The sequence below is a fragment of the Elaeis guineensis genome, chromosome 1, assembly GCF_000442705.2.
Source record: "Elaeis guineensis isolate ETL-2024a chromosome 1, EG11, whole genome shotgun sequence".
In the NCBI taxonomy this organism is placed as follows: Eukaryota; Viridiplantae; Streptophyta; class Magnoliopsida; order Arecales; family Arecaceae; genus Elaeis; species Elaeis guineensis.
Genome location: NC_025993.2, coordinates 162,489,042 through 162,625,180, shown reverse-complemented (window position 1 = coordinate 162,625,180; position 136,139 = coordinate 162,489,042). Strand labels below are relative to the sequence as shown.

The 136,139-nt window shown below is 36.2% G+C and overlaps 4 protein-coding genes and 1 pseudogene across 9 annotated transcripts; 2 read left to right on the top strand and 3 right to left on the bottom strand.

Annotated features, from left to right (window-relative positions):
* Positions 1-44,142: 44,142 nt before the first annotated feature.
* On the bottom strand, positions 44,143-45,221 carry LOC105039536 (uncharacterized; annotated as a pseudogene).
* Positions 45,222-54,548: 9,327 nt separating this feature from the next.
* Positions 54,549-71,409, top strand: LOC105039463 (uncharacterized). Its single transcript, XM_010915619.4, has 9 exons — positions 54,549-55,183; positions 57,105-57,245; positions 58,503-58,913; positions 62,621-62,725; positions 66,067-66,207; positions 68,606-68,809; positions 69,151-69,243; positions 69,498-69,609; positions 70,925-71,409. Exons 1-9 carry the CDS (start codon positions 54,701-54,703, stop codon positions 70,966-70,968), a joined length of 1,734 nt encoding a protein of 577 aa, XP_010913921.1. The 5' UTR covers positions 54,549-54,700; the 3' UTR covers positions 70,969-71,409.
* A 534-nt stretch (positions 71,410-71,943) lies between these two features.
* Positions 71,944-84,435, bottom strand: LOC105039462 (dehydrogenase FPY6). 6 transcript variants are annotated; one of them, XR_830915.4, is made up of 15 exons: positions 84,177-84,433; positions 83,090-83,242; positions 82,852-82,992; positions 81,502-81,550; positions 81,342-81,359; positions 79,785-79,900; positions 79,593-79,706; positions 77,796-77,846; positions 74,586-74,674; positions 74,435-74,495; positions 74,121-74,198; positions 73,883-73,993; positions 72,717-72,873; positions 72,490-72,562; positions 71,944-72,338 (listed from the first exon to the last, which is right to left on the bottom strand). XR_830915.4 is itself a non-coding variant. In XM_010915617.4 (14 exons), exons 2-13 carry the CDS (start codon positions 83,222-83,224, stop codon positions 72,742-72,744), a joined length of 1,095 nt encoding a protein of 364 aa, XP_010913919.1. In that variant the 5' UTR covers positions 83,225-83,242; positions 84,177-84,433; the 3' UTR covers positions 71,944-72,338; positions 72,717-72,741. The 6 variants fall into 6 exon arrangements, 3 of the variants coding, with proteins under 3 accessions (XP_010913919.1, XP_010913918.1, XP_010913917.1); XR_830914.4 differs by having other exon boundaries at positions 72,490-72,873; positions 84,177-84,432; XM_010915617.4 differs by lacking the exon at positions 72,490-72,562.
* Positions 84,436-106,108: 21,673 nt separating this feature from the next.
* Positions 106,109-112,417, bottom strand: LOC105039461 (outer envelope pore protein 16-3, chloroplastic/mitochondrial). The gene is made up of 3 exons (XM_010915614.3): positions 112,281-112,417; positions 109,730-110,086; positions 106,109-106,463 (listed from the first exon to the last, which is right to left on the bottom strand). The coding sequence occupies exons 2-3, from the start codon at positions 110,064-110,066 to the stop codon at positions 106,363-106,365; spliced, it is 438 nt and encodes a 145-aa protein (XP_010913916.1). The 5' UTR covers positions 110,067-110,086; positions 112,281-112,417; the 3' UTR covers positions 106,109-106,362.
* An 8,087-nt stretch (positions 112,418-120,504) lies between these two features.
* LOC105039460 (linoleate 13S-lipoxygenase 2-1, chloroplastic) lies at positions 120,505-132,113 on the top strand. The gene is made up of 9 exons (XM_010915612.4): positions 120,505-120,886; positions 125,214-125,491; positions 127,177-127,417; positions 127,824-128,144; positions 128,453-128,538; positions 128,889-128,999; positions 129,503-129,804; positions 130,145-130,411; positions 131,194-132,113. The coding sequence occupies exons 1-9, from the start codon at positions 120,547-120,549 to the stop codon at positions 131,951-131,953; spliced, it is 2,706 nt and encodes a 901-aa protein (XP_010913914.3). The 5' UTR covers positions 120,505-120,546; the 3' UTR covers positions 131,954-132,113.
* The last annotated feature ends 4,026 nt before the right edge of the window (positions 132,114-136,139 follow it).

Here is a 136,139-nt window from a genome sequence, read left to right as displayed (position 1 = left end):
AAATACAGGCAGCTGTGAGATGAGATAGAAATTTTAGTGCATCAGGGTTACCTCGAAGAATACAGGCCTCTAGTAGAAGAAACTTTGATGATCACAATCGATCAATTGCTGGTGTTATCAATATGATATCCGATGTCTTATCTGACACTGATGACCCATCCCTCAAGAGGCAAAGAACTGAAGATGATATTTTTTTTTTTAAAATAATATAAAAGAGATCCAAACCTCTCACAATGATGCTGTCATCGTCTCTATGATGATAGCAAAGTATGATGTAAGAAAAATTTTTATTGATAATCGAAGCTCTATTGATGTATTGTTCTATGATGTTTTTTTAAAAATGAATCTAGCCGAACAACTCAAACGAATCGGTACTTCCCTATTCGGGTTCTCGAAAAATTCGATGACAGCTGAGGGAGAAATTACTCTATCGATTATAGTAGGATAGGAACAAAGGTAGTCAACAGTACAACTCATTTTTCTAGTGGTCAGAGTCTCATTTGCTTATAATACTATTCTCGACCGATCTGGTCTCAATGCCCTCAAGGCCATTGTCTCTACTTACCATCTCCTGATGCATTTTTGACTAAGAAAGAGGTTGGTGAAATGTGTGGCGACCCAACGTTAGCTCGATAGTATTTGTGATTTCTGCTAAAATAAATCAATCGACGAAATTGTGTCAGTTGATATACCGGATGCAGTAAATGAGGTTAGAAAAATCCGAGGTGAACTAGCAAAAAAGCTTAAAACCATTTTTTTGGGAGATGATCTGAAAAAAATGGTCTAAATTGATGTAAACCTCAAGCCTGGTTTAAGAGAGAAAATGATCAAGTTTCTATAAGCAAATACTGATGTCTTTGCTTGATTGGTCTATGATATGCCTGACATCCCTGCCGATGTGATTATTTATAAACTAAATATGAATTCAAATTTTAAATCAGTTCAGTAGAAGAAAAGAAATTTTGCTCCGAAAAGATAAAAAGCCATCGATGAGGAAGTTGATAAGCTTTTAAAAGCAAGATTCATCAGGAAAGCTCATTATTTAAAATGGATAGCCAATGTTGTTATGGTCAAGAAGGCCAACGGCAAATAGAGGATATGCATCGAATATAAAAATCTCAATAAAGCCTGTCCAAAGGATAATTTTTCTCTATTGAGAATTGATCAGCTTGTAGATGCTACCTCTGGTCATAAGCTCCTCAACTTAATAAATACTTTTTCAGGCTATAATTAGATCCAATGAAAAAAATACTGTCTTTGTCATTAAAAGAGATTTGTATTGTTACAAAATGATACCTTCTAATCTTAAAAATATAGGTGCTATATTCTAATACCTCATCAACAAAATTTTTAAGTAATAAATTGGTCAGAATATGGAGGTCTATGTTGATGATCTAATAGTAAAGAACACCGAAGAAGATCGACATATTACCGACCTGAAGGAAGCATTTGGAGAACTTAGAAGGCATCAGATGAAGCTCAATCCTAACAAATATGCCTTCAGAGTTAGCTCAAATAAGTTTTTTGATTTTCTCATTAATCAAAGAGGAATAGAAACTAATCCTGAAAAGATTAGAGTATTAATGGAAATGAAATATCCGACCTCTATCAAAGAAATCCAGCAATGCATCGGACGAGTGGTGGCTCTCAATTGATTTATTTTTAGATCAGCTGAAAGATATCTTTCATTCTTTAAAATATTAAGAAATATCAAAAATTTTAACTGGATAAAAGAATGTCAAATTGCTTTTAAGAATCTTAAAAAGTATCTTGGCTCTCCGTCTCTTCTTTCTAAGATAGTCAAAGGTGAAGAACTATACATGTATATTTTTATTTCACCTTATGCAGTCAGCTCGGTTCTTATCCAGAAAGAAATGGACATTCAAAGGCCTATCTACTACACCAGTAAACTATTGCGAGATGCAGAAACCCAGTATAAGAAGGTCGAAAAGATGATATATGCTTTGATCATGGTAGCTCGGAGACTCAGGTCTTACTTCCAAGCTTATACTATTATAGTATTGATGGGCCAGCCATTTAGATCGATATTACAAAGAGTCAATACTTCAGGTCGAATTGTCAAATAGGCTATTGAACTTAGTGAATTTGATATCCACTATCAACCTCGAATTGCAGTTAAAGACCAGATACTAACTAATTTTATTGCAGAATGCACTGTTTCAAATGATGGGTCAATCCCAGCAAGTCCTAAAAGTAATGATTCATTCTGAATTCTACATATGGATGGAACCTCAAATTTTTACAAAAGTAGCGCCGGTTCAATTTTGGCTAGTTCTGAAGATTTCGTGATTGAGCAGACCTTGAGGTTTAATTTTAACACTTTCAATATTGATGCTGAATAGAAATCTTAATAGTGGGTCTCAAAATAATAAAAGAGTTTAGAGTCAAAAAATTAAAGATTTTTACAGACTCGCAACTTATCGTCAGCCAAGTCTGAGGTCAATTTGAAGTCAAGGATTTCACGATGGCATGTTATCTACAAAATGTCAAAAAGCTATCCAAAAATTTTGAAGAGCTTGAAGTCTTCTAAATTTTTAGATCAAAAAATATCCAGACTGACACTCTATCATGCCTCGCCACTTCAAAACTTTTCGAACTGAATCAGAAGGTACTGATTAAACAGTTGGATAGGCCTAGTATTGAGGTGCTCTCTATATTTTACGTCGGTCATGAGCCGAGTTAGATTGATCTCCTCATAGATTTCATATCTAAAGAAGTTCTGTCCAATGATCCAACCAGGGCTAGAAACATTAAAAGACAAGCTCCATGGTACATTCTTCAAGAAGGCCACTTATATAAAAGGTCTTATTCTCTTCCTCTACTTCGATGTTTGACACCATATGAAGCTGACTATGTACTTCGAAAAGTACATAAGGAGATATGTGGAAACCATCTGGAGAGTAGGTCACATGCTTATAAATAATCCGACAAGATTACTACTGACCAACTATTTAAAAAGATACAGCTGATCTTGTCAATCAGTGCGACCAATGCCAGAGATACGCTAACATCCAACATCAACATGTTACTAAGTTTATTTCTATTACCATCCCTTGGCCTTTTGCAATTTGGGGGATGGATATACTGAGACCTTTCCCAATGCTGCAGGTCAAAAAATTTTTTGGTGTAGCCATTGATTATTTCACAAAATAGGTAGAGACAGAAATTTTAGCCCAAATCATAGAAAAAAAGATGCAAGATTTTATTTGAAGTTCTATAATATGCTGATTTGGTTAACTTTGGATCATCATCGCTGATAATGGTCGGTAGTTTAATAACCTTAAGTTCAATGAATTTTGCTCCAAGTTTCATATTGATCACCGACTCACTTCTATTGAATATCCACAGTCAAATGGTGAGGCTGAAGTAACCAATAGAACAATCCTTCGAGGTTTGAAAATAAAGTTCACTGATGCAAAAAGACTATGGGCTAAAGAGCTGCAGAGTGTATCGTGGATATACCGAACCACATATCGAATTTCGATGGGAGAGACTCCTTTTAGGCTCACCTATGGGACTAAAGTGGTGATTCCAGTTGAGATTGAACTATTATCTGATTGAGTCAGAAATTTTCATAAGACAACCAATTGTGACTGGTTGAGGATCGATCTGAATTTTCTTAATAAAGTAAGAGAACAAGCCCACATCAGAATGGCAACTTATAAGCAGAGGATTGCTAAGTATTATAATGTCCGTGTAAAATTGAAGTCATTTCAAAAGGGTGACTTCATCTTGAGATGAGCTGAAGTTTCAAAATCTACTGAGCATGGTAAATTAGCTCTCAATTGGAAGGACCTTATCGAATCACTGATGCAGTTCGCCCAGGACCTTATAAAATCGAGAATTTAGACGGATTTGTTATTTTCTATACTTGAAATTTTAAAAATCTAAAAAACTATTATCAATAAAAATGCTCTAACGGGCTCTTTTTGATGTGTCATGTTTTTTCATTTATCGAGATTCGGTCCTTAAATTGATAGAGTCCCGAAGGGCATGTATATTAATCCAAATTTCAGTTTGATAAAGCTCCGAAGGGCACATATATATCAATCTAGATTTCAGTCCGGTAAAGTCCTATAGGGCATATATATTAATCCACATTCTAGTCTGGTAAAGTCTTGAAGGGCATGAATGTTAATCCAGATTCTAGTCTGGTAAAGCCCCAAAGGAAACACATATCAATTCGGATTCTAGTCCGATAAAGCCCCAAGGGCACATATATGTTAATCCAAATTCTAGTTCGATAAAACTTCGAAGGGCACATATATATCAATTTGAATTTCAGTCTAGTAAAGCCCCAAAGGACATACATATTAATCTGAACTTCAATCTGGTAAAGCCCCAAAGGGCATAAATGTTAATCCAGATTTTAGTCTGATAAAATCTTGAAGGGCACACCTATCAATCTGAATTTTAGTTGGTAGAGTCCGAAGGGCACACATATCAATCCAGATTTTAGTCCGATAAAATTTCGAAGGGCATAGATATCAATTCGGATTTCTATCTGGTAAAACTCCGAAGGGCATATATATCAATTCGGATTTCAATCCGATAAAGCTCTGAAGGGCATATATATCAATCTGAATTTCAATCCGATAAAGCTCCGAAGGGCACATATGTCAATCTGGATGTTAGTCCGATAAAGCTCCTAAGGGCATGAATATTAATCTAAATTTTAATCCGGTAAAGCTCCGAAGGGCATGGATATTAATTTCATATTTCAGTCTGATAAAGCTCCAAAGGATGTATATATTAATCTGAATTTTAGTCCACTAAAGCCCCAAAGGGTATGAATATTAATCCGAATTTCAGTCTGATAAAGTCCTGAAGGGTACATATTAATCCAGATTTTAGTCTGAAAAAATCTGAAGGACTTGATCCCCCTATCAACCGATAAGTCTTATGCCGAACATGAGATCAAAAGGATCTTATATCGATTTCGAACTGATATGATATTATGTTGATCTTTGGAATGAGATTATCTTTGGGTTTTCTTAAAAATGTCGATCTCCGAATCGAATTTTAAAACTTGATCTGTCTGCGGTCATACAAATAAAGGTACGTCTAAATCTTGATTATTAGTTAATTGATGATGGATAAATTTAAAGTTACCAACTTTCGATTCTGTTGAATTATAAAGATATATATGATCATTTTGTCCTGACAAGCAATGAAATCTATTAGAATATATGAATTAAATTATGATGTCTAAAAAAATATTTCTTGCATTGATATGAAAAGAAAATACATAAGCGAAAATCCATATCGGGTTTATATGTTTCGAAAAAAAAAGAACAGAAAAAAATAAAGAAGACCTGTATCAAGTCGATACATCTTAAGAAGAAAAGAAAATTTCTACCAGATGATTACCAATGTATTGGAGTCTCCTTGATTGGTTCCTTTTTGCTCTGCTCCGGCTACTCAATAGTATCAGTGGTAATAGGCTCTGCGGCTGGGGTGGACTCCGATTTATTACTGGCCTCGAGGACTTCAATCTCTACTGAGGTGTCATAGATATAGGCTCCACGGTGATGACTTCAGTTGTATTCACCTCGATAGGAGACTGATCAAATTTTTTCATCGGCTTCCCTGTCGCTTCGGGGGTGACTCAAGATCCCCCTTTACGCTCATCTCGATAGCCACTTTCGAAGTGACCTTGAAGATATCTACCTTAGGATATAATTTTTGATTAAGTTGTGGCATTGACTGAAGGCATAATTATATGCACCTTCGGAGCTCTTAGATACTTCCTCCTTAAATTCCTTGGAGGCCTTATATAATTCTATCACCTTGGCTGTCTTGTCCTGCTCCTTCTTAACTTGCCTCTTTAAGGCCTCGATGGCCTTCTCATGGGCCTTATTGATATTTTTTGTCTCTCTAAGTCTCGACTCCAGTTCTTTATTCTTTTCGATGATAGTGTGTAGATTAAAATTTTTTTCTCTTATTCATTGACTTTTCACTGAAGATCCAATAGGTTTTGATTCTTCTCCTTCAGTGCCTTTAGCTTCTCTTCAAGTTGATGTTTGAGTCCTGCAGCGAGTTCAAACTCTTTTTTCTTCTTCTCTTGGAGAATAATTAGATTGACATCTATGACCTTTTATTCTTCAACAAGTAGGCCATGTTCTCATATATGACCTTGAAGTCGATAGTGACCTGCAAGACAAAGGTTCAGATCGGTCATTCACTAAAAAAAAAAAAAAAAACTCACATGCATGAGCTATTCAAATCTGTGGTTGGCGATCTCCTTGATTATTCTTTCGAGGTACCTCTAGATCGATAATCGATATTATTGATTCAAGAAAATCGTGGTCCAATTGGGGCCGCTCCAAAAGTGACATCTTTGTCACCGTGTCTCCCTCGGTTGAGCTTGATGGGGTCGCGAAAGTTGTGGTCGGCTAGCATCCAGTCTCTTTAGAAGGAGGCGTAGGTCAGATAGTGTTATTTTTGATCCACATTAAAGCAGGTTGGCAAGGTGGGGGTTTCAGTGATAAGTTCTAGAGAGAATTTTGTGGCTCTCGGGAGGCTTCGCTTCTCTCTAAATTGATTGGAAAAGGGGTCGCTGAAGAAGATCGGGATGTCGCCTGGGCAGGAGGAGGTTCTGCACCTTTGACTCTCTTTGATGCAGGGACGGTAGTAAATGACTTTGATTAGTCCTTCCTCTTTCTATCCTCCACTCTCATCGAATTAAACCTCATTTCTGCATTAGACATGTGTTTCAGAATAATGAAGACAAAAAAGAAAGGATAAAGTTAAAGAATAAAATACTTCGATCTTATCTCGAGGAGAGTACAAGCTGATATCGACATCATACAATGCCTGATCATTTACTAGAGAAGATAAGTTGGGTGTTTTGGTGGTAATCAAGATTGAATGAGCTATCTCATCCTCGAGAAAAATTTCATCATTGAAGTTATGTTTGGTATCCGGACTTCTCCAGAAAGTTCTAAAACCCCATGGAATAGGAGCTCAGATGAAGAAAAAATGATCTTTCCAGCCGTAAATTGAAAAAAAAGACTATGTCCAAATTTATGATTTTTTTGAGGTAAAAAGTACCACCAACCCTTCTCACTCAGATGCCTTTTCAAAAGGACCAAAGACCTAAACAGGAAGATTCTAATATCTATGTGGAGAAAATTACATATGATTATGAATACTATGATCATTCTAATTACATTTGAAGTTATTTGGATAGGGTGGACCCTATGAAAATCAAAGATATTGTGGAAAAAGTGGTACAGTGAAAAGTGTAGGTCGGATCGAAGGGACTTGTCATAGAAAGCTATACAATTCTCAGAAGGTTCAGAAATCCGACCTTCCAGACCCGACACTATTATCTCATACTCATTGGGTATATCATATTTTTTTCTAAGGGTTATGAGGTTCTCCTCGATCAAAATAGATCTCTTTGTCTCTGGATTGAGGTAGTCCATGAGACCACACACAGGAGATTTTGCACTATGATCCAAACTTTCCTCACCTATAGAACTGGTTTCAAGGTCCTCTCGGGGTGGATTTTCTACCTCAAAAGCCAATAAAGACGGGGTTAACCTAATTTGTAAATTACCTACAGTCTCTTTCACCTTTCTACTTCTCTTAGACCTATTTTTCAAGGAAAAATATGAGGAAGGGATGAAAAGAATTAAAAAAAAAAGAAAGATTACCCTACGATTGATAGAGAACAAATGAGAGAAGACCAATACCTAAGAGAGATAAATGAAATCCTCCTAAGAGATGAAGAATGAACTTCTTTCCTCTCGCTCCAACGAAGCTTCTCGCTGTCTCCGATGGCCATTCAACATAGAGAAGCTTCTGAAAATAATTTGGTAGCACCTTCACACAGTAACAGTGGAAATGAACAGTGATCGAAGGGCAAAAATCTTTTATAGGCAAACCGACGGTCTAATTTGATTGATCTCCTTGTTGATTTTTGACATCTGACGTTAATCCGATGCTTAGTCAAATGGCGGTTAGGTGTATCTCTCCCTAGATTTAGCCATGACAGACCGATCCGTATCCAAATTGATAAGCCAATCAGATGTTGACAGATAGCGCACTCTTATTTGATATTTTCAAACCATCCATCCAGGCAACGATGATAGAAGATCTGATGGATCATTTCTGAAAGATTAAGTCTCTTCATTTTCAACCATGTAATTAATTTTGATACCCTCGAGATGCAGCATATTTATTCCAGATAGTGGCAACACCAGTCCAAAAAGTTTTGAAGTAAAACACGGAGATAAGATCTTCCGATCGATGAAAATTGGATCAAAAATTTAAATGCAGAGATAAAATCTTTTGGTCAATGAAAAATTGGATGAAAAATTAAATATGAAAATAAATTTTTTGATCGATGAAAAATCAAGCCAAAAAATAAATATGAAGATAAGATCTCCTAGTCGGAGAAAAATCAAGTCAAAAAGCAATTACGGAGATAAGATCTCTTGATCGATGAAAATCGAATGAAAATTTAAGTACAAAGATAAGATCTCCTGATCGATAAAAATTGAGCCAAAAAGCAATTACGGAGATAAAATCTCCTGATCGGTAAAATCGAATCAAAAATTAAATATAAAAATAAGATCTCCTGATCGATGAAAAATGGATAAAAAATTTAAGTACGGAGATAAGATCTTCTGATCGATAAAAATTGAGTCAAAAATAAATACAGAGATAAAATCTCTTGATCAATGAAAAATGAGTGAAAAAATAATTGCAGAGATAAGATCTCCTAGTAGGTAACAATTAGACTGAAAATTCAAGTATGAAGATAAGATCTCCTGATTAAGAAAACTGAGCCAAAAAGTAAGTGCAGAGATAAGATCTTCTGATCGATAAAAACTGAATCAAAAATTTTAGTGTGAAAATAAGATCTCATGATTGATGAAAAATCAAGCCAAAAATAAATGCGGAGGTAAAATCTCCTGACTGGTAAAAACTGAGCCAAAAAATAAGATAGAGATAAGATCTCTTGATCGTTGAAAATTGGATCGAAAATTCAAAAGATCGATGAAAACCAAACCAAAAATTTAAGTACAGAGATAAGATCTCATGGTCAATAAGAAACTAGACCAAAAGTTCTAATTTGGAAATAAGATATCTTGACCAGTAAAATTTGATCTCTATGGCAAATGTCTTCCAAATTGGTGAAAATTCAATCTTATGAAGATACTTCTACTTTTTAGTCCGATCAGAGAATTATCACCTCGAACATAGGAAGTGGGGGCAAAGTGTTGGTGCATTAAATCAGTCTCAAAATACGTGGTATCATCATACGAGATCAAAGAGATGTCAATCTGAAAGTATCAGATCCCAGCGGACTAATTTATCGATTAATAAATTCAGCTCAGTATTCTACTAATCTGAATAAAGGACACCCTTATGTTCTGTCCGGATGATGTCTCAGCTAACAAAAAAATATTTAGGTCGGATATTTACCGACCTGAACTTCGATGCCTTCTTATTCGAATGAATGTTATGATATCTCTATTTCATCCCAATCATCTACCGAAGTGAACTATTATAGTGACGGACTTAATCATTTTGTGAATGCCCATGGTGGTTTTCTCAACTAAGCCACAGCTGGCCACGATCCATGTCCAGCTATATGCACAGCTGTATGCCAGCTCACGTATAGGTGGCTCTCTAACCATCTAACAGACTCCTCTAACGGCCTAACAAACTCTGAAATGACCTCCTTAATCCCTTTATAAATAGAGAATCAGGGATCCTCCATCGGTAAGTTCTACTATCTGAAACTAGAGGAGATTCTGCTGGTAGAAAATTAGGCGAGACTCTTGGCTTCTATCCAGTTTTCCTCTAGTTTTATTCAATTTTTCTTGCTTTTTCACTCTTTTCCACCCCGATTTTTAAGACTCAAACTGACTTAAGCATCGAAGAATCAAGAATCGGAGGATTTTCATCTGATTTCTTAACTGATTTTGCAGATTGAAAGAATTTTCGTCAAGTCGCAAGGATCACTTTAGCCCAGCCTCACTCTAGTCGATCCACTCTACTCTAGATTTTGAGTCTTGCTGCAACAATGCCATTAATGACCATATGCAAATATGATGTTCAAAAAAATCTCAATTTTCTATTTCTTTCTATCATAACAAGCACTCAAATTCCGCATTGTGGAGATTTAATTGATAATAATATTTTATATTAAAGATTGCTCTTACCAATTAATCTCATGATGAAATCAAAAAGATCTCCAAGATTTCTTCTTTTCAAAGATAGTCTCCCAAACCAGTGAAGGTAGCTGCATTTGGTTAACACGTGGCATTACAGGAGATTATCCTATAACCTTATGTATCAATATAGAATGCCACTTCTAATACCTATGTATTACTTTACTATTATTATAGAAATAGATATATAGATATAATTTAAAATATTTTTTATTTTTTTAATCATACTATTTTGCTTTTATTTTTATTTTAAAAAATATAAAAAATAAAACTTGATATGTGATGTTGCGGGAGATTATTTTATAATCTTACGTGTCAACATGTTTACATTAAAGGTAGCCCTCATCAATTAATCCTATGGTGAAATCAAAAAGATCTCTAAGAGTTCTTCTTTTCAAAGATGGCCTCTCAAATCAGTGAAAGTTGCTGTATTTGATTGATATGTGGCATTGTGAAAGATTATCCTATAATCTTATATGTCAACACGGAATGCCACTCCTAATATTCGTGTATCGTTTTATTATTATTATATAGATAAATATATAGATATAGATAATAACTTAAAATATTTTTTATTTTTTTAATCATATTATTTATGCTTTTATTTTTTATTTAAAAAAATAAAAAAATAAAACTTGATACATGATATTGTGAGAGATTATCCAATAATCTTAAATGTCAACACGTTTACATTAAAGGCTGCCCTCATCAATTAATCTCATGGTAAGATCAAAAGAGTATTTGAAAGTTCTTTCTAAAGATGGCCTCACAAATCAGTGAAGGTTGCTGCATTTGGTTGACATATGGTATTGTGGAAGATTATCTATAATCTTACGTGTCAATATGAAATGCCACCTCAAATACCTGTATATCACTTTATTATTATTATATAGGTAGATATATAGATATAATAATAATTTAAAATATTTTTTATTTTTTAATCATACTATTTATGCTTTTATTTTTTATTTAAAAATTTAAAAATTAAAAAAAATTGACACGTGACATTGTCGAAGATTGTCATATAATTTTGTATGTCAACACGGAATGCCACCCCTAACATCCGTGTATCACTTTACTATTATTATATAGATATAAATAAATTTTAAAATATTATTTATTTTTTATCCTACTATTTATACTTTTAATTTTTATTTAAAAAATATAAAAAATAAAAAGTTCATACATGGCACTTAAGGGTGGCAACGAATCGGATATGGGTCGGATCAATTGATATTCGTACCTGCCCTGCCAGCAAAAAATCTATATTTCGGATTGGATCGGACCGAGCTCTGAGAACCAATCGGGTCAATTGAGTCGGATATATCTAAAATACCTATACAGTTTATAAAAAAAAAATTATGCAATGGAACAGAGCCCTATAAACTAAAAATTTTGTAGCCAAAGAAGAATCTTTTCGATCAAATATCCCAACCCTACAAAATATCATGCTTCTACCAAGATTAAGCTCTTAAAACCTCAGGAACCAACTCACACCGCCACAACTTCGACAAAATCCCATATACTTGAGGAAGAAAACCCAATCAAAACCTCGAAAACCCTCTAATCTCTCTCAAATGCTCTCCTTTCCCACGTATCTCTAAAAAAAATAATGAAAAGAAAAGAAAAAGAAGCAAAAAGAAAAAAAATGACAATCTATGTAGAAAAATGACTTATCTCTCAATTTTTTTTGCTTTTTTTCTTCATTTTTTCTTAATTTTTTCTCTATTTTTTTCATGCTCAAGAGTCCCAATCCGGTGGAGGGCTTGGAGTGGCTAAATATTATGCTTAAGGGAGGTGGAGCGGCCAAATATGAAAAACTTAGATGACTAAAATTTTGTATTGGGTATTTAGGTATATATATATATATCGATCGAATTTGGGTAGATATATTATTATCCATATCTGATTCGTATCGTTTTGAATTTTTTTTTGATCATCCATATCCATCCTAGATTTTAATCAGTCGGATAAAATTTGTCGTATTTGAATCAGATCATATCAGATACTTGATGGGTCGGATCAGATTGTTATTCTTAACAGCGTTTTAAAAAGTTATGTTATAATTTTATATTAATACAAATATTATTTTTAATATTTATATATTATTATATTATTATTATATATTTTTTTTATCCTTTGATAAAACGAATGCTAAGTGTCACAACTTCCCACCATCTCCTCAATTTTACTCATCATGACAATAACTATTACCATTATTATTAACACGTGCCATTACAATCACTAATATCATCATCACTGTCACCATCCTCTCGACAATCGCCACCATGAACCTCTCAACGAGTCTCTCTCTCTCTCTCTCTCTCTCTCTCTAAGAAACTACTGACCAATCTCTCCCGTCGTCATTCGTCCAACTTTCAAACAGACATACTTGAATCCCTCGATGCCATCACGTTGTTGCTACAAACCTAATATTCTTTATTACTTTCTCACTGAAATCAGAAAGAAAAAAGAATTCCAAGTGCAACCTCGAGTTGTCAGCCATCAAAAGCCACTAGTCCTGTAGCTTCCTCCCATGACCCATCTGAGCCGTCTGTACGAACATCTCGGTTTAAAATGAAAATTTTAGATTAACGGAAAGAGGGAAAAAAAAAAAGGCAGCTATAGAGACAGAAATAGAGGTCTATAAAAATAAAAAAAATAGACATAGAGGGGGTTAGGATTGAAACTAGGGAGCTGTATAACAAAAAGGGGGAGAGAGAGAGAGAGAGAGAGAGAGAGAGGGGGGAGGGAGTTGGGATTGGACTTGGGGAGTTCTCAAAGCTCGCACAACCTAGTTGTCGGTCACCAAACCCCACGACCCGTATTGCTCCCTCCCATCTTGGCTTTATCTGCAAGCGTCTCGATTTAAGATTAAAAAACTCAGCGTAAGGAGACGGAAAAAAGAATTAACAACCAAACAGGTGGAAAAGAGAATTGGGATTGAAACATGGAAACTGTATAGCAAAAGAGAAAAGAAAAAGGATAGAAACAATCGGTCATGATTGGACTTGGAGGATCTCAAGGCTTGCACTTGTTGAGGTCAAATGTGACAATCCCAATCCTAATGGAGGAGATCGATGAAAAAAATCCCCTAAGAACCTACAAAAATTTGGACAATAAAAAAAAAATTTCCATTTTTAAAGTCCAAAAGCTTAAGAGAGAGATTTTTAAAAAAATTTGAAATACTATTTCTTGAATCAAAATGACCAAAGATTTGATCTTTCAAATCAAATAACCGATTCAAATTCGATTAGTAGTAAATCATAAAGGATAGCAAGCTATTAGTGGAAGCATGTCATCATCTTATTCAAGCAATAGTGCTTTTAGAGAGAGAGAGGGGTCCAAAAACTCTAATTTACTCGGCAAAAGTTTAGATTTTGATGTAGGATTTGCTAGGTCGACCTCACCATTATGTTGAACACCCTTATTGAAGATCTTGATTGAGATGGTAAAGATTCTCTAGGCTAATTTATTAACTTTTATGGCAATTCATGCCCTCCTCATCTATCTTGTTTTAAATATTTTACTCTCCAACAATATCCTTCCATGACACCATCCTTAACATCATCTTGCACCACCTCTCATCCTTTTAGTTTTTACCGGAGGCCTCCCTCTAATCCATTCCTTTAAATAAATATGCGACCATCTAATTAACATTGCATCTTGCTGAAGGAGGGGTAGAGGGTTGAATTGGATGATTGGATGATGAGAGAGTCCATAGTGATGGAGATGTCAAGTGCCATCCATCACAATTGTTTGGTTTATGCTCTCTTACCATTCACTTCTCATTGACCTTTTAAGAACAGGAGGGTGAAGGGAAGGAGGGATGAAGGGGGTCTGGATTCAATCATCATTTGCATGGAAGGGTGAATTTAAACCAATCTAAACCCTCAAAAGACAAAAAGCATTTTAATCTTAAAAAGAGTTTAAAGTTACCACATGACAATTACATGACATAATCTCTTAACTATTCCTTATGGTAGGAAACAGGACACTGCAACAAAGTGCAACATCAAGGATCTAATTAAAAAATTTTTCAGATGAAGCAACCAAAGATGAAACATAAATAAAATTGAAAAGGTCAAAAGTTTATTTTTCATTTTTCCATACCATTATCACTCAGCTTGTTTAAAGCAACAGCAGTGACAAGACTAAGAGCGACCATGCACCTACCTACATGCATCTCCTTTGCAAGATGTTGATTTTCATATCCAATATTAGATAATAAAAATCATTTACATATGTATATTTTAATAATAATTGTACAATAGGCCAGCAGACTATAGGTAAACTGGTCTAGATATAAATCTCGAACCAAGACTTGACTAAACTCCACCGAGACTAAATTCCAACATTCCCAAACCCGATGAAACCTAAATGGGCTACGAGATCCTAGCATGATCCAATAATTGAGTTCTGCATTGGTCCCTCACCCCACAAAACTTGATGGCAAAAATATATCTTTAGGTACTGGTTGAATCACAAATTTCCAGCCAATTTGAGCGTTATTCTTGGTCCAATTCAGACCAAGCTAGATTTCGGGTCCAACCATTTCGAAAAAAATCAAGATTTAGGATCGAACCTAACAAGGTCGGAAATAATCATAGATTGCCATCTCCACTGGACCAGGCTCGACCAGGAAACCTAGACCGAGCCCATTTCTTCGCAGTGTGCCCACATCAATTCAGGACTTTTTCTCATCACGCGAGAAACGACCCATGGATCTTGAAAGTTTGGTAGTTGCATCGCCGAGATATCACAAAGATTGACCCGACGCGATATCTCGGCGTCGCGGGTGCGGGCAGCCTTTCCGTTGAGGGATACAGCTGTAGGTCTCCTTTTGTCAGAAAAGAGAAATGGAAACCGTACCTCCTCGTGGACTGCATTATTGTAACCCGCCAATAGTACCACCAGTCTCTCGGGGGCCCACGCCGAATTTGTCCGTACATGGCGGTTAAATTCCGGGGAGCTACCTCACTGAAACGATGACGTGTGAGATGGTTATTGGAGGAAAATGCACGATGGATCTCTGCAGTGTTCACTCCATCCAGGCCGTTCCTATGCTGCGATTGCCAGATGTGCCACACGTACACCATCAGATGTTCCTTCGGAATTAAAACATGCACGGTCCCGTGACGGAAGTAATGTCCGATGGCAGACGCATCAGACCCAGAAGTTATACAGTTCACGCTGCGGAGGACGGAGGACCAGCAATGGTGTCCGTCAACTGACACACCCCACTAGAAAATAAAGTGATGCGGCAAAAAAAAAAAAAAAAAGAGAGAAAGGGAAGGAGGAGGAGAAGAAAAATCTCTCTCCATATGCAAAACTTTTAGAACAGTAGGAAGAAAAATCTCACAAATTAGATGTATGGTGTTGCTCTACAATAATCTTGCTGTTGATATTGGTGGCGCTACATGCCACCAATTAAAACAAAATCCAAAAGGCCTCTTGAGATTTTTCTAATTTAAAATGGTCAATTGTGAATCAATTCTCCAACTTGCAACAATTAAAGAATGGTTAATATACTTGCCAAAAAAAAAAAAAAGAATGGTAATACATGTAACTCATTAAAGAATAATTTTGCATTATCTTCTGATTGTTTTTCTCTTATGTACATAAATGCTATCGTCAAATTTCAAATTGAAAATATCAGACAACAACTAATAAGTGGCTGATTGATTTGCTTGAATGAAAAAATATGCTTACTGTTGTGGCCTGTCTCCAATGAAATAGTTATTCTGGAGTTGAGTTGTTATACCTGGATACTATGTGGCAGAAAGCTAAGGAAGGAAGTTCGTCCACGGAGAGACAGCATAGTAGGATGGTCAAAAAAAAGAGTGAAGACTTATAATGTGCGTTGATGATGATCTCCACCTAACACCGAAGTAGTTGGAGTTTGGTGGAGCATCGGGCCGTCGAGGGAGTGAGACCTGTAAGAGAAGTCCCACCAAGGTTGCTCTGCGAGACTTTCGATGCTCAAGTTAAAGATAGGATTCAATAGAAAGAGAGTAGAGTTCAACATTGGAGCATGCATTACGTACCTGAGGATCCTTTCTTACCTCTATTTATAGAGGACCAAGATAAGAAGAGAGAGAAGGCCATTCTAATTTTTGGCCGTACGGAGTACAACCATCCCATTGCTCTGATAGCGGGCGTGCCTTTCATTCGGCGTGCAGGTGGCTGCGGCGGCGTGCTTATCGCACGTGAGGTATAATTAATGACCTCGTAGACATAATTAATGACTTCATAATTTTTATCACAGTGTGTAGCTGGCAGTACAGGATATGGCTCCTAGATGAAGAACTTGATGTGACCGATGGATAGCATAGCAGCCACGCTTGATATTCAGCTGCTTAGCTGACGCCCGTGCTCTTGGACTCGACAGTAGGTCGAATGAGTCATTGAGTGGTGCTACCCAATTATCAATTAAATCGATAGGTATGGGAAGATAGTCGGCTATGCACAGAATATCATCATCGGCTCGTAGGTTGTGCGTAGACTGCATGTCGAACCAAGTCGGTAAAATATCAATAGGCTAAGTCTGTTGCTCTTGGCCGGCCACATATCATCGATCTCAGTCGGTCGAAAATCATTGGGGCAAGGCCTATTGATCGAAGTCGGGTTGAACCATAGTAGCTTGGTCGGCAAGTGCAGCTAGTTGGTAGAGAGCGAGGAAGAAGATAGTCGGGTAAATGATGAGGATCTACCCCAACACCTACCCCACAATTTCCAACTTTGATTTTGCAATTCTAATCGAGCGAGGGAAGTTGTCGTCATGCGGATCCGAGTCACTTTTCCTATCAATTTGTCATTTAATGTCGTTCTGAAGGTTGTATTCGGTCATTTTGTTGCTTCGCAGGGTGAACCGTGACTTTGTCGCTTCGCAGAACATGTGGTGGCTTTGTCACATCACAGATCATGTGGCAATAAATATCATGGTGCTCGAGTGATCCTCTATAATAATGACAGAAGATCGACGGCAGAGAATAATAAGTTGTGGTACCCGAATCGTCCATGTTCAATCGTCAATTGGCCCGACTTGCGATCACATGGATCGACTATTTGACATAATCTCAATGGTGGTGCTTCAAAAAGCTAAGAAAATAATCAGCTGAAATTGCTACCACACTTCGAAATCTCGAGGGAGGCATGATTTTCTGGGTCAATCCTGACTGTCGAAGGAGCCTATAACTAGGGGTCATCTTTTCTTTAACCTGCCTTCTGATTCCAGTGCCTTTGCCCCCTGGCCCCCAATCCTTTGCTTTCCAGCAGAGAACTTAGGGTTGCTGAGGTTTAGGCTTCATTGCAGTCGGCCACCTCCTTTCTAGCCGATCTTCATCATCGTCGGTCCTCCATTATCTCGATCTTCCCTTTCTCAAGGTTTTCCTCTATCTTTTCCTCTTTTTGGGTTTTTGCTTTGTCTTTTTCCTCCATGGCTTCCTCAAGTAGAGGTTCGGGGATAAGAACTTGGTAGGGAACCAGAGTTCTCAGACCCCAACCGCATGGAAGGAGATCGAGGAAACTCCTCAGGATGATCCCAAAGGCACTTCTTCTCGATAGTGTCGTCCCGATTCCGAAGAGTCAGATGAGCAGTCAGCTCTCGAGAATCTTCTCGATCTCTTATCGAGAGATCTGAGTTGTCTAAGGCCGCTATTTACCGACTAAGAGATCAATATCACATCTTGATTGGTATTGACTGATGGCACTCGACGAAGAAGGTCGGATCGTTCATCCTCCTAATGGCTATATTACTGTCTACGAAGTGTTCTTTGTTTAAGACTCTGATTTTCTCTTTATCCTTTCTTTGCCAATATCTTTACCTGTATGATATAGTTTCTGTCCAGCTCACCCCCAATTTTTTTAGGATTTTATCTTCTTTTATTTCCTTGGTCATCTTCTTAGTTCGAGCCCCGAATCTCTCTCTTTCGGGCTCTTTTTATGTTGAAGAAATATTTTGAGAATGGAGATGGTGGTTTTTAGTCTCCGACCTAAACGTCAGTTTATCATCGGACTTTCTTTTCCATCCACGGATGAAAGAATAATTTTTTTATATAGTTGCCAACCACCCCTGGGGCTTCGACTGGCATTGGACCACTCCCAGTCTATCTTTGAATAGGAACGATGTGATCCTGGCTGAAGATCGGAGCAGTACGATAAGCAATTCGGCATCCTGATCCCCCTATAGTGGAAGCTCCTGGAGGAGCAGTCGTTGTATGACCGGCATTGTCCGACCAGCCACTTAGGTAGTCTTCTCTCTATAGATTTTCATAGTTTTTCTTTCTTTTCTTGCAGATTGACTTATTTTTGTCGTTGTCTTATAGGCATGAGGGTTTCGGTGGAAACTCTCCGACAAGTTGTCAGAAAGAAGTCGGCATCCGGGCCTGGTGGACCTTCGCTTCTATTAAGAGACCAAGAGAAGAATCTCTTTCTCGAATGCCGAGGAGCATGCAGCTCCGTTGTTACCTCGACCACTGTTGAGGCCTTCTTCACCGATGCCTCCGATCAAAGTTGGCACAGGAGTCCAATCGCTCCTGCCAATGACGATGTCGTTGTCATCGAGCCCCTGACTAGGCCAACCACTACAGTCCAAGCTTGCGGCCCAAGCCAGAACTGATGGAGGTCAGACACCTGGTCAGGAGGAAGCCGACAAGGGGAAGGCCCCCACCTTCACCGCCAACTATGGTTCGGATACTTCTTCCAGAGAGCCCACCATCACCCTGGGGCTGTGCATTAAGGCACCGACCAAGTGCTCCAAATCATCGACTCATCGAGGAGTTGGCAAAGATGGTGATGCTGCCCACAGACTGAGAAGTCAGAAAGGCCTACCCAATTGTGAAGATTTTGTCAGGCTCCTATACGTCATTGTTCTCAGTAAGTCTTTGACCATTCTTCTTTGGTTCTTTTTTGAATAGTTGTTAGCTGATCAAATGACTTAACAAATTTTTCTCTTTTGCAGATGATACACAACGCAATGATTTTGTATGAGGGGTTGACCGACTTTGCATGGCTCAACATCCAGCTTGAAGACAAGTCCTAGACTGCTTATGCTCGGGTTGAAGTCGTCGAGGAACTTCTCTACGCTGTCGAAGAGAGAGAGAAGAAGAGTGGGAGAAGATACTCTGCTGGAGATCGAGTCGGCATCCTCGGAGGCTCAGCAGAAAAGGATAAGGAGGAGTTCGAAAAGCTGAGGCCGACTACCAGAAGAAGATGGAGTCGGTAGAAAACACCCTCATCGAGGAAAGGGGCAAGCAGCAAGAAGTTGAGAAAGCCACCAAGAGCTGAAGGAAGTCAAGAGGATCGCCAAAGAATTGAAGGAAAAATTATCGGTGGTAGAAACTCGGATCCAAGAGGCAATTTTCGGGTGCTGGCCAGTTCCATAAGTCAAATGAGTATGAAGTGGAGCTCGCTAAAGCCTTTGCAAAAGCATAACTCGAATTCATGGACTGCAAGAAGGCCATCCACTGATTGCAACCCAAGCTAGACTGAGCGGGATACAAGCCGACAAGATCCTGGATGAGAAAGAGTCGAAAGCGAAAAGGAGGCAAATGTCGAAGAAGATCGTCTTCTACCTTCTTTGGCTCCTTTGTATTTTCGACTTTTTATCCCTAAACTTTTCTTTCCTCAGCTTTGTAATGATTTCTTTTTTGTATTGAATTTCTTTTGGTAATGAAAGATCTTTATTTTAATTTTGACTCGTTCAACTCCGACTTGACCATTCACGTGCTTTTTTTCTTCACTAGTTTACTTGTCTTTCTGTAAAAATGGCTAAGTAGTCAGCAAGACTAGGAAAGGTGGTCAACAGAAAGCCGTAAATCGAGTAGATAATAACTGAACATGTAGCCTTGAAAGAAAATTTTTTAAATCAAGTAGTCAATTTTGTAAGAAACATAGTCGGATTCATGTCATGGTCATAGATCATTCATCGTAGGTCATCCCCTTGAATCAGAACTTAGTTGATTAAAGAAAATATCTCTATTTTATCTCGGATCAGTTGATCCTTGGTCAATTAGGAGCAAACTGATTAACCACAACTTTTTTGCTTGGATCAGCATGCGAACCGTAGCTTATATGCCCACGGCCCTTATGCTTGCAGTTGTTGGACCTTTTTGGCTCCATTAATTAGGTGTCAGTCGAATAACATTTCATTGGGTTCAAACTGATGAGAAAATAGTTTGGCCGATTGTTAAACGATCAATTTGTTCTGTATGTCACCGAGTCTTGGACTTTCGGCATAGAGTTGTAAAAAAGAAAATCTTCTATTGACAAGGTATTCTCACTAGTAGTACATCCATAGATTCTCGACGTTCTAAGTCTGAGAAACTTCTATGCCATCCAATTTTCAATTTTGTATGCCTCTGGGCATAGAACTGTTAAGATCTTGTAGGGGCCCTCCCAATTCGGACATAACTTTCTTTGTTCGGTCGGCTTGGAGACTTAGACTCTTCTAAGGATCAGATCTCCTACTAGAAAGACTTTGGATTTGACTTCAAAATTGTAATACCAAGCTACCCTCTATTGATAAGAGACCATTCTTAATTGAGCTCATCTTCGGATTTCATTGAGCAAGTCCAAATCAGCTCATCGCTTGTCCGAATTGATCGGTTCGTCGTAATATTCCATCCGAGTCGAGGGTAGGTCAATTTCAACTGGGATTATGATTCAATCTTGAATGCCAGTTTGAAAGAAGTCTCTCCAGTCGGGATGCGAGAAGTTATTCGATAAGACCACAGGATGCTGTAGAGTTCATCGGCCCAACTCCCTTTGGCTTAGCCGATTCTCGTTTTCAGGCTTTGTAGTATTGTTTTGTTGGTCACCTCAGTTTCTCCATTGTATCACGATTGTCCGATCGAGGTGAGCTTATAAATGATGTGATATCTCGTATAGAACTCCTCACACTTGATGTTGTTGAATTATCGACCATTGTCGGCAGTGATTACTCGGGGTAGACCAAATCAGCAAATGATGGATCTCTATAGGAAGTCAGTGGTCTTCCGCTCCTTTATTTATGCTAATGATTTAACCTCCACCACTTGATAAAGTAGTCGATGGTGACAATGATGAACCTTCTTCATCCACTGACAGATGGAAAAGGATCGAGTATATCGACTTCCAATTGATCGAATGGCCACGGTGCCGAAATGTTGTGAGATGACTTGATGGAAGCCTTTAGATATTGACAAACCTTTGATATTGGTCGTACTTCTATACTAAATCAACAACATCCTTTTGCATGGTTGGCTCATAATATCCTTATTGGAGGCTCTTGTAGGATAGCAACTTGCCCCAAGTGATTGCTGCAAATACCTTCATATACTTTTCGAAGAGTGTAGTCGACTTCGGAAGGCCGAAGACACTTGAGCAGGGGCAGAGACGATGACCTTCTGTAGAGTTGATCATCGATGATCATGTACCGAGTCGTCTGTCTCTTCATTCGATGTGCCTCAGTAGGATCAACCGATAAGATTTCGTTAGTCAAGTAGTTGACGAACGAATTAATCCAGCTCGGTTCATGACCAACTTTGATCGGATGCACCTCCTTTTCGGAGTCCATGCTTGGATTCTTAAGATGCATGATGAACACTTAATTAGGTCACTAGAGACATAATTTTATTTAATTATATTTTATTTATTAAAAATTTGATGCTCTCTAGTCTATTTTAGATAATTGGGAGTTTAGATTCACACAATTAAATTAGACTCAAATCAGATCAGATTTGAGTGAACCAGGCAACCAGCTCCCATTCCAATATAAACATGACTTAAAAATCAAGGGTCAAAAGCAACTCTCTAATCAAGACCTAGATTAGAAGATAAATGAAATCAAGTATGAATACGACTTAAATCTTAAAAGCTCAGATTAAAAAATCACTCTTCATGAAGATCCAAGTGTGAATGCGACTTATTGATTAACGGAAGAGAAGCAATATGAAGATCCAAAGATTCTTATTCACACTTCTACCTCTCTTTTCATGAAACCTTAGCCTCCTCTCTATAAATATACCCCAGCCCTCCTTTCTCAATGCATCAGCCCCCTTGTGGGGTTCTTCATCTTCTTCCTCTCTCTTTCTCCTTCTCTCCTCCATCAAAGCTCTTCGCTTTCTCTCTTTCCATCAAGCCAATGCCTAAGTTTCTCTCCAAACTGTTGTCCCATCTCCTTTTCTTTCTTCTTCATAAGTCTAGAGAAGATATTAACCCTAGCACGACACCATATTCCTCCATAGATTCATTTTTCACATCTCAAGAAGTCTAAGAGAGGTTCTAACCTAGCACGCCTTCCATCAAATCTAAGAGAGGTCCTAATCCTAGTATCGCTATCTTTTCATATTTTCATATCCTCTTCCATCTATTTTCTTCTTTGAAGTTTCTAGACCAAACCTTCAGCCATCCTGCCACTGTTTACATAGAGAAAAATAAAGATTTAAGAAGACGCATCCACCATTGGCACAGCAAAAAGTTCAAGTTGGTTTAGTTATCATGAATCAAAATTTTATTTTTTTCCATTATGTATACTTCTTTATTTGATCAATGAAAAATATTTTTATTATAATTTTATATTTTATTCTTAATTTTTATAATCTATTATTTTTTTATTTATATTTTGAAATAATCAGCCTAAGATCCTGTAGATACGATCCCAACTCATCCTATCTATATAGTAGTGAGTAAAATTAATTTTGATGTGCTACGACATACATCAAATTTTGACGTCATTATCGGAGATCTTGGCATGATTATTTAAAAAAAAATAAAAAAAATATAAAATAATAAAAAAAATATTTTATATTTTTAGATTTTTATTTCTTGCTTTAGATTGCTTGATTGCTTAGATACTTTACTATTTATATTTTTAGTTGATTTTTTTTCTTTTACACTCTTATTTTTCATACTTTATTTTGTTGATTGATAATTTATTTTTATTATTAATTAATTTATTTAATTATTAATTATTTTTATTTATTTTTTTTAAAATTTTTATCTTATATTACTTTTCATATATGGTATATTTACTACCCTCTAGCTAGATTACTTTATTTGCATATATAAAATTTTTTTTGGTTTCTATAGTCTAGTGATTTATTATATTCTATAGTTATAATAATTTATTATTTATATAATTAGTAATTTTTTATTTTCTAAATAGATTAGACTCGTTGTCTTTTATTTAGATTACGTCGTTATATTTTATTCTTAGCTGTAAGATTATCTTATTTGCATAGTTAAATAGTTACCTTATTTATTACTGCTCATTATTCCTAATGATTTACTACTTTTCATAGCTTAAAATAATTATTATCTAAAAGTAGATTTGATTTGTTGTTTATTTATAGGTTACCTGTCTGTCTTTTAATCTTAGCATTATTTACTTTCTATTTAGTTAGATTCACTAGATCTTCTCATATCTAATTAACCTAATTTAAAACTTATCTCTTATTTTTCTTGCTTAAAGATAACATAATATAAAAAAAATACAAAGACACCACATAACACTTGACTAATATAAATAAACTAATTAAATTTTAAAACTATTAACATGTTTGGACACTTTTTTTTTTATTGCATATTTTTATAAATACTTTAAGGACACTTAACCTAATTAAACAAGATAAGATGAGAATTTGATCATCCTTTTTTGATCCATAAATCATATCCTATATTTGCATTGATCTAAGCCTCTAACTTGAAATTAATTGGATATTGGCCCCTAAGGACTATCGAGCTCAATAGAACAAGAAATCCTAAGAGTTGGACTGGATTAAGATTGATCAGTTTAATTGATATTTAGAAAAGTGGTTCAGAGATTACATCCTGAAGGAAGTAGTTCATTAATTGATTCTATTTGCTGATCTGACCAACTTAGTTGGTGTCTAAGAAAAGCAACGGAGAGACCCCACCAATCTTATACTTATCTGGTCAGTTGAGTGGCTAGTCTTTTACTTGGAGTGCTCAAAGGTGACCTTGACAGTTAGGAGCTATTTAGATTTAGAATAATCTTAGAATAGAATTGGTTTGATTGTATCTCTTATTTGAAAAATCAAGAAAAATAATTAAAAATAACCTCTCATCTATCGTTTCTAGATCTAGGACTCTATTAGGATTTCATTTTTAGAACTTCTCTCTTTCTCCATCTTCTCTTCTTCTCCTCTCTCTTTTTTAAAAAAAATAGAAGGGGATTGTTCTAATCTGGACCCATTGATTATATATTAAAATAATCAGAATAATCTGATAAATTAGATCGATGCTAGGAATATAGATTTCTATAGTAGAGAGGATGAGCTGTCTCATAAATTAGATCGCCTACTGGCTACTAGACACACTCTTTCTACATTTTTTTTTTCTGCACAACAAGTTGAATGCCAGTCATGCATTAATCTTCTGAGTTCAGGTATAAGTAAGTTCATCAAGATCAAACTTAAATAGCCTACGAATCAGGAAATAACCCATTCTTTAATGACTACAATCTAGGTTGGGGGGTTCAAGCAAATTTTTCATAAAAATCACAACCAGTGGTTACCTCGGCAATACAAGATCTATGTTTGTAGAAGCATCCTATTACGACATACCTTATTCACAATACCAACCTTCTCCAACTACCTATAGCCCATCATTTAAAGAGAAGTTCTACAAGCACTAGATAGGAGCCGAAATAGAAATTCAAGTCGATCAATCAGTAATTACAAGCAGTAGAAAAGAGGAAGGAGAGCTGTTCAATCAATCTGAGAGTAATCCAGAGAGACAATACCTGGTTAGAAATTTTAATATCTCTGTAATTTTTTCTGAACAATCGATTATGACTCTCGAAAAATGAACCGATCATAGAACAATCCTACACAACCAAAACGATCAGCACAGATAATTCGACTAAGATAGAAATATCTAGAGAGAAGTTCAAATGGTGGGACGAACCAATTCCATCATCACCTTATCTACTTATGGTCCCATTCTCCAGTGTTCTAAAATCATCCATTCTTTGTAATGGGAAAGGAGGACAAATTGATGAGATAAAATTAATTGAGACTTTTCAAGGACCATAAATGAATAACATAATAGAGGATGTTACACCTACAATTCTCTTTCAGGATTTTTAGATCCCTGTTTAGCTCACTTTGGGATAGATGATTTTGATGTCAATAGATATATCACAAAAATAAATGATCTAGTCGATACGTCTTATCTTAAAATCATCCTACTTTGGATTGAAAAATATGAGCCATCACCTAACCCTCCAATAACTCTCTTGTTAGAATCACTACCTACTCTAGAACTGAAGCGATTTTCTGATGCACCTACTGACACCCTTCTAGTGATCTCTAATTAGGAAGCCCAACTTATAGGTATTCTAAAAGCACATAAAGAAGCTGTTGGGTGGGATATCTCTAAAATAAGGGACAATGATATTGAGATTTTTATGATTAATTTCTCTATTTTTGGCACTACTTTCGAGGACTATCTTCAAAATCTTTCTATGATAGTAAAACGATGTATAGAGATAGATTTAGTATTAATTTGAAAAAAGTACCATGCTATAGATTAGGAAGAGATGATGCTGAAACATGCCATACTGAGACACGAATTAGAATAGATCAGGTTATAATTAAAAATCTCTTAAACTACCAATCCTAATCTTGGTTCAATAAACACAATCCCTTTCTGATCATTAAAAATTTATGAGAATATTGTTAGTTCCTGGTATTGCATGCTTGCCTAGTACAGTTTATTAGTTTGGGCTAATCATTATAGAGCATTCCATAAATATTTTTTGGCTATGATGTTAAGGCCTCCTGATTAGTCTTGTCCTTTTGAAACCTTGAGAGATATACCCAAGTTGGTTATAAGTGGGATTCTCTCATAGCGTCTAACTAAAGATATTAAACTTAGCGTTTGTTGGGAGGCAACCCAGCTTATGCAATATTTTTAGTTTTTTTATTTTATAAAAATCTCTAAAAAGATAATTAGCCATATTGAATCTCTATAGTGGATGGATGAGTGATGCTATTAGCCAAGTTGGGGATGAGCCATGTTCCACCAGCTGAAATCAAGAATATACCACATCCAATAATGAAGGATCTCTCAATAATGAATGCACATATTGAACTCATGTGGTATCCGTTCCTGTTATGTTATAATTCTCTTCTTCCATTGGGGATAATAAAAATTAAGTTAGAGAGAGAATAACTAATTTAATTAAGTCTTCGAGTATGATCAGAAATAATTAATTTTATGTACCTGAATTTTATCTCGATTTGGAGTTAATCAGGCACCCTAATCAATGAGTGATTGACAATCTAGATAATTTTAGATATATCGAGAAGAAAATTATTAAGAACACCCAATGAATGGTAAGATTTAAATCAAAATAAATTTTGGAATAATTCTAAATCCTTTTCTATCTATCTCGATGAAGAATCTGCTTCATAGGGATATGGGTGTAAATATCAAAGTATACAAAAATCCACTTTAATAAAATAGATTTTTAGCATTTCTCACTGAGTAACCGGATCTCTTCATCTCAGTAAGCATTGTTGTTCACATTAAAAGATGAGAATGTGAAGAAACATATTGTAGAGTCAGTCTTAACTCATAGCCTTTTTAACTCAAATCAGTAAGCCTAATGGATGTTTTATACTTAATACTTTAAAGCCAACTAGTTTGGGAGTCATTGGCCTAAAGCTCACTACAAGAGTCAATTAGAAAGCTTAAGGGGTTAGGATATTGTACTGATTGTACATATAAATATTTTTTCAAAAAAAGAAAAGAAAGAGAGAATAAAGAGAATAAACTGCAAAAAGACACCACACCAAACCCACAGTAAGTTAAAAGACTTAAAGAATAGAGTGAAAAGTTGGTGAAAGAAAATCTCTAAAAATTTTTATGGCTAATACTCAACCACTAATTGGGTCGAATTGATAATTCAATGAAGTACCTCTTTAATGGTCTAGCCGGATATCAGCTATCATTAGGAATGCTTAGGATAACTTTGATTCAAGGACAATTTAGTGCACAATGCTAATGTATCTATTTTACTCGAGGACGAGTAAAGTTTAAATTGAAAGATATGATGAACACTTGAATTAAGTCACTAGAGGTACATAATTTTATTTAATTATATTTTATTTATTAAAAATTTAATGCTCTCTAGTCTATTTTGCAGGTAATTGAGAGTTTGGGTACATACGATTCAAATTGGACTCAAATCGGATCAAATTTGAGTGAACCAGGCAACCAACTTCCATTTCAATATGAACGCGACTTAAAGATCAAGGATCAAGAAGCAACCTCTCCAATCAAGGGTTCAGATTAAAAAATAAATAGAATCAAATGTGAACACGACTTAAATCTCAAGGCTCAGATTAAAAAATCACTCTTCATGAAGATTCAAGTGTGAATGCAACTTATTGATCAATAGAGGAGAAGCAATATGAAGATCCAAAGATCCTTATTCACGCTCTCATCTTTCTTTTCATGAAACTCTAGCCTCCTCTCTTTAAATACACCCCAACCCTCCTTTCTCAATTTATCAGCCCCTTGTGGGGTTCTTCATCTTCTTCCCTCTCTCTTTCTCCTTCTCTCCTCCATCAAAGCTTTTCGCTTTCTCTCTTTCTATCAAGCCAACACCTAAGTTTCTCTCTAAGCTGCTGCCCTATCTCTCTTTTTTCTTCTTTATAAGTCTAGAGGAGGTACTAACCTTAGCACGATACATATTCCTCCATAAATCCATTCTCCATATCTCAAAAAGTTTAGGGGAGGTCCTAACCCCAGCATGCCTTCCATCAAATCTAAGAGAGATCCTAATCTTAGTGCCGCTATCTTTTTCATATTTTCATATTCTCGTCTATCTACCTTTCTTCTTTGGAGTTCTTAGACCAAACCTTCCAGCCATCCTGCCACTGTCTGCATGGAAGAAGATGAAGGATTCAAGGAGACGCATCCACCATCGAGCGCAGCAAAAAGTTTAACTTGGTTTAGTTATCTTGTTTCGAACTTTTATTTCTTTTTCATTATGTATACTTCTTTATTTGATCAATGAAAAATATTTTTTTGTAATCTTCATGTTTCATTCTTAGTTTCTTGTAATCTATTAGTTTTTTTGTTAGTATTTTCAAAATAATCAGTCTAAGATCTCTGTGGATACGATTTCGACTCATCCTATCTATATAGTAGTGAGTAGATTAATTTTGGTGTGCTACGACATGCATTAATGCTCGATGAAGATTTTTTCAGCTCACCGCAGTCGGAGATAGCTAATTAAGATAGAGAATTAGCTCGAATATTCTCTGAGTGAGAGATGTGGAAGATCTCAAAATAATCAAAATACATTTGTAGAGATTTAAGCTTTTGTAGATACCTAAAAAAGATAGGATCTCGAGCCACATATTCTTTTCAGATTGTTCGATGACCACTATGAGTCGGTAAACACCCTCAGACGTTTTACACAAGATCTTTGGCAATCTTCAGTCCAACTATTAGAGCTTCGTACTCGACTTGATTTTTAAAGCTTTGAAACTAAATCGAAGGGTGTATTGGGTCATCATCCCATCAATATTGATTAGGATAAGGCCCATACCGCATTTTTGACATTTGAAGCTCCATCCACATATAGAATCCATGCAGACTCTGTAGTCTTTGCTGAGATTGATCCTTGGCTTGATCGTTATCGATCGGCATGCACTTGACTATGAAATTGGTGAGTATTTAAGCCTTCATCGAGGATCGAAAAGCATAGGAAAGGTCGAACTTATTGAGTTCGATCGCCCATTTGGCTATTCTTTCCAAGTGTCAGGCCATTGAAGTAGAGTTCTCGGGGGAGATCAGTTAGAATCTTCATGAGTGGGCCTGAAATAAGATTGTATTCGTCGAATAGTCACAATAATCATGAAGATGACCTTTTCGATTCGAGAATACCTCACTTCTGCCCCGTGTAGCACCAGACTTATGTAGTAGATGAATTTTTTACTTTATTTTTTTTTCGGACCAGCACTGAGCTGATAGCTTCAGAGTCACAGTCAAATATATGAATAATTCATCGTGATGTTCGGCTTCGTCAGGAATCGAGGAGAGCTTAAGTATTGCTTCAAGTCATCGAAAGCTTTCTGGCACTCTTCATCCAGAAAAATTCTTCATCCGCCTAAGGGTCTTGAAGAAGAAGAGGCATCATTTTGTGGACTTGGAGATGAATCGGTTTAAGGATGCTATGCGTCCTGCTAGTTTCTGAATATCCATCAAGAAGTCAGAGGCTTCATGTCGAGAACCACCTTATCTTCTTAGGGTTGCCCTCGATGCCCCCCTTGTTATCATAAAGTCGAGAAACTTTTCTGACGTGATGTGAAGGTACATTTTCTGGATTCAGTTTCATTTGATATCTCCTAAGGGTATCAAAATATCAGCCAAGTCATCGATATAGAGAGTAGCTTCCTTGCTTTTCACGAGCATATCATCGACGTAGATCTCCATATTACGATCAATCTAATTTTGAAGACTTTGTTGATCAATCTCTGATATGTGGCTCCAGCATTTTTGAGATGAAAGGCGTGACCTTATAACAATACAAGCCCTTATCAGTAAAAACACCATCTTCTCTTCATTTTCGGACACTATCCGAATCTAATTATAGTCGGAGAAGGCATCCATGAAGTTGAGTAGCTGGTAGCCTGCCATAGCATCGACTAGTTGATCAAACCCGTGAAAGTGGAAAGCTGTCCTTAGGACAGACTTTATTCAAGTCGGTGTAGTCGATGCATATCCGTCATTTGCCATTAACTTTCTTGACCATTACAATATTTGTGAGCCAATCTGGGTAGGTAGTCTCGTGAATGAAGTCGGCTACTAGTAATTTGTCAACTTCTTCATCAATGACCTTCTATCGCTTGGGAGCGAAGCTTCTTTTCCTTTGTCTCACTGATTTGTGGTCAGCATCGATATTCAGTCGGTGGACAATTACTTCAAGAGGATATTCGACATGTCTGAGGTAGATCAAGTGAAGACGTCAGCATTCTTTTTCAGAAAGTTGATCAGCTTCTCCTACAGTTCATTGCTTAATAAAGATCTGACCTAGATTGTCTTAGTCAGGTCCCCATCGTTGAGGGGCATTGAGATAAGTTGCTCTGCGGGTTTTCCTGACATTCTTCTTCTCTCTGATCCAGCCTATCGTCGATAGGAAGAGCCTCAGTTGGCTTTTTTTCTTTGATTATAGTTAAGTAATATTGTCAGGCCAACTATTGATCTCCTTTCATTTGCCAATCTCTTTCCTCGTCGAGAAGCACACGAGCAAGTGGTACATTGAGACAACCGCTCAAACGCATTTAGTCCGGGTCGCCCCAAGATGACATTGTAAGTAGAGAGAACTCAGATTACAAGAAAGCAGAGGCACATGATCAATTTTTAGGGTGGTTGTCCGACAGTGATAGGGAGTTCTATCTCGCCTTCCACCTTAATCGAGTCATCGGTGAATCCAACTAGAGGAATATTGACTGATTTGAATTGATCAGCAAAAGTCACATTCGAGAGAAAAAATCATAGAAAATCACATCAACAGAGATTCTATTATGACAAGATATCATTTTACATCATAATCGGCTCTCGTCATTGATACAACAATAGTGTCGTTGTAAGAAGTTTGGACTCCTCATAGATCTTCCTTAGAGAAGATAATGTTGTCATTTGCCCGCTATCACTTGGAGGAGCTCTTCGAGTCGGCCACCCCCAAAGTCTCGATCCTATCAAATCATGTTGATCACGTCCGTCGCGGGTTGAATGTGAGTTTCTTCATCAGGATGCGGCTGAGGTGTGGGATTGGAGAGCAATTGCACAAGTCGCTCCTGCATATATTTTCTGAGATATCCCACTTTATCTGGTTCTCTATCTTGTTCTTCAACTCGATGCATTATTCGGTATCATGGTCGTGGTCATGTTGGAACGACAGTAGACTTTCGATTACAGAATGCAAACTTTGACTTCAGAGGTTGGGGTCGTCGAAGGCAGCTGTCCCCTCTATTTTTATGAGAATCTGCATAGGAGAGTGGTTAGAGAGGTGTAGGAGTCGTACCTATTGTCGCAGTTTTTGGGTTTTAGATTTGGTAAAAGGTGGAGCCTCCTTAATATAGGTTCGGCTGGATCCTATAGAGGTTCCTTCCTTCTTCATCATCTTCTTCTGACCTTTGTCCTTGGATTGGTGCCGGTCAATCACACCTTCTCGTGCGGATGTACTTCTATGCGTGCTCGAGAAGTTTGACGTAGGATCGAAAAAGATCTTATCTAGGGAGTAGATGAACTAGGAGCTACACAGTCTTCACTTCATGGCCATGATAACCGTTGACTCATTAAGGTCCGAACCTCCAAGATGGCGATATTAAAAACACCATAAAGTCTCATAGAGATTCTCCATCTTACTGTCTGACGGAGAAAAAACTGTCGGAGGTTCGCGGCACCTTCGGTTGGTGCTAAAGTATGCCATGAAAGTTGCTCGAACTGCTCGAATGAGCGATACTCCCAGTCAAAGTTCGGAGTATCATGTTTGGGCAGTCTTCTGGAGGGTGATCAGAAAGGCTATGCAGAGGAGGGCATCAGATATCCCTAAAAAAGCATGAGAGCCTTGTAACTCTCAAGGTGATCGAGTGGTAGGTGGAGCCGTCATATGGCTCTATCTGTGAATCTTGAATTGACTAGGAATCGATTCTCGAGGATCCATCGAGAGAAGGACAGATGGGAGTTGATGCCTAGCTTTCGGTGGAATCCCATTATTTGTCTGGAGCTGATCCAAGCATCAATTGGACTCCTTCAGCTTGTGGTCATATTCATCCAACCATACAGAGACTCATCAGATGCTTGAAATATCCTGAGGTAGAACCTTCTCCAAAAGAAAAAGAGTTAACGGAGACTGGTGTCTCTTCCCTTATGTGGAGCTCATCGAGGGAAGGAGACTGGCGATCGTCAGAGTTGGCACGTGGAGCGTGCCAGGAGTCTAGACATGGCAACCATCGAACAGGTCGAAGACTTATCCGGTGGGAACGTCGAGTCGAATGGTAGGATGGAGAATAGGGTTGGCGGCTGTGCCAAGAGGGCACATCTTGTGTGCGGCTCCTCTGATCGCTGTTGTTGCTGCTGAGTCTGCTGGAGATCGTAGACTGCCTCGTCAATGCACAAGGATAGCAAATTGTAGGTGGTCTGCTGTCACCACTGGTCGCAAAGCATGGGCTCTCGAGGATCGTCAGAGGTGCATTACACCGTGATGAGGTCAAGCGAGCTAATAGAGCATTTTATGCTCTTGTCTTGGCCATTATGATTTTTGAAGGAGTATTCCCCTCTCTTATCTAGCGCGCCAAGCTGTTGCGGCCTATCTCCGATGGGGTAGTCGGTTTGGAGCTGAGTCACTGCCCTGCACACTGTACGTCAAAAGTTGGGGAAGGGAGCTCATCCATCGGAGAGAGGGCACATCAGAGATGGTTAGGAGAGAGAGCGAGACTTATAATGTGCGTTGACGATGATCTCCCGGACACCAAAGCGGCTGGGGTTTGATGGAGCACTGGGCTGTCGGAGGAGCAAGACCTGCAAGGGAAGTCCCACCAGAGGTTACTCCGGCGAGGACCTTCGACACTCAAGTTAGAGATGGGACTCAATAGAAGGATGAGTAGAGTCTCAACATTGGAGCATGCATTACGTACCTGGAGGATCCTTTCTTACCTCTATTTATAGAGGACCAAGGTAAGGGGAGAGAGAGAAGGCCTATTCTGGATTTCTTGACCGTACGAAGTAGTACAGGCCACCTCATTGGCTTGACGGCAAGCGTGTTTTTCATTCGGTGCGTAGGTGGCTGCGATAGCGTGTCTTATCACACGTGGAGCGTAATTAATGACCTCATGGGCATAATTAATGACTTCGTAGTTTCTTATCACGACACGCAGCTGGCGACGTAGGATATGGCTCTTGGGTGATGGAACTTGATGTGACCCGATGGGACAACGTGACAGCCACACTTGACGTTCAGCTACTCGGCTGAGCCTATGCTCTTAGACTCGACAGTAGACTGAATGAGTCTGTTGAGTGGTGCTATCTTGTCATTGATTAAATCAATAGGGTACCGGATAGGTAGTCGGCTGTGCATCGAATATCATCAGCCGGTTCGTAGGTTGTACGTAGACTGCATGTCGAACCAAATCGGTAAAGTGCCAAATAGGCCAAGTCCATTGCTTTTGGTTAGTCATATATCGTTGATATCAGTTGGTTAAAAGCCGACTAGGGCAAGGCCTATTGATCGAAGTCGGGTTGAGCCATAGTAGTTTGGTCGGCGAAGTGCAACTAGTCGATGGAGAGGTGAGGAAGTTGACTAGTCGGATAAGTGACGAGGATTTGCCCCAACACTTAATACTAATTGTTTGACATGAAATCAAGAGAGGAAATATTGAAGGATTGTTGGAATTTATCCAATAAGGGATCTTTCGACACCCAAATTCGATTAAAATTCTAAAGAAATAGTGCACATTTGAAAAAAATAAGAGCAGCAAAATATAAGAACAATAGTGTTTGAAGATCTTTCAAGAATTGGCGTCTGTTACCAAATAAGTAGACATAGGCCTTAACTTTATAGTAACTACCAACATGTTATTCACATTGTAGGGCTTAATTGCACCCGTTCATGAGCTAAGCTATAATCATCGGTTGGAAGAGTTTTGACCATTTTTTTAGCTTAATCGTGCACGTTCGTGACTTGTTATTGATTAGTTAGTTGACATCAGCATAGATTAGATTCAAAAGATATCAACAGGCATGTAATGATTAGTAGCCATATATTTTCCAAATACTAATCTACGTACCACGCATTATTTCATAATATCTGTGCATCCATGATTCTCTGATTTCATGTCTTCATTCAACAGCACACCAACTTCGTCTAAAGCATTGCGATTTTTCTTTTTCAAAAAGAAAAATATGGTGACAGGCATCCGTAAACATCTGGTCACTAATTGTCCTTTTTTTATATGTATATATTGCTATTTAACATGCTTTTTCTTAAAATAGGGGGTAGACATAAAAAATTTGAATCACAAACTTTTGAGAATATTATATACCCGCATGATGAGAATATTGCAAACTTTTGATCATTTCCTACTTCTTTTATTTATTTTTCCATGATTTTACACCATTCATTATAGTGCCCACGAACTTTAAATGCCTTTTAGATAAAATCCTTGATAATATGCAAACCATCGAACTTCTTTTTCTAAGTCTAGACCAGATGCTCCTTGTATTTTATTCTTGGTTTTTCCCAAATTTTATAAGGTGACCCACGGAATGATTTCATGATCGCTGTGTATAGATATAAAATTTTAAGATTTAGTATAAAAATATTTATGGCCATTATACAATATATAAGAGATTAAATTTAGTGATAGGTCCCTCTATATTCCATTTGCCATAATGAGCCCCATACTTTTAGCTACCATTCCAAGAATGGATATTTAGGAAAAAAAAAAAAAACATTCCACGATCACCACATGAGACATAGAAAATAAAATTTAGTGATAAATCTTTCTATGCTTTATTGATTATTTGGACCAAAATTTATGTTTTCATATAATACCTACATATGTTTCCATATGATTCTTTGGTTACTATATAGAATATGGAAAATAAAATCCAATAGTAGATCATATTTTTTATTTTATTTATTATATTAATTAATGTTGAGACTTTACATATATGGAATAACTATATGCTCTCTAAATGAAATGGAAAACAAAATCAACTTTAGAAAGTCTCTCTCCTATCTCTTGATCGTGATAAGATCTAAATTTCATGTCTCCATATAATGATAAGAACCATTTATTGATTGTTTCCTGCAACTTGGGAAACAAAATTTAAACAGTAGTCTCTTTATTGTACATATATTATATTATAACCAAATCTTTTTGTTTTTCTGTAAAAATCACTCATGTAGTTGCCATTGAAGCATTTCATGATCGTCATATGAAAATGGAAAATAAAAATTTTTGACATCATCAAAAGAAAATAAAATCTTAGTGATAGGTACCTTTATAGTCGGTTGAGTATAATAAAATCAAATCTTTACGTTTGCATGTGGTTAACATAGGATTATTTTAGATTCAGTATATGAAATACAACAAATAAAAATTTAATTACGAGTCCTTTTATATTTTCCTTGATTATAATGAGACTTGAATTCTGCATTTTTGTACAGTGAGCACATAATCTTTGTATGGCCACCATATAATACATTTATTATATTAAAATCCAAATTTTAAATTTTATTTAGAAATCACATATACAGTTACCATGAAATTATTCCATGTTCACTATCTAGAAATGGGAAATAAAACATATCAATATTACCAAAATGACAATGAAAACTTAATGACAAATACCTTTGTAATTGATTGAGTATAATAGAGCCAAACTTTTATGTTTTTGTGTACTCGGCATGAGATCATTTCATGCTCATGGCATAAAAATACAGAAAATAAATTTTAATGATAAGCCCGGTACATTTTCATTGATTATAGGGAGAATTGAATTTTGTGTTTTTTTTACAATTAGCCCATAATCTTTGTAAGGCCATCATATGAAATTTTCGAAGTCAAATTTAAAGATGTATCATTCTTTAGTTCACTAATCGTAATAAGGCTTAAATATAGTGTTTCCATATGATGATTAGAGAACTATTCCATGGTTAGTACATAACTATGAAAGATAAAATTTTACAATAGATCCTTTCATATTTCATTTATTAAATTAAGGTATAAATTTTGCATTCCCAGATATTGACAACAGAACCATTTTGTACTTCTGATATGAAAGATGGATTATGAAATTTTTATTTTAGTATTTGCTCCATCCCTGATAAAACCCAATCTACTCCACATGTGCTTTTTGCCAAATTGAGCATGGCATGATATATTGCTCGCATGAAGTACTTTGGAAAACTCATGCCTATTTCTTGCCACCACTAGGTACTCATCACATGTTTATGATGCTTGATGCCTTAATTAAAATCAAAAAAATCAGTATAGAAGGTTCCATTGATTGCTGGTGAAACCAATTGAAACAAAAAAAATTAATATAGAAGGTTTTGATAATTGATGATGAAATCAAACCTCACAAATACAAACACAGACAAATAAAAAAAAATATCAATAATAATTAGAGCCTCCACCATAAACCAATGTCATGGCCAATTTAATATAAAGGAATGACTATTGTAGGCACAATATGTTGTGAACTTCCTTGCAATGAATCAAACTCCAAAAATCTAAATGGTGGATTAATGGATATTGGACTCCATTTCACTAATACATTCCTCGCGTTAGCAATATAGACAACCTCGGCCTAGAGTCACATATTGATATACTGGACAATAGAGCTCAACATGCAATGTCTTAAAAATAGCAAGCTCATGTTGGTCTAAATAATACATTTGCATCAGTAATAATTGATATTAAATGAAGATAGAGAAGAAGTTAGGTCTTTTCATGGGGGTCATGCTGTGGATCCTCGGGCCTTTTATCCGATTGCTTGGGATTCGGTTTGTTTGCCTTAGTCAAATAATGGATTGGGATTTCAATCTTTATAAGTTTAGTGTAAATTTTATGGGTCGTATAAATTAGCTATTCTGTTGGTTCTTTATTTTTCCTCTCTTTCGATAGAGCTGGCAATTTTTGATACAATCCGTTGATACAAATACGACACGATACGTACTTAGGTGAGTTCAGATTTAGAATAAATATGTTCGAATCATAAATGGATTGATCCATTTATGACATGATAAATTCGTGCCTTAAGCAAGTTGACTTATGTAATCCATTTTGACCCGTTGAACTAAATGGATTAAAACAAGTTAACAGGCTATACGACATGTTTAAATATATTTAATATATTTATTTTAAAATTAATTGAGTGCAAATGAGGAAAATAAAAAAAATTATATCCCTAACCTAAAACAAATGACGATGGAATTTAGAGTTGTGAATTAACATAGCAAGTAACTAAATTATTTTTATATTAATTTATTTTTTTGATTTAATTTTTATTATTTTAGTTAAATTTTGTAAATAAGTCAAATAGTTAAATGGATCATTCGGTGGGTCTTGTACCCATTAGATCTGCCAACATGATTATTAATCATGTCAGACGGATCGCGTCGTGTCAATCCGTATATGTTTGTGTCGTGTTCGTATTCCACAGGTCGATCCGTTTAATTAAACGAGTCGTGTTCGGATTGAACTAATCTGTGTTACATCCCCAAGTCGACATGATCCGTTTATGACCCGTGAACACGAATTGCCAGCCCTATCTTTGGGCCTAGTTAGTCAAAGCTAAATATCATTTCAATGGATCTTAGTTTGGGTATACCCAACCTAGGAGTTCTTCCATTATCCGGAGGAAGATTTCTGAGGTTAAGACTCATACGAAATTCCAATTTCAATGGCTTGTTGGGTCAAGTGCTTCCATGAATTTTTACAAAGATCATTGGATTATAACCATTCCGATAATGTCAATCTTAACATGCATATGCTAGATTTGATGGCTCTTGATAGAACTTGGGATTTTCAGCGTCTTGCTCAATATTTTTCAATCAAACTTCGTAGGCTCATAACCACTAGTCCTCCATCTCAGGGTGATTGATCGGACCAGTTGGTGTGGGGTTCTTCAAAACTCGTGCATGTTTCCTTACAGGGCATGAAACGGTTGTCAATTTCTAATAATGTTCAAGTTTTACACGTTAGATGTGCATGGATCTGATCTTTAAAGGTTCCTCTGCAGGTTAAAACTTTTCTCTGGAGGCTTGTTTGCGATCGATTGCCTTCAAAACTTTGCTAGCGCATTATAATATTATTTCTTTGGATGACCAGTTTTGTAATTTATGTCCATATCAAGTAGAGGACTGTGCTCATCTTATTATCCATTGTGATTTTGCTCAGCTTTGTTGGCAGCACTTACGCTGTATGTGCCGAGTGAATTTCTGTCCGAATTCTCTGTCGGCATTCGTAGAGGAGGAGTAAAAATTGCACGTCGTATATGTAGTGGTTGCTACTTTGGGCTCGTAATGAGTGAATTTTTAGTAATACTTAGATGATGTCGTTGCAAATTCTGTGTCGGCTATTGGTATTTGGTGAAGACCATGCATGGTTGCCTTCATCTTCAACGTTGCAAGTCCTAACACTGGGGTAGCCAACTATTACAAAAGGAGTTGTTCTTTTGCCAACCTCGATGAGTGTCATAGCTACCCCCTTCAATTGGGTTTCTTAAAATTAATTTTGATATGCTTGTGACCGGTGACAAGGCAGGCGCTGGTTATGTTCTTAGAAATCATGATATTATGCTACTGAGGGCAGATGGTAAGTTGCTTATGTTTCTGTATCTTTTGTTGAGTTACTTGCTACTTGGCTTGGGGTTCCGATTGCTTTATCGAAACTACGTGCCACTTATATATGGTTGGAAGGGGATTCTGCTACTGTTGTTTCATGGTTAAATGATTCCTCTCTGCACAGATTTAGCCTTATACCTCCCGTTAAAGACTTATGCCAATGAAAAGCATATGTGACTTCTCATAAAATTATGCATATTTTTAGACAAGCTAATTGGGTTGCAGATTTTATGGCTAATAAGACTTTGCAAAGGGACTTTTCTTGGACCACCTGTATTATCTTTTACAGGCAAGTGCTCATGGAGTTTGTTTCACTAGATAATTCCTATTATTTTGATATGGATAACTGTTGCCATCTCTTTTTTAGCACTCTGGCTGTTTTTATGATTTGATGCAGAGAGTTCCCTAGCCTAACACTTTCAAGTTCTACATAGTAAGTTTCTTTTATTGATTATGAGGCCCTGAAAATGTCTATTTCAGATCGGAAGGAAGTGATGTTTATGAGAGTTTCTGTTTAACAAGTATATTTTTTGTATTTATGTAGGTTACTTTTATTCCATATCCTTCTTCTATGGCTGCCTCTTTTAGAGCACATGGTTGGTCCCGCAGCTTGTACGCTCCTTCTCTATGGCACTGGTTGCTTTCTATTTTGCTGGATGGCGATAACCAAGTTTTTACGCAAGTTTATGAAAGTAGTTTACATGGCCTGGACAAGTTATTCATGCTTAGAAGAATTACACAGTATCTAAAATCAAGTTGTGGGAGAATGCTTCAAAATGGAATATTGTCCATACATCAAAAGCACCAATACTTTCCATCAAAAATGAAGGGAGTGATTCGAGCTTTCTTTCTAGAGGATCATATCGAAATCATTGGGAAAGTTATGGAGATAGCTGTTGATGGGAGTTTGGTGCTTGATACAAAAAGAAATTGTGGAAATGGTTTCAAGAAGACATGTTACACAGAGGAAAAAAAAAGATTCTGCAGATGGATGTCAAAATGATCGAAAAAATTGGAGAGATCATAAAAATGGAGCATTCTGGAAAAAAAATAAATAAATAGATGGAATTGTTGAGGGAGATTTTCTAACATATTTGCTTCTTTATTCTGTGTAGGTTATCCCCTGGTTCTATTTTCTTCAAGGGCCAAATGTTACTCCTGTTGCTATATGTCTATCTCTATCTTTTTCTTTGCAACAACAAGTTCTGTTTGCCTACATTGTGCTTCGGATTTGCTGATCTTATATACATCTTATACCTATTGGCTATTATTACTTCCGTGTTTCTACTCACGACATGAATGCATCTGATTCCCTTGTATTATCTCTGTTGCTGCTTATCCTTTATGCTCCCACCATTTCAATGTCAGTGCAATCACAGAACCTGGAAAGAATGGATGCTTCTCGCAGTTGCTCTTAATTTTTCGTATCTTTATCTTGCTGCTTCTCTGCCGGTTGCTGCTTAATTTCTTTCATCACTGCCTTCAGATTTTAACATGTCCTGACTCCTCATCTCAGTTATAGTTCTCAGCACTTTGGAAAAGGTTTCAAGGCATCTCCAACTTTAATCATGATGCTTCTCCAGACTCTGCTCCAATGCTCTGGTTGGCTGGATCTTTTGGCTTTCCTTTTAAGCTTCAACACTGATTGGGTTCCAAGGCACTATCTTCCTTATATGTCATCCAATATTCAGTATAAGCAAAGCTCCAACTCAGTCGACTTGTTTTTCAGTCTTTTCACTATATGGTTTCAGTTTGCATATCAATATCATCATTGGTATATCTCATTCTATATATATTTCTTTATCCAATAGGGGCTACACTATTGAAGACATTTAAGACATTACCTGTTGTCAAAGTATTTCACAACTTTGCTTTTTCACCATACTTGATGACAAAGTTCCCAAAGACTACAGATTATATGTATTATGTTTTCTTCTTCTTCTTATCTCTATGTAATATTGGTGTCTTGTCTAGGTGCGAGGATTCGTACGCACATATATTTAGTTTCACATTAATTATTCGTCAGAAAATCTTAGGTAGTTATACAGGGCTAAAGAATCTAGATAATATCTTTCGGTTGGTCTTTTTGGATAAGATCATGAATTATTATAAATAGTATCAGAGTTGATCCAACTCATAATCTGTATGACCTAGGAAATACTGCAGTATGGGTTCATTGATATTGATCACGGGCCAATCATGGTGTTTATAAATAGATGCATGGATTTAGATCCTTTACCTGATGAGGATATTAGGATTTAAATAGAGTATGTGAGGAAATGTGTAGATGTATATTTAGTCCCACATCATTTATTCATTGAGAAGATCTTGGATATTTATATAGTACCAAAGATCCAATAACACATTCTGACTAATCTTTTTGGATGAGATCCTGAGTTGTAATAAATAGTATGAACCGATCCGGTCTATAGCCTATGTGAATTAGGGGATATTGTAGTATGGATTCAATGAGGTTGACCCCGAGCTAATCGTAGTGTTTGTGAATGGAAGTATGGACTTAGATCCTTAATCTCACAAGAACGTCAAGGCTTAAAGGTGGAGAATATGTGAGCGTGTATTTAATCCCGCATCAATTATTCACTGGAAAGATCTTGCGTTCTTATACAAAATGAGGTCTTGAGTTGTTGTAAATAATATCAGAGCTAATCCAGCATATAGCCTATATGGATGAGAAGATACTACAGTATAGGACTTAAAGGGAGAAATATGTGAGGACTCATCTTAGTACTTATACAAGGCTCAAGGCTAGAGAACCTAAATAATATCTTCCGACTGATTGTTTTAGATGAGATTTTGACTTGTTATACCAAGTCTACTGTATGCTGATGTCTGTCTCCATTTCCTTTAATATGATTATCAGCCTTCACTACCAAAAAAAAAAAAGGCATTAGGGTACATGCAAAATTCTTTGTACACTGCCCGCGGTGTAGAAAATCTGACGTGGAGCACACCATCTCACTCGATTGGTCCACGTAACATCCTTATGGTGAGATATGACGTGCATTATTTTGTGTCAAATCGAGCATCTAAAGGCATGAAAAAAATGGAGACAGCATCTTGTTTCATCGTCGAATATATTTAATGTATATTACAGGCTGCTTTTCAAATTAAACGTGACGAAAATATCTTTTCTCTTCAAAACGAAGTATTTTTACTATTTTGAAGTTTGGTTGGACATTACGAATGCTGTTCTTCTCTCTCTCTTCTTCCTCATTTTGTGGAGCTTCTGCCTGAGCATTTGGATGTCTGAAGTTTATTATGCAGCGAGAATTATTCATCCAAGACTATTGGCTAGCATTTAAACAATATTATCCATCCAAGCAACATGCCTTATCCATCCAGTTGGTTCAAATATTTTTTTTTTAATTTTGAATACAGCATGTCATATAAATTTTTTTAAAAAATTATATAATAAGTCAAGATGTCATAATTTCTATTCATGATGGTTTTTGATAATATTATGATATCTAAAATCAAAATTATGATATTATAGATTCATATTATGATATTGTAGGTTAAAATTATGATATCCTAAAGATAAAACACTATCTTAAGATAGTTTTGCTAATATTATGATATCTTAGATCAAAATTATGACTTATAGATTAATAATATAATATTCTATAGGTAAAATACCTCTCAAGTATACTTTTTGATATTTTTATGATATCTTGAGTCAAAATTATGACATTTTATATTAATATTATATGACATTCTATAGATAAAATATCTTCTAAAGATAGTTTTGATAATATTATGATATTCTATATCAAAATTATGATATTTTAGATAAATATTATGACATCTAGAATATAAAATATTTTGATATTTTTTAATAATTTTATGATATTCTAAAATAAAATTATGATATTCAAAGTTAAAATTATGATATCTTATAAATAAAATATCTCTCAAAGATAGTTTTGACAATATTAAGATATGTTAGATTAAAATTATAATATTTTATACTAATATTATGATATATAAAAGATAAAACATCTTAAAATTGATATTTTTTGATAATTTTATGACAACCTAGATCAAAATTATGATATTTTATACTAAAATTATGGTATCCTATAGAAAAATATCTTTTAAAGATAGTTTCGACAATATTATGGTATCCTAAATCAAAATTATAATATTTTATATTAATATTATAAGATTTAAAAGATAAAATACTTCAAAATTGATATTTTTTGATAATTTTATGATATTCTAGATCAAAATTATGATATTTTATGTTAAAATTATGACATCTTATAGATAAAATATCTTTCAAAAATAGTTTGAATGATATTATGATATTTTAAATTAAAAATTATAATATTTTATATTAATATTATGATATTCAAAAGATAAAATATCTCAAAATTAATATTTTTTAATAATTTTATAATATTTTAAATTAAAATTATAATATTTTATGTTAAAATTATGACGTTATATAGATAAAATATCTTTCAAAGATAGTTTTGATAATATTGTGACATCTTAAATCAAAATTATAATATTTTATATCAATATTATAATATTCAAAAGATAAAATATATCAAAATTTATATTTTTTAATAATTTTATAATATTTTAGATCAAAATTATGATATTTTATGTTAAAATTATGACATCTTATAAATAAAATATCTTTCAAAGATAGTTTTAACAATATTATGACATCCTACATCAAAATTATAATATTTTATATTAATATTATGATATTTAAAAGATAAAATATTTTAAAATTAATATTTTTTGATAATTTTATGACATCTTATATCAAAATTATGATATTCTATGTTAAAATTTATAATATCCTATCAATAAAATATCTTTCAAAGATAGTTTCGATAATATTATAATATTTTAAATTAAAATTAAAATATTTTATATTAATATTATGACATTCAAAAGATAAAATATCTCAAAATTAATATTTTTTGATAATTTTATAATATCTTAGATCAAAATTATGATATGGTATGTTAAAATTATGACATCCTATAGATAAAATATCTTTTAAAGATAGTTTTGATAATATTATAACATCCTAGATCAAATTATGATATTTTATATTAATATTATGACATCCAAAAGATAAAACACCATAAAATTGATACTTTTTAAAAATTTTATGATATCTTAAATCAAAATTATGATATTCTATGTTAAAATTATGATATTCTATAAATAAAATATCTCTCAAAGATAGTTTTGATAATATTAGCTATTTTAGATCAAAATTATAATATTTTATATTAGGATAAATTATAAAAATCCTCTTAAGATTTGTGTTTATGACAGTTACACCCATTATTTTTCAAAATCTACACTTACAACCCTAAAATTTAACATCGTTAATCAAACTGTTTCAAAAGTCTGAAATGATCAAATTGCCCTCCACTATAACTCAGCAAATGAAATTTATCAAAATCTTTTGCACCATCTTCTTCACCCTTTCTCCACTGATCGTCCTCTTTTTTTTGAAGAATAGGATTTCTTCTTAATAAATCCATCCATCCCATGTGATTAAGCTCATAGAATCATCTTTCTTAAATGGGTTTGGATGGTGAAGATGTTGTCGTTCTTTCCAAAATCGGACACTCAAGCTACTTGGACATAAGCCAGGGACCTCCTGACGATGACCTCCATCATCTCGATGTCTAGCATGATGTACTCGACGAGCTGGTGGCTGGAGAGCAGGGCCTTGAAGGAGGCCCGCTAGTACTGCCTGGCATCGAGAGAGGTGAATTAAAAGGTGAAGGGATCGAGGAGGGAAATAGAGTTGGAGATCTTGGTGCGGACGACGAGGTGATCGAGGATGGGGGCAACATCAGGAGGGTGATAGATGAGGTCCTCATGGTAGATGGGGTAGATCTCGATGGATGAGGTGTGCTTGTAGTTGTAGATATTGGTCTTAGGGTCCTAGGAGACGAGCTGCTTGTCATAGTGGGAGCGGATGGAGACGACATTGAAGATGAAATTGACATACTTGACGGTGTGGGAGCGGCTGCCAAAGAAGAAATCGAGATCGCAGTCATTCTCGACAATAATAAGGGCACGGACAGTGGCACCATGGTGGAGGATGAGCTGCTGGAGGAAAAAAAAAGTGCGACGGTGGACGACATGCTGGCGGAGTTGGACGATGGCAGGCCACTGGTTGGGGTCAAGGTGGATGCGGGAGCAGGGGGTAGAGCTAGTGGTGGACGATGTGATCGATGAGGTGGGACTGCTCGAGGATGGCACCATGGAGGACCTCATGGCAGACATGGAGCTTGAGGTGGAGGTGCTTGGAGTAGGGGTCGGTTCAGACGAACTCGACGTGGATGAGACGATCAAGACAAGTGAGAAGCTTGCTGAGGTGGCAGAGGCAGAAGGTGAGGAGCTCCTTGGACTCAGGATCGATGGGGACCCAGGTGCGGGGGGGGAGGGTGGAGGTATTTGGGAACAATGCATCCACTCATCTTTCTCACCCAATACCACTGGAGCACGACAATAATGGAGCACCCAACGACACCGGAGCAGGGGAATGATGGAGATAGGGAAGACTAGAGGGGAGAAAGAAAGAAGGATTTTTATACCACTAAATAGTCTAAACCTTTGATGAAGGACATTTCTATCATTTTTAAAAATTTTAATTATATGATATTTTGTTCTCATTTTTGATTAACGGGCTGCCTAACGGCCAGAACTAAACTGTAAGGTTAAAATAAACGTCAAGGATGTAAGTATAAATTTTTCAAACTACTGAATTTAACTATAATTTTGATCTAATCTCAGGAGATTTTTTTAATTTACCCTTTATTTTAATAGAATAATATTCAAAAAAAATATCTTAAAATTGATATTTTTTGATAATTTTATGATATATTAGATCAAAATTATGATATTGTATATTAAAATTATGATATTCTATAGATAAAATATCTTTCAAAATAGTTTTGACAATATTATGATATTTTAAATTAAAATTATAATATTTTATATTAATATTATGATATCTAAAAGATAAAATATCTCAAATTAATATTTTTTGATAATTTTATGATATCTTAGACCAAAATTATAATATTTTATGTTAAAATTATGACATCCTATAAATAAAATATCTTTCAAAGATAGTTTTAATAATATTATGATATTTTAAATTAAAATTATAATATTTTATACTAATATTATGATATTCAGAAGATAAAATACCTTAAAATCGATACTTTTTGATAATTTGATGACATTCTAGATCAAAATTATGACATTCTATGTTAAAATTATGATAGTCTATATTAAAATTATGATATTTTATAGATAAAATATCTTTTAAAAATAGTTTTGATAATATTATAAAATTTTAGATCAAAATTATAATATTTTATGTTAATATTATGACATACAGAAGGCAAAATACTTCAAAATTGATATTTTTTGATAATTTTATGATATTCTATATCAGAATTATGATATTTTATGTTAAAATTATAATATTCTATAAATAAAATATCTTTCAAAGATAGTTTTGATAATATTATGATATTTTTTATCAAAATTATACTATTTTATATTAATATTATAATATTCTGTAGATAAAATATCTCATAATTGATATTTTTTATCAATTTTATGATATTCTGAATGAAAATTATGATATTTTATATTAAAATTATGATATCTTGCTGATAAAAATATCTCTCAAAGATAGTTTTAATAATATTATGATATTTTGAATCAAAATTATGATATTTTAAGTTAATATTATGATATCCAGAAGATAAAATATTTCAAAATTGATACTTTTTGATAATTTTATGACATCCTATATTAAGATTATGATATTTTATATTAAAATTATGATATCTTATAAATAAAATATCTTTTAAAGATAGTTTTGATAATATTATGATATTTTAAATCAAAATTATAATATTTTATACTAATATTATGATATCTAGAAGATAAAATATCATAATATTGATAACTTTATAATATTGTAAATCAAAATTATGATATTTTATGTTAAAATTATGATATTCTATAGATAAAATATCTTCTAAAGATAGTTTTAATAATATTATGATATCTTAGATTAAAATTATAATATATTATATTAATATTATAATATTTAGAAGATAAAATATTTTAAAATTGATATTTTTTGATAATTTTATGACATCTTAGATCAAAATTATGATATTCTATATTAAAACTATGACATCTTATAGATAAAATATTTTTTAAAAATTATTTTGATAATATTATGATATCATAAATTAAAATTATGATATTTTAAATTGATATTATGATATCTAAAAGGTAAAACACTTCAAATTTGATATTTTTTAATAATTTTATAATATCTTAAATCAAAATTATGATATTTTATACTAAAATTATATTTTTTTTGGATAAAATACCTTTTAAAGATAGTTTTGACAATATTATGATATTCCAGATTAAAATTATGATATCTTATGAGTAAAATACTTTAAAATTGATATTTTTGATAGTTTTATGATATTTTAGATCAAAATTATGATATTCTATGTTAAAATTATAATATTTTATATGTAAAATATCTTTTAAAAATAATTTTGATAATATTATTATATTTTAGATCATAATTATGATATGATAAATTAATATTATATCAATTTATAATAAAATATCTCTCGAGTATATTTTTTTGATATTTTTATGATATTTTGGATCAAAATTATGATATTTTATGTTAAAATTATGACATTCTGTAGGTAAAACACCTTTCAAAGATAGTTTTAATAATATTATAATATCTTAAATTAAAATTATGATATTTTATATTAATATTATGATATTTTATCGATAAGATATCTTTTAAGTATATTTTTTAATAATTTTATGATATTCTGACTCAAAATTATAATATTTTAGGTTAAAATTATGATAATCTATAGGCAAAAAATATCTCTGAATGCATGTTATAATATTTTGGATCAAAATTATGATATTGTATTTGAAATTATAATATTCTAGTATGAAATTATGATATCTTATAATAAAAATAACTTTTGAAGTAAGAATATGTCATAATTATAATATTTTAGATTGAAATTATGATATTTCAGATTAAAATTATGACATTCTGTAGTATATCTTTAAAGAACCTTATATTTATATCTTTCATATATATTTTTTTATTTCAAAGAATCTTTTGTATACTTTCTATAGAGATTTCTATAAATAATTAGCTGAATAAGATTTCATGTGATGATTGTTTTGAGAATCTATCTTCTTCTAGTATACTGAATGTAGATAATGAATTGATGGAGTGCAAGAAAGAAAGAAAATCAAAATATCACTCTTCATCATCACTGTAGGACCACCGACGAACTAAATGATCTTTTTTCTAGCTTGTAGGAGCAATGATTTATAGCAAGAAAAGGAGCACAAGAAGAACGAGGGAGGAGAGGGAGAAAGATGAAAACAACATATTATAAATTTTTTATTAGATGTCATAATTTATAAATCAAATATTTTAATTTCATCAAAATATGAAATATACTATAACAGATGGTTTTAAAAATCTGTTAGTTTAATAAATATGATTATAAATTTGAAATATATTGCATGGATTGATCGTAATTAATTATGTAATACTTTCAATTTAAAAAAAAAAAATATATATAATTTCATAATTTTGATACAGAATATCATATTTCTGCAAGTATTGTGCTCAAAGATATTTTCTGTACCAGGATATCATAATTTTAACTTATAATGTCATAATTTTGATATAGGATGTCATAATTCTATATTCGAAGATATTTTTTGTATCAGACTGCCATAATTTTAAAATATAATATCATAATTATGACTCAAAATATCATAATTCTGTGTTTAGAGATATTTATGATGCTAAATATCATAATTTTAATCTATAATATCATAAGTTTGATCTAAAATATCATAATTCTATATTCGATGATATTTTTTATATCAGAATATCATAATTTTAATCTATAATATCATAATTTTAATCTAGAATCTCATAATTTTGTATTCAAAGATATTAATTATGCCGGATATCATAATTTTAATCTATAATATTATAATTTTGATTCAAAATATCATAATTATGTATTTGATGATATTTTTTGTATCAGAATATCATAATTTTAACCTATAATGTCATAATTTTGATCCAGAATCTTATAATTCTACGTGAGTACAATATTTTCTATACTAGAATGTCATAATTTTAATCTACAATATCATAATTTTGATTTAAAATTCATAATTCTATATTTGAAGATTTTTTTATGCTAAGATGTCATAATTTTAATTTATAATATCATAATTTTAATTTAGGATTCATAATTATGTATTCGAAGATTTTTTTGTGATAGGATGTCATAATTTTAATCTATGATATCATAATTTTGATTTAGGATTCATAATTCTGCGTTCAGAGATATTTTCTGTACTAGAATATCATAATTAATTTTAACCTACAATGTCATAATTTTGATCTAAGATGTCATAATTCTATATTCAGATATATTTTTTACGTTAGGATGTTATAATTTTAATCTATAACATCATAATTTTGATCAAAATTATGATATCCTGATACAAGAAACATATCTGAGCACAGAATTATGATATCGAAGATCAAAATAATGATATTGTAGGTTAAAATTAAGACATTCTGACACAAAAAATATCTCTAAATACAGAATTATAAATTCTGAATCAAAATTATGATATTATATATTAAAATTATGATATTCTAGCATAAAAAAATTTTTGAACATAAAATTATGAATTTTGAATCAAAATTATGACGTTGTGGGTTAAAATTATAATATTTTGACATAAAAATTATTGCTGAATACAGAATTATGATATTCTGAATCAAAACTATGATATTGTAGGTTAAAATTATGATATTCTGCTATAGAAAATATTACTGAATATAGAATTATGATAGTTTAGATCAAAATTATGATATTATAGATTAAAATTATGACATCTGACATAATAAACATATCCGAACACAGAATTATGATATTCTGAGATAAAATTATGATATTATATTTTAAAATTATAATATTCTGATACAGAAAATATCTCTGAATACAGAATTATGATATTCTAAATCAAAATTATGATATTATAGTTTAAAATTATAATATTCTGGTATAAAAAATATTCTAGAGTATAGTATTTACAAAAATATGATATCCTGTATCAAAATTATAAAATCATACGTAAAATTTTTTTTCAAAGTAGAAAGTATTACATAATTATGCTCAATCCATGCAATATATTTTAAATTTATGATCATATTTTATTAAACTAACAGATTTTTCAAACTATCTGTTACAGTATATTTAATATTTTGATTAAACTAAAATATTTGATTTATAAATTATGACATCCAACAAGAATTTATAACATATTATTTTTATTCTTAGCCTTCTTCTTCCGTATTCCTCCAGCACTCCTTTTCTTGCCATAAACCATTGCTCCTACAAGCTAGAAACAAGATCTTTTGGTCCATCGATGGTCCTACAGTAGTGACGAAAAATGACATCCTGATCTTCTTTCTTCTTCACACTTTACCAACTTATTATCTATATTTGATGCACTAGAAGAAAATAGATTCTCAAAACAATCATCACATGAAGTCTCATCAAGCTGATCATTTACAGAAATCTCTATAAAAAGTATATTGAAGATTTTTTAAAATAAAAAAATATATATGAAAAATATAAATATAAGATTCTTTAAAGATATACTATAGAATATTATAATTTTAATTTAGAATATCATAATTTTAATCTAAAATATTATAATTATGATATATTCTTACTTCGAGATCTACTTTTACTGTAGGATATCATAATTTCATATTAGAATATTATAATTTCAATCTAGAATATTATAATTTTGATCCAAAATACTATAACCTACATTCAGAGAAGTTTTCTATCTATAGAATGTTATAATTTTAATTTAAAATATCATAATTTTGAGTCAAAATATCATAAAATTATCAAAGAGTATACTTGGAAGGTGTCCTATTTATAAGATGTCATAATATTAACATAAAGTATCATAATTTTGATTTAATGTATTATAATATTATTAAAATTATCTTCGAAAAATATTTTACCTAAAGGATATCATAATTTTAACATAAAATGAGTATACTTGAGAGGTGTCTTATTTATAAGATGTCATAATATTAACGTAAAGTATCATAATTTTGATTTAAAATATTATCATATTATTAAAACTATCTTCGAAAGATATTTTATCTAAAGGATGTCATAATTTTAATATAGAATATCATAATTTTGATCTAAGATATCATAAAATTATCAAAAAATATCAATTTTAAGATATTTTATATTTTAGATATCATAATATTAGCTTAGAATATTATAATTTTGATCTACAATATAATAATATTATCAAAACTATTTTTAAAAGATATTTTATATATAGAATATCATAATTTTAATATAGAATATCATAATTTTGATTTAAAATATCAAAAAATTATCAAAAAATATTGATTTTAAGGTATTTCACCTTTTGAATATCATAATATTAATATAATATATTATAATTTTGATTTAAGATATTATAATATTATCAAAACTATCTTTATGAGATATTTTATTTATAAAATATTATAATTTTAACATAGAATGCCATAATTTTGATTTAGGATGTCATAAAATTATTAAATATATTAATATTAAAATATTTTATCTTTTAAATATCATAATATTAGTATAAAATATTATAATTTTGATTTAGAATATCATAGTATTATCAAAATTATCTTTGAAAGATATTTTATCTATAGGATGTCATAATTTTAACATATAATATCATACTTTTGATATAAGATGTCATAAACTTATCAAAAAATATCAATTTTAAAATATTTTATTTTTTAAATATCATAATATTAATCTAAAATATTATAATTTTGATGTAAAATATCATAATATTATTAAAACTATCTTTAAAAGATATTTTACTTATAGAATATTATAATTTTAACATAAAATATCATAAAATTGATAAAAAATATCAATTTTAAGATATTTTATCTATAGAATATCATAATATTAATATAAAATAATATAATTTTAATATAAAATATTATAATATTATCAAAATTATTTTTGAAAGATATTTAATCCATAGGATGTTATAATTTTAATATAGAATGTGATAATTTTAATCTAAGATATCATAAAATTATTTAAAAATATTAATTTTGAGATATTTTATCTTCTAAATATCATAATATTAATATAAAATATTATAATTTTGATCTAAAATATCATAATATTATCAAAACTATCTTTGAAAGATATTTTATTTATAAGATATCATAATTTTAACGTAGAATATCATAATTTTGATCTAAGATATTATAAAATTATCAAAAAATATCAATTTTGAGGTATTTTATTTTTTAGATATCATAATATTAATATAAAATATTATAATTTTGATCTAAAATATTATAATATTATCAAAATTATCTTTGAGATATATTTTATCTATAGAATATCATAATTTTAATATAAAATATCATAATTTTGATCTAAGATATAATAAAATTATCAAAAAATATCAATTTTGAAGTATTTTATCTTCTAGATGTTATAAGATTAATCTAAAATATTATAATTTTGGTCTAAGATGTCATGATATTATCAAAATTATTTTTGAAAGATATTTTATCTATAGGATGTCATAATTTTAATATAAAATATCATAATTTTGGTCTAAAATATTATAAAATTATCAAAAAATATCAATTTTGAGGTATTTTATCTTTTGGATGTCATAATATTAATATAAAATATTATAATTTAGATCTAGAATGTCATAATATTGTCAAAACTTTTTTAAGAGATATTTTATTTATAAGATATTATTATTTTAATATAGAATATCATAATTTTAATTTAAGATATTATAAAATTATCAAAAAATATCAATTTTGAGATAAAAAAATATCAATTTTGAGATATTTTATCTTTTCAATATCATAATATTAATATAAAATATTATAATTTTGATCTAAGATATCATTATATTATCAAAATTATTTTTTAGAGATATTTTATTTATAAGATATTATAATTTTAATATAAAATATTATGATTTTGATCTGAAATGCTATAAAATTATCAAAAAATATCAATTTTGAAGTATTTTACCTTTTGGATGTCATAATATTAACATAAAATATTATAATTTTAATCTAAAATATCATAATATTATCAAAATTATCTTTAAAAAGTATTTTTTAATAAGATATCATAATTTTGATCTAAGATGTCATAAAATTATGAAAAATATCAATTTTGAGGTATTGTACCTTCTATATGTCATAATATTAAAATAAAATATTATAATTTTGATCTAAAATATAATAATATTATCAAAATTATTTTTGAAAGATATTTTATCTATAAGTCTATAAAGATGTCATAATTTTAATTTAGGATGTCATAAAATTATCAAAAAATATCAATTTTAAGATATTTTACCTTTCGTATGTTATAATATTAATATAAAATATTATAATTTTGATTTATGATGTGATAATATTATCAAAACTATCTTTGAAAAAATTTTTATCTATAGAATATTATAATTTTAATATTGAATATCATAATTTTGATATAGGGTGTCATAAAATTGTTAAAAAGTATCAATTTTGATCTAAGATGTCATAATAGTTATCTAAATTATCATAATTTTCATATAAAATATCATAATATTATCAAAAATATCTTTAGAAAGTATTTTATTTATAAAATATTATATAATATTAATATAGAATATCATAATTTTGACTCAAGATATCATAAAAATATCAAAAAGTATACTTGAGAGGTATTTTACCTATAGGATGTCATAATATTAACCTATAATGTCATAATTTTGATCTAAGATATCATAATTTTATCAAAACTATCTTAAAGTTGTGTTTTATATATAGGATATCATAATTGTAACTTATAATATCATAATATGAATTTATAATATCATAATTTTGACTTTGGATGTCATAATTTTATCAAAAACCATCATTAATAGAAATTATGACATCTTGACTAATTATATAACTTTTTGAAAAAATTTATATGACATACTATAATAAGTACTAAAAAAAGAACTCCATTTGAACCAACCTTATGGATAAGATATATTGCTTGGATGGATAATATTATTTAGATGTTAGTCAATAGTTTTGGATGAATAATTCTCGTTACAGAATAAACTTCAGACATACAGATGCTCAGAAAGAAACTCAACAAAATGAGGAAAAAGAGAGAGAGAAGAACAGCATTCATAATGTCTAATGAAGCTTCAAAATAGTAAAAATATTTTGTTTTAGGGAGAAAGAATATTTTAATTATGTGTAATTTGAAAAGCAGCTTGTGACGTGCATTAAATATATTCGACGATGGAACAAGATACTGCCCTCATTTTCTTCATATTTTTAGATACTCAATTTGATGCGAAATGTCACACATTACATCATATCATAAAGATACTATGTGGACCAATTGGATGAGGCAATGCGCTCCATGTCATATTTTTTACATCGTGGGTGGTGTACAAAGAATTTTGCTAGGGTATACAAACATTTGGGGTGGGCCATTTTTGGTGAGGGGGCGTGGAACCGGGCCTCTTTGGTTGTAACCATTTTTTTGCCATCCCACACTTAATCTAGATTACTCGTGATAATGCTAGCTAAAAAAGATTGAAATACAAAATTAATAGATAAGAAATGGGGATTTTTACACTCCATAGTCCAACTAAAGAAATATAGATCCGATGACGTGGCGGCTCACCATAGCACAGACCACGCCGTCGGCGCAGAAAGAAAAAACGTGCCCGAAAGCAAATTTCCTGTCAGAAAGCTACGACGTGTCAAAAAAATCCGGTACCCGCGAGCACACGAACGCCTCCACCATCCCACTTTTCCGAATCGTCCGCGCTCTATCGCTCGACATCCTCTCGAAGGGGAAACCAAGAAGAGGAAGAAGAAGAAGAAGAAGAAGAAGAAGATATGAACGAAGACCGGATCGATTCCTCCACCTCCACCTCTGACACCACCGCCGCCGCCGAGAAGGACCCCTCCGCGGCCCCCTCCCCGCTCCTCCGCCCCCGCCGCGAGCTCTTCGAGCACGGCCTCCTCCCCATCTCCAAGCTCATCTTCTCCGACGGAACCCTAACCCTAGCCTCCCTCAAGAACAAGCTTCTCCAGCGGTCCATCCCCTCCTCCGACCGCGTCGACGCCCTGACCATCGCCGACGCCCTGCAGATCTCCCCCGACATCGCCCTCCTTGTCCTCGGCACCCTCGCCGCTGTCCTCCCCTCCGATCCCGGTTCCGCCGGCACCGCCGACGTCCACGACCTCGTTCTTTTCCTCTACATCCAGTCGTATAAGCGCCTCCTTCCTCGGGCGCACAAGGACTCGGCTGCCGTCGCCGATGTCTGGCCCTCCACCTCGGCTTTCGATGGATACCTATCCGCCCTCTCGCCGCTTCAGGTAGGGGATTTCTTTCCGTTCATATCTTTCTTTTTTGAATCCCTAACATTCGATCCAAACAAGCTGCCGTAGATGTCATGTTGCTGCTTATGATTTCGTGTATTTGAAAAATAAAATAATGGAATTGACGATTTCTAGTACAGACCAGGGGAGAAAGTTAATCCAATAAGTTCTACACCACAAGTGTTCGATGGTACGTTAGGAGTTGTGCGGTATACAGCTGCAGTTGCGGTTTGATGGGAATTAATATACGTACCAATATAAAACTGTTGCTCACGGAAATTGATCTACATGCAAACTAAAACAGTCATTGTTACAGGAAAATAAAACATTTGGAAGAAGGATTTTAGTTAGGTCAGACAAGTTCAGATTAAATTGTCTTTGTTTTCTAGAGGACATTCAGCAAGATGAGGAAATCAGTGAGAACCGACGATGAATAAAAATGGTTATTTATTTATTTATTTTTTACTATAAAGCTAATGCCATCAGCTTCCTCCCCTTCTTTTTTTCTGGGATGCGAATGACGCCCATGGTGCTATGTCCAGTCATTTATAGTATACTTGAGTCCATAAGATTTCATCTAGTACACTAGATAACTGTTGAAAGTGTGAGATTGTATATCAAAAATTCGTGGCAAGCCAATCAACAGGCTTGCTACGTATCTGGCCAAAAAGGGCTCTGTTTTAGGTCTTGTTAAGTAAGCCTTGAAAGAAACTGGGTGTTCTCAACAACATTCTGTATCTGGTAAAGCAGAATAGTACTATGTAGGTGACCAGGAATTATGACGATGTGGTTTCTAATGAAATATTTGGATAGCTGATCAATTGATCTCAGGGTGTGCATAATGTACCAGGCCCATCTCCCCATCTCCCAAACATTCATTTATGATTCAACATCCATTTATGGCAGAAATGTGATGTAAAGCCGCTTCTGAACAGTATCTCTTAACATAAAATTCTCATTGACTAGTTCTTGTTGGTGATGAGTTTTGATGAAATATTCCGATGATATAAATCTTGGGACATGTTTCTTGTTTACTGCTGTCAACATTGTTTCCAACCACATTCATGTTAAGAGTGCGAGGTCCTTTATATCGAGCTCTTAAATAAATGATCCTGCATCATTTACTTGATTGAATAGGGAACTTGTTTATTATCAACTATTTTCATTTTCTGGACTTCACCCCTTTCTTTGGTTTGTTCCTTTTCTTTCGCTTTCAAAGGTGGTAATTGAATGTCGAAGCAAATTTGCAACTGAAGAGATTTGCTGCTTTGAATCACCATAGACTTTTTATAATAAAACTTGCTGGTACAATCATATTAAATCAACACAATAATGGCAAAGAAATGAAATTAATGGAAGAATAAGTCTAGACCATAAGTGTCTCACATGAAATCCTTTTTGGTTTTGTTGTAGTTTTTATGATCATATGATTAAAAATCGATCTGTAGGAAGTATCATTTGCTGATCTTCTGAGATAATCATGATGAAAATCTGTTTTGCAACTGGACCCGATAAGTCAAATGACCTTCCCCCTTTTAGCGATCATATACTACCTGGGATCTTGTAGTTTATTGCTGCAAATATCTGAACTTCTGCATTTGATTGCTTTTACCCCCCAAAAGCCTGGAGTTCCCTTGAGCTTTTTCTTTCTTAAGATCAACATAATGAATGGAGCATTTCAGATGATGAGTTTAGAAATTAATTCTCATATTGTCAAACTTATGGAGAACGTTGAAAGTTGTAAGAAGGAAACCTTGCATTTAAATTGTTAAATTGAATCATCATGTTGCCTCAGCTTTGGATATTATCAATTGCTTGTATTCAATTATCACAGCTCTTATAACAGATTCCTGTAAGATTTATAATTTTGCTAAGAATTTACTGCCTTTGTTGTAATTCTGTACTTTGTCCATTGCAGCTTGTACGCAGTAATAGTCGTCGTTCTATGCCTTCACAAGCGGATGAAGAAGCTCATCAATTATCATATTTACAGAAGCATATGGCCAACATACTTACTCTATTGGCAGAGTCCATTGAAGGCGAGGGTGATGAGTCTCTGGTTGTTACACTAGGATATACTGCTAGTTTTTTTCATTCTTCACTAGTTGTTTAAACTTCTCTCTCTACTGAAATATTATGTTTTAAGAATAAAAGCATATAAAACATGTTTTGAATTATTTTCTTTCTGTTTTCTCATGATGGAATATGTTAGAAGCATACATATTATTTAATTTAGTAAGTCATGCAGGCCAACATTTGACCTCATGCACTGAGAAATTCTAATCTGATAATTTCCCAATCCAGGTCAAAAATAGGGTGTGAAGTCGGAATTACCTTCAGACCTTGCAGAAATACCTGCAACAGATTGAAGCCTCTATCAACTAGAGGTGAATCTTTTGTCCCAATACTAGGCATACTTTCTGTTTGTACCATACCAGCCAGAAGCCGGTATCTTGTGCCCCCCCCTTGAGATTGATTCCTAGATGAACGTGTCAGAACCTGCCTGATTTATCCTGAGCCAGCCATGAATCGACCTCATACTGCTTGTTACTGAGCCTAAAGTTGTCTTGGAATTTTTTCTTTTTTTGCATAATACCAAATTGGGCACAGTGTCTGTATGGTATGTACTGCAGTAATACCGTATCATCCAATGACTGGTATGGTCCCATACAGCAATTTCTAAAACCTTGAAGGATACAAGAAATGATGGGGAATATTAGAGAGGCAACAGGCCTGTAATTTACAGTTTCAGTCCAAAATTACAGCCAAAGATACCCCCTCCCCGCCTTTTCTTTAAAAAAAAAAATTTGATATGTCAAACTGGTGCAATTTTTATGTTTACACTGTTGATTGAGATTATGTTTATGTTCATGTTGCACCATGCATCGATGATGCACGAAGCAGGTTGTGGGCAGGTCGATGATGCATCCCAAGCATCGCAGATAGGGGACACATGAGAAGTGGAGAGATGTTTATGTTTAATCTTGCTTTGCTTTTGTTTTGAAATTTATGCAGAGTCATTTCTACTTTATTGCACACTGCTAGTTTACTTTTTTGCACCAAATTTTTATATCAGTATATGATGCATGGTTTAGAATGTAATAATGGTCTAAAAGTTAGTTCCTTTTTTCTTTATTGTCCATGATTAACTTATTTATTTAAAATAAATGAATATGTATCTATTTACTTATCAAGCCAATGTTCTTATTGCCTATTATGGATCTTCAGAAACATTATATCAGAGCCTGATGCTTGTCTTAGGTCAACCATTTGGGTCATGTTTACCAATAGAAGTGTAATTTTGGCTTGTTTGTAGGTGATACCATTGGAAAGGTTTGAGCACTTGGGGTTCCTCATTCAGTTCTCTGAAGGAATTCCATTGAGAGAAGCTGCTCCTTTTTTTGCAAATTCAGATCCAGAGATGCCCGCTGTACCTGTCCCTGCTGCTCATGTTCATGACTGGGTTTTGCAACACATAGCTGTTTCGTTAGAGCATAACGCTGAGAGGGTATCAGCAAAAGAAAATGGTCCACAAAATTTCTCAGATCTGGATGTGCCTATGTTTGATGCCTCTGTAAGTCATATAAGGGTACAAAGCAGCAGCTCACCTACTGTGACCTCTATGCAAAGCAGTCCTGCATATTCTAGAAGTCAAACTTTTGTAGAGGGTATCTCAAAAGCTTCTGTGGTTAAACAGGAATGTGATATTAAAGGACATTCTGTAAAGGTAGTGCTACATCACCAAATCTTTCATCAACATATTTGCAAATTGATCTTTGGTTTTTTCTATAGTGTGTACTTGCTCATTGTTTAGTTTGAGGATCATAAGTTAGATTTTGCCATGCCTAGAAAATTTTGATTGTAACCCATAAACACTGTATAATGTCTATTTGATGAGCTGTTTTTCAATCAACTCTTAGAAAATAAGATTATACAAAACCTGATTTTAGTAAGTTTTAGTTCATTTGTCTGATAAGATGTCCAACCAGGTTTTAAGACCCAGTACTGTGTTTCATTACATACCTAGTGAATCATGTCCTCATAACTGGACTCTAAGCCTTGAATGTCATCCTTCTAGAAACCAAAATTTCATTGCCTGATCACAACTTACTATATCAAGGAAAAGCTTGACTCCCACCCTGCTCCCTCCTTTTCCTTTGCCCCTTCTTCATTTCCTTCTCTTCTTCCACTTCCACCCTCTTTGCATTTGCATTTTCAACGAATGGAATGCAATTTCAACTCCAAAGTCCATTGGCTGTTGATGTTGTAATAGTCATCTCCATTAGCCCGGTTTTGTAGGCGTTTGAAAAGAATCCCAGGAATTCAGAGCTATGGAAGCCAACATATTAGAATTTGTAGGCTGAAGCTAACTGATGTAATATCAAAGCCTATATTCTTCTATCAACGGTTTGGGAGGACTGACTTAACATAATGGCCATTCCTGAACAATTTTTTGGGCACACCTACTTCATCAGGCATACTGCATTTCTTTTTATAAGAACATAGGATTCACAAACAATATGTAATATGAGTGGAATTTATCTTTCCCAAATATAACAGAAATATGCAAATAAATAATTATAATTTTCTCTTCCAAGAGAATGAAGAGAAAGCACACTTTGAAGAACTTGTGACTTTTCAAGAGAAAAGGGAGCCACCATCATGTTATCTGGAGTCTGAAGTCTAAGTCATGATGCTTATGAGGGAGTTTATCAGATATTACAAGAACAGATATCTTTAGGGAATAATATTTAACAGTACAGGGCATGATGAAGGTGCTCAAATAACTGTCTACATCTTAAAAGACTCCATTATGTATTGGGAAGTGGAAGCAACCTTTAGAGAGCATACAGTGAGTGGGAGAAAGGATGGTTGACACCTTACTAGACTGAAAGTACCAGTATTCCAAGGGAATATATAGGTAGTAAGGGTTGCAGGATGGAAACAAAAAAGTTGTTTTTTGTTGTGGGGTTAATCAGAAAGTGTCTGAGCTTGAAAATGGTTGCCTTTTCTCCCCCTTCCATACCATTGTGCTGGATCTCATTTTTTTATCTGAATTTCTAGAATTCTTATGAAGCTGACATCAGCAAGGGAAGGAAGTTTGCGTGCACTTAGTCCCAAGAAGAATGGAGTGGGGAGTTTTTCGTACTCTTGTCCTTGATCTTTAAATATGTCCTTGAATAGCAACTCAAATATTTGCTGAAATGATTTTACATGGTCATTTTGCATCAGTAAACTGTTTTTTAGAGGAGATATGTGCTTTGCACTGTAAAGAATCGAATCAAATTCTAGGAGCATTTTCTAACATGACCTGTGAAAAGTGTATGACATGGTTGACTAGAGCATGATGGAGGTTTCTGGAAAGATGAAGGTCATGCACTTTGTGTTTCCTTGGTTTTGTTTGTGTAATAAGAGGACCTTAAAAAGATTTTTAGTTCTTTGACATATACACAAAGATTTTAAGTGAAATGTTGCTAATGGCTATGATAGTTAACCTAGTAGAAATCTTCAGTTTTCACTTTTTCAATTCTTTTTGCATCTGGTGATCATTATTTCTTTATGAACCATCATCAGATGGATTCAATTTAAAAATTTTGAATTTTTGGTGGTCCAAGTTGATGAGATATTGTTTTTGCAAATAAAACTGGTTCCTTTATTTTTTAGAATTATAAATAAATTTGATCACATAGGTATCACCAGATTCCCACCTCCAAGCTTGTTACCTTGTAAAAAGAAAAGAAGAGAGAAATGATGGATCATACTATTGCACAGACCGTTTCTAGGAGCGAGTAGATTGGTGCAAGTCAGACTATATCTATGCAGAAACTTGTGCACCTGATTTGGGAGCATTGTCATGAAAGCAAACTTATGATAAAGTTAAGTTGCTGATGTAGGATTGCCGATTACATCCTAACAAGTGACATGTATGGTTCTAACTATAATGCTCATGTACCAACATGATCCTTCAAGCCCTCAACTTGAATTTGGATGGGACAAACTGATTCTAGAACTTTATATTCTTATTGCTTGAATGAAAAGAAAGCATGTTAAATTATAAACAAGAGCTAGAAGGAGTTTGAGATAACTAATAGCTACACCTTACTATTGAACGTTGTTTGACATTCAAAATCCATCAGAGCCTTCAAAAGGTTGTTTGCAGCTCCCCAGAAACCACCAGGTTGCTGTTGAATGATCTTCAGAATCCATCAGAGCTTGCTTGGATCCATGTAGAGAGGACATTAAAGTTTTTTGCTTAAGAATTAAACTTGTTTATTTTCTTGAATTAAAAAAAAAAAAAAACTGAGGGTGAAAGAGGATATTATAGGCTCCAGTGCCTTACATGGATGGGAATCTGTAGATTTGCTGAAAATTTGATGTGAACTAGGACAACGTTACAAAAAAAAAAAAAAAAAAAAAATCTAGAAGCCAATTTCCAAGCTATTTTCAGTTTACACTATTAGACAACAAGGTTGCCACCACAAGTTAAGCTGAAGTACTGAATTCTGACCATCTGAATGATTTAGACAGCTGAAGCTATGAAGGTCTGACTCTAAGGTTGGCAGAGCTTGTTGACATGACCTTCTAGAAGCCCTTACATGATTGGGCTTGTGATGGTGTTTCAGTTGTGATTCGAGGGTTTGTATAGATGCTTCTGTGCCATCTGACACTCCGACTTAAAGTTGGTGAAGAAATTCCTATCAAACTCGAGTTTGACTTGAACTCAAGTCATGCATGACTAATATCAGCATTTGAATGGTGGTACTGCTGCCTTTTGAAGCTCTGGACAGCTGGATTCCAGCCATCAGTTTTACTGTGGATCTCAGACTCAATTTCTTGCACCTTGTCAGCATGCCACAGAGCATATCTGGTGCCAGTCTGACCAGTTCTTGGGTCTTCTTTATGGTCCCTTAGAGGTCCAAGCCACATATAAGAGAAGTTAGTCTGACTTGCACCAGATTAGCTAACTTAACATCAGATAAGTTGTCTGAAAACTATCTTCTCCATTTTTTTATTAGTTTGCTTTATTTATGGTTGTTTGATAGTTCATAACTTCATATATGAATTATGAACTTATGTTTTTGACAAAATCTCCAAGGATTCCTTCTCACCCTCTCTATGGTTTACCTTAAGATATGATCTGATAGATTGCCTTCATCATTTCTGGATTTGCAGTTAGTATGAATAATATCCAACAATTTTTTGAAAATGGCATGAATAGGAAACAAATTATAAACCATTTTCCTGCCATATGTAGATGCATTAACATATCTGCTGGACAATTATCTTTGTTTCCTCAACAAATGCTGTAAACGTCCTAAAGCTTTTACTACGAGATATTCCTATATGCCTTACATATGCTGAAAATTTTAATTTTAATTGAATTATTTGAAACCTGATCTGGTTTTGGCCATCACAATGAGTTGTCATTTACAGGTTTTAAACTGCCATGACTCGGTGATATACATACTAGCACCATTGATGTATGCTACAGTTTATGGATGTTCTGACACAACCATCATTCTTGGTGCTATTGGTAAGGTATGTTTGGTACTTTTGGATGATTTGTCATTGCTATTATTTCAGCAAAATTTTGTAGAAATTTCTTTTTTTTTGGGGGGGTGAAACTCATAAATTTGAACAAGTTCTTTAAATATGTTGGATTATTCTGTATGGTATTGTCACATGTTTTACAGTTTTGAGTTGTAAAGCTGTCAAACACATCAATTTGCACAATTCTACCTTTTTTTAAAGTAATTATGCACACCGTCTTGTTATCTTTCCTGGGTTCATATTTTGTGAAGCTGTTAAGTTCAAACTATGAAGGATCTTCCACCCAGTGTGCAGAATCTTATACATCTCCTCCAACTTTTCAAGCTTTCTAATGCTTGTACCACTTGCTATGCAAATTTATCAAGATCAATCCATCTTCCCTTGCAAATAATGTTTTCAGTATTCTATCAAACATGGTTCCAAACTTCCAGTGTAGTTGGACTTGTGATCAAGAGCAAGAACTTCAGAGGAATATTGTCTATTCACCGCATGAGGCTCATAAAGCATGTTAAGTGCTTGTTGGAGATATTTAATGGTTTCTAGGTTTATCATTTGGGACCCTTGGGGCTAAAAATAAAGTCTTTGGATTTACTTTGGAGAGGAAGAGAAGAATCTTGTGGTATTTACCAGCCACTGAAATTGGAGTTTGAGGTATTGTTAAGTCTTGGGTGATTTTGTATTCTATACTTGTAGATTGTTGTTACTGTGGTGAATAAAGAGAGATGGCACTTATGGATCATATTTGCTTATCCACGATAAGAGCAAGACTACCAGGTGAAGTTTTCTGTTGGTACTTATTGGAAGAATCTTAAATATCAACCACCAGAGGGTAATTGATTTTGTAAGTTGCAGAATGTAGTCTTTGGAGACGCCATGCGCAGTACATTATCATTGTTGTTTATCAAGTTTCTCTTTTCCCATAATTTAGCTGTATAATCATATGATTTTGATATAAATTTGATATGCCCAAAACTTTATTATGAATTCTACTCAAAATGATTTTGGTTAAATTTGAGTTCGGATATAATTGGACCCAGGGTCTTCATTTGCTTAGGAAAATGATCGAGTGTTGTGATACCACCTCGTTTGTGTAATCTTTTAATTGAAATACTCATCCCGATAATGTTCCTATGAGGTTTTTTTCTTTTCTTGGGCAGGCTACTTATAATACTTTGTGCCAAAGAATTGTGGTGTGAATTTTCTCTCCCCATCTTGCTTTACTTTCCAAGACTCATTTGCAAAGTACATACTCTGAACATCTCTAACAAGTTGAAAGAGATTAAAGCCTTAAAGCTGAATTAATGTGTGCCTGTCAAGCTGTCAACTTTTGCTTTGCAAGTCCTTTTAATTTGTGTCGAAGGAAAATAATATTGTTAGGATAGAAATGGAGAAATTCAGAACAATGTTTGAACTGACTAGTTTTTATTTTACTTTCTTTTTGATGTTTCTGGAAGACAAAATTTGGCAACTTTCATGATTTTTTCAGTTTGTTACCACGTGGATGTTTTTGTTGTGTGTTTTTTTTTTCTAACAATAGGAACTGAAGCCTAAACGATTTTATTAGAATAAGAAACAGTTGGAAAAGCAAGGAACTAGTAAAAGTAGAGGAAGAAAACAATATTTCAATTCATTACTTTGTGGGATGCCTTGTTTTTCTTTTTTCTGGATCTGCTAAAGTATATTGACGGACTACCAAACTCTAATCTGTTTCATGAATCCTTTAAATGCAGCAACATCCTTCTCAGGCACTGGCGTCATCCAAAATTTCAGTAACATGCTCACCTTCTGGACCAAACCCATCACTCCAGTGCTTTCATTTCTAAATATCCTCCTATTCCTCGCTAACCAAATTTGCCAGTGAACAGCTGCCACCAACATTAACCACTCATTTCTCCAACCCCTCTTAACTGACCTCGATCTGCAGTTGCCCCACAGATCTGAAACTTAAGTAATCTTCTAATCCTGAGGAGCCTTCTAAAGTGCTTCCAGAAGCCCTTTACACATCACATCTCACAAACAAATGATCTACAAACTCATTCTCCCTACAGTGGATGCAATTACAAGGCAGATTCCATTTCCTCTTCTTCATATTATCTCCAGTTGACAGCCTATTATATACTAAATGCCAATGAAAAGCCCTTATCTTTTCAGGGATAGCATTCCTCCAGATTGCAGAACAATAAGGAGAAAGAACTCCTTCCTTTTGAAGAAACTCGTAGTACTCTTTAGTTGCAAAAATCCATGTCTTGTTCCATTTCCACATCACCCAATCTCTTTCATTTGATAAGGTTCCCTGATGAAGCAACTGGTCCAACTCAGTAACTTCTTCTTGGTCCTCCTCTGTTAATGGCTATCTGAACTTAGGCTAAACAGAAGCTGCTACTAACCTCTGTTACACAATCAGCCACCAAACTATTCTGATTCGCTGCAAGCTGAAACAATCTAGGAAACAACTGATTCAAGACGAGCTTCCCTATCCAACAATCCTTCCAGAACAGTGTCTTCTCCACTTCTCACCTTTACCTATTTTTCCTAAAGAAATTCTCTTCTGTTCTGAGAACATTTTTCCAGATAGGTCTTGTATTTTTCTATTGTACAAAAAGGAACTACCCAACCTCCTCCTTTATAATATCTAAGATTGGCCAGAAGTTTCCAAGGTAAGCTTCCTTCTTGACGTAGGCACCACCACTACTTAGACATCAGAGCTTCATCGAACAATTTTAGATCATTCATCCCAGCCCTTCTTCCTCTTTCAACCGATCAACCGTCCTCCAATTAGCGAGATGCTGGCCCCTTTTGGCTCCTTTCTCTTTCTGGAGGAAGCTTCTTCTCAGTGCATCAATTCTCGTCCTTACCTAATTTGGTAACAGAAATGCAGACACGAATTACATAGAATAAATAAGAGTACATAACTGACTGCAGCCTCCCCCCCAAGGGGAGAAACCTTGTTTTCCATCCAGCCAGCTTCTTTTCTACTTTCTCAGTTAACATCTGTTTGGGATGAACTTTGATAATATTTTAGCAGATTGTTAATCCACTTTTGGATTTTTTTTTCACATGTTGGTTTCCTATGTAAGAAATAAAGAACTAATCATAATATATTGTAGAGCAATATGATATATTATCTTTTTGTTGCTGCTACCAATTATGTGAATAAATCTGTGGTCAGCACTTGCATATTGTCAACGAAGATTACTTTGTTTCAACATTTGTCTCTCATATGTGTATGTATACATGTTCTATATGCTCTCTGTTAATAATAAATCATTCATTTACACTGCTACTTTGTCATTCGGGAATTATACTTATAATTCTTGCATTTTTTTCAGGCTGTAAGAGTGGAGCATTGTGAAAGGGTACAAGTTATCACAGCTGCAAAACGCATTTGTATTGCTAATTGTCGTGAATGTGTGTTGTTCCTGGGGGTAAATCAGCGACCTCTTATTGTTGGGGATAATCATAAACTACAAGTAAGTAATTTGTTGTTCATGCTGGTGCATTCTTCATTTTTTGTCTGCCTGTTTATTATACATACATGCATACATACGTACATGAGTGCTTGCTTGCATGGATGCATGAATGGTGGAGTCCAATAATGCAGGGTCATGATGGTAGAGATTGGTGTTTTGGTGTATGTATTGTAGAATTCATTGAGGATAGGTGGAGGAACGTGAGTGTCTAGGAAGTTTTGGAGTTGCATCAATTTAGTATGAACTATGAAGTGGAATTGACCCAGATGATCAGGAATATAAACAGAATCTAGTGGTTCATCACAAGGAGAGGGACTCCGATCCTTTTGAACACAAAAGAAGAGGGAAAAAATAACAATTTGGATGAAGGATGTGTGAAATAATTTGGAAAAGTTGGTTGTGACTGGACCATAATTGGATTGAATGATTAAAAGGGACTCTTGAAGAAGAGACCTGGACAGTTAAGAGAAAGAGCTTGTTAATATGTTTATAGTTGATCATGAATTCTGTTAGTCAGAAATATATCTTCTAGCTGTGTAGCTCCATGTAATAAAATATGTAGCAGGTGGCTCCATGGAATAGAATATGTAGCAGGTGGCTCCATGCAATAGAACACCTTGCCTTGAATCCAGCAGCCAACAAGTCCCAATAGACACTAGTCCGGTCCTGCAAGCTATGTTTAGTACCCTCCATTATTAAAAGAAAGAAATTAGATCCTTCTACTTTGGGAAAAGACCCTTTCCCATGTTAAGTATTCCTCCCCTCTCTCCCTATCTTGAGAATTATGTTCTTGACCTTAAACTTTTGTTTTAGTCATGCCCAACAATATGGCTTATAACCATCAGATTGTGGAAAAAGGCTTGAAAGGAATATAAAAAATGCTGTTAAATTTGAAACACATTCTTCAAAACCCTTGGAATGAAGTCTTTCTTATACATATATATTTTTGGGCCTGATTGATTTCAAATGAAGAATATATATATATAGAGGGACTTTGCTCCTCTTGAGAGAAGAGGATATCTACTCATCTTGACTCCAAAATCAATGATGGGACATCCAAATTGACGGTTTATACTATTGATCATAATCTATATCAAGGTTTTAAATACCAGTACAGAAGTCATATCATTCTTCTGATGGAATGATATCTTATTGGTACCTATAGTGCTACCAGAACTGATAGCTTCCAAAAGAATGAAAAACCATATGCATAGATACCGACCTATATAGTCAGTACATTACCATCAGTATGCACCACATACGAACCAGTACGGCAGGTATGTATCAGTACAGCTGTTTTAGCCTTCGAGCACCCATGCTGATGCCAGTTTTGCTCTGGAACTGTACCTACCAGTCGTACTGTCCAGTTCGGACGGTTTTTTAAACCATGATCTGTACTGCTAAAAAGATCTAGCAATCAGAAATCACATATTTTTGCGGTCTCTGACCCTGACACAAAAATGGACAGTTTTTATTGAGCTAGTTTGCTAATACATGATCGAGCATTTAAATTGAGAATCCATCTTATCGATTATAATCTAGACATGTTAAAACATGTATAGATTGAAAATTAATAGATTTAATTCTTAAATCATAGCAAACATGGCCTTATATCATTTTGGCCATTCATTTTTGCACACACTTGATATTATAGGTCAAGAGATTACCAAAATATGGGATTGTTGGTTTCTAGGCATTTCTAGCAATACTGATCACGAGTAACTTTGTGAATCTTCAATTTGAATGTCTCATTATTGATTTTGGAATCGAGAGGAGTAGATACTTTCTCCTCTCAAGAGGAGCATAATTCATTTATAATTATGCAATGATGTCACCATCTACTGATGACAGTTGATTCTTTGCAGCGTAGAATACAATGTTGTTTTCTTAGATGATATTCTCTCTTTACCTCATTCGAGTTCAGAATTGTTCAAGAGACTCCATCTCTCATATCCTCAATCTGTTAGGATTCTAAATATGCTGATACTTGATCTGTGAACATGCTATGCCTCCCCATTGTTAAAAGAATTTAGACAAAGAAACTATCCTGGTTATGATTGCTGCTGGGAATCTAGCAGTGAAAAAGGGAATCTGAACTCCAACTATCAACCTGGAAGTAATTTATTTTGAAAAATAATCAATAAAAGACTATTTTGGAACCCATGCAACCTGTGCAATAAGATGTAGAGAACCTGTTGTAAAAATTTCCTTGTAACGTCATGCGTCCTTACAGTGTTCCAAAATATCTGGACTATGATGAGCACCAAGAAGCACCAGCACATAAGACATAAAAATGTTGAAGTTACCAGTCCTAATTCAAATTATTCAAAAATAGATGTGCATATACATCTTTAATTTTTCATGCAAGATTGAATTTCTGCCCCCCTTTGTCCAACAGGTGGCACCATTCAATACCTATTATTCTCAGTTGGAGGAGCACATTGCTCAAGTTGGTGTGGATTTAACTGTCAACAAATGGGATGAACCATTGGTGCTTGGAATGGTTGATCCTCATGATTCATTATCCCACCCTGCAGGGGTTTCTGATGTCCAAGCTGGGTCTGCGACATGCCTTGATCCTGGTCAATTCACTATTTTTTTGGTATGCCTCAACTTTACTAGGCTGATCTGTGTAGATGGTGTGGTACATTTTTTTCCCATTATGGCATTATTTTTTTTGGAATTTTTGGACATCTTTCCTTTTTAACTCCTTATATTATCAGGCATCAGTTATTCTGCCACAACTTTTTTGATTTGTCAACTCCCAATATTCCTGATGCTGTTAATTTATATTTTTGCTCAGTCATCATAATAAGATGTTTATCTGTTGCCTGAAATAAGAATCCTAACTTGATCTGCTGTCTGTAGACGCCTCTTGAATATTTTTTGCCATTCCGTTCAAATGTGAAATCTGGTGACTTAAATCTTTCATCTTGGGTCCAGATTCCGAAGTGTTTAGGAGCTGAATCTCCACAGCCCACAAAATACATTCCATTTCGATTGCCTGAAATTTACTCAGAGTCCCAAAGGAGAAAGGTAATATGTGTGCTAGCATATTAATAGCACATAGTTTGCATGCCCCGCTCTTATGCTTATTTCTCTCTTTATTTCACAAAATTTTAACTATAGTGTCACATTATAATTATCCATAATAATTATCTATCTAAATCAACACGTATGTTGGTTTTTGTTAACAATTCCAGTGCTGGCATTTGACAATTTCTTTCCTTTATATGCAAGCTATTGTATTTTCTTCTAACTTGTTTACATGTAATATAATTAAATTTCAGCATTCAGTTCTGAGTGATATCCAACAAGCTCTCAGGGATGTGCAACTCGATGCAAATCGGAAAAGAGACTTAGCAATGGCGTTGCATGTGCATTTTAAAGACTGGTTATATGGTAATTCTTAGATGCTTAGTTCTATTTAACAACCCAGCACCCCTCTGTATCAATATCACATGTCCAGAACATCAGTTAATCATTATGAAAAAAAAAAATTTTGGAAGTAGAATATTTATCTTTATATCATCAATATCCTTATGTATTTTAATTTTTTTTTATCCAAAAAATATTTCTGTTAAGACTACGCATGTCCCATAATATCTCATGTTCCAATATTGGATGGTGGTTCACTCATGATCATGAATTTCATAGCTAAAAGATCTGCAGAACTGATGATGCCTGTAATGCTACAGACAACCATCTTGTGTGTGTGTGTGTGCATATGTTCATGTATAGCACCTGAATTTTGATATATTTGTGACAGTAAAAATATCTATCGCAAACACCTTTGGTTTCTAAGGGAAAGACATGGAATAGGCTTTCCATGTTCATACTGGTGTGAATGGACATACAATTCCTAAAAATTTAAATTGGCATTTTTTTCATTGTTTACTCTTTGGGACCACATGCTCCGGGTTTTTCATGCTTATAGAAGAACTTGGGACTCATTGAGTTCAGAATGTGTTCTGCAACTGTTAACACAACTTTCCCTGTTAATACAATAGTGCAGTATTCTGCTATTTGTATTTGCCAATTAGGTTCTGCGGTATGATTATCAGTTTCTCATTCATGATGATTCTAATTGCAGTTGTTTTATGGTCCCGAAAATATATCATATCATAACTTGTTTCTTGTCTGCTGGTTTCAGTTAGGTATTCTCCTCAGCAACCTTATTCCTTAATTCTGCTCTGTTGTTGGGTTAACATGGATGTTCCGTTTAAATTTTTTATCAAAATACACAAATAGCGAAGGACCAGGGGCTTATCCTCTGGATTTAGAATAACCCAAGATTTTTTCTATGTTCCCTGATTTCTACAGAGTTTTGCATTATTTGGATGTGAGAACACCAAGTAGTGTTGGTTATAATACTTGAATTGGCAAAATAGGTATAATTTTATAGCATATTCTGATGCAGGGAAAGATCTGTGACTTATTATCTGGTGTTATAATGTGTCATTTTCTGTTGTAATCAATTAAAGAGACTGATTGCATGCTTTGCATCTGAGTGATAACTAAATTTAACATTGAAGTGGAAGTAGTATAACTATTTTTTCTTGCAATGCCTGTTCATCTTATTGCTAATTTATCCATTGCATTAGATGATACCATATATGTTCTGGAAACACTAATGCGCATGTGGACTGCTGCTTTTTTTTTTCAGAGAGAAACGGGTAGAAGTTTGACTGTGCCAACTTTTTAATCTGTTTTGCAGCTTCTGGAAACATACGCCAGCTTTATTGTCTGCAAGGTGATTGAACTGATGTGTATTTATTGTGGAAGGTGTAATCCTAGGCTTCCTAGGTCTTGTAAAGTAAGACCTCAGCTCAATACCTCTGTAGCGCATCCGGGCCACTGTCAAAATTTTCGTCCATTGCAGTTGCTGGTGTAATTGTGTATTTATGACTGGATATATATCTGGTTACCCAATTCGTAGTGGGTCAACGAAAGCAACTGGAGTATGCGTGCATATTGTTTTCTAACCTCGGATTCTGTTATTAAGATGGGGTTTTTTGGATACACCTTAGGGCTTGTGGGTGGTTTGTGTGAGGATATTGTGGTACGTAACTGGGTGGAGATGCTGGTAGCTGCACTGGAATCGATTTGTTTGCTGCTGAGAAATAAATCAATAATCTAAATCAACTTTTTTTTATTGTGTAATAATGGTTTTAGCATAAACATTAAAATTGGTACTGGACCCTTGGAGTTTCTTTGCCAGCTGCTTGCCTAAGTCTTGTGTTTAAAATTTTGTTAAATCATGTACTGTCGTCAGCAAATTATCCGGCCAATCGAGGGTGTTTTTATCACGTTTGCATGGGCCAACATTGCTTTGTTTTTTTTCTTTGTAAATATTATTTGCTGTTGGGTTTTCAATGCTGGGACTTCTGTATATGTTTATCGTCCACAGGCTTGTCTAGATGTTAGAATATGTTGTCCGTCGAATTTTAGATCCCTGAAGTGTAAGAATGCTGGAATACTTTTTGAAGGTGATAACACCAATTAAAGAATTGTTTACTCCATGATTTCCTTAATCAGATAAAGATATCTAGTTCTTCTTGCACCGCTAGCAACCCAGCATCAACGAATGCAAGGCTAAGACAAAGGAGCAACGAAACAGGCCCTAAATGAACCATATGAATCATATTCATGGACTGCTTGAGCTACACCAGTGGTGATGCCTGCAACCAAAAACTTGTTTCAATCGAATCCCTCAGTCTTCTGTAGAATGAATAATTCTTTCAACAGAATATTTTTCATCAATAAAATTCATGTACTTAGAAAAAAAGAAAAGAAAAAGCGACTTATGCTGCATATGTTGACACAAGAAATTCAGCTTACTGTATCAAACACGTGTATAAAAAGACTAAATGCCAGTGGCACCAACCCTTAGTGACTTCCCCAATCCATTCAGTTGGCACCTACTAAACATAGATTTCTTCTCGATTGATTGAAATTTCAACTAATATGCCAGAAAGTGATTTGCAAATTGTTTTTATTGTCAACAGCCTCATCACTCTGATTTCCCAAGCACCACCTAAGCTCCCACAGATCTCCCTGTCTCAGGCTCCAAGCAAAGTTTTTGCAGTAATTATGCAAAATACCGTACTCTGAAACCCCATGAGAATTTCCTGTAAGTTCCATAACCAAATTCTGATCAAGACTTAAATTATATACTTCATAATTTCAGATGCATAAGATTGAATATAGACATTGGAAAGGTCCTGCTGCTGCTGTTAGACTGGAAATTTAATAGGTTCTTACACAAGTCAAAAATTTTACCCAGTATCTTGTCTTTCAAAGACTGAGGCCCTAATGCTTCTGCTTTGAAATAAATCAACTGGAATCATTGGTTCTGAAAGGGCGCACAATTGCATCCGGTAAGTCCAGGAACCAACTAAAAGACCTGACTGGATCAATCGATGAACTATTTGATCCAAGTCCCAGTAGCTGCAGCTTTATCTATTAAATGTGGAGCTGAGATATTAGCTTTTCTGAGAGATATTGACCTGCTGCAGCACAAGATGATTTTGCCTAGAATTTTTTCACATGGACCTGAGCTCCTTCCTTTCTGCTTGAGTCAAGCATAGCTTCTAAAACAGCGACATCTCGGGCACCTTCAACATAAGAACTGCGCGGTTCAGCTTTCTGGCCAGCAACTCCCTCCTGCACAAAACACAGCTCAGTTAGAGATCCATTTGTTTAAAATAGACATCAGAATCTCTCTGTAACGATTATTTCAGACATTAGAATTGCTGCATATAACCTGATTCTTCTCTTTGTTGCAAGGAGCATTTTAAACAGATGTAAATCATACACGGTATGCATCATGTGGAACAGGGTTGTGTGCACATTGTTTGGAGTGGCCCAACCCAATTGGGATCCATCGCCCTCCTAGTACTAGCAAGTTGACATCCTTGTTGGTCTAGGTCCAACACACCCAAATAGACCTGACTTATGTTAGTCCAAATACCCATGGTCATGCAACCAGTGATGCAATTAGGGAAAAGAATGCTTATTATCGCCTCTCTCTCTCTCTCTCTCTCTCTCTCTCTCTCTCTCTGTCTGGACTGGAGATGGTATCCTTGAAACTCATGATGAAGCAGCAGAGAAAACTAGAATAGCAAAATATTATGCAGCTTATGTAATTCGTTTTGATACTGAATGCACCTAGTGATCAGCAAATCATCTGATGCAATCAAAGATTTTCTGATGGTAAGAGATGTAAGTCTTTTGATTAATTTTAACCTAGCACTCAAATCAATGTAAATTTAACTATTTTCCAAGAAAATAAAAAAGTTAAACATGATATTTTCATGTGTGTTTCCTTCTCCTTTATAAAATTAAAGCAAAATAATAGCAAATCGACACGCACATCTTCATGCATTAGGATTAACTTTCATTATAGAAAAAAATGTTAGTTCATGGATACTATATTGCTAATTAGATGCAACAGAATCAAGATTTTGTTGTAACATTTGCTTGGGGTGAGATCATTAGTTTGTGAAAAATTGATGAATGGCTACACAAATTTTCTAAAATTAACACAGGTGAGCAAAACAGAACTATTGAAGTACCCAATCTTTTGCTTCTAAAGAATGGCAGTAAAAATTTGACATAGATAAAAGAAAATCAAAATGGAATGATAAGTTAACAGTTTAAAGAGCAAAAATACCTTAGTGGTAGCTTGCGTAATGTCGTGAACAAAAGCCTTCAATTCTTCATTCACTCCAGAGAATGGATGGAAGGTTCTTTGACAATGTCCATCAGCCTTATATAACAGAACCTGCAACAGGAACACATTATATCTGCCAAATTATTATACATAACTTTAAAAGGAGCATGATACAAATTAATTTGTAGAATGAGCAAAGAACCCTGAAGTCACAAGGAAAAGCTGAGTTCTACTGTACCATGTAGCCATGCTGCCCATTATCACTTCCACGCTCAATTTGAAGTGTTCCATTTGATCCATCAACTCGCCAATAAATCTGATAACATAAGAAACAAAAGTCAAAATGATAGATGTATTTGGTGAAAATACATCCCAGAAAGAAAACAAAAGACACTCTTTATTGTAAAACAGGCGATTTCCAAGTTATAAGTGACAAAAACATTCCATTTATTGCCACTACTTCAAAATTAATAGCAACATTTACAGAAGTGCTGTATTGTTGATGAAGATGCAGATTTATATAGAGCTTTGGATCAAATTTATTTAGCACACCTTGGGTGATGTTGAGGATACGGCCATAACAAACACCCCAGCACAGCCATTTTCCAGTTGGCTACACATACAAGAATAGCTCATTAAAAGTGGTTGGGATTATTATAAGTTCAACAAATTAATTCAGAAAATTTACATTGCAGAAACTTACAAAAGGGCACATAGATTATCAGGAGGTGGCAGCGCCATATCCACATGACGGGCAATAGCAGATACTGTGGTAATCTCGCATCCAACAATCTGTCCAAGCATCCGAAAGATACTAATGTATGTACAACGAGGAGTTGCTGTCAAGTAAGATCATGTCTATGTACTTTCTGGATCCCTCATTGAGATATAAGTTTTATACGAGTAATCATGCACAAGCAAATTAATCAGGAAATAATGTATGCAGTGTTTGCTTAAATCATGAAGCAAGCTTGGATTTGGATAATTGATTGTCCACCATCCACATAATCTCAAGGCGCATAAATGAAAAATACTATTTTCATGGCGTGCTCATATCATGCTAGAAAGCAAATGAACAAAGGGCTCCAACATAATCCGAGATCCTTCATTCTCTTTTGGCTGTTTACTAAAAAGTCTTATCGCAATCCTGTTAGTTATTATGGTCAACTTCATGTAACATAGTTCTCCATTCTTTTTTATCAAAAACTCCAATTCTTTTAATCCAGATTCTTTTCAGATCCTACCATCTGCTGCCCCCAGGCTACTCTACATTTTTGTTTCTACCAATGAAACCATCAGGACCACATCGCCTATGTTTGTGCAACACCTAGGCTTAGTTTGATTTAGTACTGACTTCATCCTTTGTAACTTTGTTTTGCCCAATTGTCTAATCCAAAGCTTACCTTCATATACATGCACTTCCCCATAATCAGAATTTATACAACACAACTTGTCTCACAAAACATTCTTTTGAGCCTAATGGGCATAAAATGAACATTTCACATTCTAGAAATGTGTGTTCGGTTACTTAGCTCTAATCATACTATTGCTCATTTTCCATCTTTTTGTAAAACATAAGCAGGATGATGAAACATTTTTGTAGCTATGTTTCCACCATTGAAGCTAGGCCTGCCTTTTTACATACCTAAATAACAATAAAATATTGTTTAGGAGGAATCATGTAAGCTGTTGGAGTTTTAAACCTTGTATTTATGGGAATCTTAGAGTGATAAATCATGTTATTACTCTACCATCATAACATAAGCTAATCTATAAGGAAAAATTCACATTCTTTATAAAAGAAAGCTTATTAGAAAATATAGAGGTGGAAAGGACATGCCTCCTTCCTGCAACATGGAGATACGTAAAGAAGGTAAAGTTATTCCTTAAATCATTTCTTCAAACACTGTAATTGGCAAGAGAATTGCCAATATTCACATTAAGTTGGACATTTTGAAAAGTGAATTTTTTCACCTGGGAGACACGATCCATATCTTTGTTCATGACTTGGTAATGTTAGTAAGATATTCCAGCACGAATCACTCCAAAGAAACAACATTCTATAAAGCTCCTTCCACAATGTAGACATCACTTAAGTAACTATAATAAAAACAAAATCTTCCAGGCATAGCCTTCTCCAGGTTTTATATATTATATACATATGAATGTGTATGTGTGTCTATTCTTTTGGATAGAGCTGAATAAGACAAAGCAAATTCTTACAAAGAGGAAAAGTCTAACACATGCTATATGTCTTCCTTCTGTTGAACATAGCTTTCTTTAATTTGTTTTAACTACATGCAAGCTTATGTTTTAGATTCTGCAAAACTTCAAGAAGGTCCAGTTTATTCCAAGAAGTACTTCCAGAATGTCTGAAATCCTTCTCTCATACTATATGCTCCTTAATTTTTGTCCCCACTCTGCTGTTGTTGTCTTATAGATAATCCTGACTTTTAAAAATGGATGAGGTCTTGTGGCCATAATGGTGACCCTTTCATAAAAGACACATTTCAAGAAATACCTGACATTATTCAAACAAGCTTTCGATTGACTTCAATATGACTATATGACACCTTTATGTTGAAACAAAGTCTATGAAGCACTCCAAGTTTAATCTGAGAAGTCATTTCAACCATATGGTGCTTTTTATTTCCTTTTGTTCTTTCCTATACATGGGATAGGGCACGCAGGTCAACAGTAAGTTCTATTTGATATGCTACAATATTTCCTTAGACATTCCAGAAAGGTACAAGGTTGCCAGCCATGATTATGACTTCGCCAATATTCTCAAGATATATATATTGAGTTTTCAATACAACCATAATTCATAAGTTCTTGTGCTTGCAAGACTAGTTCCAAAGCATGACTACATAAATGAACCATCTTTTGACCAAAAAAGTTCCTGATTCAACTTGTGAAAAGCGGAAAACATTATGCAATAACTACTTGAAGACTGCATAGTTAAGTTTGAAAACAAAGTCAACCAATGAACTTCTGACCAAAACTGCTCCTTGAAACAACCCTACAAAGACCAAGAGTGCAACAGAATAGTTGTGGTTTGCTAAGCCCAACTAGTTCTAGAATATTTGGAATTTCAAGAAAGGTAAATCCTTTCTTCTAATTCTAAATATCAAGTATGTCTCTCTTTTAAGGTCAATGAGGCTAAGATACTTGACATTGTCACTTAAGCATCATTAATTTTGAACTCCAGCGAATCACCACTTCCCAAGATTTTCAAGCTCTATTTCCCATAAGAAAATTAGAATTAAAATAAAGGACCAGAGATAACACATATTAAAAGAAAAAAAAATCAAGAAGCTTGGATTTTAAGTAGATGAAAATATAGAGTGCTTTTGTAAATATAAACATTTTTTTCACCATTATGACATCATTCTCAGCTCATTGCTGTCTACTGCCTAGTGTCTACCCATTAAGACCCTTACATGCAAATGATACTATTTGTCGAACATGATAGCCCAGACTATGGCCAGACCTTTGGTGAGTTGCAGCTATCTGATGTATAGCCATTCCACATGTTCTCACAGTGACATTTCTTAAAACTATTTAATTTGAAAAGAATGCATTATCACTCAAAGTAACTGCCATAGTCTATGCCAAAGAATGAATTTTCAGCTACTATCAAGAAAAAGAAAAACAATCCTTTTATTCATTTTCAGACTGATAGCCAGCATTAAGAATACTTGAAAGGTTGGTAGATGAAATCTGTGGGTAATGAACAAATATATTTAAAAAGGAAAAAGAAAAACTAAGATGTTAAACCCGATTAGCAGCATTTTACCAAGATAACCAACAAGTCAATCCTTGCATATCTCATTTTCCAGGGTAATTAAGTCAATCTAGTTCAACTAAAATCAAGCTACCTGTCAACTTCAGCAATAATGGAGGAACCTACCATTCTCAATCCAGCAATGAAGTGTACACCCATATCTAGAATAAAACCACCCTGCAAAATTGAATAAGTCATTTTAACTGAGGATACAGAATCTGACATGACCAGGTTCAGCTACACATGAAGCTCAAGGTGGCCTCTGACTTGTTATCCAGCTAGGCTTAAATCTTATACTGTAAGCAGCAAGTATGCGGTGACAGATACTTGCATAGGATCTAAGAGATGTGTGCATGCATCAATTAATGAAGAATTGAAGAGGTACATATCCATAATTTTAAACTACCAAAGGAAGCAAGAAAATTTTCGATATGCTTTGTTTATGTAAATGACATGGAAGAGCCCATACATCACTAGATTTGGAAGACAGTTGAAAAGTCAACAAACAACACTGGGCTACCAAGTCCAAATTTATCACATGATAACCTTACAAGAAAAGTATATGATTAAGGCACCATTTGAGATTGCTTATTGGGACTTTTGGGTGGGGGGCGCTTTTTGAGCCCAAAAGGCACTTATGGGTGATAGGTGGATGTTTGGTAAAAGACTTGAAATTTCTGATCCTCCCAGAAGCTGAAATATCTCTACTTGGTAAAAGCTCCAACTTGGAGCTTCTCCCCAAAGTGCTTTTTGAAGCCCATTTGGATGTTGTTTGTTTGGCTAAAATACCTTTAAATTTTACACTATATTCTATTAATATGACAATAATATTATCCTAAAATATTACATTCATAAATCATAATAATATTTATTATGTAATAATATAGTAATATGTAATAATAATTGTCATATTTTATATCAAAATATTGTATTATAATTATTAACTAATAATAGATATATATTATAATATTATAATACTATATTATATTGTCTTATATTATTCTAATATTCTGACAATATTACGTTACTATCATTATTATATCATAATAATCATAATTTAATAATATAAAATCATTATATTTCTATAATATTATACTACTCTATCACAATATTATACTATTAAAAATAAATAATTTGCAAATTAAGAATACTTTATAATGCCAGTTCCTAAATATACAAAGAGCATGACCAAAGATGGCAGAAAGGGTGGAGGGAGAGGGAGAACAGGAGAGAGAAAAAGAGAGGGAGAGGGAGAGGAAGTGAGGGAGAAAGGAGGGTGGCAGACGCCTGACAAAGGCTGATGGCGGGCCGCGAAAGCCCAAGGAGATGCATGGAGGGGCTCCACCTCCAATTCCCCTATTGCATTTGAAATAGGAGTCTTGGAGGGGGCCTCTTTTTATTTTCAAAGATTTTAAGTGAAGTTGGCAAATCCCTTGTCGACTTCACTTGATTTTTTTCACAATAATTTTTGCTGACTTCACTTAAAATTTTTGAAAATAAAAAGAGGCCTCCTCCCGGATTGTTCCGAACGAAATAGGAGAATCAAAGGCAGAGCCCCTCCTCCGCCCCTTTGAGGCCCTCCGTTGGCCTCTGCTGGCCATCCGCCACCTTCCCTCTCCCTTCCTTCCTCTTCCTCTCTCCCCCTCTCTCTCCTCTCTTTCCTTCTCCCTCCCCCTGTTTGTCACTGGTTTTTCGTTTTGCTTGCCCAAACCATCTCGGTCCACCACTGGTATGGCTCAGTACACCCCTAACCGTGCGGTTCGAGATGATTCCATGATCCTTGGTTGGAAAGAATACAATAGACCTAGAATTATGAGATTTAAACTTAGACCACGAAAGTATTGAAGTGCATTAGTCAATTGCTAGGCCAGCATATGCCACAAATGCAAATAGCAAGCAAATTTTGCCTATGTAAATCCTTACAATAAATTTTCGCCTCCAAGAGCTTGAGAAGTAAGGGTTCGAACTATTCATTGATCCTTCAACAATAACTTGGATGTTCATCATATCACCGATTTCATTTATTAATTTCCTGGCCTGCAAAACAGAGTTAAGAGAATATTACTAATAAAATGGTTTACATAGAATCTAGTAAAAATAGCAAAAAGTGGATACCTCCACAAATGCAGGTTCAAAGCGGTAATTTTCTGCAACAGCCCAAATTGGTTGGCTGCGGAAATGGTCGCACAGGGATTTATAGCGTGACAGTGCAGTGTCCGCCTCACTAGTTGCTGATAGTTCAATAATGAGATCGATTTATTGTTTGAATAACATGTGACCGCATAAAAATAACACATCCACTATAGATATTTTATATCAATTGATTAAAAAAAAGAGAATAAATATTAATAAACATAATAAGCTTACTCAAATTTTATTGTATTTACCTTCAGGAGCAAAATGCTATTTCTTCCCTAAATAATTGTACTCTCATCATGTTGTTTCATAACAATATATTATAATGAGCAAAAACATGTTTAATTCAAGAAAAGTGAACAAATTATGCTTGGAGAGGCAATAACTGGCTAAAAGATATAAGAGTCAAAAAACGAACATACATCTAGAGGCTTTTTTAAAAATGTAACAAACAAAGAGGAACGAGTGCTTCAGAATTGGTTCTGACTGGGCAGAACACCAAAATTCTTCAAAGTTGTCTTGTTTCTGTAACGAACAAATACATGTCGTCCCTTGCCCAGTGGTCATGGAGAATAAATGTTATTAGAGGTAGCAAATCACATTTGTGTGCACCAGCAGTTGTTGTGCCTGATGGCACTATTGGTGTCACTGGTAGTGATCAGAGTGGAAACTATCCTACCATTCACATTGTCAGCCCTGTAATAATAGCACCAGCACAACTACCATGGAAAAATGGCATTTGACTGTTCTACTTGAATTTGTCCAACACTTAATCTTTCCCAATCAACAAGGAAATTTAAATACAGACAGATGATACAAAGAATAATATTAAAGACATATAAGTGAAAAGAAGATGGTGTGGCATGACCTAACAAGGCTATCTCTCATGATTAATTGTATCCTACATGCTACCAGGTTAACTTATAAGTGCTTTGTAAAAGATCCATAGGCTAATAACCAATGAATAAAGGAAGACTTCAGCTCCTAGCATACTCTGTTACAGAAATGCCTCCACATTTCTTCCCAACAAATATCCTCGCAAAGACAGCAAAATATAACTACCCAAACAAGAAGTGTACCACAAAAGGAAGTAGAAAATGCATTTGTGAAGATACCAGAGGTCCATAAATAAGTGGTTAAGATGTGGAAAAAAAAAGCGCAAACAGCAGACACTCTCTTTAATGGTATGACTTTTTTTTTTCACATAGTAAGTCAAAGGTACATAGAAACTAAAAGAAATATGTTTTTTTAAGAAGCATCACATATAATCTTGATAAAAAGCATAAAAGAGTATCGCATCACTACAGCGTCAGTGTAAATTTATAACAAACAGACATGTAATTCGAGACAGAGACTTGCATTAAAAAAAAAAAAAGCATATAACAATGAAGAACTTCAATCTAACTGGTACTGCTTTGTTGAGCATTAATTTCCAAGAACGATTAGAACACAAGTTGAAAGGTAGTTTCCAAATGATTAGCCACTAAATCGTGCCAAAGTTCTGGATCTAAGTCATACGAACTAAAGGATACTTACATTCAGCAGCAGGTTTCTCTTTCGCCCAGCATATCCATTAGTCATGCAGAAAATAAAAAACAAATTAGGATTTGTATGATGGGATTGGCAAAAATGTGATATGAGCCTCTAAAGGGAAGGACGATATTGCCAAGGTTGTCTTCACTGTTCTTCACAATACCTTGAATAACATGCTTTCCCATCTTTAACATTTTCAGGGAAATGTCAACCTGCAAGTTTAATTAGCTATATCAGTAGCAACTTTCTTTGAACCATAAAACAAACTAAACAACAATTGAGTTTCATTACATGTATAAGTAAACTGTATTGGTTGCTAGAATACGAACAAGGGAAACTTTTAGCTTCTAAAAAGTACCAGGGGAACAAGCAGCTCCAAAAGGACACAATTTAGAGAAATGTGGGGCGTTAACCTTCTTTAGTAAAATCTTTTCCATCTCATTATATCATCTATTATGTCATATGCCTATATTTGAAAAGAAAATTAGGAACTAAGAGCAACCTCTTGAATAATTTGTAGAATATGAACATGCAGATGGCAGGATACAGAACCAGATATGTCGATGCCAGGTAGGTGCTTCCTCCATAAGAGTATGTAAAACTAACATGTGATGATGTCCACTTTGGAGACCACAGGAGGCATGGGATAAAGATATTGAGCGAATGCTCTTCAGAAAAGATTATGGTTGTTCCAGACAAGTCGATATCACTGACTTCAATGGAGCTGAACACTTTTCCTACTTTATGGTCTTAAACTCCCAGTGAGATTACATATGATAGGGCCATGATTGAGGATCAGATAACTCGATGAACTTAAAACTGACAGTGCTCGATAAAATAGAGGTGGTTCCCGGTGGTTGCATGCCTACACTTTGTGCATGTAATAAGAAATGGCAACGTGGCTGATGATACTTTAGCAAACAAGTAGGCAATTGCATATTGGTGATTTAGCCAAGCAGATGTCATGTCACGTTTTATTCTCATACTTTATTAACATTTTTTAAAGTTAACTACATCTTTATTATTCTACTATCTCACTTTGCTTTCCTTGCACAAGTTTATAAGCTTTAAACAAAGTTATATTATTAATCAAATTACAAAACCAACTTTCTTTCAAGCACTTAAAAAGTAATTGAATCACCAGTCTTTTCATGTGTTTGGGATCCCTATCTTGGGTTGCCAAATTTCAAAAGCTCTAGAAAATGTTATGGTCCTTGAAAATGGAGTGTTGACAGCAGCATGTAACCACCTCAGTCTTCTGGACTTTGTAACTGCTAGTCAACTTGTGCCAGCAGGAGATGTCATGTAATTTGGACCAAAGTAATTACTGACTTTGCATAAGCATTCTCAATTTATCTTTCTTTTTCTTTTTTCTAGGTGCAGGTTGCAGGAGGGGGAATTGAACATCACCAAACAATGTAGCAAGTAGCATCAAGTTCCATTGTAACACTTGATTGTTTTATTGATATATTTATAGTTCCAATAGCATGTAGCATCAAGTTTGCACTCAAACCTGAACTTGCCCAGCAAGGACGACCACAACTCCTTTTATTGAACTATCCTGAATAATATCTTCAAGGCCCGAGTCACCCCATTTACATTCTACTTGTGGCGCAAAATCACGTGCAAGTTCCACAGCAGCTTTTGCAGATTCCTATTTAGAATGCCATGTGACAATAGGTAAAGCAGATGCATGCTCCAAAATCATTGTAGAAAAACAATCAAGTGTTACAATGGAACGAATAACATACCTCACTACGACTCCAAATTGCTTTAATAATCACATGATCAGCTATCTCCCTTAGCCTAGGAATATACTGTGTGCGCACAAAGATACCTGCACCAATTATCGCAATCTGGGGAAGCGTGACATCTGGAGTAGCCATGTTCCCTTCAAATCACAGCTGCAGGCTCATTCACATGTTTGAAGAATAATTATTAGAAAACAAAACATACTCAATTCTCCCACCAGAGCAAATCAAAGATTGGGTCAGTATAATTATCAGTGATTTCGAATATAGACAGGAATGCAAAGACACCCGACTACCATTAAATGATCAATCTGATAACTTTTTTTTTTTTATAATAAAACAAAGCAGTTGCAAAATTGCTTAAAATTTACCAATACCCTTGAAGAAACTAAGATGTGATATTATATCAAATTCAACCAAATAAACGGAAAAATCAGAAGCAAACCATCACAAATTTCCACAAACGAGAAATAGGCGTAATGCGTGTTCCCTTCGACTGCCCAAAATCACAAATTAACTAAGACTAACAGCAAGATCTGCAAGAATATTTCTAGTGGCTTAGAAGTTAAATAAATATACGATACCAGATCAAATATCGGGCAAGGAGCATTTGCCAAATTAACCAAGCAGACTTGCGGAAAATAAGCTCAGATGCCCTTCGGAGACGAAAACGGAGAAAACTAAGTTTACGAGCAACTTTAACCCATTCCCTCAAACGAAACAGCCAACATGCTAAGAGGAAGTATTCCTTAAATCGCTGAATTTGTCGCATCAGATCGAATCAATGAGTAGGAGAGGAAAACATAAAAATGGGAAACGAAAAAGAAAAAGAAAAGAAAACCGAACGCGGATCCGCTGATATTTTCCTACAAGGACTCATTTTCTTGATCTTCTTTTATATATCATTTAGGTTCGTACTCTTTCTCATCGATCACAAGCATTTGTACCGAAGAGTCTAAAAAAGATAGAAATCTTAGAAAAAACTGATAATTAATAAAAAGATACCATTTCAAGCACGAAAAATCCGAGGGATCCAGATTAGGTCAAGAACTACTTAGATGAAGAGAATGGAAAGATCGAGTTTTACCTTCTCTTGGTTTTTTTTTTTTTTAAGTTCTCTTTCTTGAATCTTGAACCTAATGTGGAGGAGAAGCTTGATGTTCGCCCCTTTCAATTGTAGATCCCAGGACGGGGTAGGATTTTTCCGTTGTTCAATAAATATATAGACATATGGAAGGGGGACGCTGGAGCTGGATGCTCGCTCCGCGTGAGTACAAAGCGACTTCACTCACGCAGGGCGACAATTTCCTTCCATAATACGATTTGCGCCCTTCCAACTTTGGAGGCCGCTTGCTGAACTTGGACGCCCATATCAATAATGTTATTAGTATAAATTTTTTCATTTTAAATAAAAAATAAATTTATTATTTAATTTAATAAATTAAATAAAAATTTTTATTTTATACTTTAAATTAAAAGCAGCTTCTTACTTGAATTTAAATAAAAAATAGTCCTTCATTTCAAACATAAATTAAAAGTAACTCTTCTTTTCTAGCTGAAATAATCGTTATATTTTTATATCCTCATACGGTTATATAATAAGATAATATTATTTTATAATAATATAATATTAATTTATAATAAGATATTATTGATTTTTAATATCACAATATTATTTTATAATACATAACGCAGTACTGATTTATAATATGATAGTATTATTTTTTAATATTATAATATTATTTTATAATACAATAGTACTATTTTATAATAAGACAGTACTGTTTTATAATAGTGTTATATTATAATAAGAATGTACTGTTTTATAATAAGACAGTACTGTATTATAATAAAAAAATATTATTTTATTATATTTTTATATTATAATAAAATAGTATTATTTTATAATAAGACAGTATTACATTACAATAAAATAGTATTATTTTTTAATATTATAATATTATTTTAGTATTGGTTTATAACTGTAAGTGCAATTTGGTTATTTATACTAATTGGAAAGCTGCTTTTAAATAAAATTTAATTGAAGAACTATTTTTAATTTTAAACTTAAATAATTTTTTTTATTAATTTATTTAATTTAATTTAAATAATTATTAGTTAATATATATATATTTTATTTTTAAATTATAAATAATTTATTATTTAATATGATTTTGCATTTTGTATGGCCTATTATATATATTTCATCATTATTTAATTTTCGACTCTTTGGAAAACTCAAGCCTTCTCATGTACGTAGAATCCAGGAGATATGCTCAGCAAATTAAACAACAAGGGCACGACTCCAGCTTCGTCATCTTACTTGGAGTACGCTTGAAGTGGCACCCCTCTTTTTTTTTTTTGGCCGAAACGCACCACCTTGATTTCTGAATCTCACAGAAACAACCCTATCAAATAAACGATGATACCTCACCGAAATTCTAAATTTCTTCGAGCCAGGCAATCTTCCTCGCATTGCATATGAACAAAACAACGGGCCTATCCGGGAAAGGGTGATGGTTGCAAGAAGGATGTAGCTAGAGGGAATTACGTATATGACAAAACCCAAACTATAGATTTCAATCTATAATTTGATCAAGCTTTTGAGGCACTCCTTTGCATTTCAAGTTATACAATTAAATGCTGGTTGCAAGAAAATTAAGACAAAAGATGGAGATACAGATTGGATATTAATATATTTATATCCATATTTATTTTATTTAAATAATATAAATATGAATATGAATATTAGTTTGATATAAAAATATATATTTATATTTTTTTAAATAGATATGGATATAAATTGGGTATCGGAATTATGGGTATAAACACGAATATAAATTGAATGATCAAATTTTATGATCATAAAATCAATGATATTACAAAATGAATGATTAATTAAGTTAATAGCATATTAATGTGGTCATTTATCTTTAAAAAAAATTTATGAGTGCTATATAAAATTAAATAGAATTGAATATTTGAATACGAATTGGATAGTTATCTATTGATATCTATATCTATTTTTCTTTAATGGATATGAATATGTATATGGATATTAGTCAAATACTTAAATTTTTATCTATACCTGAGATACAAAAATGGATCTGAATGGATATTATCCGATTCACTTCCATTCTAAAGAAAATTCATGAGAAAGCCACTAATTTTTATAGGAAAAAAAAAAGCTTTTAAGCATGCCATATTTGGTAGCTGTGTTTTTGAAACATACGAATGAAGATCTAGATTTTTCAAGAAAAATGAGGATCTTAATTTGAATAAATCGCTACGAGCATCAATTATTATTATTATTTTTTTATCTAGGCTTCCAATCAGATCAACTGTTGAAATCATGTGGGCTGCTCTGGCGTTCAAAACTTAAGATCATGTGTAAATTCGAGTGATAGGAAACGTGGATTGCAATGCAAAGTCCCCGGTCGCCACGGGGAACATATTAACCGATAGTTCAGCGCCACGTGTAACACCGGCTAACGCATGGGAGAAACGGGCGCAAGGACGTGTCGATCCTCTCTCTCTCTCTCTCTCCCCTTCATATAATAGAGTTCTAATTGTCACTTTTTCCTGTGGAAGGGGGTCTGCTCTGAATTCAATCCAGTTAATCCTATAACACGGCTTTCTAAGCTGCCAATCTCAGATAGCTCACTTCTTTTACTCCAGAAGATCCAAGAAATCAAGTTAGTTCACAAGGAGTGGCAGATGGCAAGAGCGCGAGGAGTTCCGTTCTTTTTGGTTGGTAGAGGCGTGCGAGAACAACTTAGGATTCGTTTGCTCCAAGAAAAAAAAAAATATTTTTTAATTTAAAAAAAATATTTTTTGAAATTAAAATTTTAATATATTTGACCGATCATATTAAAATAATTTATTATAGAATAATTTATATTTAATTGAACATCTATTTTTCTGAAAAAACTATAAAATATCTATTATACCTTTAGTAGATATGGAACCATACATTTTTGCTCTTAAATTTTATATAAATATAAATATTATTTAATATTTAATATAATATTAATATATTATAATATAATATAAGATCATAATAATTTATTATATTAATATAATACTAATATATATTAATATTATATTAAAATAATATTAAATATAATATTATGTTAATATCAATATCAATATATTAATATAAATATTATATTAATATTAATAAAAATATTATTGTTGAAATTTGACGCCTCAAGATTCGGTCCACAAGGAGCCCATAGCGAGGTCCAGGACGATGAACAGAGTCCAACGTATCCAAAAACAGCCCAAACGGAGTCCAGACGGAGGCGATACTCACGAGAGAAGTCCGGAGTAGGTGGCAAGGCTCACGGAGCAGCGAAGACCGACGACGGTGCAGCTAGGCCTGACAGCACAGATGCAAGGGCACGGCCCGGGCCCAAGAGCGAATGCGCGAGCATCCAGGCCTGCTGGGTGTCGCGGTCCACAATGGACCGCGCGCCTTGTTGCGGTCTATGGGACGAGTGTGGACTGATCGGGCATTTTTCTCCCAGTTTCTAGCGGTCCATGTGGATCGAGGTGGTGTTTCTTCATAGTTTCTCGCAATTTATGCTTGCTTTCGTGGATCAGGGACTCATGCTGTGCGATTGGAGGGTTGTCATCGCTTACGGTAGTGATCCAATGGTCCAAGTTTTGATTTGGGTCCTATAAAGAGATCCAAACCGGTTAGAACTCTAATCTAAGCTTGGTTTGAGGTCTTTAAAACCCTATGGCAATAGAGAATAGAACCGTGGTGATGAGGTCGGCAGAATCCTGAGATATAGTCGAGAGCAAGTTTGACAGCAACGGCAGCAGACTGAGAGGAGCTGACAGAGAGTAGAGGTAGGAGTTCTTCAGACAGACTGTCAGGCAGCAGATAGGGATCGCTTCAGAAGTTCAGAGAGTCTCCTAGAAAGAGAGCTTTTGTGAGGGAGAGCTTCTTGTAAGAGAGAGATTGGATGTACGAAGGTTAAGGGTGTGAACTCCTCTTATAATTTTTTTTTTCTCTTAGTGAAGCTTGCATGCCCCGTGAAGGTGAGCCTTTTGGCTTATCCACATATTTGATTATGTTTCTATTTTGTTTCTTCTTTCTTTCTGCTGTAACGCGTGGTATCGAAAAGTCCTGTGGAGGTGGTGTCCTGGCCAGACATCCCCGATAAGTAGTATCAAAGTGAGGTGATACTAGGGAGCAGGTTGTGGTAGTGGTAATCAAGATTGAAGATGGAGAAGATAGACTCAATCAAAATGGAGATCAATAAGTTGGACGGGAAGAGCAATTTTTTCTTGTGGCAAGTGAGGGTGAAGGATATGCTCATCCAACATGGGTTGATTGACGCTCTCTTATAAGAGAAAAAGTCGGACACCATAAAGAAGAAGACCTGAAAGTGGCTACAAATGTAGATGGTGAGTATCATCTGCATGTACCTGACGGATGACGTGATGATACATATACTTGACGAGACTTTTCCGACGGTGCTGTAGTCGAAGCTTGAGGAGTTGTACATGACGAAGTCTCTCACCAACACTCTCTTCTTCTGGAGGTAGTTCTACCAGCTGCGGATGACTGAGGGATAAAGCATGCAGGAGCATCTCAACCACTTCCAAAAGATCTTCATCGATCCCCTCAGTGTTGGTGAGAAAGTTGAGGAAAAGACCAGAGCGCTAGTCTTGCTAGCATCACTTCTCCCTTTGTATAAGATCTTGGTGATTGCTCTTCTAGTGGAGAAGAGCACCATCAAGATAGAAGAGGTCACCGTGACAATTCTCCAAAACAAGATTCTCAAGCGGGAGAATCCAATTTTGAGCTCAGACAGTAGCTTAGCTTTGATGGTTTTTGAAGGAGCAGGAGGCGACAAATGGAGTGATAGGAGATCGCGATGAGGGCGGTCTAAGTCTAAGATGAGGGACTTGAGTAAGATCAGATGTTTCCGATGTGACGAGCTGGGACATCTAGCCAAAAATTACCCTCAACTCAGGGATCGGACGAGGGCTACTACAGTGACGGCCAGTAACGAGTCAGAGGATGATGTCCTGGAGATATCTGACGAGGTATTTACTTCTTTTCAGTAATGAATTTTAGATTCTGCATGCACCTATCATGTATGTTACAGAGAAGAGCAGTTTGACTTCTTGGAGAGCAGTGAGGGCACTGTTTATCTGCTGGCTGGATTGAGTTGTGCGATCAGAGGCATCAGAATAGTCAGCTGGAGGACACATGATGGTGTAGTGAAGAGATTGGGAGAGGTTCGATACATATCCAATTTCAGATGAAATCTTATCTCATTGGGCAAACTGGATTCAAGAGGTTATAGGATGGTAGCTGATGGAGAAATTCTGAAGGTGTTGTGCGGCAATAGAGTTATTCTGGAGGAGAAGAAGAGGATGAAAGAATATTACTATCTGGCGAGGAGCTCAGTGCGAGATGGAGCTTCAGGAGTCAGGAGGAGCCTAATACGAGATAGAGCTCTAGGTGGAGGTGAATCGGACACGAGACGTGAGACTCGGAAGGATGAGAGGCGATATCACAGGATGAGATTCCTATTACCATGGAGGATATCCCGAACAGATCTTAAGTCAGAAAGAGCACAGCATACGATGAAGATGGGATCAAGTGACTTGGCTCGACTCTCATGTTTGTCCATCCATGATCAACCGGCAATTACTATAGGGCATGGGGGTGAGGAGATCCAAAAGCTCTCAAAGTTAGGAGAAGACCAAATGTCAAATCGAGATGGAGATTGTTACAATTTGACATCTCGAGATTCGGCCCACAAGGAGCTCACAGCGAGGTCCAGGATGACGAATGGAGTCCAATAAGCCCAAGAACAGCCCAAATAGAGTCCAGACAGAGGAGATACGCATGAGAAAAATTTAAAACAGATGGCACAACTTACAGAGCAATGGAGGCTGGCAGCGGCACAGCCAGGCTCGGCAACATGGCCTAGCGTGCGGATGCATGGGTGCGGCCCAGGCCTAGGCAGGCACGTGCACGGGCCCACCCAAAGAGAGTGCGAGCGCCTAGGCCCATTAGGTGTCGTGGTTCATAATGGATCGTGCTCTCTATCACAGTCTATGGGGCGAGTGTGGACCGACCGGGCGTTTCTCGCCCGATTTCTCATGGTTCATGTGGATCGAGGTGGCATTTCTTCGTAGTTTCTTGCAGTTTATGCTTACTTTCGTGGACCAGGGACTCATGCTGCGCATTCGGATGGCTATCATCGCTTGCGATTGTGATCCAATGGTCCAAGCTTTGATTTGGGTCATGTAAGGATATCTAAACCGATTAGAACCCTGATCTGAGCTCAGTTTGAGGTGTTTAAAACCCTGTGGCAATAGAGAACAGAATCATGATGGCAAGTGAAGCGAAAATTCAGTGCAGGGGCAAAATGATAATTTTAAAATTTTTTCAAAATTACTATTTTACAGTGAAATTATTAATTAATCTCATTAATTAATACTAATTAACCCTACACTAGGATCTAAATATGATACAACAGCATGCATTTAAATTTGAAATTCAAATTTGAAACAGTAAATTTTTTACTGTACTGTGTTAAGAACACATCACCTTTTGTGGGTAGTCGATCACCGTAATCTGATCACCGTCGGGAGACTCTGATCGTCACGTCACAGCCACACTAGTGTCTGGCCTCTGCGGATCGTCCACATGAAGCTCCCGTCTGATCGGCTCCTCACGAATGCTAGTTCGTGATTTCATCCTTTTGATGGCTGATGTTGATCGAACTCCTTCGATCGATGTGTGCCGACTCTTTGGATGCTCCAGATCATTTGCACGATTGGTTGAGAGGCTGATGGATCTCTCCCTGAAATTTGGTGGACTCACGACACTCGTGGCACACCAATCTCACTTCTCGAACCCTAGATAGAAACCTTAGGGTACACACCAAAAACCCTGCGCCCAATTTTCTTTCTTTTCTTTCTTTTTCTCTCGAAAGGTTTTGGACCTTCACCTCACGCACAAGGCTTCCTCACGCCCTACTTTCTTTCTCAGAATTTTTCTACGCACGCTCCAGCTCTCTATCTATTTTAAAATAGTTCAAAATGTGTCTTATCCGCGTGAGAGGTAAAGACAAGTGGTTACACATTTGAATTCAAATCAAATTTGAATTCAAACTAAAACCAACTCATCCCTATCCACTTGGGCATGAGAAGAGAAGGTGCGAGTCTGCTTTGTGCGTGGAAATATTTTACGAGAAACTCTTTCTCGTGTGAGATGTGGGGCGCTAAAGTGGATAATGTCATGTATGCGCAAGAGATAAGTTATCCATTCAAATTCAAACACGCTTTGAATTTGAATGGCTAACTAATCATCTTTATCCAAATATTGGTGCACAAGAGTGGGTGTGAGAAGGGCTTTGCATGAGAAAAAATTCACGAGAAGTTTCTTCTCGTGAATTCAAATGGGCGCAGAGATTTAAGGTGGTGCAGGGATTCAAATTCAAATGGTGGTTTGATCTTAATTGAACCAACCTAATCAAAATAGGTTAAGCACAATTAGACTAAATTAAACCCAACTTAATTAGGCTCAATAAAATTCTAATCAAATCAAAAATTGACTAAGCCCAACCTCTGATCAAATCAGGGACCAAACCATCTCGATGATTAGGTCAACTCTTACCTAATCGGGTCCAACCCAACTGAATCCAATTCAATTGGACTTGATCCAAAAATAATTACTCAATCAAATTGAGTTAATTAGCGATCAAATCACTAATAAAATTTGTCATAATTATTGAGTCCAAATCCGATGGGCAATCGGGGATCAAAGTCCATCAATATGAAACCTTGATCGAATAGTTCAAATTTCAAATTCAAAATTTGAAATTCAGAATTTTGACCCCGATACCCAAAATGTGTGGAACTCATGATCAGAGAATCCTAATTCTCAATCATAGAGTCCCAAACACATAAGACTCATAATCAGCCATCAGATCAGAAAGGAACCTCTAATGTGTGTGATCCCGCAGGTTCGAACCTAAACCGGTAGCACAGGAACCAATTTCTGTACTAATCGAAGTGACCATCTAGCAATGGTACCCGACATTCGGATAAGTCGAATAGTTGCAATCGCAACACTCAGAACCTACGTGAATATGGTTACTGTATAATTCATCCCTTTTGACCCCTGTGTTTAGGACGACTCAGGGTTAAACTGTCAACCCTGATGAGATCATCCGAATCATGCTCAACTCAATTAGTCCTGTGACTCCTCACTAGGACTACCCTGGCCAAGATTTTGCTAAATTGAAACACGACTGTACACAGCTCCTAAACTGGAGTGGTCAATCCCATCTTGACACACGCACCGACAAGTCAAGTACTTAACTACACCCAGCAGCCTTCCGTCACTGAATTAGAAATTCAGGTAGTCCAGTGCCTAAGTGCAGTGAGTTGCTTGCAAGTCACCGTGGCGCTCTCAGGTCGGAGGGATATTTATACCCATATCCCATCGGAGCAAATCTTGACAGCAGAAATAGCTCTGGAGTCGGTCACGTTCAGTGCAGATGTACCATTACATCTCACCTGTATGCCATACCAGTGTCTCCACACTCTTTGGTTATGAGGATAACCAACCCATATGGCACACAACGACCTATGCTCGATAAACATTGTCGTCCTTGATAACAACGTATCATTTGGTCACGAACAGGTTTAAGGACTAAGCAACAAATCCTCCTTTGTCGAGTCTAAATATCCTAAGACTTCACCACAACACATGAGTTCATTAGAAGATGAAATATTTGTGATAAAAAAATATCAAAATAATTCATGTACTAATACAAAAGGAGCACAACCGTCAACAGGCTGACGATTGGCTTTGGGACACTATTCCCAACAATCTTCCACTTGGCCTAAAGCCAATCGATGCAGTATCTAATACCCATCTTTGACTTATAGTGTTGAACTCCTTCACCGCAATGGCTTTAGTGAATGGGTCGGCCAAGTTCTCCTTCCCGTCGATCTTTTGAAGGTCGACGTCACCTCGATCCACGATCTCTCGGATGAGATGGTAGCGGCACAGAATATGTTTCATCCGCTGGTGTGCCTTCGGTTCCTTCGCCTGAGCAATGGCTCCAGAGCTCTCACAGTAGAGCAAAACTGGACCAACAAGGGAGGGTGCTACTCTGAGCTCGGTGATGAATTTTCTCAGCCACACCGCTTCTTTGGCAGCATTTGATGCAGCAATATACTCCGCCTCGCATATTGAATCAGCCACAGTGTGCTGCTTGGAACTCTTCCAGCAGACAGCCCCACCATTAAGGGTAAAAATAAATCATGACACACTCTTGCTGTCATCGCGATCAGACTGGAAACTAGAGTCTGTAAACCCTATAAGTCTCAAGTCTGATTCACCATATACAAGCCACTGGTCCTTAGTATTTCTTAAATACTTCAAGATGGTTTTAACAACCTTCCAGTGATTCTCCCCGGATCAGATTGGTATCTACTCACTACCCCTAGTGAGTATGCCACATCTGGTCGTGTACATGTCATGACGTACATGATAGATCCCACTGTCGAAGCATATGGAATCCTACCCATACACTCTCTCTCTTGAGGTGTTGTCAGACAATCCCTTTTCGAGAGAAAAATTTCATGGCCTATCGGTAGATAGCCTTTCTTGAAATTTTTCATGCTGAAACTTTTCAGCATAGTATCAATGTACATGGACTGGGATAAGCCAAGCAACCTTTTGGATCTATCTCTATAGATCCTCATCCCTAGGATGTAGGAAGCTTCTCCCAGATCCTTCATGGAGAATTGTGACAATAGCCAAATCTTTATTCCCTGTAATGCAGGGACATCATTCCTGATTAAAAGAATATCATCCACATACAATACAAGAAATACTACTACTAGACCATTAGCCCACTTATAAATGCAGGGCTCTTCTCCGTTCTTAATGAAGCCATACGTTTTGATCGTCCTATCAAAACGTATGTTCCAACTCCGAGATGCCTGCTTAAGTCCATAAATGGACCTTTGTAGCTTGCATACCTTAGACTCATCTGTGGATGTGAACCCTTCAGGTTGTATCATATACACCTCTTCGTCCAGCTCTCCGTTTAGGAAAGCTGTCTTCACATCCATCTGCCAGATTTCATAGTCTAGATGGACAGCTATCGCAAGCATAATCCGAATAGATTTGAGCATTGCCACAGGAGAAAACGTCTCGTCATAGTCTATACCATAACGTTGACGATATCCCTTGGCAACCAGACGGGCTTTATAGGTCTCCACCTTTCCATCTGCGCCCCTCTTTCTCTTGAAGACCCACTTACACCCTATGGGTTTCACTCCTTCGGGTGAGTCAACCAATGTCTACACATCGTTGACCTTCATGGACTCCATTTCGGATTTCATGGCCTCTAGCCATTTCTCAGAGTCAGATCTCTGCATTGCATCCATGTAGGTGATCGGATCCTCATCGTTTTCATCAAGTTCGACAGGATCGCCATCCCAGACCAAGAAACCATAGTATCTGTCCGGTTGATGTGGTACTTTACCAGACCGCCTTAAGGGTGCATAATCAATGGGCTCCGGATCTAATCTAATCAAATCCGGTTTAGGTTCAGTAACATGTATCGGATTTTCCACCTGTCGAACTTTGTCAAGTTCGACCTTAGAGGCAACAGTTCCTTCACTAAGGAACTCTTTTCTAAAAAGATTGCCTTAAGGCTGACAAACACCTTTTGCTCATTAGCAAGGTAGAAATAATACCCTTTGGTCTCTTTTGGGTACCCTATAAAATTACACTTGTTAGACCTAGGTCCAAGCTTGTCTGTAATTAAATGTTTAACATAAGCCGGACACCCCCAAACCCTAAGGTGCGAGAGTACTGGCTTACGTCCTATCCATATCTCATATGGCGTTTTGGCTACAGACTTACTCGAAACTCTATTTAGAAGGTAACAAGCCGATTCGAGTGCATATCCTCAGAGAGAGATCGGCAGACCAGCAAACCCCATCATGGATCGAACCATGTCCAATAAGGTCCGATTCCTCCTTTCAGACACACCATTATGCTGTGGTGTTCCAGGAGGAGTCCACTGAGAGAAAATTCCATTCTCTCCTAGATACGTCAGAAACTTATTGGAAAGATATTCACCTCCTCGATCAGATCGAAGAATTTTAATACACTTTCCAGTTTATTTTTCTACCTCATTTCGGAATAGTTTGAACATTTCAAACGACTCCGACTTATGCTTCATTAAGTAGACATACCCATACTTCGATAGGTCGTCTATGAAGGTTATAAAGTAGAAATATCTACCTCTTGCACTTGAGCTCATAGGTCCACATACATCAGAATGTACCAAACCCAAGAGTTCACTGGCTCGCTCACTTTTTCCAGTAAAAGGTGACTTGGTCATCTTTCCAAGAAGACAAGACTCACAGGTTGGAAGTGATTCACAACCACCAAGTTCAAGAATTCCTTCTTGAGCCAACCTATTTATCCTGTTCTTATTGATATGACCTAGCCTACAGTGCCAAAGGTAGACTTCTGACACTATCTATTCTAGGACGTTTATCGAAGTTTTGAACCACATTAACAGGCTGTGATAGTAAGTAAATTCTATTATTTAATTGTCCAACAAATATTGTAACACCATTCAAAATGATATTGTAAATATTTTTTTTTATTAAAAAATCATAATTGTACATGGCCAAAAGGCCTACAGAAATAATATTTAATAAAAAGCTTGGACAATAGTGACATTCACTCAGAATTACATTACGAGAATTGATTACAAGACTCATGATTCCTAAAGCTAGAACTGGAACTTTGCTTACATCTCCAACGTTCAGGAACCTCTCGCCTTCATCAAATCTCCTACTGACCTGCAGACCCTGCATCGAATTACAAATATGATAAGGGCTTCCGGTATCCAATACCCAGGCAGTAGTATCACAAATAAAAAAGTTGCAAGGAGTTATCATATAATTACCTTGCTTCTTCTTCGGCCTGTTCGGGTCCAGGGAGGCAATGTATTGAGGACAGTTCCTCTTCCAATGCCCCTGCTTCTTGCAAAAGAAGCACTCCGCCTGGCTCTGGTCGAGCTTGCGCTTCTTGGCTGACCCTGTGCAATCGTCCCAGCATGAGGCTGCACCTTCTTGTTCTTGTTCTTCTTGTTCTTCTTTCCCTTCCCAAAGGGTCGACGACGAGAAGAAGACCCTCCCACTACATTCACCGACTCCTTATGGAGCTGGTGATCATTCTCAAAGTTCTACAGTAACCCCAACAACCTGTGGTAGTTTACTGCAGGCTTTGTCATTCGAAAATGAGTAAGAAATGGGAGGAAAGACTTGGGCAAGGAATTAAGGATCGCATCCTTACCGAGCTACTCGTGCAGAGGAAAATCTAATTTGCTTAGGCGCTCAATCATCTTGATCATGTACAGTACATGATCAGTGACTGAGGCCCCATCTCTCATCTGAGCATTGAAAATGGCACAACTAATTTTGTGCCTTTCAACATCGTCAGGCATGCCAAAGGAGTCGTTCAACATTTGAAGCATCTCCTGTGGCTGGGTGTTCTCAAACCTGCAGCTGAACTCGTCATTCATTGCTGCCAGCATAATACATCGGACGGTGGTGCGGTCATTGAGCCACTTCTGGTAAGTATCTCGGATCGCCTTACTAGCGTTTGGAGCTGGCTCCTCAGGTGCTGGATCCGTTACTACATAAAGGATCCGCTCATGCTCAAGGACGATTTTCAATTTTCGATACCAGCTATCGAAATTAGGTCCCATGAGCTTGTCATTATCTAATAATGACCGGAGCGATAGGGTAGTGGCCATAGCTGTATAAAGAAAAATCAGACCTCTATTAGTACATAAATTAATACTAAAGACTTGGACTTTAGTCTAAAGTTTTTTCTAATATTTTTACGAACTGGTAGCCTCAACCTCCAATTCGAAGAATTACTTTAATTTCTTAATGGGTACTAGAATCTACACAGACTACACACGAGCCCAACTTTGGTTGGTCAACCCATGTGCATCTATGGGTAGGTTCTTAACCAGTTGTTTCTCTAAACAACTTCTAGTAATTGATTTTGCCCCAGAACCTAATCAGTAGGCTTTGGCCTCCACTGAAAAGATCTGGTTAGGTCTAACCATTAATATGACTTAATTTGGTGAATCAGACCAATAAATAATCAGGTCCGACTTTGGCCGGCCAACCTAACCATCATCAGAAAGACTCAACCAAATTATCATATTATGAATGATAATTCCATTAGCCAATGAGCACCAGGCCTTTGGGCCTCCAATGATCATTGAACTAATGGACTCATTATCACTCACTTAATGGGAGGCATTGACTTAGTTATCATTATAACTTAATCATTTTAAGGGACCTAATAATTTTTGAGAATTTTATTAAAGGATAGTAGAGAAGAAATCATCCAGCCAATTTCAATCCTCCCACTGACTTCACCAAGTCAGATTAAAAAAGATTTAATTAAGGCTGGCATTAGGAGCACCTAAATCAGTCACACTGATTTACCTAATGACATGGGTGAGCTCTAATCACCAAGTGATCTAATCAAAATCTAACTTACCAGATTGGCCAGATAAGTGAGATCAGTGGTGGGGATTTGCCATTAACTCGTCAATGATCGAATCAATGCGAGTAGCTCCCGCTTAAGAACTACTGGTCAAAACTGCCGAACTTACCTTAGACATCAACCGGTTCATTAGTTTTAATTTTGATCAACTTAGAAATGGGCTCCACCACGTAGCCATGAATTAAGTCCATCTTGGTCTAGTTAAAGACATGGACCCATTCAACTACAACTATTGAAGTTGAGTCTAGAGTATCCTTGACCTAATCTAATTCAACTTTTGATTATATTTGACTAATTACTCCATTTAGTCTATTTTTTAAGCTAACCTTAGGTCTAACCTAATTATGGACCTAATTCATCTAACTGATTGACCCACAAGTTTATGCAATTGTCTTAGGTTTTAATTCATAATTCTAGACCTACTAGACAACACTTAATTCTTTTAATTAAGTACTTGGGCTGATGGGTCAGGGTTTGACATTTCGAAAATAATTTTTAAATTTTGAAAGATTTTATTTTCTGTTCACCAAATGTGTTGACTCATTTCACAAACGGGTCAGCACAATTCATAAACAGCAATCCTATTGCTCATTTCATAACAGAAAATAACTCAAAATAAATCATAAATTTTTTTTTAGATCTAATCTAACACATTCATGATAAATTTTATAATTAAGTCTTTTCGCTGCTTCATCGACATGGGATATAATTGCATCGGCACCCCTACCGCCATAGGAGATCCCATCGAATGGGAAGAGAGGGCCTTTAAACCCTACTTTTCTCCTATGATCGGACGGCCATGGCAACCAACCCAATTAGATTACTTGCTACTTGGATCAAGTTATCTAAATATATCAATTTTAAAATTTAAAATTTAAATTTAAATTTTAAATTTTAAATTTTAAATTTCAAATTTGAGATTTCAACCAAATTTTAAAATTTGAATTTCCAATCTTTGAATTTTAAATTTTGAATTTTAAATTTTAAATTTTAAATTTCAAATTTTAAATTTGAGATTTCAACCAAATTTCAAATTTCGAATTTTCAATCTTTGAATTTTAAATTTTGAATTTTGAATTTCAAATTTCAAATTTGAAATTTCAAACAAATTTTAAATTTTAAATTTTAAATTTTAAAATTTAAATTTTAAATTTTGAATTTCAAATTTGAACTTATAGATTACACCTTAATCTACGCATGCATATGTATATCATATTCTAGAACCATGCTCTGATACCATTTTGAAGCGAAAATTCAGTGCAGGGGTAAAATGATAATTTTAAATTCTTTTCAAAATTACTATTTTACAGTAGAATTATTAATTAATCTCATTAATTAATACTAATTAACCCTACACTAGGATCTAAATATGATACAACAGCATGTATTTAAATTTAAAATTCAAATTTGAAACAGTAATTTTTTTACTGTACTGTGTTAAGAACACATCACCTTTTGCGGGTAGTCGATCACCGTAATCTGATCACCATCGGGGGGCTCTGATCATCATGTCACAGCCACACTAGTGTCTGGCCTCTGTGGATCATCCACACGAAGCTCCCGTCTGATCTGCTCCTCACGAATGCTAGTTCGTGATTTCACCCTTTTGATGGCTGATGTTGATCGAACTCCTTCGATCGATGTGTGCTGACTCTTCGGATGCTCCAGATCATCTGCACGATTGGTTGAGAGGCTGATGGATCTCTCTCTGAAATTTGGTGGACTCACGACACTCGTGGCACACCAATCTCACTTTCCGAACCCTAGATAGAAACCCTAAGGTACACATCAAAAACCCTGCGTCCAATTTTTTTTCTTTTCTTTCTTTTTCTCTCGGAAGGTTTTGGACCTTCACCTCACGCCCAAGGCTTCCTCACGCCCCACTTTCTTTCTCAGAATTTTTCTACGCACGCCCTAGCTCCCTATCTCTTTTAAAACAGTTCAAAACGTGTCTTATCCGCGTGAGAGGATAAAGACAAGTGGTTACACATTTGAATTCAAATCAAATTTGAATTCAAACTAAAACCAACTCATCCCTATCCACTTGGGCATGAGAAGAGAAGGTGCGAGTCTACTTTGTGCGTGGAAAGGTTTCACGAGAAACTCTTTCTCGTGTGAGATGTGGGGCGCTAAAGTGGATAATGTCATGTATGCGCAAGAGATAAGTTATCCATTCAAATTCAAACACGCTTTGAATTTGAATGGCTAACTAATCATCTTTATCCAAATATTGGCGCACAAGAGTGGGTGTGAGAAGGGCTTTGCGTGAGAAAAAATTCACGAGAAGTTTCTTCTCGTGAATTCAAATGGGCGCAGAGATTTAAGGTGGTGCAGGGATTCAAATTCAAATGGTGGTTTGATCTTAATTGAACCAACCTAATCAAAATAGGTTAAGCACAATTAGAATAAATTAAACCCAACTTAATTAGGCTTAATTAGGCTCAATAAAATCTTAATCAAATCAGAAATTGACTAAGCCCAACCCCTGATCAAATCAGGGACCAAACCATCTCGATGATTAGGTCAACTCTTAACCTAATCGGGTCAAACCCAACTGAATCCAATTCAATTGGACTTGATCCAAAAATAATTACTCAATCAAATTGAATTAATGAGCGATCAAATCACTAATAAAATCTCTCATAATTATTGAATCCAAATCCGATGGGCAATCGGGTATCAAAGTCCATCAATATGAAACCTTGATCGAAGAGTTCAAATTTCAAATTCAAAATTTGAAATTCAAAATTTTGATCCCGGTACCCAAAATGTGTGGAACTTATGATCAGAGAATCCTAATTCTCAATCATAGAGTTCCAAACACATAAGACTCATAATCAGCCATCAGATCAGAAAGGAACCTCTAATGTGTGTGACCCCGCAGGTTCGAATCTAAACCGGTAGCACAGGAACCAATTCCTGTACTAATCGAAGTGACCATCTAGCAATGGTACCCGACGTCCGGATAAATCAAATAGTTACAATCGCAACACTCAGAACCTACGTGAATATGGTTACTGTATAATTCATCCTTTTTGACCCCTGTATTTAGGATGACTCAGGGTTAAACTGTCAACCCTGATGAGATCATCCGAATCGTGCTCAACTCAATTAGTCCTGTGACTCCTCACTAGGACTACCCTAATCAAGATTTTGCTAAATTGAAACACGACTGTACATAGCTCCTAAACTGGAGTGGTCAATCCCATCTTGACACACGCACCGACAAGTCAAGTACTTGACTACATCCAGCAGCCTTCCATCACTGAATTAGAAATTCAGGTAGTCCAGTGCCTAAGTGCAGTGAGTTGCTTGCAAGTCACCGTGGCGGTCTCAGGTCGGAGGGATATTTATACCCATATCCCATCGGAGCAAATCTTGACAGCAGAAATAGCTCCAGAGTCGGTCACGTTCAATGCAGATGTACCATTACATCTCACCTATATGCCATACCAGTGTCTCCACACTCCTTGGTTATGAGGACAACCAACCCATATGGCACACAACGATCTATGCTCGATAAACGTTGTCGTCCTTGGTAACAACGTATCATTTGATCGCGAACAGGTTTAAGGACTAAGCGACAAATCCTCCTTTGTCGAGTCTAAATAGTCCTAAGGACTTCACCACAACACAGGAGTTCATTAGAAGATGAAATATTTGTGATGAAAAAATATCAAAATAATTCATGTACTAATACAAAAGGAGCACAACCGTCAACAGGCTGACGATTGACTTTGGAATACTATTCCCAACAGCAAGTTCGATAAAATCCTGAAACATAGTCGAGAGCAAGTTTGACAGCAACAGCAGCAAATCGAGAGGAGCCGACAGAGAATAGAGGCAGGGGTGCTTCAGGCAGACTATCGACAGCAGAATAGCGGTCGCTTCAGAGATTCAAAAGATCTTTTGGAGAGAGAGTTTTTATGAGGGAGAGCTCCTTATAAGAGAGAGATCGGATGTATGAGGATTGAGGGTGTGATCTCTTCTTATAATTTTTTTTTCTCATAGTGAAGCTTGCATACCCCGTAGAGGTGAGTCTTTTGGCTTATCCACATATTTAATTATATTTCTATTTTATTTCTTCTTTCTTTCTACTACGATGTATGGTATTGAAAAGGTCCTGTGGAGGTAATGTCCTGGCCAGACATCCCCAATAAGTGGTATTAGAGTGAGGCAGTATCAGGGCACAAGTTGCAGTGATGGTGATCAAGATTGAAGATGGAGAAGATAGACACCATCAAGGTAAAGATTAACAGATTTGACAGGAAGAGCAACTTCTCCTTGTGGCAAGCGAAGGTGAAGGACATGCTCATCCAACACAAGTTGATCGATGCTCTCTTGTATAAAAAGAAGTTGAACATTATGGAGAAGACCTGGGAGCAGCTACAGATGCAGATGGTGAGTACCATCCACATGTACCTGACGGATGAGGTGGTGATACATATACTTGATGAGATTTCTCCGACAATGCTATGGTCGAAGCTTGAGGAGCTGTACATGATGAAGTCCCTCACCAATACTCTCTTTCTCTGGAGGCAGTTCTATCGACTACAGATGATTGAGGGATAGAGTGTGCAGGAGCATCTCAGCCACTTCCAGAAGATCCTCACCGATCTCCTTAGCATTGGCGAGAAAGTTAAGGAGAAGACTAGGGCGCTAGTCTTGCTAGCGTTGCTTCTCCCTTCGTATGTGTTCTTAGTGATTGCTCTTCTAGTAGAGAAGAATACCATCAAGATGGATGAGGTCATCATGGCGATTCTCCAAAATGAGGTTCTTAAGCAGGAGAACTAGGCTTTGAGATCAGGCGGCAGCTCTGTTTTAGCAATTTTTAGAGGAGCAGGAAGCGGCAGACGGAGCGATAGGAGATCGCGATGAGGGTGGTCCATATTTAAAATGAGAGACTTGAGCAAGATCAAATATTATCGGTATGACGAGTTGGGGCATCTAGTTAGAAATTGCCCTCAACTCAGAGATCGGACGAGGGCTACTACAGTGACAGCCAGTAGCGAGTCAGAGAATAATTTTCTGAAGATATTTGATGAGATATCTACTTCTTTTCTGTAGTAGATTTTAGATTCTCTATGCATCTATCATGTATATTGCAGAAAGGAGCAGTTTGACTCCCTAGAGAGTAGTAAGGATACTGTTTATCTGTCGGATGGATCAAGCTATGAGATCAAAGGCATCGGAATGGTTAGTTGAAGGATACATGATGGTGTAGTGAGGAGATTGGAGGAGGTTCGATACATACTCAATTTCAAGCAGAATCTTATCTCACTAAGCAGACTGGATTCGAGAGACTACAGAAAGATAGCTAATGGAAGAATCCTGAAGGTATTGCACAGTGATAGAGTTATTCTAGAGGATAAGAAGAGGATGAGAGGACAATAATACCTGGTGGGGAGTCCAGTGCGAGGTTGAGCTTCAGGAGCTAGAAGAAGCTTAGAACGAGGTGGAGCTCCAAGTGGAGATGGATCGGACATGAAATGCGAGACTCGAAAGGATGAGAGGCAATATTGCAGGGTGAGATTCTTATTGCCGCAGAAGATATCCCGAGCAGATCTTAGGTCAGGAGGAGCACAGCATATGATGAAAATGGGATTAAGTGGCTTAGCTCGACTCCCATATTTGTCCATCCATAATCAGCAGACGATTGTCCCAAGATATGGGGATAAGGAGATCCAGAAGCTCTCAGAGTTAGGAGGAGGCCGAATGTCCAATCGAGGTAAAGATTGTTGGAATTTGATGTCTCAAGATTTGACCCATAAGGAGTCCACAGTGAGGTCCAGGACGACGAACGGAGTTCAATGAGCCCTAAAACAGTCCAAACGGAGTCTAGACGGAGGAGATACGTGTGAGAGAAGTCCGGAGCAGATGGCATGGCTCATAGAGCGACATAGGCCGGTAGTGGCATAGCCAGGCCCGACAACGCGTCTAGCACACGGATGCGTGGGTGTGGCCCTGGCCCAGTCGCATGCATGGGTTGGCCTAAAGAGCGCACGAATGCCCAGGCCCATTGGGTGTCGTGGTCCACCATGGACCACGCGCCCTGTCACGGCCTATGGGATGAGTGCGGACCGATCGGGCGTTTCCCACCTGGTTTCTCGTGGTCCATGTGGATCGAAGCGGTGTTTCTTCATGGTTTCTCGTGGTTTATGCTTGCTTTCATGGACCAGGGACTCATGCTGCATGATCGGAGGGCTATCATTGCTTGCGGTAGTGATCCAATGGTCCAAGGTTTGATTTGGATCCTGCTAGGAGATCTAAACCGATTAGAACTTTGATCTGAGCTCGGTTTGAGATGTTTAAAACCCTATGGTAATAGAGAACAGAACCATGGTGGCGAGTTTGGCAGAATCCTGAGACGCAGTCGAGAGCGAATTTAGCAGTGTAGCAGTAGACTGAGAGGAGCCAATAGAGAGCAGAAGTATGTGTGCTTTAGGCAGATTGTTAGGCAGCAGATAATGATCATTTCAGAGGTTTAGGGAGTCTCCTTGAGAGAGAGCTTTTGTGAGGAAAAACTTCTTTTAAGAGAGAGATATTGAGAATACGAGGGTTGAGGATGTGATATCCTCTTGTAATTTTCTCTTTTCTCATAGTGAAGCTTGCATGCCCCATGAGGACGAGCCTTTTGACTGATCCACATATTTGATTGTATTTCTGTTTTATTTTTTCTTTCTTCCTGCTGCGATGCATGGTATCGAAAAGGTCCTGTAGAAATGGTATCCTGACCAAACATCCCCAACAATTATATTAATATAAATATTAAAATAATATTAAAATATAATAAATGTAATAATATTGATATTGATATTAATATTATATTCATATAAATATTAAGATAATATTAATATAATATTATATCACTATTCAATATTTTATTCTAACCATTTATTGATATTTTGAAAAATCTTGATCGTTGATCTCAAAAGAATATTTTGGGAATAAAAAAAGTGCCATCATTTTTTATCCGATATGAAGTGCCAAAATCCATCTCTCATATGGATTTTCACTTCTCATGAAATATGGAAAGTAACTTTTCATAAATTTTTTTTTCTACTCTCTCTCCTCTTAAAATTTAAATCAAACAAAGGACCTCCTCTCCATTTTCAGAAATTGCTTCTTCCCTCCACCACTTCCCATCAACCAAGTCCTTAAGCTGTTAGTAGCTGCGGATGACCGGACACGGGATCAAACTAGAGCCTGGGAAGACAATGGAATGCATAACGCAATGCAGAATTATGTTGAACGAAAAAAAAGGTCAGCAATTAAAAATATGTTGATTCCGTGCAATTAGAAATATGTCGGAATAGAAGATGCATGTTAGTACAGTTATAGCTATTATAGTAGCATGTTGCTAGACTTACAGTTGCTTGGATTCATGCAGTTGTAGTTTGTAGGCGCATAAACCTTTTTTGTTTGGATCATTAAGGAAGGAAGTGCGGTCATCCTTTTAGCAGGGTGGTCAGCTTAGCACCACCTTACACTTTGTTTCAATCAAAATATATGATTATAATAAAAATAAATGTACATCAAAATAAATGATATTAATATTAATTATGTATCTCACAATCGTATTTAATTATAAATCTAAAAATATTATTTCAGAAAATGGTAGAAGATCAAATGCCTTAGTGGCATATGCATGATGGCCATTGATATAAATAAGATTTCATCGGTGGAAGCAGAGTGAGGGGGCAAATAAAGGTGAAGCTGGCTGGAAGTTGGTGGGTTCATTTGTGGAAGTGGTTGAAGGCGTTGTAGCCATGGTTGAAAAAGGCGATTAGAATTTAGAATGATGCTCCATATACCGAGATTTCTTTCAAGCATTTCATCGAACAACTAGTAGGCCTGCTGAAAGAGCATTTTGAGTAGAGAAACAAGGAAATTGCTGATAGGTGGCAAGCGTTGCACTCAAACTCGATGCCTCCGGCATGAACCTGGCAGAAAAGGTAAAGGAAGGTGGCGGTGCTATGAAGGTCGATGGTGTGGTAATAGGCAAAGTTGTTAGGGGCAAGTGTCACAGTACCCCATTGGCCAGTAAAAGGTGCCGAATAAATATATAAGCCTAAGCCAGTCCTTTGCCTAGTGGCTTAAACTTTTGGACCATAAGCACGCACAGATGGTGCTAGAGCCAAAACCCCATATGATGGAATAGGACCTAAGGCATGAATCCCTCTTATCGAGTAGGAGCCAACCTGCGACGACGGTATCCTGACAGCGGGAATTTATGAACTTTGAGACAGCAGGAATGTTGGATCATGGCCAAATAAATTGAATAAAGTACCAGTTTTGCCCAAAAAATTTGAGCTGCCTCATCGCATACAAGCAATTAAGCTATTATGAACTTGTTAGATTTTTTACCAACAAAAAAAAAAAAAAAAAATAGTATACTTTTGCCACCTGACTATCCTGCGAATACATTCTTGACATGATACATTCACCAATCATTACAATGAAGAAAAAAGAAAAAAGAAAAAAAAAACTTGCACCGAGGGCTGCAAAATCAGTAACAGTCTTCCCAAATGGGACGGAAAAAGAAGAAACAAACAGTGGCACCCAAAATTTCCACAACTCCATGACAGGAATACTACTAGCGATTCTTTGTACAGGTAATCGGTTAACAGAAGGCCTTTTCTCGGCTGTGTAAGGTAAGTACTTTTCACTGGTCATGAGTCTGGTCATCTGACAAGCAATGTTCCAGCCCTGCAGAAGTGAAAGCTAAAGCAGCTCCACAAAAAAGACCAGATGAAATGCTCCTCCCTGTAAATCAAAAAGTATTACCTGATGATAAATATATAAGATACTGAGCAATGAACGTGAGATATGGTCGTAGATCTTATTTCGCTAAAAGAATTTAAATAGAGAGAATGGGCAGAATGAGGTTAAGACTTAAGAGAGAGAAATCTCACATCAGCTAACTTTTTACTCCAATGTTTAGATTAAAATAGAAGTACAAGCTTGACAAAGAGGGACAAAAGTTGAGCAGCATCTACTGTAAGTTCCAACTTCCAAAGCAGAAAAGTAAACTCCTAACTGTTCGTCGTTGTCTTCAAACTTTTTTTGAGTGGTACAATATTATCAAACTTATTTATTCAGTGGACCTATCTGCTGCTATTCTTATATTTAAACACAAAGGATATGCATAGAGTCCCACTTTTCTCTCCCAATGAAAGAATCAACACATATATAGCAGTAGATTTTTTTAAATATAAGATCTTGTTCTTCAATATAACCAGCAAGCTAATAGAACAGGCAAAATATTGATGATATGTACATTATTATATCCTCCAAATTTTCAGATATTTCAACTTGCATAGGCCATAATACCAACAAGTTTATTTTTCAAATTAGTTTGTCTGATAACAATCACTTTTCTTTTTAGCATGCAGGTTTAACCATCTAGCATCGCTAATCACAACATTTTGGTAAACTGATAATACTTTCCTGAAAAAATAGATATTACAGATGACTAAATAACTAAATATACCAAAGCACATATTAGTACCAACACAATTTGAACCTCACACCATCAACTACAGAATAATTAAAAAAAAAAAAAAAAGGGAAAGCATGTTGAACACTGAAGTGTAAATCATGAAAAGGCTTTCTTCAATAAACCATTTGATTTATAAAACAAACAATTCAAATTTACAAAATCTTGAATTTGTATTCAGACAAAATACAGAAAAATAGTGCTCGTAGGTAAAGGTCGAAGTGTTCAAAAGCTCGACTTTCAAATTTTCATCCAGAAAACGATGTCCGCTAGTAATACTATAAGTAGTTTTTGCCTAGCCAACTTGAACCTGGCTTACATCAAACTGGACCAATGCAAAATTGGATAGTTCGCTTCCCGCCCCCCCCCCACTCTTTGATGCCAACTAACATCGTCTCCCATGAACGGCATCAAATACGACCCTGTTGCCCTGGATCTATACGATACTAAAGATGATGCCAACATCCTCAATTGATACCATGGGGGTCCTCACTGACATCTCCAGCCCCAGTCAAAAGTTAGGGATAAGGTTTTGGTTGCCACAGCTCCCCCCACCCCCCTCTCTCTCTCTCCCTGTCCCCCTCTTCATAAGCCCCCCCTTCTCTCTCTCTCTCTCTCTCTCTCTATCTATGTCCCTCCCTCCCTCCCTTTCCATATGCCCCCTTCTCTCTCCCTCCCTCCTCGCTCTCCCTCTCCTCCTCCCTTTATCCCCCTCTCCACCTCCCTCCCTCTAGTCTGGTATGATGCATACCGATACCATACCAAACCCACTACCGGTCGGTATAAGCCCTAGTACCAATTCCAAAAACCTTGATTATAGTCCTTTAAGAAAGTCAAGCTGACCCATAAGAAATTAATGATGATTTCCTATAATACATAAGAATCTCAAGTGAAATACTTCTCGGGTCTAAAGCCTGCATTCCTCTTTCTCTGCACCTTTAATAGCAAAATAGTGAATATCTACAAGGTTATGTTTTCTTGATAATTCATCAATGTTCATGAAAATCTAGAAAATGAGTCAAAATTGAAGACATGTCCAGGCTAATTTAAGCATACATAACCATGGAACTTAAATAGCCAACAATAATGAGAGACTGCACAGTAACAAAAACCTCCGGATTCCAGATGTTACTTTAGTACTAGGACCAACCAATCAGTCATACGACATAAAGGTTTCTTACTGTATGTCAACAATAAATAATTCTAATAATCATCTTTCTGCAAATTTTCTCTTTTTTTTTTAATCATAGCTTGCAAATATCGATGGAGAGGAAAGGACTTTTAGAGCGTTCAAAGATGGAGGACAAGAGTTCTACCTATGAAAAAAAAAAAGATGGAGAGAAAGGGATTTGTGTAAGTGTCAATATAAACATGAGAATTTCTATGAAACGAGGAAGCTTTGAAATAGAACACTACCGTATAAACCATGGTTCATCGAACCATCTCGAATCGGACAAATCGGGGCTTTCCGAGCTGTACTAGCCGCAAATAGGGACGGTTTGAGCTTCCAAATTGAAACACCGGACAAGGGAGACAGAAAGAGATGAAGAGAGAGAGAGGGAGGTGGGGAGGTAAAGAGGGGACACCGTCGCTGAAGGGTTGGCGGTGGCCTGCCAAGGCCGTCAGAGGGTGCTCCTTGTCGTCCGATAGGACGTTTAATCGAGAGAGATAGAGAGAGGGGGGAGCAAAGGTACTGGAGAAAGGCGCAGCAATTTGAGAGGCCATCGGAGGGCACCGAAGGGTGCTAGGTGGCTGTCATGTCCACTGGACAGCGAAAAAAGTGAAGCCAGAACTGCAGCAGTGGAACAGGGACGACCATCCTTGTTCATCACTTTTTTTAAAAAAATAATGATGAATAGTTAAGCCAACTTATTACCAACTTCACTATTTCAATTTTTTTAAAAAAAATTGGGAACTAGTGAGGCCGGCAATAGATGTGCCGACTTTACTGTGGTCGAATTTTTTAAAAAAATCCCATGAAACAAGAACGATCGCCCTTGTTTCACACCCATAGAGTCGTGGGCTCGCTGTATGACAGCCACAACAGCTAGCTAAACACCCTCCGATGTCCTCTTCGCCGGCTTCCCCTCACTCCTTTTCTTTCCCTCCCTCCTCTCTATCTCTCTCGACCGCGATTTGGTGAAGAAAGGGGATGCCTTGGTGGCACTCTGAGCACACCCGCAGCCCACCTGTAGCCATTGCTGGTATCTCCTCTGGCCACCCTCTCCCTCCCTCCCCCTTCTCCCTCCGCCTCCCCTCTTTCTCTCTTTTTTTCCTCCATGATTTCTTTCTTTGCTTCCATGTCGATTCATGCCGGTCTAAGTTCAGTACAGGCCCATACCGACTTGTACCGTCGGTCGGCCAGCACAGATTCCGGTACCGATTCCAATGGATTATAAACATTGTTGGTGATCATTTTGTATGAATTGCATTTCATCTCATTGAATTAAATTTGCATAATGGTTCAAAATGCAGAAAAACTTAACTTCATAAATGTAGTCCGATAAAAAAACCCAAGAAAAAAAAAACAAACCTTTCAAACCCAAAACAGAAGCTCCAGCAACAAAAGCACCCACAGCGCCATTAATGAAGTCCTTCTTCTTTCTCTGCTTTTCCAACAGTTGTTCCACACCAGCATATATACCTCCAAGGGCAGCAAAAGTAAGTCCATAGTTACCGCATACCTTGAGGGTTCTCATAAGCTCTGGATGTGTCACATTTTGCTTCACAGGGGGCACATCACGTTCAAACAGTGTAGCCACAATTGCACCTGTTACAGTCCCTGCAGCTAAACCCATTGTTGCTCCCTTGACTGTGACCATAGTTGGAGTATGTTGATCTAACAAGTCTCTAACTTTTGAGAGCTCCATGCTTTTCTTTAGTGCAGAAACTAATCAAGAAAGAAGACAAAAAAGGAAAAATAAAATAAAAGAAAAGAAAAGCAAAACGACTTGTATGATTAAACATAAGCCATTATTAAATGCAAAAATTAAATCATTGCAGGACAAGAAAGAAAAAAAACAACACAAAAAAGAACTTCCTCAAGAAAAAAGAAACAAAAGAGTAAAAGTTGAAGAAAGTGAACTTTTTTTCTCATCTTATGGTTTTGAAGTCTAAAATTCAATCACACAAGTATCCTTTTACATGTACCAAGCACTCAAAAATTAACAATTATACAATCCAATGGTATTAACTTAGGATCTTACGGTTTGTAGGTAAGGGGTGTTTAGAGATAACATGGCTAAATTTTATTAATTCCATCAAACTCAAAGAGCACTTTGCGACTGTACCTCAACCTGACACCAGAACACCACACAAAATGTCATGAAATCGCTGGCCAAGGTAACCATGAGAAGAAGAAGGGTTCACTTGAAACTTAGAAGGCCACTTCGTGGGTAGTTAGACCAACCTTAATTTTCACATGGTCAAAGCTCATACAAACGGATAATACTTTCCCTAGGCTAAAATTACCTTCAACAGCCAAAAGTTCAAAACAATAGCTAAAAATAATACAGAGTGCACTTACCCTTTGGAACTAAACAGCGAAATTCCTTTTGAAACATACACAGTCTCTTTCATAAAAACAATCAAGAATTTGAATGGTGCATCTTCTCCAAAGGTGAAGATGTCACACTCTAGTTGCTTCAACAAACTAGGTACGTTGGAAAGTTATGATTTCCTCTACATGGTCTATCTTTTTCAAGGACAAACCCGATACATGTATCTTTAACCCCTTTCCTAGAAGCTTAATCCTTTGAGGTCTAGTGGTAATATAATATGGTATCAGCACCAAAGGTCATGAATTGAAATCCTATTCAGGCCAATTTTACCTATTTTCCCAAGTTTTTTCTTCCCTTGACTCTTTTTTGGTCGAGTCATTCTTGATTCGTTCTTATCTTGTAATGCCCCGTGATGGGCTAGAAAGGCTTAGACAAATCTGTAAAATTGGAGAAAAATCTCTGAAAAGTTTTATAATGCTGAATGTCTCAATTGAGTAGTTACAAAAAGTGTTTATAGGGATATTCTCCATCTACAGTGAGAACTTGCTATAGAGATATCCTCCCTCTAGAATGAGAAACTTGCTATAGAGATATTCTCCCTCTAGAGTAAGAAACTTGCTAAGCCAGGAAAGTGCAAGAAAATGTGCCTTAGCTATGATCACTAAATTAGGCCATGCCTGACTTTTGCTTAGACAGCTGACGATCCCACTGTTCAAGAAAATTTATGGAAACTTGTTCTACATCATCTTGAGTCCTCGATTCATCTATACCTTTGCATGGTCCGGGCCACACGTGAGGGAGGTGTTAAGGACTCATATGTATTGTTGACCCCTTCCCACACGGAATTCTACAGCATCAGGTGTTAAGGACTCATATATATTGTCGACCCCTGCCCAATTGAATTCTACAGCATTACCATCTGTAGTGCATATAATTCCAGAAAATACTATCAACAATCTTTAACTGGAAACAAGTTACATTACTAAAAATTTGCATTCAAGAGTCTCTCTCGCACACGGCACATCAAGTGTATTGAGCTGAATAACTTCTTGAAGATAAAAGCAGATCCCTCACTTTCTTATTTGAACCCCTATTCAAGAAAGACAACTCATAGCAGTCGTACGAAGAGAAATCGTTCAGGGAAAAAAAAAAAAACCCTAGAAATCCACATCGAGCCATAAACAAACAATCTTACGATCAATATGAAAAAGAGAACAAAAACGACATTTAATATTAAAAAGATTTCAATAAACAGAATACGAGGAAACAAGAAAGAGATGGAAGGAAAGAAACGACTCCAGACAACAAGAGCGCAATTCTAGATTAGAAAAAGCATATCAATGTCGATTTCAGAAAGCACAAACTAGAAATAAAAGCATTCGTATTCCATTTAAAGGATCAAGAAACATATAAAGGTTAAACAAGCGATCTAAACGAGAAGAACAAGAACGAAAAGCAAGAATATCCTGTACCAATTCCACAACCCAAAATCACAAGAACAACAAAGTGAATAATTAAAAGAAGATAAATAAAGTAATAAACTAATAAAAAAATTATGAAGAGAAGAAAGAAACAATCACCAACCCTTTTCCTCTTGCGCGGTGGGGAACGCTCGGCCTCTCTTGGGAGCGGTGGGAGCACTTCAAGAGGAGCTTTTCGGACCTCAAGCGAATAATAGAAATAGACGAAAAATAGGAAGAAATGCTCCCCCGCCGCCTAAGGACGGAGATCGGACGGCTGATAAGGCGGTTCTACGTCCTGATGGATCGTCACTTTGATTGGATCGTCCCATTTCTTGCCCCGCCGACTCTAAACTCCTTATGACACGGCCCATGGGCTCACCAAATTAGATACGTCTGATGTCGCGCTAGTGAAAATGGGAGGGCGAACAAGCCCAACCCAACCCAACCCGATCCAATCTAATATTTCTGTGATAGGATACGATCAAAAGAAAAGTGGAAGGCAGCACAGTTAGGCATGTGTTTCTTTTTGAACGTAAGTTTGTATCATATGTAAATTTTAGCGCAAAATTTACATAGTTGTTATTTTATTAAAAAAAGTTTTTTTTTTTTTTGGAGAACGCTGCATATTTAAGAAATGATCTTGACGTTGTCTCTCCATCTAAGTGACGGACGGATATGATATACAAATTTCAAAAAACTGAAATATTTATTACAAATATCCAATGTATGTTTATTTAATAGAATATGATCCATCTCATGTATATTTAAATTTAGTTCTGAAATTGTTGAACCACTAAATGTGTTTATTTGGTCCAAAAAAAGAAAATCAATCTTTTTTTTTTTTTCCAAAATCAATAATTGAATAGACTTTTTATGCAAAATCTATATATCACAGAGTTTTCTTTTGGCAATTGAAATAAAGAGAGAGATGTTGTCTACTCATAATCCACAACAAAATAGTCTTGGTATCTCTAGCCTCATTATTATAGTTATCACACAGGCATGAAATGACAGAGCAGAAAAAGAAAAATTCTCAAACAATTCCAAACATGCCCGAGCTTTCCTATCACCACCAGCGTATATTTTCCTTCTCCTCGCATGGTGGCATCTGCTATTTAAAGTGAGATGCATGGATGTGGACATGATAATAAAAGCAAGTTTATGTGCCCATGTTGAGTTGTTCCTGCAAGATTTTCTGCGAAGAAACCCTCCGAGATGATGAGTATGACATGATTTTACCATCCTAGAATGTTATCTTTAATCGCCTTAAAGGCATTCCAACCCTAAATGGTGAAATATCTATCAAAGATATAGCAAACATGAAGTAGTATTAGGCATGTTTGTTGTATTTGAATGTTTATAATGGGCTTTCTACTGGTCCTTTGATATCATATGAGGGAAAGCATATGGGCTGATGTGGAGGTCTACTATAGACATATTGCGCATGAGAAATTCTTTGTGCATCGTGGATAGTGTAAAAAATTCAATATGGAGCATACCATCTTATCCAATTGATCCACATAATCATCGCTTTTCAACGCATATTTAATGTCTGCAGATCGTCTTTTTTGTTTAAAAATTTTGTATGACGAAGATATCTCTATCCTTTAAAAAAAATTATGATATTCTGTGGTGTATTATAGCGCAGGATGTCATAATATGGTGCAGGATATCATAATATAAAAAGAGTATTTTTATTCAACTACTTTTCAACGTGTATTTAATGTCTGTAGATCGATTTTTTTATTTGAAAATTTTGAATGACAAAAATACCTCCATTTTTTGAGAAAAATTATGACATCCTGTGTATATTATGATATCCTGTGTATATTATAATATCCTGTATTATATTATAACATTTTATGGATAAAAATTATGACTTTGTGGATGCAGGATGTCATAATATGGACATAGAATGTCATAATTTTATAAAAAAAATAGGAGTATTTTCATCATACAAAATTTTTCAACGAACAAATTAATCTACAGACTTAAATGTGCGTTGGAAAATAATGATTATATGGATCAATCGGACAAAATGATGCACATTATGTTAGATTTTCTGCACCGCCCATGGTGCACAAAAAAAATTACCTACTGTACACAATCTCGACACGCTAACATCTTTGGCCTTGGCACAAAAATGTATATAATTTTGATACATGCTGATTACAAGCATTTAAAATGCATTAGCGTTAGATGCATGTAATATATGATTTATCAAATCTTAATAATCTTCGTGGACGGACTTACGGTGGATTGGTATAATAAATCTAATCTATCAAAAAAAAAAAAAAAAAAAAAATCCAGTTCGCCGACCACTGTGCTGTGACAGCAGTCACGCAACATTGTTTGTATGTTATATGAGCCATTGTCTTGCGCAAAAACAGGACAGCCATGTTTCTCGAACTCGACTCCCAACTCTACTTTGGAACCTGAGAGGATCTGGACTCCAATACCAGTTCGTGTGATCTGGGCTTGCAGCCTCAAATAATAATAATAATAATAATGATAGTAGTAATAAAATAAAAAAAAAGTATAAGAAAAGATTCTCAAGAGTATTCAATGAGCAGCCAATGGTTCAAATACATTGAAGTCTGTAGATTGCGACTATTCATTTCTGTAATTACGAGGTTGGGATGCTTTCGTGTTATCCATGTGCCTCACGAAAAGTTTTGTCGGCAAATATGTACCAGCCGACAATGAATCCAAGATAAATTTCCAATAACTTTCTAGCACTTTAATAAATCGCGTGCCACAGTATTCAGCAGTTTGAAGCTTGAAAGGTCCATTTATAATTGTCTCCCTTATTAAGGCTTTTTGAGAGAGGTAGTAGTGGTCCTGCTCCGCAGTAGGACAAGTATGAAATAAATTCACCTTTTAAAACACGAGTATGACATTTTTCCAAAAAAAAAAAAAACATGAGTATGGCATGAGACACGTTCCAAAGTTTTCAAATGCTATACCATAAAGCATGAGTACCTAGCTAAGCATAATCAAGTTCAAGTAATTTTGGAATCAGGGTCAATTAATTGATGCCTGAACCATACGGCTCAAACATTATTAGTAAACTGATAGATCTTTGTATTGACAGTTGATAGGTTCTTTGGATCTTCAAAAAGAAAACATGCACGGCTTTGGAAATCATGGGGACGGTGTTAAAATGGGTTACCCCACTCGTCATATATAATTGTAAATTTTATGGGAGTTGATATGAGATATGAATGAAGAGCGGACTATGCTATTCAGTCCTTGTCGTGATCTTGTGAACACCTTGAATGTTTGGAAATAATATTTAGGTCCATCAAAAAGATCTATCCAAAAATATTGGATAACGATCAGTTTATTTTCATCCTAGAATGGATTTATTAAATGGACCGCAGTGGTGGAACCGAATCGCGGTCAACCGCATGCATATGTTCGTGTGACATAAATTATTACATAGCTTTATTTCATCCTAAAATGGAATTATTAAATGGATTTATTTCACTGTTCCATCTAACGATTCCTGCACACGCCAGATGGGCTCAAGACAATATTTATCGCTTGTGAGGTAATTACATTCTCCCCATTGCCAAGAAACCAAGAGGAGTGGAATCGAGCAAAGTTCGGGATCGACGTACGTAGTTGAGACATAGGGCTGGAGATGCGGTCGAGGGAGTCCAGATCAAGTACAAAGTGATCGCCACATATCGCCCATCACGTTGGCAGAAATAGGTGTACACTAGATGTTGTAACAACTCGCCGTCACGATGTGAGGTACCCTCGTCGGCTTCCTTCCAATTGAGCGCGACCGCTGGAGTGTAGCACTCCCTGGTTAGTAGAAAATTAGGAAAACGAAGCCCATTATTGATGTTGTCCTGTCACCTTTGTTGCGTACCTATGGGTTGATAAGTAGAGGATGGTTGGATGGACTGCAGCTTCCCACGAGTGCCCGTCTGAAGGATATATTACATTATCAAGTCCCCACTCTTGATATGTTGCTCCTATATATGGCTTCAATCATGGATTTCGCAGCATTGGTCATGACCAGTTGGCAACCTAACCTAATTATAAAAGTAGTTCAGTGCATCAAATTGAGATCGACGTCCCAGAACCCTTGCATTTATTGGATAACTTACTTGGAACTGATTATTATCCAACCACAAACTCGAGGGTTGGCTGTCTAAGTCATTTTCGGATTGTATCTTTCACATGAAAGGACAGTTGATCTTTCTTTACGATATCAATCATTGATATAGATTTTTTATAGATTTATATAGATTTTATAATAATTATTATGCAATCCGATAGTGCATATCATGAAAAAAAAATTGAATCATTCTTCCGAGCGGAAGATATGATCCAAAACTGCCAAGTCCATGTAGATGGAACATGGCCCGAAGTTAAGATTGATCCAGCTCATTTCAATCGCTAAGCTATCCAAGGATAGGTTCTTTGGCCTGGCTGGCGTAAAATATTGTAGCCAAATCCATCAAAGTTTTGGCTGAAAAAAAAAAAAAAAAAAAAGAAAAAGAAGAAGAAGAAGAAGAAGGGGGAGGAGGAGAAGAAGAAGAAGGAATATGTAAATTTTTTTTAAAAAAATTGCTCACGTGGTTCACGGTGCAGCATTCCGCACCATTCATTTTAAAGGAGCTCATCCTTCTGCCATGTCCAATCTATTTACGTGTCCCATGTGATGATGGACCATGCCCGATTCCGCGAATAAGTGACAGCGTATATGTGGGGTAGTATGTCATGTCATGTCTCGTGGTCCCTGTGGTCCCTGCCACCGTCGTTTCTATTCTTTTTTCAATTTTAGTGTTGGGGTCCGATGCTCGCCTGGTACGTTTACGCAGGGCGGTAACCTCGGACCTACAGCGACAATTATTTATCTTTTTCACTGAAGTTCTGATTTACCACCATGGATTTCTAGCTACAACAGCTAATAACAATTACCGTAGCGACTATGATTTTATTTCCAGAAGAAATTCAATTAAAAGGTCAATGACAACAAACAAGAAAGAACTAATTACTAGTAATATTTTTTTTCCCTATAGAGAATAAGTTGGTCCAAAAGAGAATGAAGACAGTACATATATAAAAAGGACCAGCGATTTGCACCTGGATTTGCCCTTAAGTAGAGCTGATTGTAGCGGTTTGTAGCAGCTATAGCGCTTAATAATCTCACAACAATGGTCCAAATCAACCTGCAGCCTTTTATGTTCATTAAGATAATCAAACCAAGGTTTTCACATGTTTAAACCATTGCATCTTCAACAGCAGAATCTAAGCACCCAAGGGGCTTCTGCTCTGGTTGATGGAAAGCTGCCATAAAATTCTTTGGACTGCATAGAATGGAGAGTCGAACTCACTCTAAGGTGATCCATACGGGGTGGTGAGCAGATAATGCAATAGCTTTTTTTATCTTTATATTTTTTATAGGAAGACGATGCCATAGATTTTACGGTCCAGGTATGTGGATATGGTGCACATGGAGAAATAGCATGCAAGGTCCATCGACGATACACCTTTTTGTTCTTCTCTCTTTTGTCTTTGGCGGAGCATTTAATGTAAATCTTTAATTCTTTAACTTACGATTCTCCATTTGAGAAGTGATACTTGTCTATTTGAAAGATACTTGAGCTTTTTGATTTTTTGTTTTTGCTTGTTTTCATATTAAATTTCTATGCTCTAATTTATCAAAGGAAAAAAGAAAAGATTTGATCTTCGCAACGTGGTTTCATCGGATTTTATATTTCTTAGGTTTCCTAAGTTTTGCATTTGTCCCATTGTCCCATTAAATATTAATTAATCTATAAGGTGAGTAAAGATATTACATGATGCTTGTGTATGCGTAGGTCCTGTGATACTAATTTTTAACAAGGTCAGCAATAGGCTTATATATGATCCTTTACCAAAATCTAGTTTCTAATACTGGCCCTCTTATAGTTTTGAGGATCAAATATTTATTCACTTTGATAAATTTTTGAAACATTACATCTTGATCTTAAGGCAGTTCTTTTTACCTTTTCTTTTCCCCCTAATAACAATAACTTGTGCAACCGTACTTGATATCTCAGTTAAACCTTGACTTTTCTTTTCCCCACCATTTTTGTTTTCAGTGTTCACATAAACTACAATAAAGCGGCCGATAGTCACTTGCATGGACTCTAATGTTTAGTCTGGTCCGTCTGGAAGATATGACCTCTTATTGCTTTTTATTGAGATTCTTCACCACTTTTTTCCTATACTTTTGAAGGCTCTTTTCTGGACCATGTATCCATTAATTGGATTTTCCTTCTTAGTTCTGTCCAGGTAACCTTCCAAAATTTTAGGGTAGAACAATTACCTTCCATCAATCTTTGCTGATCAGTATGTCAAATAATAGCATTAAGCTATCTAATGAACTCAATAACCATGTGCTCCAACTATGTCTCACCAATGATAATATTATAAATTTTAAGATATAAATTAATATTTGTTTAAAGAATATCGAAAATTTAAGCAACAATCGGCATCATTATAAGATTGATGTGTGTGTGTATATATATAGCCCTCTTTTCCATGAAGTAAATAAATCTAAAGGCCTTGATCCATATTTTTCTTATTCATGTATTACAAATAGATCAACAATAGGATTTTTTTTTCTTTTTTGTTCTTCCCAATATTTGTATTTTATGCATCACAATAATGTAATTAGAAATAAAAAATCTCTGAAATAGAGAATTTCTATCGAATAATAGTCTTATTGCTAGAATAACGGTATGTTACTACTTAGAGAGCAGTTATTCATTCCACACTTGGCTATCCAACATTTATCATAGGCACGGTAACTAGTACATCAGAGGTATGTCCTTCTCTATTCTCTTGTACTAGAAAAAAATTCTCTTAATATTCTAATGCTTGCATCGGATATAGATCGAACTATCGCACAACATGCTGAATCTAGCTCATGTACCGCTTTAATGGATGAACAGCCCAATCTTTGAAACATACTACAGCCTTAGATGTCGAAGAGCCAATATTGAGGTGCTAAATCTTTTCGTCAATGTCAATGCTTGAGGAAGATTAATCTGTTATCCCTAAAGTAACTTTTATCCATTGAAAGAGATCCTTCTAATCGGCACTGTTAGATCACTAGCTAAAGCCGACATACATACATACATACATACATATAATATATATATATATACACACACACTATACTAGTAAGGCATGGATAGGTAATTGCATAGAGAGAAGAGCGATTCCTATATATATAAAGAACAAATTCTCTCTCTCTCTCTCTAAACAAACAATATATATGGATTGTTACATATACATAACATACTAGTTGTTGTTTAATTTTTTAGTATTTTTCAAATAAAATACTATTTTATACCTCAAAAATTAATTATATGATGTTGTTATTAATGAACAACCAAATGGGTTTAAAAAATATTATTATTTAAATTTGTTAATATTTTTTTTTTGTTATAGCAACATATACAAAAATAATGCATCAATAGAGTAACAATAAATAAAGTATATCTAGCTTTTCACTCCAATATTTAAAAAGGCAATGATATTCATGTTATAAATTTTTTAATTAGCCACAATGCTTCCAAACCATAGCTATCATATTACTCTTTCTGGTATATGTACACTGGGCATGTGTTGCACATGTTCTTCCAATAAAGAGAGGGAACAAAAAAAATCAGCCTGCAGATATTAAATAATATTACATTTTTGTGGAATCTCTATTTTTTTTAAAACAAAACTCTGTTTCTTTGCTGCTTCTTCATGTACGCCTTGCACATGTTCTTCCAATAAAAAGAGAGATTTAGAAAAATCAGTCTCTTGCTATTAGATAATACCACATTTTCATACGTGAAGCCTTCTTTTTTTTTTTTCAAAAACAAAAGAACTCTCTCTTCGCTGCTAGTATTGGGTACGTGTTGGACATGGTCTTCCAACAAAGAGAGACTCAGAAAAACCGGCCTGTCACCATTAAATAATGCTGTATTTTTGTGGAGCCTCTTTTTTCTTTTTTTATTTGGAAAAAAACCCTCTCTCTTCGCTACTAGCATCAACACGTTCTTCCAATAAAGAGAGAGATTCAACAACATTTACCTGTCGCTATTAAATAACACTGCATTTTTGTGGAGCCTTTTTTTTTTTTTTGGGTATGTCTTTTTTTAAAAAAGCTCTCTCTTCGTCCGGTGAGGTTAGCTTAGCATCGTTCGAGTCGTTCACACCTCGAATCAATTTCTCACGTGAGCAGCTCCTTGCAAGCGGCCGGACTTGACCGCAAGCCTTGCAACCTGTCCTATATAACGACTGCCAAAGCCTCGAACACCATTAAAAAAAAAAAAACTCGAACAGCCAGCCTCATCTCACCTTCTTCCCCACCTAATAGATTAAGAATGATGTTGAAGCCTTTGCTCCAATCTCCAAACCAAGCCGCCTCCTCCCTCTTCTTCTCATATAGGTGGTCCTCAAGCCATGGCAGCTCATCGACCAAAACCCGGTCACCATCATCGGTTGGAAAACGAAGGGCTTCGAGGTGTGGCCGGATTTGTTGTGAGATAAGGGAGGCTCGGGTGGCTGTAGCTGGTACCAAGGACGCCCCGGTCCCGGTGAAGGCATTCGTCAACGTGAAGCGCCCCATCGGAGGGATCTTTGCAGAGGGCATTCGTGATAGAATTACTGACATGTTCGGAAAATCCCTCCTCCTCGAGCTCGTCAGCTCCGAGTTAGATCCGAGTAAGTTTTTAATCAAGCATACGTAAGAATTACTCAAAGAACAAGGGGATAAGTTGAATAACTGGCTCGGGGAGTAATTTGAGGCATTCTGCTGCATGGACCTGTTGGACTGCATGCAGTCTTTTCAGTTTTACGTTTTTTCAAGAAAACTCATTCAAGAAGAAGGCATGGGATAACAATAATGGAGCTTTAGATAAGGAACGAGACTACCTGGCAAACTAAGCAAAAAAAATAAAAAAAATAAAAGAAAGAAAAGAAAAGAAAAGAAAACAAAGAAAAAGATACTGTGGATGCCAAAAACTATAGAACCACGAAAAACCAAAAGCTTCATTCATATATCCTTTTGTTTCTAAATCTTTTTTTTTGCCATCTATGATTAGAGATTTTGGAAAAACCATAACGTTTAATTAAAACCCTCCTCTGTGTGTGCACGCGCACGCGCGTGTGACAATAAAAATGTGTTACACTGGCTATTCTAAGGATTCTCTCTTTTTTTCCTCCTTGTTTATTAGATTTAATTTTTGGATTCTGAAGTTAAAGCTTAGGAGGTCAAATTAGTTTGTTGTCATTTAATTATTGTTTTTTTTTTTGGTTGGGTTTTTTTGTGGTTGGGGGACGTGGCTCGTTGACCAAGTTTCCAAGTCTACTTGCTCCTTGAAAAATTAATAAAGAAGGAAGGCATGAAAAGTGACAGAGCGAACTGTACGGCATCTAATTTTGATTAATGTTGTCAGAGGTGGACGTGCTCAATATAAACATGTGCCTTGATTTACCATTTTTCTAGATTTTTTTTTTCTTTTTTGTCTCTTATATATGCTTCAGGAGGATCAATGTCCGTAAAGTTATAATTTGATATATATTTCTGATCCTATAATTTGCCAAACATGACCAGATTTAGGTTATATGGAACAACAGTCACCTCATATCATGATATCATAATGGTTTCAATGATCTCCTATATTCTAGTTTATGCACATAAAGAGATTTTAAATAATGACGATTTTCTTTACCATCATCCTATAATATATAGTTATCATCATATTGTGGTAATAATATGAACGTTATTTACATCTCCGGTGATGTTTAGGTTAAATTAATTTTAAACTCAAATTTCATGCAAGTGAAAAAAATTGCATGCAATCACTTGAGCATGTAAGACCTTATTTCCTCTATCATTGTCCATTACCTTATTTACTTATTTATTTATTTATAACAGCAAATAACCACCTACACACACACGCACACACACCAAGCTTTATTTTGTTCCTCAACAAATTAATCCAATTAAGGTTCAGTTGGACAAGTAATTTCCATCATTGATTTCTGTTGTAACAAGAAATAATTGTAATAGATGGGATTTTGGCATTATCAAATCCTTGCTCTATAATCTGGGCCATTCCGAAGACTTATGCAGAAAAAATACTGTACATATTTACCACTAAAATATAATTATGGAAGGTATGATTATTTTTGGTGAATGAACTTATATCCACTACATAGCCAGAAAAAGATAAAAAATATATATTTGATGACAAAACGCAGGTAAGTGTACCTGCATGCTGGTTCTCCTTTTGTCACATTATTTTAATAAAATTCATAATTAGGTCTTGTGGCATAATTTTTTTTTTGAAAAAATGCTGCTAGTTCAGTCAAAGTGTGATGATTACTTAATCACAAATTTCTTACATAGATCACAAAGTCCACCATGCACTGTTCTCATGCTGTAGTTGAAGATAAGACTTTTACACTATACGGTGGACTTATTTAAGGTCCTACACTGTGGTGGCTTTTCTCGAGTGGATTCACCTTTTCTTGTTCTTTCCTTTTCGTTGATGGGCATTGGTTCATCTTCTAGTCCAACTTGAATTAATTGGGTTCATAAAAGATTCAGCAAACCATTAGATCGAATTCAATAAGTCACATCTAAATTATAACTCAAGAATGATAAACATGCTCAAAGTCTTACTTTGGAGGTCGAAAGTCCCTCTATTGTTTGGCATATTGAAATTTTATGTCTCTGTCCTTAACATTAGTGGACTAAACAAGATGTTTTCTTTTTCCTAAAAAAACCTAAGCCAAGAAAAAGAAAAAAGAACAGAAGAGATGTTTAGGGAACTCTGCAAAGCAGATGGCATATCTTTTAGGGGTGGTAAATGGGTCAGGTCGATCATAAACAGGTCGGATCATAAACGGATCGGATCAGAAAATGGTCAACCCAAACCCAACCTGTTTATTAAACGGGTCAAAAATTCAAATCTGAATCCGATCTATTTATTAAACAGGTAACCCGACCCGATCCGTTTAACCCATTTATTAAATAGGTCAAATTAGGTTAAACGGGTTAAACATATAAAATGGATTAAACAGGTTAAACAGGTCAAGTTAAATGGGTCAGAAACATGTTAAACAAATTTTAAACAGATTAAACAGGTCTTAAATGGGTTAAACAGGTTAAATGGTATTAAATAGATTAAAGAGGTTAAACAGATTAAATGGTTAAATATGTCATAAATAAGTTAAATAGGTTAAACAAGTTAAGTGGGTTATTTGACTCAACTCAATCTAAATATTAAATGAATTAAATGGATCATATATCTAAAATTTATATTCGATTTAATTATTAAATAGATTAAATAGATCGATCTATTTATGATTTAAATTTATTTAATTTAAATTTAAATTTATTTATAATGAATCAAATAGATTCGATCCGGTGATTTTTTTTATTCGATCCGGTGATTTTTTTTTTTCGATCCCGGCACCCACTTGTTTTGATTTAGGTACGGCAAGTTTCCCATCAAGTGGGACCACCGTGCATGCCAGCCAGCTGAGGACCGGACAAGAAGCTCAAATATGCCAAAAGCCTGGAGAAATAATTGGTTGGACCACCAGCTTACGGCGGACCAATTTAAGCACAAAGTAAGATGCGCAACATGGGAAAAAAAATAAAAAAAACAGAGAGAGAAAAAAAAAAAGAAAAGAAATGATATAGATGGTGTGTACGTCCGCTTTGTGGTTGGACTAGCCAATTGCTCGCTTGGGAGATCTAGTCCAACCAATAATTTTCCTTAAAAGAAGGGATTGGTGGCACACGTCAAAACCTCAACTAGGGATCAATAGATTATTATTATTCTATTCTGATTAATCTTTAGATTATTAATTAGCTATCTGTAATTTTTTAAAAGAAAAAAAAAATTATCATGTAGACCACACGACTTTCATGCTCTCTGATTTAATCCAACTAAAATTGCGTGCCGGTAAGTTAGATAACTTCAATCCCAACTATTAGCCCGCCTAATCTTGATCCAAATATTGTCTGAATTGGAGCATCTCTAATTTGGGATTGAAATAGAGAGGTCAAATTCATCTATCATGGCCATCTGTATAGACTTCTCACGATGTATAGGACAATGCGCTGCATAGGCTATGTGGGTTACACAAAAATATAATTGTGTGAATAGCTATGATTAGAGAAAAATGTTGGTTGCATTAGCGGTGGACCGGTCCAACTACAAACCAATATGGAGAACAAGGTGTCTGGCTCCCTTTTCCCTCGTTCTCTTTTTTTTTTTTTGCTAACACAGAAAAAGAAAAAAAGAAGAGGGAAAGGGGAGCCGGGGATCCTCTTTCTCCGTATGAGTTTGTGGTTAAATTGGTCCATTAGCTTAGTAGTGCATTTGATTCAAGTGAAAATGTCTCATAATTAGGACTTGGAACTCTCCTGCTCAACCCTAATGGAGAGGATCAATTCTAAGGGCCAATCCGTTCTTGAAAGCAGGGACTTACGGCTAATATGGATAAAGAACTAACCTCCATGCACTTCATCTTAGAAAAGCATAGGCAACCCAATTGGGCTTGAACACACTTGATTAGACCCAGCTACTGTTATCTGGTGCCTTAACACACTATCTGATTGATTCAATAAAGAATTCAACAAGACACATAAGAGGCTTGATAAGATATGGACCCAAACCCATTCTTCAGAAAAAAAAAAGGAAAGGAAAACAAAAAGGAAGAGGAAGAAGAAGGGAAAGAAATAAAGGTGTGGACCAAGCTCAAACCTCAATTTGGCACCCAATCTATTATGTAATATTTTAAATTGATATATATTCATTGATTAGAGATATGCAGAAAGATTGGAAAAGGTTTATTATCCATAACCCAAACCAATGTTCTTTAATACATATATATATATATATAGAATCTGCTCCACAAATCCTAGAACCATTTATATATATATATATATATATATTGAGGGTGATCTTCAGAAGAAACTAATCCTAGCTTAAGACTAATAACATTTATTGATGTACATTTACTTATACAGAAACGGGAATAGAGAAGAAGACAGTAGCGGACTATGCTCACAAGATAAGCCAGGATGAGGATGAGGAAAAGAATGAAATCACGTACCAAGGCAACTTCACCCTCCCTGTCAATTTTGGCGATATTGGTGCTATTTTCGTGACCAATGAGCATCACAAGGAGATGTATCTCAAAGATATTGTCCTCATAATTGATGATCAGACTTGTACTATAGATTGCCAATCTTGGGTGCACTCCAAGTACGATAATCCTGAGAAAAGAATCTTTTTCACCAGTAAGGTAACTCTCTCTCTCTCTCTCTCTTTCATAGATAATTACTATAACAAGTATATTTATCAAATAATTAGGGATATAAAATAGGATTCACCATAAGTAATGAAAAATTGATATTATAATCTTAAAGTAATAGCAAAAATGAGCGATAGTTGTAAAGAGCTAGCATTTAGTTATTGTAATGGTCAATGCATGAATAGCTACCACCATTTTTAGGTCCTATTATACATTTGGATATAATAGAGGTGTTCTTGAAATAGATTTAGGCCACATTTGATAAAATTTTTGGAGTATGAAAAAGTATTTTCTTATCCTCCAAAAGCATTTTTACATGGCACAATAATTTTTGGTAAAAAATTAGAAAGTTATTTTATCTTTATCAATGACTTTAATAGAAAATTGAAGTACTTTTTGGCTAATGTCGAAAGTTATTTTAATTTCAATAAAATTTTTTCAATGATCAAAATGTCCATCAATAAATTTTATAATTACATCTTATATCATATCTCATCATATTATTATATTATGAATATAATATAATATAATATAATAATAAATTTTATTTTGATATACTATAAATATATAATATAATCTATTATAGTATTATTATATTATAATCTATTATTAGATTAGATTATAATCCATTATATTATACTACATTATAATTATAATAAAATTATAATATTATATTCCATTATATGATATAATAATATTTTAAATATCATAATATTTATACTATAAACATATAATATAATCTATTACAATATAATTATATTATCAATCTAATATAACAATATTTTAACAATAATATAATATTATTATATTATAATAATATAATATATCATTATATTATATTACATTATAAATATAATAAAATTATAATATAATATTAGAATATTATATTATATGAAAATAATATTATATGATATAATAATATTTTAAAAATCATAATATTTATACTATAAACATATAATATAACTATTATAATATTATTATATTTTAATAATATAATATAATACAGTATATTATATTATAATGTGTTATTGGATTAGATTATAATCCATTATATTATATTATATTATATATTACATTATAAATATATATAATAATAATATTATATTATATTATTTTAATGTATATTAATGTATAGTATTATATTATATTATATTTCACTACATAATAGTATGTAATATCTTTCTAAAAATACTTTATTACTTTAGTTACCAAACGTACGTTAAAATTTCAAATCATTTCATAAATATGGTTATCAAACAGCAAATAGATTTTTAAAAAAACTTTATTTCCAAAAATTCTATTTTTTTCAAATTCTACTCCAAAAGCTCCAAAAATTCTATTGCCGACAGCAATCTCAAACGGTCTTATTTATTCATAACATTTGGCTTAGCTTTCTATTGTTGTTACAAATCAGAAATCCACCTTTTAATTTGATTGGGTTTATATATATATATATATATATATATATATATATATATGCGCGTGCGCATGAAGATGACCAACATTGCACCAAAAATTATCATGTAACAAGCAACATAACGTGAAGCTCTATTTTGTTATGCTATTCAATTAATGCACTTGCTCTTTAGGTCTAAACTTTAGTAATTGTATTTTATTAATACAAGGAAGCATGTCAAGTCTTTCTAACACACTTTCGTTTGTTCCATGTGGAGCAGTCCTACTTGCCATCCCAGACCCCAAATGGTCTTCGGAGGCTAAGAAAGAACGAACTGGAGAACCTGCGGGGGGATGGAACAGGGGAGCGCAAGAGCTTCGAGAGGATCTACGACTATGACGTATATAACGATCTCGGCAACCCGGACAATAGCGATGACTTGGCAAGGCCGGTCCTCGGCGGTAACAAAAAATTCCCATATCCTAGGCGTTGTCGGACCGGACGTCCGAGGAGCAAGAAAGGTACCCAAAATATTGAACCCAATCCTAATTGCCAATCGCTGAGGCTCTGGAGATTGTGAGCGAATCTAGTCAGTCAATGCGTCCCTTGACTCCCAAAAGGCAAAACCAAAATAACGCTAACCATGCCACAATAATGACAAATATGTTCGAGAATATGCGATGTTGCAACACAGTTCCATGATCTAGCCAAGTACAAGCAAAGCAGATATAAGATTAATTAGGTTATATGCTAACAACACAGCTCCATCTTTCTGGATGATCGTACGTTTCAGTACTGTGACATGACCTTTTTTTTTTTTTTTTTAACTCTCAAAAAGAATGATGACGTTATGATGATATACGTAATCTTTTGGATGTTAATATGTATTCACTAAACTTACATGGGAGCATATGCTTGCACTTGCAGACCCTCTTTCAGAATCATGGAGTGGGAATAATTACATCCCCAGGGACGAGGCTTTCTCAGAGGTGAAGCAGGCGACATTCACAATCAACCTCGCGCGATCGGTAATCCGCTCTCTTCTACCTTCAATTGATACAGCAGTCATTGATCCGAAGCTGGGCTTTCCCTACTTCACCTCCATTGATGCGCTGTACAACGAGGGCATGAGGTTTCCAAAGAAGGAGGGACTCGCCTACTTCCTCACCCTCGTACCGAGGCTAGTCAAGACAATTGCTGAGGGCACTGAACAAGTCTTACTCTTTGAGACCCCAGAAATGATTGACAGTAAATTTCTTCTCCTCCCTTGGCATTACATAACGGAGACAAGAAATTTCATGCATTACTACTATGGATACCAAAACATGTTTCCTATATATATATCAACTAGCAATATTCCAGCAATCAAATGAGAGGAGGAACTATGCGTGAGAAATTGTGATTAAGTAACAAGAATCATAATAATTAAGTGTCAATTAAAATGATCAGGATTGGCTCTTCGAATCTTTATTTGAAGAGTCAGAACCCGTATGACACGCTTGTTGGCTTCTATATACTTTTTATATATTGCACTAACTTGGCGGCCTTAATTGCAGGGGACAAGTTCGCATGGTTTAGAGATGAAGAGTTCGCTCGGCAAACTTTGGCAGGCCTAAATCCCTACAGCATTCAACTGGTTACGGTATGCTCTGCTTCAAAGATTTCACCCATACGAGATCTAGCTGAAAAGAATCGAACTCAATTCACAAATATAGTAATGTATCCAAATCACTGATCACATGCCACCCGTTTGGGTCAGCAGACCTGCTGGGTCACAAGTGACGATGTCAATTGGCCTTCAATCTACCTATTTAGAAATCTTGATCAATATTGCTGACCTGACAACATAACTTAATGTCAGAGCAATGCTAAATTGTACATGTGCCTTGGCTACTTTATGGTCATGCATAGCGAAGTTAGTATGTAGTTTGAGCTATCTTATTTATTTATAAGCCACGAGGTGATTTAGCTTGCTTCTCTGACATTGTGCAGGAATTTCCAATAGTGAGCAAACTTGATCCTGCTGTTTATGGTCCACCAGAGTCAGCGATCACTAAAGAACTAATTGAACGGGAAATAAAAGGAGTCATGACGCTTGAAGAGGTAAAATTTATACACATATATACGTATGTATATAAACATATACATATACATACTTCTATAGTATGTTTCTATGTGCATAGAGCAATGCTATTGTAACTCAGAAAAATCATGCAGAAAAGTCATGACTGAGGTGCCTTCCACCAATCATTTTGCTTCATTTAATGGCACACTTCTCAATGCCAATTAAAATGAATCAATGGTAATGCACCATGCCAGTCAAGTGACTTTTTTAGTTGAAGCATTTTCCACAGGTATATGCGATGCCACCTTCTTAAATCTAATCATCCACAATCGCAGCGTGTCTATTGCCATTAGTATCTACATTGTTGGTTTTTATAATGACCATTGTCATTATTTATCTCCAGCAAAGTCGAGTCCATGCAAGAATGACATTTTTTCCCTTCCCCATCAATACCTTTTTTCTCTGAATGGCATGCTTAATTAGCCGAACCAAACTTATTATTGGTCTTTTCTTTTTTTTTTTTTTTTTGGTTTTCTTTCAGGCAATCCGACACAAGAGATTGTTCATGCTAGACTACCACGACCTTCTGCTACCTTACGTGCACAAGGTCAGAGAGCTAGAGGGGACCACGTTGTATGGATCCCGAACACTCTTCTTCCTCACGTTGGAGGGTACGTTGAGGCCTCTTGCTATCGAGCTCACCCGACCAAAATCCCCCACCAAGCCCCAGTGGAAGCAAGTCTTCACTCCCTGCTGGGATGCCACCGGAGCCTGGCTGTGGAAGCTTGCGAAAGCACACGTATTGGCCCACGACGCAGGCTATCACCAGCTCGTCATCCACTGGTAAGATTATTTAGGACCCCAGCCTCGCCTCCCTCCCTGTGAATTGTAATCCAAAAATTTGAAGGATTAAGTACGGCCACGGTAGCAACATCACAGTATACCACCACAGAGTGGTGATACTAACTAAATAAATGAGATCGGCACCAAGCTAAGTTCTTAGAGGTAAAGGATTCAGTTTCAAGTAGCATTGGGGCCAAGAGAGCTCGGTAACCGACAGATCTCTACGACCAAACTTCCTAATGACTTTGCAAATGATCAAGTGCTAGAGCACCTGTAAACTGTTTTTGTACGCAACTACCGTCCAAATGACTGAGCCATTCTCTTCTCTGTGACTCGACAGGTTACGAACCCACTGCTGCACCGAACCATACATAATTGCAGCAAACCGGCAACTCAGTGCGATGCACCCAATATATCGGTTGCTGCAGCCCCATTTCAGATACACAATGGAGATCAACGCAAACGCACGCGAGTCACTCATCAACGCAGGCGGTGTCATCGAGACAACATTCTCTCCTAGCAAATATTCCACCGAGTTAAGCTCAGTTGCCTATGACCAGCTATGGCGATTCGATATGGAGGCCTTGCCTGCCGATCTGATCCGGAGGTAAACCACGCCAGCAACTCATAAACCACTGGCTTTTGTATATATAAAATCTCCATATAGATACCCAGGACTATCTGATAGTTGGACGTAACACGACCCCTAAGTGAGTCAACTCAGGCTTTGAGTGGAACGATAAGTTGAACAACAGCTACTTGGGCCCAAAGGTTTTAAAGTTGAACCACAGGTCACGAGGGATGGGCCAGAGCTAATACAAAAGGGAACTAGTGTGGAATGAGTTTACATAGAGGGGTCCTATGGTGACTGATCTCGACCTTTCTCCCCAAAAAATCTAATGATATTTTTCAACCAGCATCCTCTGTGATGTGTGAAAGTACGATGCATCCCTGGATATCAAAAAAAATGGATGGCCATCGAACAACACCACACCGTATATAATATGTCACGTGCCCATGAATTGTTTTGTTTGATGGGCACCCTCTCCTGATGGCGCCATCTATGGCTATCCAGCACTTAGGCGGTACCACACGCGCGCACTTATCCATGATATGTTTTGATGTTTGTCCTATAAAAAACTAATAAAATACTATCAGCTAATTGATTGGCACCTTACTCCTTGGGCACCTGCCATTTGTGTGAATTATAGAACTTCATGCTCCTCTTAAAACTGTTTGTTTGATTGTACTAAATTGCCGAGCTAGAAGTCCAAAAAACTAAAACTATTAAATTTTACTTCAATTTCGGTTAGAATAAAAAACTAAAAACTATATATATATATGGCTTAAGCAATGGTAAGCTTTATCTGAGTTTTTCTTAATTATCAGGGGACTGGCGGTGGAGGATCCGACAGCAGAGTTCGGATTAAGGCTCACGATAGAAGACTATCCTTTCGCCAACGATGGCCTTCTGGTATGGTCAGCAATCAAGCAATGGGTTACAGACTACGTAAACTTCTACTACCCAGAAGCAAGCCTGGTAAAGAATGACAGCGAGCTCCAAGAATGGTGGACCGATGTCCGAACCAAAGGCCATGGCGACAAGAAGGACGAGCCATGGTGGCCGGTGCTTAACACCCCCGATGACTTGATCCAAGTCGTGACCACCATCATCTGGGTTGCCTCCGGCCACCACGCCGCGGTCAATTTCGGGCAGTACCACTACGCTGGCTACTTCCCCAACCGCCCCAGCATCGTCCGCAAGAACATGCCGGTGGAGGACAAGAACGAGACCGACTTTGCCAAGTTCTTGCACAAGCCCGAGTTCGCCCTTCTCGGCTCCTTGCCCTCACAAATTCAAGCCGCGAAGGTGATTGCGGTGCTCGACGTGCTCTCCAGCCATTCGCCGGACGAGGAGTACTTGGGTGGGGAGCCGGAGCTAGCATGGAAAGACGAGCCCAAGATCAATGCTGCGTTCGAGAGGTTTAGAGGAAGGATGGAGGAAATCGTAGGGATCATCGATGGACGGAATGCCGATACCAAGCTTAGGAACAGATGTGGTGCCGGCATTGTCCCATATGAGCTCCTCAAGCCCTTCTCCAAACCCGGGGTGACGGGAATGGGCATTCCGAACAGTATATCTATTTGAGATAAAACTGGAATATGTAAGGAATTAACTTCTCTTCAATAAAACACAGGTGGCTTTATGCCTCCTCCTCTATCAAAAAAGAGATAACAAACTGCAGGAAGGAACTTCCTTTCATTTCATTAGTTTCTGCTTATAAAACATGCATATTTTTCATCGATCACATCGACTGTCTATGGATTAACTGAGCTGAAAGTAATAAATCCAGCTTAAGCTATCCATGTATACGCCTTGAGCCTTGCAGAAAGCCATTCAGCAAACTCATTGAGTCTCCATGGATATACGGTATTAATTAATTGTTCTTCCTCGAGAGAAAAATCCTTGGGAATGTTCTTCATAAGACACAGCCGGTCATAAGCAACCATCGCACATCTTTGCTTAAAAGATTACTTTTCCTCATCGTGCAGGCCACAGTGTTACCTGGCCTGGCCTCATTTTTAAATATGGTAATTCTAGAAAGTTAATTTACTCTTCTTAACTTGAAGACAGTAAGAGTCCAACTTTGACCATCTTGATGTTCTCCGTAAGATTAAAACACATACTAGAACCTGTGTTTTCTGCCATCATGCGGCTGATACTCTCAACCATCTTTTTGCCAACCGTCCATACGCTGGATTTATTTGGAAGTCAATATGCTTGTTGATGTTCTTCATGAGAATAAGACAGTACTTCACGGCTCCTTGCTACTAAAACATGGCTGGTTGCGTTTTCTACCGGCATGCAATTTGTTGGGATATACCGATCGATCTCTCTCACACTGACTCACCGTCGGACCCATTCGATCGGCGTCCGACTCTACCGACCGCACCGACCGACGACTGCCGACACCGTCCGATCGAATATATGTCGGTCGGACAGACCCTCTCCATTCTCGACTGGCCGAACTACGGAGCCCGATATCCGATTCCCGCAATGCCCCCGACTGATCATCGGAGGGTCCCTGGGCTTTCACTTGACATTCCACAACCAAATGCCGACGTACAGTCGGTCGGCTCCCCCGAATGCCATGCGATCGCTGTGTGCTGCCGTTCTGACAAAGGCATGCGGTACAGCTGCCCTGGGATATTGTCCTGCCAAGGACATAGATTAATCCCAGTGATGTGATAAGCCCACGGCGACTTGATAGTCTGCGATAACTCTGACAGCCTCCGACGATTTGACAACTCCCCCCATTGTCTGCACCATTAATGACGGTGCCATGCCGCGCTCTACTATAAAACGGAGAAGGCAACAGTGCTGGAGGAGGTTCCTTCGAAACCCTTGGGCCTAGCTCTCTCTCTCTCTCTCGCTGAGCTCCTTGATTCTTTTCTACTGTTGCCTAGTCTCCTCTCTGACTTGACCATCGGAGGGTCCCCACTGGAGTCACCTTCGGTTAGTGCGGACTTCTTTTGCAGGCGCTCGTTCCCGGCGACCAGGCGACGAGGGGATTGGCCGCAACAGGTTTGGCGCACCAGGAAGGGGGGTGACGGTCGGATTACGACCCCCACAGAACTCGAAACACCCTTTCGAAATGACAAGAATCAGGGCTCAGCGATCGAGGGCCATCGATCGACGAGGCATTCTTTCCGTCGGAAAGAGGCCTCTCCTCCATCCTCCATGGCGGAACCTAGTTCTCCGCATCCAGTGGTGACCACGGAGGCGCAGATCGCGGCGATCGTGCGGCAGATGACCGTGTTGACGGACGCGGTCAAGAGCCTTCAACAACAACCAACCCGGTTGCCACACTCGCCAGTAGAGCAACCGGCGGCACACCCGATGCCCTCCAGGAGCAGCCGCTGATGCTTGCGTCGGTCTCCATCCCCTCCTCGGGAGCAGCCGTCGCGGCACTCCCACCGAGGGGGGGAAAGGCGGACACAACATGATACCCGTCGGTCCCGACAACCATCTCCTTTCCAGCTGGAACGAGCAAGGAAGGAGAAGCGGCCGCGAACGCCGTTCGCCTCCCTCTCAGATTCGTCGGGATACTCCACCCCCAGGGTCTCCCAGCACCGACGGGCCGACGACTACTAACGCAGGTTCGAAGAAATCGACCGTCGGCTTGCCCAGCTGCAGGTGGACGGACAGAAGTCCTCGAACGATGTCGACTTTCAGACCGCCCAACCTCTTTTCCGACTCATCCTCGACGAGCTGATCCCTAGTCGGTTCAAGATGCCTCATGTGGAGCCCTACGATGGCTCCACTGACCCAGTTGACCATCTGGAGAGCTACAAGGCTCTCATGACGATCCAAGGGGCGACCGATGCCCTTCTCTGCATCGGCTTCCCCGCCACACTTCGCAAGACCGCCAGAGCCTAGTACTCCGGCCTCCGCTCAGGAAGCATTTACTCCTTTGGACAACTCAAACATGCTTTCGTGGCCCACTTCAGCACTAGTCGGAAGCCCCCACAGACCTCCGACAGCCTTTTTTCCCTCAAACAGGGAGAAAATGAGATGCTCCGATACTTCGTGATGCGATTCAACGCGGCCACGCTCGAGGTTTGGGATCTCAACGAAGACATGGCTATCTCAGCCATGAAGAGGGGGCTAAGGGGGTCCCGATTCACGTACTCCTTCGATAAGACCCTCCTCCGGACATACGCCAAACTGCTGGAGCGCACGTACAAATACATGCGCGTAGATGAGGGAGCTTCCGACCGATGCCTGACTGAGGCCAAGGGCCCGAAGGAGAAGCAAAGGAAAGGTTGGGCTCCTACCGAGCCTAGCAAGCCCCCGACCAACAGACATGTCTCACCCGAACGACGGAGCCCGAGATCACCTCGACGGTGGAGTTCGAGGCCGACGCATCCCAGGTATGACTCCTATACCCCTCTCTCTGCTCTTCATGCGCAGATTTTGATGGAGATCGAAGGAGAAGAATATCTGCGACGGCCTCCGCCTTTGAAGGCAAAGGGCCTCGACCGATAAAAGTACTATCGATTTCATCGGGGCCACGACCACAACATCGAGCAGTGCATCCAACTCAAGGATGAAATCGAGGCCCTCATACGTTGAGGGTATCTCAAAAAATTTCGAAAGAATCCACCGACTCGACCCGTCCCCGACCGACGACCCCAACCGACTGAGGAGGCGACGAACAATCAGCCCACGGTCAGGGTCATTAATGTGATCTCCAAACGACTGGACCACGGGACGACTACTGAAGGGAAGCCGACGAAGAAGCTACGCCAAGACAATGTAATTACCTTCACAGATGAAGATACTCAGAGAATACAAACTCCCCACGACGACGCTGTTGTTGTCTCGACAACAATAGCAAATTATGATGTAAGAAGAATCTTTGTTGATAATGAAAGTTCGACCAATATTTTGTTTTACTCAACCTTCTCCTGAATGCGACTGTCGGCTGATCGGCTCGAAAGAGTCTCCACGCCCCTGGTGGGTTTCGCCAGAGAAGCCGTCACGGTGGAGGGAGAAATTACTCTTCCCGTGACAGTCGGAACCGAACCACGACAAAGCACCGTCCACTTAACTTTTGCGGTCGTCCAAATACCCTCGGCCTACAATGCCATACTTGGAAGATCTGGGCTAAATGCCCTCAAAGCCATAGTTTCAACCTACCACCTACTGGTTCGGTTTCTGACCAAAAATGGAGTCGGGGAGATGCACGGGGACCAACAGCTCGCCCGGCGATACTTCCAAGTCTCTGCTCGAAGTAACCAAGAGAAGGACTCCCTGACGACCGACAGGCTGGACCAGCGGAGAGAGGAGGAATGGGGCGAACCGGCCGAATAGCTGGTTTCCATCCCGATAGCAGAAGATCCCGATCGAGTGGTCTGGGTCGGATCCCAATTATCCGACCCTGAGCAACGGCAGCTAGTGAAGCTGCTGAAGGCCAATGCCGACGTATTCGCCTGGTCAATAGCGGATATGTCCAGCATCCCCTCAGAGACGATGACTCACCGACTCAACATCGACCCAGCAATGAGGCCGGTGAGGCAGAAGAAGCGATTTTTTGCTCCTGAGAGACAGAAGGTCATCGACGAGGAAGTGGACAAGCTGCTCGAGGCAGGCTTCATCAGAGAAACCATGTACCCCGATTGGCTCGTCAATATTGTCATGGTGAAAAAAGCCAACGAAAGATGGAGGATTTGCATTGACTATATTGACCTAAACTATGCCTGCCCGAAGGACAGCTTTTCACTTCCAAAGATCGACCAGCTGGTAGACGCGACGTCCGGCCATCGACTGC

What these genes read in the sequence shown, in the direction of transcription:
- LOC105039463 (XM_010915619.4), top strand. Translation starts at nt 54,701, where the DNA reads ATGAACGAAGACCGGATCGATTCCTCCACCTCCACCTCTGACACCACC. An exon ending in TTAAAGGACATTCTGTAAAG is followed by an intron (nt 58,914 to 62,620) that starts GTAGTGCTACAT and finishes TGTCATTTACAG; the next exon opens with GTTTTAAACTGCCATGACTC. An exon ending in GGGATAATCATAAACTACAA is followed by an intron (nt 66,208 to 68,605) that starts GTAAGTAATTTG and finishes TTTGTCCAACAG; the next exon opens with GTGGCACCATTCAATACCTA.
- LOC105039462 (XM_010915617.4), bottom strand. Translation starts at nt 83,224, where the DNA reads ATGGCTACTCCAGATGTCACGCTTCCCCAGATTGCGATAATTGGTGCA. An exon ending in TCCTTGCTGGGCAAGTTCAG is followed by an intron (nt 81,551 to 82,851) that starts GTTTGAGTGCAA and finishes TTAAACTTGCAG; the next exon opens with GTTGACATTTCCCTGAAAAT. An exon ending in TATCCTCAACATCACCCAAG is followed by an intron (nt 74,199 to 74,434) that starts GTGTGCTAAATA and finishes TTATGTTATCAG; the next exon opens with ATTTATTGGCGAGTTGATGG.
- LOC105039461 (XM_010915614.3), bottom strand. Translation starts at nt 110,066, where the DNA reads ATGGAGCTCTCAAAAGTTAGAGACTTGTTAGATCAACATACTCCAACT. An exon ending in TTCTGTTTTGGGTTTGAAAG is followed by an intron (nt 106,464 to 109,729) that starts GTTTGTTTTTTT and finishes TTTGATTTACAG; the next exon opens with GGAGGAGCATTTCATCTGGT.
- LOC105039460 (XM_010915612.4), top strand. Translation starts at nt 120,547, where the DNA reads ATGATGTTGAAGCCTTTGCTCCAATCTCCAAACCAAGCCGCCTCCTCC. An exon ending in GAATCTTTTTCACCAGTAAG is followed by an intron (nt 125,492 to 127,176) that starts GTAACTCTCTCT and finishes CATGTGGAGCAG; the next exon opens with TCCTACTTGCCATCCCAGAC. An exon ending in CACCAGCTCGTCATCCACTG is followed by an intron (nt 129,805 to 130,144) that starts GTAAGATTATTT and finishes GTGACTCGACAG; the next exon opens with GTTACGAACCCACTGCTGCA.